Raw genomic sequence first — 139,352 nt, forward strand, 5'->3', positions numbered from 1 at the left:
TGGCCATAGCGGCTCAGAGCAAAAGACTTGCCATCTAATAATAATCACCTATGAAAAAAAATAAAAGCAGGCTGTGAAATGTGACTGGAGCCTTCCCTCTGCAAACCACAAGCTGAGGCTTGTGACAGGCACTTGGTGACAGCCGTGTTGATGGAGGAGGAGGAGCAGATACTGCTGTGCCCAGGGTAGGCTCGCCCCAGGTGGACTGGTCATACCCGTCCTACCTTGTGTGGGAAACATGAGGGCCAGTGTTGTGAGGCACCAAATTTCCAAATATAAATTCCACTCCCTCCCCCTGCCCTCCCCCCAATCCTGTCCCTTAAGAAGCTTGGAATGAGGCCAAAAATGTAGGGCTGGAATCTCTCTCCAGACAATTAATTATTGCAGAGAGACAATTTGTTAAGCAAGAGAGGCTTTTAATTTGTAAGAGCTCGTCTATTCTTATTGTATCTTTTAAACTGAAGGAAGCAGAGTTGATCAAAATAGACTTCAAATAGAAGATTTTAATTTAGAGACTATGTTCAATGCACCGACAAAAATAGGAAACAGCTCTCTCAGAAGAGCACGCTCCCCCCAAAACCCGGCTGGAGTCTGCAGGGAGTGCTCCAGAACAGCTCAAAGCATTACAAAACCACTCAGAAATCTTTTAGTGAGCTTCAGCTGGACTTTCTCAGGACAGGCAGGACTGTCCCCGTTGCTGATTGCTGCCCAGGCGCTGGTTCCCTGTCTGCAGGGCTCTCCCTGGTGCAGCATGGGGTGTCTGAGGGGAGGCAGGGGATGGGGTTTGGGGGAGCCCAAAGTAACCTTTGCAGCCTTGCAGGAGGTGATGGGATCAGAGCTGTGGTCTTCTGCCCCTTGGGAAGACTCGTCGAGTTTAGGTGATACAAGGGACGGGGCAGTTGCAAGGGGTCCTGGCCAGGTGGCCAAGCCAAGTCCTGCAGCCCAGTGAAGCTTCTGCACTCCCCTTGTCCCAAGCTACGTGTACCCTACAGCAGGACCTGAACTGCAAGGCTGGTCGTGAAAAAAAGTGGAAGAGAGCCACAGTGGGCCTGGGAAGGGCTGTAAGGCTGTCATCCCACACCCAGCATCTTTCCTGCTTGGTGCTGGGACAGGACTGGCACAGCCCCTGTGCCCAAATGAGCAACGGTGTTGCCACTGGTGGGTGAGCTGGGGCTGTGGCAGCACAGGGACCTGCCCAGAGAACACGTGCAGTTTAGCATCTTTTCATCAGAAAACACGAGTTCTTCAAAGCTGCCAGTAGGCACAGAAGAGGATACGTTTTGACCAGTCTCCTTATTACACTTGTTCTTTTGAAGTATCTATATTTAGAAATCTTTGTGAAGTCTCACATTGACACTTTTCAAAGGAGAATGGTTCGGGTTTTGCTTTGAAACAACTTATTTAGAAATTTGTGCTCATCTGCAGCATAACAAGTAGGTTGGGCTGTAGAAAAGGTTGGAAACCAAGGTGAGATGACCCTTTCTGTCATTGCTCTGGACTCTTCACTTGCAAAATACGTTGAGATCCCAACTTTTTGCTCAATTCAAGCTGGGATTTACTCTCTCTTAAGTCTGTACATGGATGCCGTTTCTTATCTAGTTGAAAAGCTGCATGAAACAGCCACTAACTGGAAATAAAATGTTGCTTTCCGTAAAAGACGAGGGACTCTTCCCCAAACGAGGCATTGCTCCCTGAAGACTGCATGTCTGTTGAGAAGGAGCTTGCTGTAAAAATTGGATCAGCTGGCTGGAGGAGAGGAGCCAGCCCGTGGGCAATTCAGTTGGAAGCAGAATCAACTCTGTTTGCTTCAGTTTAAAAAGTAATAATCTATAATGAAGTGAAAGCAAAAGGGAAAATGGGTAGAAATTGAATTAGAGCTGTGGTTGTTCCAGTACTCCCCTGTGGCCCTCTGCAAGCTAAGCCCCCCCCAGACCCAGCCTGCTTCTCAGCCATCTCCAAAGCCTGGAGAGGCATCAGTAGGTGCAATGGGGCAATTCGTGTTTAGGGGTGCCAGCTCCTTGGAAGGAGGGTGAGAAATTCAAAGGTAAATCACTTCACATAAACAAACTGACACAGCTGCTGGGCTTTGCAGCAAGAGCCTGTTAGTGATGGGAGCTGCGTGTGCTGGCTCTGCATGGCAGCATTAGATTAGCATAGCTGATTAGGCATGTTGCAGGCTCGACTTTCTGCTTAGCAGAGCTGGGGATTTTCCTAGAAATGTCTAGAAATCAGATGGGAAGTCGAGCGCTTCAGTTACAAGAAGGAGAATTGCCACTTACATGTATGCCGTAGGCAGGCAGGAGCTGAAGGGAATGAGATGTTCCTCCAGTATTTTTGGCTGGGACCAAAGCTTGTCCCAAGTCGTGAAGCTGGCATATTCACACAGCGATACGTGAAGACTCTTGCTTCTGGATCTCCATTTACCTGGGACATTTCAGGTCTGGGAACACAGACCTGTTTTTAAGCTGTGATCATACAGATTTTAAGTTGTAGCCCTGCCAGCCTGGGAGCTGGGCACTGGTGCAGATCGCCTTGAAACCCATGGGCCAGTCGCTGTCCCCCCAGGCTATCAGGCATTTAGTGGTGTGGTGCTCCAGCAAACACTTTGCTGCAGTTGAGGTAGATTAGATCTCCATTCCTCCCATGTACAGCAGCAGTATCTTATCTGCCAGCATTATCAGGCTGTCTGGCATCCTTGGGGCCATGGAAAACAGGCTGATATGCTCCAGGCTCCAGCTCCCCCTTCCCTTGGACTTTGCTCCATACCTGGCACGTGACATGGGACACCTGAATGGTCTGCAGTTGGCGGAGTGCCATTTTCCCCTCTTTTAAGTTGAGGTGCTGTGTTTTCTGTTCTCCTTTCCCTATGCTTGGTGAACGTGTTGATGGGCAGGTTTCAGTGTCAGGCGCTCAGCGCAGGGGGCTGGGAACCCGCCGTGCCCATGACGTGAGCTTGCTGCCCTGACTTTTGATCTGAAGGGGTGTGACATTTCCACGGTCGTCTCCTCATTCCTGTTATCCTCATGCCCTTTGCACACTGACAGGACGTTGGAAAGAGGATGCATTAGTTTTGGATCACACTTGGACCAACTTTAATCTGTACGCCATCCTCTCTGTACAGCATTCTTTCCTGATTCAAAAGGAATTCAATCCATTTCTTCTTTCCTTCTTTTCCTCTGATGTATATGGCTAAAACTTCTCTTGTTATTTTTCCTGCCATCTGCTGCAAGAGACAATTCAGCCTGACCTTTGCCAGTTCCTACTTTATGTCTTGGGTGTTTCAAGACATAGGGGTAGGCTGCCTTTTTCCTTTGCAGTGCAATCCTTTTTCCCCATTCCTTATCAGCTTTCTTTGTCCTTTTATGTAGTTATTTCCTTGGCCAGCACAAAAGCCCTTTCTGGGCTTGAAATACATGTTCCTGAGATCAAAGGTGCAAAACCACTAAAGAAGACTCCAAGCCATTGCCGTGTACAAGTCCCCAGACCCACCGCCCAGCAGGTTTTATATTTAGGGACGGGTACGCGGCGGAGTCCATCAGGAGAGCAGCCAGCAGTGTGGGGCTGGGCTGGGGCTGGGTGGCCCAGTAGCAGCGTGGTGGTGGAAGAAGGACCACAAGGAAGGAACTTCCTCACTCCCAAGGGTCAAGATAAGAAATGGTCCCAGCAGTTTATTTTTTATCTAGAGCTTTTCTATTTCTGGGCCACCACCATCTACTGAGCACTATTCAGAGCCACAGCTTGGTGGCTGTTCTGCTCCAGTCCCTCTGCAAGTTTTGCCCTCTTTTACATTGAAGGGGGAAATGGAAAGAAATATCACCTGCCTTTCCTTGTACTGCTTTGTTTCCAAGCAGGGAAATTTAATGTGAAAATCAGCTATGGCCATCATGCAGGGCAGAAAAAGAGCATGAGAGCTGTGCAGGATCTGGGGCTCGTGGGCCCCAGAGGATTCATTAGGGATGGAGTGATAACGGAAGGCTGAAGGCAGCTGGACAGTACTGGTTTTTTTTTTCATTTGGCCTGGTGCCCCCCCCCTCCACCCCCTCACCACCACCACCCCCCCCCCAAAAAAAAAAAAAGGAAAAAAGGAAAAAAGAATGGCCAAAGCTTTTGTCCAAACACCACCACAGTTTTGGGAAGGCCAGCCCTGGGATTTGGAGCTGTGTCCTACCCAGTTTGTTAGTGTCTCTCCTGGCCCTGGTGCCCCGGGAAGGACCAGGGTTGCAGAGCTCCTCCAGCTGCATGGTCCTGCCACCCTGCAGCAGCTGTCGTCCCACCGGCTGTGCCCGTGCTGCCTCCGCTTTGGCTGTCATGGGAGCTGTTACAGGGCAGCTGCTTGTGCCCTGCTGTGCAATGCTCCGCTCAGCTACTTGCTAGCTCCTGGCTGGCTGCTCATGATGGGCGAGACACTTGTCATTCCTGTACTGGAGGCTAAACCCATCCTTACTGCAATGGAGGGATTTGCATAGCATACACTGGATCCCAGCCAGAAGGCTTTGCAAGAAAAGCAAACAGCTGCTTCTTCCCTCCCATGTCCTATGACTCTTTCACAGCTTTGGGCATTGCCAGGGACAATTTCATTTTGGCCTATATCACCTGGAGCAAACTTCTGGTTCTGGTCTTTCTGCTTCATGTCCCTGCATTGTCTCTCACCTCATCAGGCAGCCCTCGTCCTTCAAAGCCCAGCTTAAAAATACCCCCATGCTGTTGTACGGAACCACTGCTGTGAAGTTGCACCCTGAGAAACCTGTAACTGGTGCCGCCCTGATGTGACGGAGCAGCTGGTCCTGAGCATTGTGCTCCCGGCCCTCCTATTTCTCCACCTCTGCAAAGACAAGTGACATCCCTTGGAATCTTTGGCTTTGCTGCCTGCACATAAACTCCTGTTCCCAGCCCTCCTCGTGGGAACTGGTGGCTTTGACTCTTGCCCCATTGCCAAGGTCTGTCTGACTTGGCACAAGGATCCTGGAGCAGAAATTGCTGGATTTCTGCAGGGTAGGAGACATTCTCCATCTGCCTGGGATCAGGAGAAACATCCACAGAGACCAAAGGCTGCTCCAGCAGACAAGTCTTTTACTTTGCTGCCAACACAACTGTTTTTCTAAGTCATAACTGTTACCAGAAATTTGTGGAGCCAAGACCTGCTATTTCTTTGCTTCTAAACAAAACAAACCCTAGTTTGCTTTCTGCCAGGGAGAAAAGCTCTTGTCTCAGAGAATAAACCCTGGCAGAAAAAGAACAGGCTGTCATTTCCTCTCTCATTCAGTAATGATAAATCTGGGGAGAAGGGAATTACCTTACAGGAGTAGGGAGATGGGGGCACAGCCTGGGCATGGTTTAGTTTGCATGGGGAAGCCTTATCTGTACTTGCAAGATGGTTTAAGCATCTTTCCAACTGGATCATTCTTTGGAAGTGGTAGGGTTCCTTCTTCCTGGTGCCTTAGGCACTGCGAGCAGCATGACGAGCTCGATGCCGCGTCGTCTTTGCAGCTCAGCAAAACCATCATGCATAAAATCCCCAGGTAATTTACCCTGAGTGGGTTTCTGTGATTTGCTGACATTCCTCATAAACTGAAATGAACATAAAAGAAATGAATGCAGAGTTGTTAATTTGGAAACCCATTTTGAATAACTCCTTAATGATGTGGTAACGGTTAGCAGGGAGCCCTGGTGATAAATAATAGTTACTGAAATCCTGAATTGGCTATAAATTGGCATGAAGCAGTGGAATCCCCTGCGTGAGGCTCAGCTCAGTGAGTTACTCTCACTACACTCAGCAGCAGCTGCAGGTGAAGACAGAGGTAGTTTTAGCTGTATGAGGTCGTAGTAGCAGATGTCCTGACATACGTAAACTAGAAGATCATATGCATCCTCAAATGTGAGCTCTGCTTTACATCGCTTATTGCTTCTGGGAGCTGCAGGGTTTTACACCAGCAAATTATCTGCCTCCCTTCTCTGCCAAGCACTCCTCCTTTTAGCTGCCTGGTGTAATTGCATATAAACTGGGAATATCCCAAAGGGATCATTACCTTTCTGCACAACTGCTTTCCTTATTCACATTTCACATCATCACCTGCAGGCATCCCTGAGACCAAGCACTGTTCCCTTGCAGGGCAGGGTGGTTCACACAAATCTGCAGCAGTAGTGGGCAGAGAGCTTCTGTGCCCAGGGCTGGATGGGATGATGTGGTCTGAGACCCCTTCGGTGGTACCCAGGGTGGTGGGGGTAAGATTTCCTCATGGACAACCCACTTTCCTTCCTGGCAGCTCACCTTCCCCAACATCTCTGTGATGTTTCGTCCCGGAGAAGGGAATGTGGCATCTCCTTTCCAAGATGCTCTGGATGGATCAGCAGAATGGCCGTGCATTGGGAGTGTGGCGGCAGCTTCTCCCTCCCACAAGCCTGAGGCTGACTTGGCGGGACTGCTTGGTGAGCATAAGTCACCAAGCTGGATCCACCTTCCAGCACCATGGCCTGATGTATAACAGCACCTTGGAGGCTGAAAGATGTGTAAGGAAATGCTGATGGTGAGAGCAAAGCTTGGATGCAGGCTTTCTCTGCTGAACATGACTGCTTTTTGGAAGCCATGAGGCTGAGCTGTAATGAAGATGAAATTAAAGTTTCTTTTCATGACATTTTGTCTTCCAAAACAGCTGCTGCTGCTTGTAGGTGGCTGTGATTGCAGCAACACCTTCATGGTGTACAGCGTTTGGTTGTCAAGAGGGGAAATGGTGCTGCTAACATTGCAAGTTTTATTGATTTGGGTGGCTAAGGCACGACTCAGCCAACAGCCTGTGGAGCCGGTCCCAGAGGTAGCTTCCACCGGCACCATCTTGCAAAGCAATTGCAGAAGCAAACTGCAATTCTTTGTAACCACAAATTCTGGAGGGTACATCTTTGTCTTTCACAACCTTGTGACCACAGCAGTTGGTTGTTACATGGACTGGGAACAAGTCAGAGCTCAGAGGACCGCTCAGCTTTTCAGGTACTGATCTGGCACTCACCCCCAAGAGCTAAGGCTTTCTGTTGGGTTTCCTCCATCTGTGGCACCTCAGGCAGACCCATCCACTGAGGTGGCAGAGACCTGCTTCTGCTTATTTGAAAAGAAAATTGTTGTACAGATTGTGAACTGGGCAGCTGGACCACCAAATGAAGGCAGTTTGTCTGGCACAGACATATGGAAGATCTTACCTGACTGTGTACGTGCTTGAGAAAGATATACAGCAGTTCAGTGTTTCCTTTGGTTAAGGATGTTCTGAATTTTCCAAGTGCTTTCATTTATTGTGGCATCCTGATTGTGTGAGTTTTGCCCCCATTTTACTAAGTATTACTAGCTGTGGCAAACATAGCTAAGATCCCTTAGATGTAAGTTTTCTCCACATCGAGTTATTTCCAAGAGTTATTTAAATCTCACAGTTTTTTTCCCCTCTTGCTCCTCATCAGAGGCTGTGATTTATGACATGCATTTGTGTACTTTTAGATGTCCCTTCTGCATGATAAATACCATTGAAATATGTCACCGTAAGTGACTCCAGGGAGGTTAGCTCTGCTTGAGGCATGCAGCTTTTGGCTGTATGTCCTTTGAAAGGCATGACATGTTTAAGAAGTGTCTCATGTTAGACAAACTATTTGCAGGGTGAAGACATTGAGCAGCAGCCAGTGATGAATGTTTTGTACATCAGAAGATTTAAAGCTTGTTTTCATCCTTCCTGACTCATGGCCAGCTTGTCCCGAGCCTGGCTCAGGGCTTGCTGCCTTGTCTTCTGAGTGCATCTCGCTCCAGTCACTGTGGCAGGTGGCTGGCGATCCCTGGCTCTCAGAAGACCAAGGGCAGCATGCTACTGTCAACTCAAAATGACTCGATAGCTGTTACTCAGAGCAGAAAGCTCAATGAGATATCGGGATGGACCTCCTCTGACTGGAAGATTTTATAAGGGAATGCAGGGTGGGTCCACTCATCTGGGACTTTGGTTTCCATAAGCTCAAAACAAGCTCAAAGCTAGCTAGGAAAGCTGCAGCTGTGATTTTAAGCAGCTTGACCTTTCTAAATACTTCTCTTCCTTGAGCTGGGGGTTGGAAGACAGCTTTCCAAGCCAGAAGGCTGATGTCAGGATTGCTTCATTCAGCAACGTTGGGTAAGGCTAATAAGGATCCCTAAGAGCTTGCTAATAGCTCCAATTAGCCTGCAGCTGATGCTTCATAAGTGGTTCTCTTTCCTCCTCCACCCCTTCCTTGCAGCTATTTCCTGGTGGAGTTTAGGAAGGTGAGGTGGATTAATGCTGCTTTGGGAGACAGTCAAGTCCCAGCTGTGAAATCACATTTTCCTCTTGGCTTTTTTGCAGTGGATCTGGCAGGGATTTCTCAGGGCAGCCATCTGCTTCTGCCTGGACTGAGCCAAGGTGCGGATGATGCATCTGTCTTGTTGGTGTATTGCTGGGAATAAGCCTAATTTGGGAGTTTGATAGACCAGAGGTAGAATGAAAATGCAGCTTTGAAGAGCTACTTGCACTTGCTGCTGGGACCTTTCCTGGTTGATAGAGGGTGAGCAAGCTGTTTCCTCAAATACATGGGCAAGAGAAACTGCGATAAAAGGGTTTGAAGGAGTTCATGTTAAAAAAAAGAAAGCTTTGCTGTAGTTTGCTTTATGTTTTTTTTCGGTTTTGTTTCCCCTCCCGTTTCTTTTTTTAACCTTGAGTACTTCCTGCAGCAGGAGAGCCTTGCATGTCAAGACTTTAGCTTTCTTGTGGCACATGAGATTTTTAAGCTGGTTTTTTTTTTTTTTTTTGATGGGCCAAGGAGCCTGACAGTGAAAGATCATGGGGTGCCTGGTGCTGTGCAGAGCAGGTGCTCAGGGACCTATCACTGTTCAACATCCATTCCTCAGCTATCTGTCAATGTAGGAACGCAGGGGTCCCCTGGTCCAGGTCTGGGGGTCACATCATCAAAACCATGCTGTGGTGCTCCAGGCCTTGCCTCGGAACATTGTGTGCTGCATTTCTCATCCTGATCCTCTGTTTACAGACACTGAATTTTTTCTGCCTGTGAGCTGGCCTGAGCTGCAGAATCGCGCGGGCTCCTACAGCAGCACTGTGGAAAACACTATTCACTGCGTTGTAGAGCGAGGTGGGTTGTAAAACGTTTGCAGAGTCTGAGGCAGCAATGCCACGGGGCTCTGCTGTTTCTTGGCTTGAGGATCCTAGTTCTGGCTCTTTTTTCCCTACACCTTCGATTACAGTTCCTATAACACATCCGAACAACCTGCTGTGCGACCTTCTTCCCCAGGGATTCATGGGGATATTTTGAAAGCATCTTTACTCTAAGCCCCCACAAAAACCAAACATACTTTGGAATAAAGCACCCAAGCAGATGACTTGGAAATGTCTCTTGCATAGCGCTGGCGTTGTGTGCAGGCATATGTCACCTGATTCTGTTGACTTAAAAGCAAGTAAGCACAGTGATTGTGTTAGCAGATCTTGTTTCCTTCTTACAGAGATAAAAGAAAGGAGCAGGCTGCTTTCTTGTGGGAAAGAGCTTTTTGAGAGATGTGCTCATTGAAAGCTCTTATGGAAATAAACCAAACATCCACAGCTGGGAGAGGTATTAAAAACTGTCCCTCCCACAGCCCTGAACAGTCACTGTGAAGCAGGGATTTGTTCTCTGTGTCTTGAGCTGGGGGGTGCAACCTCCCTATAGGTTATGTCTCAGGGAGGGAACCACTGCATTGCACAGAAAAATTGAGCTCTTGAGCAGGGGCCACAGCATGTGCTGCAGTGCTTTCAGACATGTGCTGAGGGTAGGGGAAGCAGAGTTTAAGATGAGCATCTAGGGGCCTCTGTGGTAGTACTGTGCAGCAAGATGTGGGTGTGAGGCTGGTGAGCTGCTCTTAGCTGGTTGAGCTGCAGCTGTGACGTTTCTGGGTATTAGAGGGCTGGGGAACCTGTTTTCACTCTCTTTACTGAAGTGATGCTACTGTTGGTCTGTGCTGGGGGCTGAATGGCCCTGGGGCTGAGCTAGCCCAGCTATTTGTGTGTATGGGGCGGGGTGGGTTGGCAGGCAGCGATGGCTTGATGCAGCACTGGTGCTCTGCTCCCTGTGAGCCATTTGTGAAAGCGTGGTGTTATTTCCACTTCAACATCTCCCTGGGGTGTGAGTGATTCCAAGAAGTGTTTCTGAAGGCCCAAGGGAAGTTTGCAAGGAGGGGGGTGGCTGTCCATCCAAGTGGACAGTGCTTTTGGGCAGGGATTTGGTCACATCAAGGACTAACACGAGACAAACATTCTTCTGCAGCAGCAAAGCTAGGAGCATTGGGATTACTTCACTTCCCAGAGGAAAGCTGAGTTTCTCTGGCAATCAAGGGAAAAACATGCCTTGAAATATGACCAAACTCCTGGCACTTTGTGTGCTGGTGATGGCACTGCTGAATGCAACAGAGATGAGCATGCGCTATTCCCGATAACCCTTCCCAAACGCTCTTGGATGGGTTTTGGTGGTGTCCAAGTCTTGTGGAGCTCATCAAACGCTGTGTTAGTGCCTGGAAGTGACGGACGATATTCAGAAACTTGGTGAGGGCTTCCTGTGCTTCCTGGAAGCCGTGTTGTCACTACCCTGTGCTGAGGGGCTGCGGTTCCTGGCTGCTCGAGGAGGTGCAGAGCTTACAGCTAATCCTCACCCTGCCAGTGCTGGGGAAGTGTGCAGATTCTGGCTATGATGTTCAGGCAGCTTCTTTTTGGCACCCTGGATTTGGCAGGCAGTGGGACTTTGTGACGTTTGGTCCTTGTCCCCAGGAGCATGGAGGGGTCTAAAACCCCCTGGCCTCATGCTGTGACTGTGGTGAAACTGAGAAAGTGGCTTGTGCTGTACTAGTCCAGAAAGATGAATGCTTGCTTCTGTATTTCGCACCAAAGAAACTGTTGGGGGCACGATTGATAGAATTGCTGTACTGACTCTAGGTGAAAAAAAAAAAAAAAGCAATAAACCACAAAGCAAAACAAGCAAGTTGAGACACAAAAAGGATGAAGCTTTTTAAAGGGAAAAAAAGAGCCCTGGGTGTGCTGAGAGCCACATGCTGGCTCCGGGGGTCTAGACTTGTGCAGTCGGGAGAGGCAAAGCTACCAAGACCATAGTTGTCTGTTCTGGGGGTTTCTAAGCCAGGTTCACATGTTCCTGGCAAACCAGTGTCTTTTATGTTGTAGGCCAGATGCTGGTGACACAAGCTGGGAGGTGAATATCTGGCTCTTGAATGTAACTAATATTAAAAAAAATCATGTTTGGGAGCCTCTGTGCTCTTTGGAAAAAGCAGAACAGCTCCTGAATGGGTGCCACAGGGCACATCCTGGCAGTGCAGGCAGGCGATCCTCCCTCCTGGCTGGCCAGCCCCATGGGCAGGGGTCAGCTCTTGCAGGGAGACACTTCTCTGCTCCTTGATAACACCGTCTGGTCCCCTTCAGTGCTGTGCATGCTCCAGGTGCAGCCTGGGGTGCATGCATCTCCTGCTTCCCCAGGCCTTTCTGCAGCACTTCAGTGTTCCCCAGGCTCCCTCGTGCTGGAGGAGGCCAGGGTGGAGGCAGGGACATTTATGTGACAGCTGCTGGCAGCCTTCTGCAAGGCACCCTGCGTGCAAGGCGCTGCAGCAACCCAGCCCATGTTTCCCTCTCAGAGCCCTCCATCCTCCTGCCTCCAGAGCCGTTTCACCCAGCTTTTTGCTTCCACTGCCAAGAAGGCTGTGCACAGAGGAAGGCGCTGGTCAGTGGTTGCTGCTTTGAGACCCTGTGAGGTTCTGTGTGGGCTTTTTGGGCCCTTCTGCCTTGATTTTCTAGGACTCTCAAATCTTCTGCCTTAAGGAAACTTAGTAGCTTTAGAAATGGTCCTTCACCCAATTCCTTGCACAGCACTGTGGCAGCAAAGAACCGTCTTGCTCTGGCCTTCCCTATTCAGCCACCCTAGGAAGGTTTGGGAGGTTTGGCAGTGCATCTTGTGGTGGACAATTTTGGTGTTTGATTGCACCATCTGTTTTCCCTCTCAGCTAATGTTTGCTTGAAGGCTCTTAAGATGCAAACAAGGCCAAACCGCACGAATCTGGAGCAAGGCACACAAAAAAGGGCTGTGAGAGCTGGTTTGAGGATTATCTCGTTGTTCCACCTTCTTCGATGCAAGTTCACGAAGCATGAAATGCCACGCACAGATGGTTAGAGTGCCTGAAGAGCTGCCTTGTGTGTGCAGAGCAAATGCTTTCAAGAGTGTCCTGGAATGTTTAGAAATAGAGCATTCGTGAGGACTGTATTGTGGCAGAGCAGTGGAGGAGATGGAGCACCTTCTGGTAGGATGTCTAGGATGTGTCCAGTGAAATGGCAGGAAGCATCCCATTATAAAGTTCCTGGGAATTCCTTGAAAAGAAAATCCTGCAAACTCTTGGCTGATTCAAAGGAACTATTTCCTTTAAAGGAATCTAGGATGTTTTGTTCTTTATTTGAGTTTCAAAACTTTTCATCTACATCTAAGATAAATCTTAATTTGTATGATTGGTGAAATATATGGCAGAATAATTTTGAAATGGAAAACTGATAGGGAAAATTCACTTTTACAAACAAATTTCTGGAGAAGAAAATCAGAAATTTCAAGAAAAGTCTTCAAAATCAAAACATTTCTATAGAGAAATTCTGTTTCACAGAACAGCTTTCCCTGCAGAAAGCTGTGCAGCTGAGGAGTTCCTAGGAAGGGGTGTGTGAAGCAGGCAGAGGGAGCCTTGGAAGGAGATGCTTTTATTGACACATGTCAACTGAACTGACACAAATCATGGCCCTACATTTTGCACCCCAAAAACCCTCCCTGCCCTTTTTGGAGATTCAGGGTGTCTTTGTACATGCATTCAGGAGACTGGAAACAGCCAGAGAGCAGCAGCAACCAGGCAATGTAGGTTGGATGAATTTTCAGCCGTTGTTTAAATGTCACTTTGTCAAAATCCCTTCGGACGCTTTTGCTTTGTAGCTCGGATGCTGCCCTTGTGCAGGAAGGCTGGGCGCCTCCGGAGCTGCTCGCAGCGGGGTCTGATATTAGAGGTGATGTCTGTTTTGCCTGGCACCAGCCAAGCCTGTCTGATTATTTGGAGGAGAATTGGATGGCAGTGCTGAGCGATAGCTATTAAACAGGGCACCTGTGGATCCTGCTCAGTATGCCTGTGTGCTGCAAGCCTGTACAGGTTTCCACAGTGTCTAGCACCAGCAGGCAATGTTGGTGTCATACCTTGGACAACATAATTAGTGTCACACCCCACCCTCCTATCTCAGTGTGATTTGCTGCCAGTGTTGTACTAGCAAAAGTGGCGGGGGAAAAAAAAAAAAAGCCATGTTTCCAGTGTACAGATAGCAACAGATATGTTTGTTATGGCAGTTGTAGCTGGTGTAATCTTGGTTGTTAGACAGCTTTAAGTGGGATTTAAAACAGTCAAAGATGCCAAAACAAATAGGAATGAGATAGATGGTCTATTAGGCACAGCTTGTTTGAATCACTCGGTGCAGGAAGACTTTTACCTGGTTTGTGATGCACTGGCAGGGCTAAATGAGAGGAAAAAGGGGTATGGCCCCAGTGGGACATGCCACCAAGGAGTGGGCCAAGGCTAGGTTTCAAGTATAGCACCAGGCAAAGCTTTTAAAGCAGCTGTACTTGCTCAGTGCTTCCTTGGCTGTTGGGCTTGGGCTTCACCCTGCTCAGTGCCTTGCACGGAGGGAAGATTCGGCACTGTGCTCCAAGCCTGGAGTCCAGACAGGTTCTCACCCGCCCATCTGATGAGCTAGAGAAACAGGTTCCCAAGGACTGGTCGTTACACTTTTATCTTTGATTGCTTAGTTGATTTTGATGTTTTTCCAGAGCAGGACCTGATTTTTTTTTTTTTCCCCCGATCGTTTTAATCCAAAGCTGGTGTAAAGTGTTGGTAAGGAACCAAGGAGGTACATTGACCCTTCAGCTCCAGCCTGGGCTACCAAGATCCCCAAGCTTCCAGGGCACATGTTCATTTCCAGCAACTGCCGTTTAACGCTTGGGCCACTGGACCTGAGATGCTATTCAACAGCTTCCAGGTGTGTGGACCTATTGTACCAGCAGCTTCTGTCAACTGTATCGCATTTCTCACTTGAAGTCCCAGTGTGAACCCCAGTGAGAGGACATGTGGGGGCTGGGAGAGGGCTCACAGCAAAGCAAAGCCAGAGGCAGGTAATGTGTGGCCAGGACACGTGTGCTGCTGGTGAAAGGACAAGTATATCTCCTGTTCCAGTAAATGTGGCACATCTTTGTGCCTTTTCTCAGAGCAGAAACCCCTTTCCCATCCCCAGCAGTGACCTTTGACGTTCAACGGAAAACTGTAATTGCATAAACTGATGATTTGCAGAGCATGAGCTTTCCCAAGGCTGGTGTTTGTCAGTGACAGGTAGATGAGGAAAACAGAAGCTTCAGGGCCAGCTGGTGTTTGTATTTTTAAGTCAGTCTGCTGCTGGTAAAGCTCTAATTGACCAAACTCTGCCCTGGGAGTCCTGGCTGTGCGAGACTGCTGCCTCCTTACAGCCGTCGCTTGCCTCAACTTTCACCAGTCAGCTGGAGGCATTTTCTCTTGTACTCTCTTTTTGCTAGTTTTATTTCTGTCCATGTAATTACTTTTTCACTTAATTCCTAAAGAGAAAAGAAACAAACCCAAGGAACTTGGATGGAAAGATAGATGAAGAGCTTCTTCTGTACTGGAGATCATCAGGAATTAATTTTTGACATCCTCGCCTTAGTGCAGTCCAGACTTCATTAATGCATTTGTAAAACTACTCCTGGCAGTCAAGCATGCAGTGGAATAATTTGCCTCTCCCTGTAGATTGCACTGGTGTCTGCCTCTGGGTTTGGCTGGTCTCATTTAGAAACTTGTTTGTGTTTAGAGGTTTGTGTTGCTTGTTGCTGCATGGAAGGGGCTCTTTGTACTATCCTTTGCATAGCAAATTGGCTTACGCTTTCAGCAGGGCATACAGCAACAAACTGGCTGAGGTGGCAGTGAGTCCCTGCTGCGATTTGTTGAATAGATGAAGAAACAGAGTGGGAAGATGATGGGACAGTGCTCGTGGCCATGAAAATTGGATCTGAGCTTGGTGCTTGAGTCTAGCATAAAGAAAAAGATCTTGGCCACAGAGGTAAATGGATGGAGCTGGGCGCGCAGCCATCCCTACCCTTAAACAGGCTGTGCATCCCCCTCTGAGGACCCGTATCTCCCTTGTGTGTGTGATGTGGTGCTGTGTTTACTTAAGGGCACCCGGAGCCTTATGTGATGATTTCAGATCTCCATCAGCCAAACAAACAAGCTGAAGTTACAGCAAACTACCTGTGATGGGCTGACCCGAGGAAAACATGTCTCTGCAAATGTCTGGTGCTGAGCGCCGTGTGGGCTGCCCCAGGAAGCAGCTGGGTGGGAGCTACACCAACATGCATTTTAATTTTGCTTTCATTAGAAAAGGTGGGAGCCTGTTAGGCTGCAGCGAGACTGGCAAGATGAGCCAATCGTAATAAACACTTCCAGGAATTTAGCTCTTTGCTGTCTCTTGAATGGATAAGTGCATGCTGCAGGTCTGCTGGAAATCAGCCTGCAGTGGCTTTGGTGGGGTGGGCAATTACCTGCTAGCATTACACTGCAGGAAAACTCAGTCTAGCTTTGCTAAACACAACAAACAACTCAGGGCATGACACACGTATCGTGGGGTGGACGTGATGGGCAACTGATCTAATATGCTGCTGGAAACTTGCATTTTGGCCTGGGTGCAAGCCTTGGTGTTAACCCTTCCATATATGTGCTGGGAAAGCATGAACTGCTTCCTCCGGTGTAAGTGCGAGTCCCGCAGTATTAGATGTGGCATTATTCTCACTTACATGCACATAATTATATGTAGCAACTTCTTTTAAATAGTTTGAGGCTATGTAATGACTGTAATTAGGCTGCCATATACAACATAAAAAGGAAAAAATCCCCCAAACACAGAACTCATTGAGCCAGGCCCTTATTAGTAAGAGAGGAAAGTTTAAAAAACCTGAACGTTTATTATGTGCTTTATGAAAACCAATGGCTCAGCACCAGCTGTCCCTTCCCATGTGTTTTGACACCCCCAGATATGCTTCGTGATGCAGAGGTACTGGGGGTGCAGCCATCCCCTCCTGCTTGCCCTCTCTTGCTCTGGAGTGATGCTGCAGTAGCCACGGGACCTTGCAGAGAAGCTGGCCTGGGTGAGCTCTGCTAAAAGCCAGACAACTCCTCCTGAGCTCAAGTTTTTCTGCAGAGCAGGTTCACTGCTTTGTCCAAAAAGAAGCAGTAAACTCCCTGTGCGTTGGTATAGGAGCCCACAAAAGTGAAGAAAGGCAAAGGCTCTTGCACCAGCAAAGCCCAGCTTGTCCCACTTCCCTCCTATGGAGCACCACGCTAGCACTAATCCACGTGTGGCAGCCAGCCCAGGCTTTAGCAAGCCATGACTGCTGTGCTGGGTTCTGCTTAGCAGGTTCCCATAGCACTGCCCTCCCTAGGCATCCTCACCTCCTCTGCTCTTGCTGCCACCTGGCCTTCCTGAGTGACCTGGGGAGACTGCTGGGTGCTAACGAGAAGCTTCATCCCTGTTTTGGCTCTCAGGCCCGCAATGGAAACATTGGCGTGAGTGAATCTCTAAGTAAACATCCAGGCACTGGAGGAAGGGAAAGGGTAAAAACTCTGAATGATGACTGAAATGTCAGATGTTCATTACTAAGTCAGTCGAGATGTTGACAGCTAAGCTCATTAAAAGCATTCTTGATCAAAAAAGCCAAAGGCAAACCTGATTCTTAAATATCCCAGTTGTTCTTTCTGGCCTAGTTTTTAAAAACTTAAGAAGGAAATGAAATTTTAGAAAATATTTACAGAGACGAGAATGGCAGGATTTCACCACGGCCGGTGACTTCGCAGATCCGTGGGTGGCAAGGACAGCAATTAAAGCGCAGGAGGGCGAACGAGTTCTCACATCTCCTTTGCGGAGATATTGGCAGTCTTAGAAGTTGACGTGTGTGTTGTATTAGGGCTGGAAGAGCAAGAAGTCACCAGGTCTTTGAGGAGCTCTGAAGGCTTTCAGGATGTTAAAGGAGTAGTTGTGAGCGAGGCCAAGGTTTGACAGACTTTGCTGGGAGCTATAAGGGTGAAATGATCGGTGCTGTGTTGTGTGGCAGTGAAGCAGAAATGCCAAAGGACTGCTCTGAATAATGCATGGTCTTTGTGGGTCAAAGTCTCCTATGAGAAAGCTGGTAGAAAAGGCTCAGTGGAGCTTACCCTAAGCATCAGACATATATTTCAGGTTTGGATTAGGGTAAGAATAGAGGACAGCAGTAGGAACAGGGAGAAGCAGAGAAAATCTGACCTAGCAGGAGAGATCGAAAGAAAGAAAACTGTTTACTGAAGATTGAGGCAAAACAGGGTAAGCGTGAAGCTCTTAAAATGTGTAAAAAAAAAGCTACTGAAAAGAGGAAGAAAATGCTTTTTTCTCTCTGTCTCTCATGGCTAGGAGAAGATGTCGTGAGCATAAGCCAAACCAGAAAGACACAGTTGCTGGGAAATGGTTTCCTGGGGAAGTTGTAGAAATTCCATTACTGGAAACCTTTGAAATGAAACTGGAAAAACACCTGATCCAGCTGGTTATGCTTTGAGCTCCTTAGGCTCCTTCAAGCTTTAATTTTTATGAGTGCATTAACTTGTGGTTATTACCGTGATATTAGAGAGATGGCACAGCTGCTGATGGCATTTTGAAAGGATTCAACTGCAGAGCTGCAGAGTCAGACGCTGCCAGAACCAGCTCCAAGGGCAAAGTCTTGAGCTGAGACCACAGGCTTTGCTGGCCGAGTTTGGATTAGAAAACTTAAACTGTGAACAGAGAAAAGTAACTCTTGATGTTTAATTAGGTTCCCTGTAAATGAGCAGGAGCACACCAGACACTTCACTGGTTTCCCCATGGAAAACCAGCGGCACAGAGGGATTTTTCTGACTCCCAGGTGCAGGAAGGGTGGCAGAGTGTGACCGAGACCTCCAGCCCACCTGATGTGATCGAGACGGGTTGCCGGGGTCAGTTAAGCTCCTGTGTATCCAGCCATGTAGATGGGGATGTGACCCACTGCCAGACAGCAGCTCCCTGCTGAGATAACTCCTGCCTGGCTCTGCTGATGGGGACATGGTCCGCCTGAGTCCTCAGGTGGGACCTGAGGCTGTGCAGGCGGTGCAAGGCCCTCAGATCTGCCAGAACTACCCCAGGAGCCTAATTTTGAGGTCGGATCAAGGGAACTGGCAGCATGCAAGTGGAGAGCAGTCCCTTGTGTGGCAGTTCACGTATCCACACCTCTCATGTTGATGGTGCCCCTGCGATCTGCAGAGCTGCACTCTTCAGATGAAGGCCATATTGTGCTGGAAGCACAGTGCTTGGCTAGATGGACCTTTGGGGCTAGAACAGCCATTCCTATGTATTCATTGAAATGTCATTGATTTTTCTAAAGAATTATTTCCCCCTTGATGGTCTAGAAATAAAACCTCTTGCTCCGATTGGTGCAACAACCTCATGATTTCTGTTTATTGACAAGGCGGTTTTCACAATCTGTCTCAACATGGGCAAGTTATTCTTCAACATGCTCAACTGGAGAAAGAGAAAATTACATTTCTTTACCTCCCGCTGCTTCCTGTTACATTTCTCCTCCCGGCTCTCCAGAGGCAGGTGGTGGTGCAAGGTCCCATCTACAGGCCTGTCCAGCAAGTTACCCAGCACCAGGTTTTCACAGGTATGTCTCCTCTTGATGTGGGCAATGCCCAGTTAGGCATATTGCCAGGCTGCAAGTTTGCAGTGATATTTTTAGTTTTCCTCTGAGGTTCCTTTTTGTCTCTAGCCTTATCTTGGCTGAAGCAAAACAGCTTGTGTGGCTACTCTTTGTGCCCCAGACTGATTTCTGGCTCGTTTGTCATGGTGCAGCCAAATGTGTGCAAAGCAAGCAAGGACACAGAATTGTGCATGCAAAAACTTTTGCGCAGAGTGTGTGTCTCAGGTTGGTGACCTGGAATCAAGGGCTTGCTCAAAGGATTCCGCAAACTCAAATGCTTTGAATAGCAGCAGCAAAGAGGAGAGTGTGGAAGCTGGTATAATGACCCCACAGGTGTATGACAGCATGTTGGTTGGGCTATCTGAGGCTCATGTGACAAAGGTGCTTCCAGCTTCCACTTTGGTTAGGACCCTTCGGGCCATTACATATATATTAGATGCTATTATATATACAGCTCAGGATTTCGGATGAGGAAGGCTCCATAGGTTTCAGAATTGTAACCACGCTGTTTCCAGCACACGCAGTCTCCAGCTGCAATACTTCAAGATGTGGCTCTGGAGCTCGTTTCCTTTGTTTGCATTTCAGTGGGTCATCCTGGCAGTGTTTTGCAGGAACAACTAAGAATTATGGGCTTAGATTAGCTGCAAGATCCTGAAAGTGATGCATTGCGTCACTTGTGGTGGCTGTACATACCTACTTCCCGCATTAACAGGAACTGGTTTGCATGGGAAAGTGCTTCTGCTGTTTGGACTGGTTGCTGGGGGTTGCTTTGCTCTCATGAGCCCTATTTCTGAGAGTGGCAGTTCAACTATGCAACTCTAAATATATGTTTCCTTGTCCAGATATCTTATTTAGGCCAAAGCCCGCACTTTGCCTGTAAGAGCCGGAAAAGCACGGACCCGCCTTTGCAGTCAATTAACTGCCTCCAGGGCACGAATTATCTTTAAAAGGAGTTGGATTGGGATAGGGAACATGTGTCAGCGCTGGAACGAGAAGATGCCTGTCTGCCCTGGTGCCTAAAGAGGTGAACTTTTTTTTAATTGCTTTTTGGAAAGTTAATTGTAACCAGGTAGCTGCTCTCCTTTGCCAAGAACTTGGGGATATTTGTGGCTCTGGAGTAAGAAGGAGCAGCAGAAACAACGGGGCACTCATCGGGACCGAACCACTTTATGCTTAATCTTTCAAACAGTTTTTCCAGAGAAACACCTTGGCCTTGAACTCTATCTTAGTTTATTTGCTGTACTCACCTCTTGCACTGTCAGGCAAACTGAAAAGCCCAGACTTGTTAGCGACTGTTTCTGAGCACCAGGATGAGAACCTCTTGTTGAACTGGGTGGCTGAGCTCAGGGCATTGGGGTGCTCAGTGGCCACGGAAGGGTTAGGGGGCAGAAATATCGGGCTCTGCCCCAGGCTGTTCTACTTGGTTTGTCTTAAGACACGATAGCCTGGCCTCCCTGGAGCTTTCCACACAGGGTGAACATGTGTGCTGTCCCCTAAAACATCCCATCCATAGTAGCAGGGCAAGAGCTACACTCCCCTCCTGCCCTGCGCTTCATCTGCTCGGGTTCTGCTGCCAGCTGGAGGAAAGGAGCTGAGCCCTGCTGCAGAGGGCTGCGTTGATGCAGGCGCAGTGTCCCAAACCAGTCAGGAGAGGAACATCTGGCCAGCCCCTTACTCTCGGTAATGTGCACTGAACAATCCCTTTGGTTAACAAATCCCTGGGTGCTTGTGACCAGGAGCAGGGTGAGGAAAGAGGAGTAATTCCTGCCCAAGCATCAGAGCAGCCAGAAATGCTTTCAGCCCAATAGCCACTGCAGCGATGCTGCTGCAGCTACCTTTAGTGTCTTGCTGGGGCTGGATCCAAAGCCCCGCTGTACCCACTGGTTTTGGCACACTTTGAATCAGGTGTTTGTGCCATTTCACTACCATATGCATTAGCTCATCCACTGCCTTTGAGCCAGCACATGGCCATTGGTGCAAGGACTGTGGGATGTCTTTCTCTGCTCCAGTCATACCTTGCCTACTGCTTCAGTCCTGCCTCAGCTCCTTCTTCCCCACTGTGTTTCACCCCCTGATGGGCCCAACTTGAGGTGTCCTGGCTTTTGCTTTCAGGACTTGGCATCCTGCTGCTGGACTTGTACACCTCCGGCGCCCGTGAGGACATTGGTGGGGGACACGGTGCCCCAGAGTGTGCTATAGGTTGTATAGGGAAGGCTGCCATTTCCCTTCCCCTGCATGGATGCTGGCTTCAGAAAAAAGGGCTGATACAGGGACTCTGATTAACGCATCAGATTATAGTCCCTGAGACTGATGCCACCTGCAAACTGGACACTTGCGCTGACCAGTCTTTGTGGCTTCAAGCCACATTAGCACCATCTGCCAGCAAAGGAGAGCTTCCCAGCACCCCACAAAGCAGGTACGGGGGTGGATCTTCACATGCTTTCCTGCCAGGGTGTGCCAGGAAAGACCTGACCTTCTCCCAGAGACCAGCAGCCCCTATTGCACTTTAAGCTGCACATGTGATTTTCTGTTTGTGGCATCCTTTTGCAACTAGGAAATCTCTTAAGTTTTTGGAAAGACCCTGCAATCCAGCCTCACTGAGCTGTGCTACAGCAACAGGTTGTTGCTCTGGCATAGGTGAAGGACAGGACCTCTGCCTGGGGGCTTTCCAGGAGTTGTGCTGCTTAGCTGGAAGGAAGCAGGACTTGTCAGCATCGCATCTACCCGCAGTACTAGTGCCGACTGCAGCACCAGGAGGTCTCTGACAGTGTGCAGAGCACAAGGAATCCAGCGTCCACATGCCAGCACCGTGCGGAGCTGGCGCTTGCAGCCCCTCCTGTCCCTTGCTTCAAGCGGAGTGTGCCTGATGCAGGATGAAGGCCAGAAAACTACTGTAGAAACATTGGCAGGGCTGCCTTGCTGGCTGCAGAGTGCTTTGGATGCTCCTGATTCTCTGGAAGCTTGCTTTTTTGGATAGAGAGAAATACAAACTATTACTGTCATTTGACTTGTCTATAATGGCTCAGAGACATTAGAAAGCAAAAGTTGAGATCTTGCTTCAAATTTGCAGCTCTTGTTGTGGCTATTTGCTTCACGTCTGTGGTTATCATGGTGCTTTCAGCCCACCAGTGAAAGAGTCCGCTTATTTAGTAATGATCCTGCTGCAGCCCCGCTAAGCGCTATGGACAGTCTGTCTGTGTCAGTGCAGAGCTGCTTCCAGCTCATTCCCATACATTTTCCAAGGACAGCTTTTCCCCTAGGTAGCCTGAGCTCTGGTTTAGATGAAAGGAAATTTGCAGTTTAAAAGCATCCTTCCATTCCAGCAAGACTTTTGCTTTGCAGAGATTTAACACTATCATTTCCTACTCAGATGGGACCAATTGGTATTTCTTTCTCCAGCCTCAAGCTTGGCAGCATAAACCTCTAATATAGCGGTGCTGCTGTGCTGTGCAGGGCAACTGTCTCGAGATCTGCGATGATAAAACTGTTTGCATTTGCTGCCACTCATGACATCTCTTGTTGAGGTTGTCACAACAGCCGCGCTGAAGTGGTTATGTCGGTCTGGTGTGCAGGTCTGACCCATGAAGGAGAGCAGGCTCTGGATCTCTGCTGTGCCCTGGGCATGGGGACACCGCTGTCTGCACCCTTGGCACAAGGCCAGATCCAGGAGGTGGCACGTGGCAGCATCATAGCGCACACGGAGAGTTTCGCTGGCAGCAGGCGGGTTCCCATGGGGTAGCTGCAAAGGGAAGCGCTCTCTGCCAACTGGACAGACTGGGTTTAATTCAGGTCTCCCCAAAAAAAAGACTCCTGGAACTGAACATGCCCCATGGAAAGTGCTGTCTGGCAGCTGCAGCAAATCTGAGGAAGGCTCTACTTATTTTCAGACTAGAAAAACAAATCTGATGTTGAAAAATATGTCTCAAATAGAAGCTGCCTTAATGGAGCAAGGCCAGGCAAGGCTGCAATGGGGCAAAGGTGGTGTCAGTGCTGCGTCTTCTGAACAGGCTTGAGAACAGGAATGCTTGAAACTGCCAGAAATCCAGAGCTTCTCAGCGGTGGTCTTCATGTCACTAAAGCCCCTTGGTCCAGTTTTAATCCTGACTTTGGAGTCTGCTATCATGACATTATAAAGTCAAATGCCACCAGCAATGGAAACAGATAATCCCTCCCAGACAGCAGCTTCAGTAAAGTGTTCCAGGAGGTGGAGGGGGAAGGGCTTCCCCGGCTGAATTTTACCAGAACTTTTACTGGCAGGAAACTCTCGATTTTGAAAGAAACATGGTTTTCTGATCAGAGAATGCTCCCCTGGGCCATCTGTCCTTAGCTGTCTGTTTTTCATCAGCCTTGTGACATTCCTGAGGCTTGGCAGTAGTGAGGGCTGCTTTGGAGGCACTGAGCAGGATGCAGTCCCGCTTTGACAAGCTTCCACCCGAACAGCATATCCTGGCACAGGAGTGCAGGAGAGATGCCCCCTGGATAGCCGGAGGAAGGAGAGGAGGGGAAGCATTGCCAGCTGCAAACTGCCTGCACGTCCCATGGATGTGCTGGTGCTCCCCAGGGCAGGCGGGCTGGGAGCTGGCATGGGGCTGGGCCGTGCGGGTATCTTGCTCTCTGCGGAGCCCCGGCTGCTGCAATCAACACAGTTATTTTTGGCATTTCCCCCCTTGTCATTCAAACACTTGTTATTCTGAGCAGTGCGGTGGTGGGGGCAGGCATCACGTTCCTCCGTGCCTGTGCTTCCCCAGGCAGTAAATGCTGAGCCCCACTGTCTGTACCATCCTTCGGGGTCCTCCTCGCTTGCCATGTGCCTGCAAACCCCCTGGCCTTTCCCACTACCCTGGCTGATCCCTCGGAGAGGAGCCAGAAGGGAAGGAGGAGGGATGCGGATGGCTGAGCCCTTTCTGTGTTTTGGCAAGTCCTGTTTTTTCCCAGTGGCGTAATTTAAAATGTGTTCAGGGCTCTCCCAAACACCCACCACCAGAAGCGCTGCCCTTAGAAGATGGCCTGAAAGGCTGCAGCTATTTCGACAAAGAAAAGAAGAATTGAAGCCATTATCCTTCCTCCTGTCACTTTCCCTTTTGCCCTATCCCTGCCAGATCTCCGGCACTGGAAGAAGCATCACATAGGCACAGGGAAGGATGCTGGTGTCTCAGAAAAGTCGTGCTGGCTGCTGGCAAGATGACTGCGGGCGATCAGACAGCGGAGGAGCAGCTGAGATGAAGTGCTCCCCTCAGCTTCAGGAAAGAATGTTTATGGGGGCAGAAGACTCACTTTTGAGGATGATTTTCCCATGAACAAAACTAAACCCAGTCTAGGGGTCAGTAAAACACCTTCGCACCTGCTAAAGCTTCCTCAGATTTGCACTTGTTCAAGCCAAAACTGGAATATGGACAGGAACCGTTCCCTCCTGGAAACTTGTTGCTGGTTCTGTTTCATGTGTGTCTGCTGCACAGTACCTACAGGGTGGCCCTTGACCTGCTGCTTCCAGTAATCTCAAGCCTGACAGGGACCTTGCTGTGGGACGGATGTAGCTGACATTTAGCAGGAATGCTAGTTCTTATCAGAACAGTGCCTGGGGAGATGAAGCCTGCGCTCAACCATCCAGCTGACGTGACCTGCTGTTTTGCAAGCTCAGTCAGCACCTCATTTCATCAATGAGATGCTCTTGGCTAATGCTAGGTCATGTTTCCCTGAAATGGCGTGGGCAGGAAAGATGTTCTGCTTGGCATAAAGTGGCCTCAGTGCAATCTCTCCAGCGTTCTTCTGGGTGGAAGAAACCAGCTTGGGTGAGTTTGGAGCTAAGCTGGGTTTTGCCACACCACAAAGTCCAAGAGCACTGGGTGAACAGTATGAGGAAGCTCAGCCTCCTCTCCTGCCAGCCCCAGTTGCAGAGACCTCGCCAGGTAAAAGCTGTGCTCAGTTTCTCGTGTTGCAGCAGAATCAGGAATATCCCAGCTGCGGGAAGCATACTTCCAGGATCCCCGGTACAAAGATGTCAAGGCAATTTTACAGTCCCAAGCCTATTTGGGGCTACTACCTGTAGTGCATTAATTTTATATATGGGCAAAATGAATAGTTTTCCATCTGTCCCTCGACCGCAGACAGATTTGCTGGCAGATCTGGGGGGGGGGGGGCTGTGCTGCCTGCGCCCTTCCCCCCCCCCCCCCCCCCCAGCTGTATCTGGTTGCTTTTGAAACTTCAAGCAAGCGCCAGTGCTTTCCCTCACCTTGATCATGCATTTTTTTTGGTGTTTCAGCCACTTCTTCAAGGAACGTAAAGAGAACTCAAGCACGTCTTTTGAATTACGGTGAAGTTCAGGATTTGCTAAAGGTTTGCCCGAAATACAAACAGCCGTTTACCCAAGGGCTGCAATTCACGGGGGGCACCGGGAGGGTTCAGCCCCCAGCCCCAGCCGCTCCGTCCCCGGCTGGTTTGAGGTTCCCCATGACAGTCCCTGGGCACCACAGCGGGGAGCCCCCGTCGCGGGGAGGGGGGCGGCAGGGCCAGGCAGGCACATCCCTCCGGCGGCTCTGGGGCCCCCCGTGTCCCTGCAGGCCCCGGCCGGAGCAGGAGGTCGCTGCAAGCCTCGCCGCGGGGGTCAGGGCCGGGGCCGGGGGGAGCGCTGAGCGCCGGGGCTGACCGTCCCCCGCGGCTCCCAGCCCCGCTGCGGGAGTGCGCTGCCCCGGGGGCTCGGGGCGCCCGGCGCCGCCTCCCCGCTGCCCGGCCGGGCCGCCGCGGGCTCCGCTCCCGCCGCGGCGGCGCAACAGCGCCCTCCAGCGCCCAAACCGCCTCCTGGATCCGGCCGGGGACTCGCAGCTGTATCCCGCTGCGCCGGGCGCCGCACCGCCCGCCCCGGGGCCGGGGCACGGCTGGGGGCTAGCAGCAAAGCTCACCTTTGCTAGAAGCGGAAAAAAAAAATTGTCTGGAGAAACGGAGCTTTCTTTTTATTTTTCCGAGGCACTGGGTAGCTGTGACCCGCTGGGTGAGGCTGGTGGCTCTGGGTGTGTGGGGACCGTGTGTGATGGGAAGTGGCATATGGACAGGCTGGAGATGGGTCAGCGTTGAGATGACTTGTTGGACTCTTCCTCCTGGCAAAGGCCCTGGAGCAAGGGCTTTAATGCCCTGTATTTAATGAACGTAATTACAAGTCATGGGAATGCTAAGTTCTGTTACTTGGAGGCTGGAAGTTTAGAGAAGGAAAACAGAATTCCTAATGCAAAAAGAGCTGCCTTGTTATGCCAGAGCCTGGCTGCCTCTTGGGCATGTCCTAGCCTTGTCCCCGGGGCTCTGTCAGTAATACGCTCGCAGCTCTTTAAGGACATCACCAGAACAAACCATATTTTTCAGAAAGGTATTTTAAATGTCAGGGAAAGGGGTCTGCTGTGTGTGTAAGAAATCCCAGTGCAAGACATGGCAATGCTTCCATTTTATTAGGATTTTCTATAGGTGACAAATGGATTTGTGCTATCTTCTCCAGAACGGTTGCACCTTTTAGTTTTGAGCGGAGTTGGAGCGTGGAGAGGGCTTTTGGCACATACCCTTGTTCTTTATGCGCACGTTAGTGTTTCTTTGCCTGGAAGAGATGTTAAAAATGCTAGAGGATGCCCTCAGGTCCCTGATACATAGAAGAGCCTGGCTCAGAGGACAAAGAAAGAAAGAAAGGAAAATACTGCTTAAATCATCATTTAACTGTTATGCACAGTAAGTAAGGCCATGTATTCTGACAGGGAGTTCAGGGTTATCATGGACATGTGTTAATTAGTTCCAATAAGCTCAAGAGCTGCTGCTTCCTGACACCTCTTGGCAGAATAATTCACCTCTGTGCTATAGGACGGCACCAAGACACCTCTAATGCCTGTCTGGCTGCTGATGATAAAGGTTATGACTTTGTTTTGTATGTTTTTTACAGACAAATGCCTGCCATCATGTCTTGCTTGGGCTTGGACGTGCCCACAGCCTCCCCTCCTGATTGTTTCTGCAGCAAAAGCGACGAAAATATTAAAAAGGCACCTGCAGAAAATTATTGTTATTATTTTTTGCCCAGTAGTGGACTTAATTACTCCAAATTGTTCCATTTTCATATAGAATCGTGATGTTCTCATCTTTGGAAAGACAAACCCATTTCTCAGGTGCATAGAGAAATGCTGGCAAAATTATTTTCAAGCTGTTTTGCATTTTGCAAAAAGCGTCTTGCACGCTGGTCACAGTGAGGTGACCAAGGGTGACAAGTGAGACACTGCTGCCGCAAGGACCTGCCACATGCTCTCACAGGAGTTATTCCCAGACTCCTTGCAGGCCTCCAGCTCTTGTCAGACTGGTTACACACACAAAACTGCAAATGACACTTCATCCTGCCTCTTGGCTACCTGACTTTTCCCCATGGACCAAAGCTTTATAGACGAGGACATGCCGTTTATCTCTCCCCTGAGCCATTTGGCACCGGGCATTTCCAGCGTCCTGATGCCTGGCCCAGATTGCCTTGACCGGGAGAACAAATGGCTGTTGTTCCTAACCCCAAAACTTCTTCGCTTGGGAATGCTACAGGGAAGCTGCAAGGCTCAGGGCTTTGACCCGCAGGAGCAGCACGTTTCCAGTTGCAGCTGCTGAGACCTTGGGTGAAGGGGCGTTTGAAGATGTCCAGGATTGCATTGCCTGTCAGTGCAGGGTGGATACCAGCACCAGCTTCTCATCCATCCCTTCCCTCCCTTGATTCCTGGCTGGCTCTGCATACACCACTGGCTCAGTCTTCTTTTTGTTACCCCAAGCTTTCCTTCTTGTGACCACTGAGGTCTTCCATCCCCTCCAAAGCCGTGCTCCACACTGGGGTGAATGTAGCATCCTGGATGCCACTTTGCTCCCTGCGCAGCTGGCTTTGAAGCCTTGCTCGCTCTCTTTACCCTGCTCTTGGTTCATGGCCAAAGCCCTAACGATGTTGTGTCTGACGAACCTCCCACCCCCATCTGTTGCACAATATAGCCGACAGCTGGTGCTGGGCTGCTGGCTTCCAGCATGGTCATTACCACCCTGCCATGCTGTGCTGGGTCATTAACCATGGCGCCTTCGTTCGGGAGATCCTACTCAGCATGTCTCTGCCTGACTGCATCATCTTCAGCCTTAAAACGTAAAACCAGCATTTGAGCAGGCCAGGAGCAGAATATAGGGCAGTGGTCTGGGTTAATGAAGGAAAGAGGCGACAACCAGACCAACAGTTCTTGTCCAGGCTGTTCTTCCTGGTGGTCTGGATTCTTGTTCCTTGTTACTGTAGATTTAGCCGGAAGGAAATGCTCCTAAAAGCAGGATTTGGCTCCACAAGCCCATTCATCCAGGGACAGAAAAGCTAGAATCTGACCTTCTGTTAGAGATGTCTCTGTGGATGGCAGATGGGTATGTGAGCCTGATCACCCAAAGCCCCTGCTGTCATCAGGTGAAACCAAGGGTGAAGCTCCTTTAGCCCCACAGATGGGGGCATCTGGCTACAGATAAGACTCAATCTTCCCAACAGAGATTTTCGAACTACCTAATAGCATTGAGTGGGAAGTAATTCCTTCACTTGTGTGACACAGAGTGCTTCCAATGTATAAATATACTCGAAATTACCTAGGGCCCAAGCCAGATGAAATGAATCAAGTCTTGCCAGAGATGTCTCTAGCATTTGGACCTGGCCTTCTGCTAAGACAGTGCAATCTGGCACCAGCATAGATTAAATATAAGGCTCGTTCTTAAAAATACCCAGAGCAAATTGTATCCTCTCATATGCTGAGAAGACAGAAAGCAGAGCTCAGCTATAAATTGCTGGAGTGAAAACCTGTAGTTTTTTCTCAGCTACCACACATCTGAGGTCACCTGGAAAAATATTTTTCTGCCTGCATGCTAGATCTGGGCAGACTTTGAGGACTTTGCCATTTGTCTGAGTTCCTGGACACCCGCCAGCATAGTCCGAGCAATGGCTGCAGCTTGGCAGCTGCAGGTGTAGGGAGATTTTGGCCGTGCAGTCCCTGCTTGTAGGCAGTTTGTGCACACAATGGACCTATTTTGCAGACAGAGTCCACATGCTCAGAGCAGCAGCTGCAGCAGCTGTGCGGGAAGCCAGATTCATGCCAGATGTCCTGGGCTCACGGCCCATGCTCCATCCAGCTGCACGCAAAACAGCTTTCTTTCTAGGAAATCCCAGATACATGTAGTAGCCCTCATCTGCGTGATATTTAGACTTGCAGGAGGTCCCCATACTCACAGGTTCTGAAAGCACAACAGGCACTCATTGCCGTATAGGAGGTTGTCTGTGCCACAGACGGGGTCAAAGATCTTTGTACAACCTTTTCCTAGGTCGTAATTGCCACAAGCTGCCTGGAGACACAAAAAGGTAATGCTGAAAATGTTAAACATGCTTTCAATTTACCAAAGGTGCTTTGCAGTCACAGGGGGGTATGTATTTTATATATCTTGATAACCCATCCCAGCTTGCTCAGGGCTCTGCTATGAACTCTCAGAAACACTGGGACCACCTGTCACCATGCAGTCCCTTGGCCAGCTGAACTCTACTTGGCACTGCTGCGCACCCTCAGGAGTTACAAAATTAAGTAATGCTCCACGGGCAGTACCTGATCATGTTCTTCCTACTTTTTATTTTTATGCCACCATATTTTTATTTTTAAGCCAGAGAGTAAGGGGAGCTTTCATCTCCTTGGCAGGTAACAGCAGTATTCAGCTCTTTGTTAAGTTTTCCTCCCCTGAGTGTGGGGGAATGCAGTGGGAAACCAGTATTGTCACTGGATTTTGCTGTGGTGCAGCAGGTGCAAGGAGGTTCCCAGGCAGTGGCACCTTTGGGCTGCCAACCCAGCAGCTTCACTGTGTCTAGCAATGCTGGCTCCCTAGCGTATGGGCTAGGGCTGTCTCACTAAAGCTGGGCATACCCCCGTGCTACACATAACCAGGAGCCTTCACCTCTGTTCCTTTGCCAGCAGCTCCATCCGCTTCAGCGCTTCCTAGAGAAAGAGTGGAGGGAGAGAGAAAAAGTCTTAGCACCCATCACTCGGGCTGGTTTCAAGGGGGACGTAGTAACGATGCTTTAGGCTGAGGACTGTATATCTTCACTCAAACACCTTTGTCTCAGCAAATGATTTCTTCCCTTGGATCTCCCCCATTTCGCAGCCAGGTCCCTCCCTGCTGCATCTGTCCCTTTTCCCCAGCAGAAACACTGTCAAGGCCAGATATACTTCTAGTGACTTTCCCTGCCAGCTGCAGGGGAGCAAAGGTGGCTGTTGTTATCTCTTATTACCCATTCATAGGTAAATGAGAAACTCCTGTCGATGCTGGACTGGTGCTGGGGTAAATCCAGGGTGATTTTTCTCATGTCAGTGGGTTTGTACCACAAGGAAGCAGAGGAAAAGATAAGTTGCTGAAGGTCTCTACTAGAATGAGAAATGGTTGGACCCTGAGGTCTCACACCAAGTGGGAGCAAGCTGCGACTTTGGTGGGCTTCTGCATGAAGAAGCTGGCCCTGAGCTGACAGCTGGGATCACATGCATGGAACATGAGGTGGATATATTTTGAAAAACAATCTGAATTTGTTTGGCAAAAGGCAGTACTGGGAAGACCTTGGGTTGCTTACAGAACCAGAAGTCATCTACGTAGAGGATTTAGACTACACCTACATTAACAACCAGTGTGGCCCCTAAGCAGTGGGTCTGTAGAGTGAAATGGTTTGGTGCTGAGGACCTGATAGCCACACCGTTTAATGTTTCAGGGATTTTACTTTGGATTAGCACCGGTCCAGACCCAGGAACTGTAGCTCACGATACATGCTCAGTTCATCTGAAATGAGTCCAGATTTTGTGCTCAGACAGCTCTGCAATGGCAGCTGCCGCACAGTAAATAGGATGATGGAGAACTTGTTTCAGAAGCACCCTCCTGTTTGGAATGAACCCACTAGTGCAGAAATCCCAGGGGAACAGGACCTGAAGAGCAGCAACAGCTCATGTTCTCATCCCTCTGCACCATATGGGATTTTGAAAACACAGCTGGCTTAAACATTGACTTTGGTGGGGCGAGCTGCATTTTCCCTTGCATAGATGCATTTCCTGCCCCTTGGGTTTGCTTTTTTAAAACTGGAATAGCACCTCTGCACTCTAAAAGAATCGTACCGTCCTAGAAATCACCAGCTCCAGCCTGAATCCTAGCCCTGAAGGGATAGTCTCAGCCCAGCAAGTCTGCTCGCTGTTGGGAGCAGGTGCCATGCACCCTTTTAAAGCCTGTGCTTTAGGCTTGCTCACAGACCACTGGTTTAATGCACGCTGGCCCCTGCAGCATTCTCTGATATTCCCTGCCCAGGGCCACAGCAAGGTCCCAGCACCAGCTGGCCTCTTCCCAGGCTTACCTTCCCCGCAACGGACCTGGGAGCTTTAGCCAGGAGAAGAAATGGCTCCTAAGCAAAATGTCGCACTCACCTTGGTAGCAGCAGTGTGCCAGGGAGAGGAGCAGGAAAACACCAGTTGCCTTCATGGTCAAGGTAATGCTTTACTGGGGACAGCAAGAAGGAAACGGGACACTTTCAGGCTTTCAGAGTTCCCATCTCCCGACAGTCTGTGCTGGGACCTTTATAGCTTTCCCCATCTCTGGCACCACGTTGCATGGCCAGCTCCACCCCATAGTCTTGTGATGACAACATTCAAAGTACAGGGACAGCACCAGGTGGCAAATGGCTCATTGGTGTGCGCAAGGATGAAAGCCTTTCTGAAGCCAATGGAGGTAATGATCCTTATCGCTGGCGAGGACTGGAGCTGCATCTCAGGTGTGAGAAACAGCCTTGGGTCTGCACTGCAAGTGGGGAAAAAGTGACTTTGTACAAGAAGCAGATTGGAGAAATAGGCAGGACAGCAAGGGAAATACATGTGTTAGCACGAGTAGTGTGGCTTTGATTAATGACCCTGCCACTGCCTCTGGCAGGGCTCTGGGTGAAGATGGCTTTAGTCTGCACACGCCTTTCCTGGCATGATCTGCAGAGATGGGGTGTCACAGCGTCCCTTCCCTCCCCAGACAGCTAGGGACAGCAGCAAGAACTGCTGCTGCAGAGCAGAGAGCTTGGATGTGCCTTGGGCTCGCCTGTGGCTGCACATTCCGTGCTGCTGTTTTGACTGCACATCTCTGATTGCAGGCAGGCAGCTGAAACGAGCTTGTTGGGTCGGATGCTGCTCCTTTCCCCTCTCCCCGGCTGTGGTTTGGAGTAAACCCTGGAGATTTTCTATGTTTACTCCACCAATGGTGCATTGTGGAGAGTGGATCAGTCCCTTGGGTATTAGAAGGATTAATTAATGTTTCTAAAGCACTTTGATATCTCAGCCATAAATCACTGGAGAAGTGCAAAGCAAATTATTACTAATGGGGGCTTATGACTCAAAGTCAGATTTTTAATTAGCTGAAAAGGAAAAAGTCAATGCCAAGAGCAATTCAAGGAGCTGTTTGTGAGACAGAACTCTCAGCTCAGTCAGCAGCTGCTCCACTGTCCAAGGGAGACCCCGGTCTGAATGCGGCTCTGGAGGATGCTTATCCCTGCCATAAACACATCCTTGTGAGTTTGCTTTGGTGGTGATGGAAAGTTTCCCCACTCTCATCTGGGCTTCCCTCTGCTCTCCCTGGGGTGACCTGCAACATGAGGCTGAAAGAACTGCTCTTAACGGCATCTGTTGTTTTATTAACTCGGAGACTAAAGCCAGCTTTCGGTATAACCCGCTCAGCAGCTGTACATAGCTGGGCTGGGTGTTGCTGGACCTCTGTGAGCAAGCAGAAATCCTTTAGCATGCCTGGCACCAAGATTCACGTGGTGTTATTGCCCTCTGAGGAGCAAGGGAGGGAGGTATGATCGTTTATAGCTGAAGGAGGTTAATCTTGATCCAGCACTGTTCCCTGTTACTCCTCTAACACACGTGCCAGGTTTGCAGCCTGAGTAAAGCCAAGAAGTGCCAATAGGTGCTTTGGTCTCACTTCCCAAAGCTGGAAGGGGACTTAGCAAGGGCAATGATGGTTATGCACCAGGGCAACTGTGGAAAAGATTTTCCTCTTCAATCTGTAACACATATAAATAGAGCAGTGCTGACAAAAGTTTCTCTGATTACCCTTGTTTGGGATGTGCCCACTCCTGGTAAAACACATTTATTTGCACATTTTTCAGTTTAGAGGTCCTTGCTGTAGCCAGGAAATGTGGTAGTTTTTGATTGTCCAGAAACAGAAACGTCTTTCCTCAGATTCCTTGGAAACATCCAGGCACATTTCCAAACTTGAGTTTGATGGGTAAATCCTCAGTGGTTACGAGAGCTGCTCTGAAGATGGGAACTGTGGTTGGCTCCTGGGACATTTCAAGTGTGTATAATGCCATGGTTTTCTCCTTTCATTCCTCCACAAGTTGGAGGCATCAAAGCAGAAACAAGCCACTGATCTCCTCCGGCCTCCTGGACACTTCTCTTTTCATCCTCTTATTGCTCAGGCTTCTGATACATTTGCATGGATTTAAGTTCGTGTTCCTAACCCCTCCCAGAGCTGTATGAGATTAAGTACTTCACTACTGAAGCAGGTTGAAGAAACTCCAGATTATGCAATACAGTGGACTGAACTTAATCATTCCACAACAAATTGAGCCAAACCAACTGATTCAAGAACAGTTGCCTCTGCCAAAAGAAGAATCCAACATAGGCTGCTAGCTACTGCAGCTGAAAAGCAGTCACAGTAGGTTTTAAATGCAGTTTTTCTGTTAGCAATTGCTTTTCCTTTCCAAGTGCCTCTACTGACATCTGTGTGTTTATGACATGCCTTCAGAAACGTGGGATTTCAGGGCTCCTCTCTCCTGATTGACATCTTTTCTATATCCTTCAGGAAAATCAAACAGAAATGCTTGGGGCTTATGTGACTGGGAAGGAATGAAAAAGAGCTGCAAACTGCTATTGCGCTGGGTGCTCCTGGTAGAAGGAGCAGGGAGATGTCTTCAGCAGTGTAGGCTTTCTCAGGATGTGTCACCTTGTCAGAGCAGTGTGTTCCTCCAAACACATCAGCTGGAGGAGTAGAGAAAAATGAGTCAGGCAGCTCTGCCAGCCGTGCAGTGTAACTCACCGAGCAAGGCACCCATCATGGAGAAATGGAGAGGACATGCAGACCCCAAAGCAGGTGCTGGTGTGGTATAGCTTCCCCTTGGTTGCCTTGCTGGGTGATGGCCACCGCACACAGTGTGGGATGGAAGACCTCGGCAATTACTGATGGTGTCTTCTGGCTTTTGGAAGGCACTTGGTGGGGAAATTGGTGCCACACAAGGAATGTGGGGCAGGGGCGTTGGGTAAGGAGGTACGCTGAACCAGCAGGTCTTTCTCTAGGTGGGTCAGCAGGAAGAGGTGATTCTCCTTCAGCAAGTTGAATGTCTGCATCATCTTTCAGCAAATCTGAGCACTTTCAAGTTACTTTTTTTTTTAATAGTTAAGTGTTGCAAAGGAATCAAAAAATTGCATTGCAGGAGAAAGAAAAATTTGCGAACCTACCTACTTCCCTGTGGTGGCCCATCCATGACAGGCTGGAAGAGCACTTGTTGTACCACGGCTGGAATTTGGTTTTTGTGAAGTCTTGATGTACAGTGAAAAGCCACCAGTGCCCCAGGGAAATTGCAACAGAGTCACCAGCAAAAGCATTCAAAGATCACAAACCAGACCCAGATGATCATGAATCACAGCTTAGAAACCGCAAACGGTTCTTAAGCCTCTTCAAAATAATGGCATTTACCAACAGGCTCGTTTGGGGTGGTTCACATTTTCCAGCCTTGCTCTGAACCCAAGGGACAGAACGGGCTAAAGCAAGAGCAGAGCTCCTCGTGCAGTGCCGGCGCCCCGGAGCTGGGGTGATAACAGGGAGCTGTTGTGACACACGGCACAAATTCATGCTTGAGGGTGGTGCTGGGGCTGTGTGGGAGCTCTAGTGCTGTGGAGTGCAGGTGAGGGGTGACCCCTTGGCCCCTTCCCAACAGTGTCCCAATTGCTGCCGCCAAGGAGTGGCTGCGCAGCCAAGACCCACACCACGGCTCTGTGCTGGTGGCATCCCTGAGCCTTGGTCCCTTGGTGGAGGTCATGGGGACATTCCTTGGGATACATGAAGGGAAGGCACCTTCTGGCGACCTACGGGAGGACCCTCAGTGTTCAGGATGGTCAAGGCAGGTAGGGAGTTTGCTGCTGCCCTGCAATGGGTGGGATGAGTGAAGTTTGGAGAAAGGCTGATGCAAATATGAAGCCCAGGGGTGTCACAAAAGACAGTTCCTAAGATGCTCAAAGCTCTCTAGGGTCCAAAGAGCTGCTTCTGTTGGATTTAAAAGCTAAACATCTCTAAAGTTCTGTTACCTGCTGGGTTTGCTAGGCCTGGGGCTTGTAGGTGTACCGAGGATCTTGCTTACGGTATCCAAGATGCTTTTGAAAACAGTCTGTACAGAAAGTGCAGAAGAGCAAGCCCCATGCAGTGGTGTGCCCATGGAGAGGAGAAGACTGTACATGCAGAAGCCCACAGGGGGAACTGCAAGTCGCCTGGAGGAAGGGGGATGGTGCAGCTGGATCCATTCTGGCATGGGAGACAGACCAAGCCATTTTGCATCAGCAAGGTGAGAGCTAGCCGATGTGCAGTGATTAGCTGCTCTTGTATCCAGGGGATACTGCTCAAACACTGATTTTTTTCCTACAGTAAAAAAAAATCAACCATAATTTGGTCCATAGTGATTTTTGTCTTGAATTCTCTCCCATTAATGCTGAGAAAGCTATTTTGTTGCTCTGGGTGCATGGAAGATATTGAACACTCTGACAGTTTAGGAAAAAGGGTTCTGTGAGTGACTGCTGTGAAAATATCACTTATTTTCTCCAGCTATAGGAGAGTCTTTGGAGCCCAGGACAGTATATCAGTTTTTCTCTTCCGTCCTGGAAATGTTGCCGCTGGGGTCCCTCATTTCTGGGTAGGGGGCTGAACGTAGCTACAGGGGAAAATTAACAAATTATAATTTCTACTTTAATAAAACTTGTGTTTGTTATCCTTCAGCAAGGGCCGTGCATCCATGATAGCAAACTTTGGAAAACTGCAAGCATCAGCAGCTTTGCCTGAGGATGAGTATTGCTGACAACAGTGTCTGAAGACAAAGGCATCACATAAATCATGGCTTGTTGGGTTGTTCAGAAGAGGCCATGCCTGAATGCCAACCAAATGCTTCCTGAGCAGGATGAACATGCTGGGGACAGGCGATGTGCTTGTAAGGATTACTGGCTGAAATTGGCTGGGGTGCAATTGCACAGCTCCCTGGAGTGGGGTGAAGTTCCCAGCCCAGCTCCTGACCCATTTGCCTGTGCTATCCCACCACTGCAGTGACACCAAACCACATGGATCCAGTCCACGGAAAACTTTCCTTCTCCTGCTGTGGCTTACTGGGTGATGGCACATGGCTGGTGGGAATACCTCTGGGCTGTGGTCAGCTCTGGTCACAGCGGTGGCCTCAGGGCTCTGTCGCTTGCAGATGGGACAGCTGCTGCCACCGTCCACCCAGGAGTGGTCCCAGGTCAGGAACAGTGCAGGGGGTGCTGGCTCCTGGCAAGACTTTCTCCCCTGATGGCCTGTGCCCCTCTTCTTGGCTCCCACGCAGGATCTCCATGGGATGCAGAGGCAGTGGCAGCACGTGGGGTCTGTCACCCAGGAGCTGAAACATGGAGCTGTGCTCTTCTTGCCTTCCCTGGCATTACCGGAGAAAAAGCATCGTTTTTCCCACTCCTACAGAAAATGCCAAAAGCAAAGAATTCCTTCATAAAATTGCTTCTTTATTAAATCCTATCTGCCTCCCGCCTCCACATCTGACTGCCCCTGCGGCTGCCAGATTGATCCAGGGCAGAGTGATTAAGTGCTATGGCTGATAATTGGGCAAGCAATTTTCAGTTTCCTCCAGCAAGGCTCTCACCTTTTCTCTGAACCAGAAGCAGCACCCCCTGCCCACTCTCTCTTTCACAAAGCCGAACAAGATGGGAAGCATATGGTATATACCTTCCTTTCAGGTCACAGGCTCCTGGAGGATGATCTGGTTTAATCTGACCCTCTGCATAGCTCAGGCCAGCTGTGTCCCTGCTCCCCAGGGCCACCCACATCTTTTGTCCAGGACTGGACCTTGCTTTGGAGCCTGCGTGGGTAACTGAACACAGAGCTCTGTTTTAGAGCTAATTTAGAGGTATTAACCCCTCTTGATAAGGATCCTTGGTCTCTACTGCCCTGTCCTGTTTGCATAAAAGATCCTGTCTGCCCACAGCTATCATTGCCTTTGGGTCCCCTTTCCCCCAGGTGAATTTGAAGTGATTATACGTGAAAACTGACTCTTTAGAAAGCTGGGTGACGTCCAGGTGAACTCTGGGCACGTTGGCCTGGATGCAGAGCTGCTGCAAGCCGGTGAAGAGCTGGCTGGGTCACCAGAGTCCTCCCAGAGCTGCCCAGAAGGTTGGGAGGTAGCAGAGAGAAGCTGCAGGAAGGGTCATCTCAACTGGGTAGTAGGAAAAAACTTTCACCATGAAGATGGCCAAACACTGTTGCTGGACCAAAAAGGCTGTGGAGTCCTTGTCCTTGCAGAGGGTCATAAGATGACTGAATGAGCTGATATTTTCCACAGAAGCTTTCAGAAATGGGCAGAGAAGCAACAGCCTGTCCCCTCCGTGGTCCTCAACTAACCCGATGTCCCCAAGACTAGGAGCTTTTTAAGATGAGGTCTGAAACACAGAATATTTTCACATTTTTTCTTAATTTCTTGAAAATGTTTTGTCAGAGGTTTTGTCAAGTTTTTATAATACTTTCCATTGCTTTGTAATGCAGTTGATAAACAAGCAAAAAAAAAAAATATTGTAAATTACTTTCATCACAACCCCAGAGAGATTTGGCATTTCTAGCTACTCCTGTGAGTTCCATTGGCACTGCTAAGGGCTATTGATATATGGTTTGCTCCTGGACTCAGAAAAACACTATTGTACTTCTGATTTCAATGAAATATGTGGCTAGAGGAGGCTGAAATGCTTATGTCCATCCCACTGTACCGTTTTGGACAATTAGAGGAGATGAGGCATTTCCAGCAGAGAGCTCTCAGCCTCCTTAGCTCCATTGGAAAAACTGGCTATTAAAAAAACCAGAAAGGTGTGGAAAGGAAGGGAAAAGTAATGCAAACTATGAAATCAGGCTTTCATTTCTAACAACATTTCTTCTTGCCGTTAGCTATGCAGGGATTTTAAAATGAGAAACGTACTTTTTTCCCAGAACGATAGAAGTGAGCTTTTGGGAGGAAAAAGGAGAAAAAAAAAAAGGTAGTGGACACGGGCTAGAGCTGGTCATGTTTCTGTGGCTGGATTCTGATCCTGAATGTACCAAAAAGGGGAGAGAAAAGCTCAGCAGTCACTGGAAACACTGAGCCCATTTCCAGAGATGGATTTTCCTTGAAGCTGCGCTGCCACGAAGCACCATGAGACCCATGTTAGTTCAGAAGTTCATTCATAAATTTGAAATTTATTCTTGGCGAGTTCTTACCCTGCCAGCATCTAGTGCTACGCCTGCTTGCTTTAGCCATAACAAATGTATGCTTATTATCATTGTGTTAATTGTTCGTATCTGCTCTCCGGTGTGGAAAAGCAATACTCCCTGACTCCGCCTGTGTGTCAACATGCCACACACCTGTCTGAATAAAATCTCCCCAAAGCTGATAAATGATGGTTAAACACTGCTGATAAACTTCAGCTAACTGCTGTTGACCCTTGGGTTGGGCTGAGATTAGATAAGGCCCAATTAACTCTTTCTGCCTTTCCTAAGGACTGCTCAAGCTCAAGGACAGACCTTGAAAGTTTAAGGCAGTTAAAATAGGGACACTGTGATGCTTTGGCCTTAGCTGATGGCTGATGTTTATTGTCCCTACAAAACCATGCTTCGTTTTGAGCGCTGAGAGCCGCTGCCAGGACAACAGACATGAAGTGCTGGGGGAAGGAAGCTGGGGTATAAGAGCATCGGCACCAGCAGCGCTGCTGTGAAAGGCGATGCTGAGGGCATTGTCAGCAGCTCCGTGTGCTTTCAGCTTTGGTCAATGGCCTTGATTAAAGAAGGATTTTGTCTTTGATTTAGGGAGCCTTTGAACATAGTGGCTAAACATCTCCTTTCAATCAAGGGTTTTCCTTTTGATTTCTGCATGTAGTCAGCTCCCTATGTCCCTTGGTGAGCTTTGCAATTGAATCGCTTCCCTAATAAATGTGACGTTATTTTTGATTCCTTGCACGTTTTCAGCCTGGTTGTGAAAGCGAGGTGCTTTGCAGCTAAAGCACTGTCCGGCCCATCAGGGATATGAGGAGCCGTCCTTTTGCTCTGGTAATGGAGATGAAATATTCCATTGCCGAACCTCCTTTCCCCAAGCAGCTTTTAGCTTGGTTTTTTTTTTTTTTCTTTTTTTTTTCCCCCCGAGGAAATAGCTGCCAAAGCCTGTGGCTGCTGTCTGCAGTATGCTTTTCCTTCTTATCCTTATTCATCCCTGCCAAGATCCTCTTTTCTTCATTCCTTCCCATTTTCTGAGCTTCTGGAAGCCCCTGGCCCATAGTTTCAAACCCCACTTAGCAAGAAACTTGGGTTTCCTGCTAAAAACCAGCTGATATTCCCATGTTATTCTGTGGTTTCGGTAGGAAATATTCAGAGATGTTGCATCCTGAATTTTTTCCCCTGTGTTTTTTGGAAGAAGAAATCCAGCCTGCTTCCAAGCTCAAGGCAGCCTTGCAATGCCTGGACTTGGGGAAGCTCTCCTCCAGCACTGAGATGGTTGCCAGGAGCAGACAGTGACAGGCATGTTGGAGGCAGCTGATGATGCTGATCACGCTGTTCTGCATCTGCCTGTTTAGCTGAGACATCCCTGAGCTTTATGCTTTGCTGTTCTTCTACTCAGGCTGAACTGCAGAGCCACAGAACTTGGGTGCAGAGCTGCGTAGTGGTGAGAGGTCAGGCTCTCCCTAAGTACCCACCAATATTATGTGGAGGGTGATCAGATGCTACTGGAAAGGGGCTGGACAGCCTGGGGTGCAGCTGCCTTGCAGAGCACAGGAGGGAGCGTGCACCAGGTGCCCACGTCCCTGAGCCCAAGTATCTGTGCTGCCACACTTGCCGTGTCAGCCTCTTACCCAGCTGGGGCCTCAGATCAAGAGACCTCTCCCTGCTCATCTCCATCGAGGTGCAGACACGGATCAGGCACAGATGCAGCTGCTACAAGTCCTTTTTACTCTGGGAACCACAGTTCCACCTGCTGGAACTGTCACCTGTTGTCTCATTTTTGCATTTTGTGCCCTGCTGACATTCATGTCCTTTCACTGGATCTGGCATTTTGGCAGTTAGGAGCAGCCTCTCTCACTGGATCCAGGCTTTGCCATTTCTAGGATCCTATAAATTCAGCTTTCATCCATACAGAGCCCTGGGATTTTTATGGATGTGGATGCATAAATGATAATTAAAGCTTCTACATAAACACTCAGCGTCGGCCAAGAGCATAAGTCATAAATAATTATCATGTTGCCGAGCTTTGTACTTATGATGCTGTATTATTTTAAACTAGAATTAATATTATGAGACTTAGAAAGTCAGCAGTGGACTGGAGAAGTAAAAATCTTGGAGGAGGTCTCTGGGCCCCTTCTGAGGACAGGGTGATGGACCAGGTGACACTGTGCTTTCAGGGATACCGCTTTTATGCTCTTCAATTATACTAATATTTAAATTGGGGATTAAAACATTGCTGACACCTAGGAGATTTACTGCGTGTACTTTATTGGGACGCAGGTCTTGCTCTGACTGAAGCCTCAGGATTGCCCATGCACTTGAGCCAAGGAACACACAGTGTTTTACTGTGTTCGTGTACTTAACGTTGCCTATGTGTGTTCTTTGCTAAAAAACAGGGGAAGCATTCTCTATCGAAATTGTTCTGACATCCCTCAGACTTCCAGGGCCAAGTGTGGGGCTGGCCTCACCCGTGCCTCCAGTCAGGTGAGCCCTTGCAGGGAGCTGGGAACCAGCTTAGAGATTCCCTGCTCTCCATAGCCAGCGCCCCAGCGGCGTGTCATGAGCCCCTTGCCCACCCTCACTGGCACCAGGGGTTCCCACACAGCCCTTCCCACAGCCCCAGCACCACCCTCAAGCATGAATTTGTGCCGTGTGTCACAACAGCTCCCTGTTATCACCCCAGCTCCGGGGCGCCGGCACTGCACGAGGAGCTCTGCTCTTGCTTTAGCCCGTTCTGTCCCTTGGGTTCAGAGCAAGGCTGGAAAATGTGAACCACCCCAAACGAGCCTGTTGGTAAATGCCATTATTTTGAAGAGGCTTAAGAACCGTTTGCGGTTTCTAAGCTGTGATTCATGATCATCTGGGTCTGGTTTGTGATCTTTGAATGCTTTTGCTGGTGACTCTGTTGCAATTTCCCTGGGGCACTGGTGGAGCACGCTGCTTCTTGCCTCTCTCTGGACTTCTAAACGTTCAAGGCCTTGACAAAAGTAAATCCTAGCCCTCTTCTGAGGACCCAGGCAGCTTTCTGCTGTGCAGATCCCTCCCTTGCTGGAGAGGGACTGCAGGCACCAACCTCAGCGTGTCCCACTGGCTGCCCTTTTATCCCGCTTTTGGTTTTGCACAGTGGCTGCTGCACACAGCATGCACCTCTCGGTGTAGTGCAGCAAGACCCACCAAGGTGAGACCCCGCAGCTCCCAGCTGCTGCTGCTCTGCTCCTTGGCCAGACGTATGCTCTACTTCTCCATGGACTGGAGCCCTGGGAATACCCATCTGGTTTTGTCCAGTATTTCACCCACAGCAGGGAAGAGGACACTGACAGCCCAGCACTGGACCTGGGAGCCTCCAGCTCCTACCAAACTGCGTGGAGCCCCTTGTCTGGCCCTGGAGGAAATACTCAGCCAGAGATCCCTGGTTCTTGCTTGGGGATGATGTATGGACTGGTAAATTCAACAATTCATGGGACTGGTGGCTAAAAGGAGCCCCTGGCAGAGCGGGGAAAGGCTTATCACTTGAAGGACATCTGCTTAGGCTGTGGGTCATCTTTCTACTGCTTACAGAAGAAGTTTAAATAAAAGATTCAGTGCCTCCCCACCCCTCAGCTGGAAGAAGAACATCTGCTAAATGCTGTTAATGTTAAAAGCCCTCAGTTAGGAAGAACACTAAGGGACAACACAGGACACCAGAAAGCTGCTCTGTAGCTAAAATAACCACCGTGAAGTGCTGCGGTTACGAAGTGAGGCGGTGATGCTCCTTCCCTGGCTGCAAGCAGGGACCCCGCCACTTGCTGGGGAGGCTGGGGCAGAGGACTGGGAACATCCCAGGGTGCTGATGGCTGGGATGGGTCTTGGCAGAGCCTCCCTGCACACCGGGGCTAGGCTGCCATGGGCAGGTCCTGCACACGAGCCCAGCTAAAGAGAACTTCAGCTTCCGATACAAGTGCTCCGCTCTTTCCCGTGTATGCTGCGGGACGGTTGGGTTTTTTTCTATACAGGCATAGAAAAAGAGCTGCTTCAAGATGGTTTATGCAGACCCTATAACTGGTGTTCAGAGGCAGCTGAGCTCTCCCTTGTGCAAAGAGCAGGGCTGCAGCAGGGGCAGGCTGGAAAGAAATTGGCTCCGTCTGGGCCAAATTCTGATCAGAGAGGGGAAGGAGGAGAAGGAGGAGGCTTGCAGAAAGACAACCCATTTTCCCCCTTGGGAATAAAGCTTCTGGCATCACCTGCTGCTTATCTTGCTGCAGTGACATGTAGTTTCTTTCCAGGCCTAAAGAGCACAACCCTGACTCCAACAGGGGCTTAATTGCTATTAATCCTGTTAATTGAATTTGGTTCTCCTGTGCCACTTAGCACTCTGACTGAAGGAGGGAAATTGAAAATAAAAAGACTGGGAAACAAGCTCAGCTGACCCAAGGCATGTGACTCCTCCTGATATGATAAATAAGTGCCCCCCCCAGATCTGGGGGGAGGCTGGTTGGTCTGGGTAAGCAGTGGTGGGATTGTGTTGGGAAGTGCCTTGGGTGCTGCACTGGGAAGAAGAGGATCCTGCTGTGATAGGGCTTTGAAGGATCTGCAGGCTGAATGGGAGTTTTTATACTGAGCCGAATTTCAGGTAATGATGAGACCTGGGGCAGCAGGGGGCTAAGTATACTCTCAGGGATTGCCCTGCTTTTTATTTGAAAGCTGCTGTGTGATTTATGATAGGTTTTTTTCTGTTTCAAAACTGTATGTTTGGGAGGAATGGGCAGCAAAGGTCGCTTTTTAATAGGCTGTTCCCCCTCCAGGGTGGACCTCTCAGAGGACCAAGCTCTCCCGTCAGAGATGTGTCTGCATCTGCCTCTGCTCAGGGGCAGGCAGGTTGTTGGTGTGTGCCGGGCTTACGAGGAGCCCTGCTGTGCTGGCACCTGCATGGCTTTCTGTACTTGCCAAAAAAACTCCCACAGCAAGAGAGCCAGAGCGGGCTTTTTAGAAACGGGTCATTCTTACTTTTTGTGTTGGTAGTATTTTTGTTAGAAAAGGATTTTGAGAAGGGGCTTTGTGGGCGACGGGCTCCATTCCCTCTTTACAAATTGACTTTGTTAAATCTCTGTATTGTTTAGAGGTTTTATTCCTTCTCTGGCATAGCCAGGGTCTGGCTGAACGTTAGATGACTGGGTAACAGTGGAAAGGTTTGGATGCTGTCTTCCTGATTTCTGGAGTGAGGCCTGCATCTTAATTAAATCCTTGGGCATCCCTTCCATGGAGTCAGGGCGCTGCAACACTGCTGTGCTACGTGCAAACCAACCATGGGTATATAAGGTGGTGGGTTTTGGTTGGGGTTTTGTTGGGGTTTTTTTGAGAGGATTTCTTGGGTTTTAGCTCTTGCCCTGTGCGTGTTCCTGTGAGCTGATGATCGTTGCCAGACTGCAGAAGAGGTAAAGTCGGGTGTGTTTGGGGGAGTGCTGCCAAATAACAGCATGGAAAGGTCTTTAGCAAAGATCACGTAAGCCTAAATAGGAGATCTGTGGTGAGTCAGAGGTTTAATTTAATTAGTTCTAAAATTAGAATAGAGTTTCTGTAAGGGGAAGGCAGGGCAGGAGGAGGGAAGATTTGGGGTTATGCTTTATAAGTAAGAATTGAGTAGTACGAGCTGGGGCTGTTTATACAGACTGATAGCAGTGTCCTGTGGCCTTTAATATATCTAATAAGCATGTTTTATACACAAATTAGTGTGCACAGTTCAGTATTGCCATTCATTGTATAAAGGCTAGCCAATTAATTTCTGGGTTTGCTTCCATGTGAGAACGATGCTCTCTTTTTTGTCTTTTATCTCTTTAAAGTTTCTACAGAAAAGAATATTGCCTTTTAACATGTGCGTATTATCTAGTACCTGGCACAATGGCACTGGGGCTTGTAGTGACTGCTGCAGGGTAAATAATTGGTAATAACAGCAGTTCATATATAAAGAGTATGCAAACACTCTTATTTCTGGAGATTTTTCCCTTTAACTTGAACTTCACTTGGTAAACTGGGTTAAGCATCCAGCCTAGTGAATTCTTTGACCTCTCTTTCAGTTCTCTTTGGTCAAGGAACGAAGACGTGACCTAAGGATCTTGGTGGTCAGTTAATGGAAGAGGAAATTTAGGCTTGGAAATGGTTTAGGAAGTAGATTACTTGAGGAGGAAGACTCCACCTTCCAAACATTTTAAACTGAAGAAGAGCAAGTTAAAGGCTTATGGATTTGGGAATGTGATAAAGAGTTCACCCATCCATTAAGAAACTTCTTACAATGAATGTCAAGGGCATTCCCAGTTCCTGAAGGCCCCAGAGTCCTGATTGACTTGGTGGCTTTGCTTTGTGTTTTGATTCTGGTTTGGGCCATGCTGCAAATCCTTCCTGGAGGGGTTCATAGAGGATTTGCAAGGGTGTTGCATCACTAGGGAGTCAAGCTAAACCCCACAGCCATTATCTGAGGCCTTTTGGGTCTCTGGGCATGCAGTCTGTTTGCAGTATTCAAATGCACATCTAATTATGGTATATGAACAGGGTGGGGTGGTCCTCCTGCTCATCCCAAGGTGTTTCTGAGCAGCTTGGGCTCCTTTCCATGCCCCCCAAAAGTGGTGAGATGTTCAGGAGGGGAATAGATGATGGCAATGCTCAAGAAAGATATGCCAGAAAGAGGTTTTCAGCTGGGGAGGAAGATCAAAGCGCACACAGAAACTGTTCCTTGCTGTATTCCAGCGCAGGTCACTATCTCTTCCTCCTTGCCTTGAAGAATAGTCTTGGCATGTGGTGTCAAACCCCATGCTGCACTGATGGCCACGGCCAGAGAGTGGGTTAGCCAGCAGCTTGGTGTCCGTCCCACACAACCACATGGAATGGGGGAATGGCCCTATGAGCAGTCAAGAATATTGTACAGAATTACTGCTGCTTTTGGGGTCTGACTAGCATGTGAGGTATAACTGGTGAGCTGGGAGGGTGCCCTGGGCCCCAGCAGGAGGGATAGGATGGGGACTGGGTGTCAGCAGGTGGCACTGTCTGCTGTCACAGTCCTGGGGCTCCACTGCACCTTGGGGTGCTCCTGTGGGAGCCCCACCACTGCCTCCCCAGGTCCCTTCCCAGCCACCTTGTAGGCACAGGTGGGACACCCTTGCAGGGGTGGTCAAATCTGGCTTCTTAAGGTTCTACTGTGACTTAAGGTCTGTGCTTAGCAATAAATTCGAGGCACATTATATGTGCCATTTTAAACAGGTGTTCAGAGTGATTCTTGATGCTAAGAAAAGCCTTTCCCTTGGGATGGCACTGTACCTGTAATAGAAGTAAGGCTTCTACCCCCACTGCCTCTAATAACTGCAGTTAGAGAATAGCATTTCATCTGCCTGAAATTCTCCTGCTGCTTCAATGAGACGCTGGACTGATTTCAGCTCTTGCCAGTATCGATCTGACGTTGCAGAGTGTTGTTTAAAGGCTGCCCCTTTCCATCCAAAAGGCTTTGGGATCTCTAAATCTTCACAGGGTTTAGTGAGCAAATTGGGACCTCAGGATGAATGGTAATGAATAACTGTCAGCAGTTAGTGCTGAGCCACAGCCATCGGAAAAGAGAAAAATGAACCAACGCTTCCTTGTAAACCCTGCAATTGTGGGTTCTCCCTGCCACTGGTGCGGTGGAGCAGGAGTCCCACTGGGTCAGTGGTGTTGCAAAAGCAAAGGGACTTTCACTTGCGTGCCCTGAGGAGCCCTGGGGACAGAAGCTGCTACTGAACTGAAAGGGAGCTGGGAGCAACCTCCCAGCCCTGCCTGGTCCATCACGGGAAGAGTGGGAGTGCTCCTGCACCTCAGATGGTCCCTTCTCCCAAGTGAGTAGTTTCATCCATGAAAAGGCTGTAACAAACGCAGCCACCGCTGATGGTGGGGTCTGGTGTGCAACCTGTCCTTGTGCGGGTGTGGACCCTGCTTTTCCTCTCCACAGCTCGCTGTGTCTTTGGGCTGTTAGGGACCAGGGTGTTTCCTTCCCTCCCTCTGAGCACACCTGGGTGCCCTTGCATGGGAGCTCTGCCCACCTGCCTGCTGGCTGAGGGAGGAGCGCAGCCTGTGTCTTCCACAAAGAAATAGTCGTTTTGGGTGGCAAAATACTTTTTTGGCTGGTGACACCTTGGAGGTACATGATGGATCTGGTGAATGTGGCTGCTGTCTGTTTGTTGGCAGTTTGAGAGAGCCCTGACTGATGTAAAGGGTGGCTGAGGGGGACACCTTGAGTGAGCTGCCACCATGCTGGCTTCCTGCAGTCTCCCTGTTGAAGACTGTCTCCTTGACCTTACTGATGCCTCCAAGGGTTGTGGCATGCCCTAAACCAAGCTCTGTGCAAGCTGGAGGGAACAAGTGTGATTTCAAGAGCAGAATGAGCTGGAATATTCTGCCTCAGTCCTTGGCAAAAGCCAAGTGCTGCCAGTAGCTCATGTCTTATTTCTTCTGTCTGTCTAGCTTCAGTCACATCAAATTTTTTCCCCCATACTCTGGCACCATCCCTGCTGGCCTCTGCTCTTTATTGCAACATGTAGGACTTTTAACGGGCCTGCTAAACACTTATTGCGTGTGCCCCTGGTTTTCCAGCTGGTCCTGGTGGCTGTGTTGGTGGCCTGCTGTCTTGCTTGTCTTGGATCATCTTCCTTCCAGGTCATTGACTGATGATGAACAGAAAGGGCTCAAGAAGCCAAGTCATATGGAGCAAGGAGAAAAACAAAGGTGCTGGGTGACAGCCCTGCTCAGGTGGCTATGACTGCTGCTGCAGCGTTGCAGAGTGGCACCTCATGCATTCCTCTGGTGGCCCCAGCCTGGGGCTGGGAGTCAAGTGCAGTCAGCTGGGAGTCAGCTAGGCATGGCCTTGGGAGAGGCACTTAACTCTCTCCTTCTCACTGATGGGGAAATGGATAAAAATAAAGATGCTCACCTCCCTCTGAGGGTGGTGAGAGGATTAATTGGTTAATGTTTGTGAAGTGCTTTGAAGTTGAAATAGGGCAGATGAGTGCTAACCTGGATTGCAAAAGCTAGATGTGTCATGTGGAGGTAAAGGCTGTGCTGAGGAGGCACTGTGAGCCTTAAATCCTCCGTCCTTCAGAAGTCAGGTGCCTCACAGGTTGACCTGTGCTCAGAGCAGCCAAACACAGGGATTAGAGAGAATGGCAATTGCAACACCAAGACCTTTCCCTTCCCATTAAGTCCTGGGCCAGCCTGTGTCCCTGCTCGCAGGGACAGGCTGCCAAGGTGCAGGTCAGCTCTCGCTGTGGTGGTGGCAGCATCTCATCCTCCCCCTCCTTGGGACAGAGCTGTGTGGGCAAGGACTGGCGTGTTCTGTGACAAGTGAAATCTGGTTCCGGGTTCAGCGTAGGGGAGACCAGAGCTAGAGGAGGGTTGAGCAATGCAGGCTCCCTCCTGGGGGTGAGCGTGAGAACTAGCACACCCTAAGCAAGAATGTGTTTGGTGACCTGGGTATAAGCCATGGCGGGTGGGGGTGGTGCTACTGGAGCTGTGTTTAGCCTGGGTGTGTGTCCACCCACTGATGGTTGCTCAACAGGGTGAAGAAGGAGGAGGCAATGTTTGCTTGGCTGCTCATGGTGTTGGGTACCTGCTGGGAGTTGAGCCCAGTGGGGAGTCCTGGCTGTGATGGGATGCCCCCTCCATAGGGAAAGGGGAGCTGCCATGGGGTGGCCAGTGCTCTGGGTTTGGGACAGAGTGCTCCTGGGGTCTGTGCGCCAGCTCTTAGGATGAGCCCTCCACTGCCATGCGTTGTGGTGCATTGTCTATGTACTGCAGCGTGTCCACAGTGGAAGAAGATGGGGTGTCAAAAACCATTTTCTCTTCCTGAAGTAGTGGACAGGGCATGACTTTGTCCTGCAGGATGAGGAGCTGTGACAGAAGCTGTCACCCCCGATGCTGTCCTAAATGAGACCAGACTTTCATTCTGGAAGGACAGAGCATGCGGAGGTGGGTCAACATTTACCTGCTACTGTTTGTGGACCCTCTTGTCTACCTCCCATGGCACAAAGTTACTGGGGGACTGCTGGATGTGGGAATGTGCAAGTCTGGCCTCTGTCATCCCATTTCTCCATTGTTCATGGTCCCTAGCAAGCAGACCACCTTCATGGTCCTTCTGATTTTGTCCCTCTCATGATGCAGGGAGAACTGGAGATGGCTCTGGGTAGGGAAAGCTGGGCTAGCAAATATGGAGGCAGCCACGGGGGCAGTGAGCTGTATGAGCCTGGCTTCAAACCAGCATCAGGAGCTGCTCAGAGCTATGCCTGGCTGCTGGGTGGGTTGGTCACTTGTGTGCATCCACACTCATGTCAGCAACAGCAGAAATGTTTGTCTTGGACTCTCTTCATTTTAGTACCTGGGATTCTCCTTCTCTGTACCTCATGGGACTGGCTTTCCAAGGTCTGGGGTCAGCATGTGGTACTGGGATGGCTGAACTTGTGGACCTCCAATGGGCGTTTGGGACCAAGCAAGGGAAGACCAGACCTAGAGCCACCTGACCCTGTGGCAGCCCAGAGCTGAGCTGCAGCCCTGCAGCATTTGGCAGTATCTGGGCAGCCAGACCCTCCTGGAGCAGGCTGGGCTTTGGCAAGGAGATCAAGGGATTTGAGTGGGAGATGATGGGGATCCTCCTAGGGAGGAGCAGCCTGTTGGGGAAGGCTGGGGTGGAAAGGTGGAGTCTGGAGGAGGGTGCAGGTATCTTTCACTTTCCTTAGCTGCTTCTGCAAATGTGGGACTGTGAGCCAGGAGGCAGCACTGCAGACAGTGCCCTGGTCCTTGTAGGGAGCCTGCTGTGGTCCCCATCCCTGCCTTGTGGGGCTGTTTGCCTGCCACCTGCTCCTTGGCACAGGTGGTGCATGCTGCTTGGTGGGTATAGCTGTGGCTGCTCTGCACCACTCCTTTCCTCTGGGAAGGATCAAACTGCTGCTGCAGCCTGTCATCCAAATGCCTCCAAGTGGGGAAGAGCCTGGGGACCTGGTTTACAAGGGTCAGACAGATGTAAATAGCTTTTGTACAAAGATTTCTGCTCCACTTGCCCCATCCCAAATGCTATAGCAGCCCCTGAGGAGGTTTCTTTTTGCTTTGGTTACTGTACCCTGCTGAGGACTCAGCCCACACAGCCAGTTTGGGCTCTCCAAGGTTTCTTCAAGAAAGCAGCCAAATGTTTGTTTTATGGACACCCTCATAACACATATGGGTTTTCCAAGGAACAGCCAAAGGCGGCGGGGGGGAGGGGGGAACTATGAGGAGCTCTTCATCTGGGTTAACTCATGCTTGTTGCTTCAGATGGGTTTATTATTCATCATGTACCCATCACTGCCTGAGGCCTGTTTGGCTCCATGCTCAAGAAAGTTTTTTTTCTTCTTTTTTTTTCTTAAACCACATCACTGCAGTGCTGCTGAGCACTTGTTTGCTGTTGCCATAAGTGCCTTCACTCCAAACTCTGGGACGTGGCAGGAGATAACTAACTCCTTCCTCCTTTTCTGTAGAAAATGGTTTTGTTCCTGGACAGCCCTACCACACCCAGCCAGAGGAATGCTTCCTCCCAGCAGGAAAACTGTAGTGCCAAGTTAAATGGCATGCAAATATGGTGGCCTCATTAGTGGGCCTTTACTGCTGCGAGCAAAGGGGAAGAGGGGGAGGGTAAAGTCCTGAGCACCAGTTGGATGAAGGGTGATTAAGAGAGCAAAATGAATCCTGTTTGAAATTGGGGATTTCCCCTGGAATGACAGCTCTGCTTTCTGTCCCTTCTGTGAATAAGGGTGCTCACGTGTGGGCACTGCACGTTCCCTCTGTAACCTGGAGAGCCATCTTCTCTGGAGGTCCATGGTGCCAGTGATGGCAATGCTGGCTAAGGATATGCTGCTCTGAAACTGGTAGTGCCATTAGGGCAGTCCCACCATGCCTACTTAGAGAAAATCCCCAGAACCACTTCTTGGGCTTTATTTTTGGTGTCAGCAAGTCCTGTAGAAGCAAAACCCAGTGGTCACGTTCTAGGCCCGGGAGAGCCGGACCTGCAGAGATGATGCTCTTGGGGAGAGTGGGCAGGGGCAGAAAGGACTTAAGGCTTCCTGGGAAGCAGTGACATCTAATCTGCTGTTGTGCAATCTGAGCTGTATTAGAATTATACTTTTTGGCCTGGGAATTTCCATCATTGAAAGCTTCTTGTAACAGGAATTACATTTGGTGAAGAGGGACGAAAATGCCTCTGCAGCAGGGTGAAATGGCTGTGCAATGTAAGCTCTCCCTCACCTCCCAAACCTTAGTGCTGTTATTGTAGACCTTGGCAGGTGAGTTCAGGGAGATGATGGGGTGCAGTGGGCTGAACCTCAGGCTCAGCTCCAGGGAAGGTGAAGAGTGTCTTGCCCTAACCTCTGGCTCGTTCAGTGCCCAGCGAGTGGCAAATTTTTCCTTTCTCCATAACCCAGCCGATAAGCAACAGACACTACTCCCAGGTCAGCCTCCTCAGGCTGTTGGAAAAATGATTCCATTGGTGTAAGCCCTTAGGAGGTGATAGGCAGCTACACAAGTGGCAGGTCTAGGTATGCTGTAATGGAAGGGCAGCAGCTGGGGCTCTGGGTGCAGTTAGGAGGAAAGTTGATCGGATAGCACATCCCCAACCGTTACTGTGGGAGGGATCGCTTCATTCCCAAGGTAAGTCCTAAAATGGAAGTCAAGGCAGTAAGGTAGTAGCAAAACCATGCTTTGGGGGATGTGAGGTCCTGGGCAAGGACAGAGCAGTCTGCTGACAAAACACAGGTGGCTTATTTTCTTGCCACTAAAATCCCTATATCTCCTGCTTGCTGAGTGTGCCCTGTTGTCTACAACATAAATGACCCAGTTTGAATGGACTAGTTCAATCTGAGCTGTGCTGATGAAACAACATAAAAAAAAATCTCAGACTGTGCAAAGCATCTTTTCACTTACTTGGGAAGTTATCACTTAATATGGGAAGTGCTGAGGCTAGAAGTGAAAAATGAAGCTCATGATAGAGAAGTCAAGTTCATGGATGTCCTGAAGGTACTCGAGCATTTTAAGACTTGTTTTTTATTTAGGGCAGGGGCATGGACTTTCCCACATTTCTCTGGTTTTCCTCTTATTTTTTTTATACTTTTGAGAGCTGTCTCTAGCCTTGCTTATTAATTCTTTTGCTGCAGTGGTGCCACAGGGAGCCACTGCTGCTGGCATGACGAGCTTTCAGTCTAATTTGAAACAAGATGTAACAAGGGAACACAATCCAGAGTGGGAGGCAGAGGGTGTAATGAGATCCCAGGTTTGATAGCCTGCATGTTGCACAACGTTGTGTGTTTGAGCACCTTGTTTGCAAACCTCGGGTCCCTTTTTGTAAGTTTTAGGGAGCAATATCAACCTGAAGGTCAAGATTAAGATGTGAAGAATAACAGTGTTGGTTCCAGTTGGCCCTGAGCTATTAATTTTCTTGTATTTTTGGAGATGGAGAAACTTGGTAGAGGTGGTTTTTTTAGACCTGGTACACAAAGGGTTCAGTGGTGATGCCTGTGGGAGAAGTTACCAAAAGAACTTCAAAGGTTCCTGTTGCGGCTGAAGCAGTAACGCAATATGATGCAAAACTGAACAAGAGCAGCCAAAGCAGGGGGCCGCAGCTCTGGGGAAATTTAAAGGTGAGGAGGGCAATGCATTGGTTTTAATGGGAACATGGGGAGTTATTAAAGGAAGGATGAGGGATCAGCAAGGATGGAGCTCATCAGCTGCCTTTAAAATGTAGGACGTGGGAAAACTGGGGGAAATGTGTTGGCGTGCATCCCAGGCTGCACCGATTTATTTTTAAACAGGGAATCTATCATTATGAGATGCAAAGACTTACAGCAGCTGTTCTCTGTGCAGGGATGTGAAAGTCCTTGGGCATCCTGGGAGCGAAGTGAAAGTGGATCTCCCCTCTCACTTGTTATTCCGCCACGGTAAAAGCTGATCAGCCCCTCCCTGACAAAAGTGAAGTGCCGAGTATTTCCCCTTGATTTATCCCTTTAATGATTAGCTTCCCTCTGCCTTTGCAGCATCTTCTGGTTCAAAATATCTGCAGTCACCCTGGTACTGGGGATTTGGCTGTGCTGTTGTGACTCCTGTAGCTTGACGGCATCAGTTCAAGGCAGCCAGCCAGCCAAAAGGACCTAGTTAGCTTGGTCCGTGTTTATCTGGAAGTACGGGTGGCTTTGGGAGCCACGTTGCCCTTGCACACAGGTTTCTTTGGGCTCCGTGCTTCAGTTCATAAATGTCTAAAGGTAGGAGTGACATTGCAGGAGGTAAAGGGTCCTTTGAGGGGAGGAAGCCGCTCAAGTCTGTCTGTGGAGACCTGGCATGGGGAGATCTGATGGGCTTTGGGGTCACACCTGCATATCTCTTACCAACTTTGGTGCAAGACGGGCTGGAGCTCAGACAAGCAAAGCATGTGGTGGTTCATTGCCTGCAGACAGAAGGAGCTCTGCGGGGAGAAGAGACCCTGTCACTGGTGCTGCCTTGGCTCCCAAGTGCCGGTCCATCAGCAGCTCATGTGGATGTCAGGGTTCAGCTCTCCCAGGCACCAGGCAAAGGGATTATTTCTACCACACATAAAAAGATTGCAGGCTTTGGTATCTGCTTTGAGGTTCTCGCTGCCAGGCTTAGTAAAGAGGCTTAGGAGTGCTCAAACCAGAGGAATAAATCTGCTGCACCTCTTATCAAAAATAATGCACGGTAGGCTTCAAAGGAAGAAGGAAATCTTTGTTTTGTAGCCGGCTTATGTGTCTGGTCTGAGCGATTCTCAACCTTGTCTCTTTACACTAGCGTAACAGTCAGTGGGAAAATAAATAGAAACAGATATGTCTAGGAATAGATCTGGCAAGTGGGTGGGACACCTCCAATGCTGGGGAGATTCTTCAAAGAGAGGAAATGTTGTCTCCACCTGGGCTGCTGCTGCGGGCTGCCGAGGGGCAGGGCTGTGGCTCACTGGGATTGCACGCGGCTGCCTGAGGGTGATTTTTATGGAGCAATCATGGTAATTAGCAAGCACAAGTTTTTCCACGTACCAAACATTGTCGAGGGCAGTAATTCAGCCCCATGCTTGTTATTGTAGTGAGTGTTGGGCAGGAGTGTCCTGGGAATTTGTCGCATCCCAAGGGGGGGAGCCCATCAAAGTGTCCTCAACTTGCTGATGTTGGCTTGCCACCCTGAAACAAAGGGCTGATGAAATAGCATTAGCCAAGCTGGTCACTAATGAGGGCAAAGGAACATCTGGAGCCAGGATTTGTTTATAGCTCTTTGTTTTGTCATTGTTAGGGAGACAGAAGAGGAAGTATCACTCAGAATATAAATCATGACATCCAAACAAAGGACTGACATCTGGGTGTGATTTTGGATTTCATGTCCTAGGAATCTCCTCAGGGTTAAAGCCCAAAATTTTAGCCCAATATGTTTGCAATCCATCCTGTTTTCAAGAAGGTTTGGTGTCACTTCAGGACAGGCACAAAGAGGCAGTCCAGATCTCCAGACCAGAACTGGCATGTGCTGAGACCTGAGAATGTCCATGTCAGCTCTGAGAGCCTGCACCAGCTTGGGATAAGTCCTGTACCTGGGTCCTGGATCTGACCATGGTTGGCTGTGGATGTTGAGTGGGAATAAACAGGGCAAGCACAAAATAATTCTCCTGTGATAAAGCTTCATGTGGCTTATGGACTTGTCAGCCAGAGGCTGCATCTCCATAATCATGTTTAATAACCACTGATGGACCAGTCTGTGAATTTGTTTAATTGACTTTTGACTCCTTGATGTGTTTGGCATCCACAACATCCTGGGGCGATGAGTTCCACAATGCAATTAGATTGTATGGGGAGGGGAAAACAAACTTCCTTTTGTTTGTTTAAATCTACTATATGATAGTTTATTTAGTATCCCTTAATTCTAGCACTATGAGTAATCCTGAACTACATCTACTGTTAATTTTCTCTGGGTCACTCCTGATTTTGTGGACTGTCATAACCATACATCCCTCTGTAGCTTGTTTTCCACTGTAGGAGTTGCTGTGAGTTTAGATAAAAACCTTTCCTATTTCTGCTCCTCTCCATGGCCAGGAGAGGGGTGCTTTGTGCCCTCTCTAGCTCCTACATCCCTGTCCTGATGATGCTGAGGAAGGCCACAGCTTGCAGAGTGATGCAGCTGCGCAGCAGCATGATAGAAATAACTTTTTTTTTATCCTCTCTCCATTTCTTAACAGTTCCTATCAGGCGTTAAACCTTTCTGATTTGCTGCTTAACAATGAGATGACATTTATTTGTGACCTTACCCACAATGTCTCTGTAATACACCCCCTGACAGTGGTTGCTAATGTAAAGCTGTAATATGCAGGTATAGTATAGCTAGCCTTTTCCCCTGTCTACGTTTTTCAATACTTACACTTGCCTGCCACTTTCTTGTCCAGCCACTGCGTTATGAGTGACTTGTACTTTTCTCTCAGTTCACTCGAAGCTTTGAACTCTTCTGAATCATTCCATTTGTCCCTTTGCTAATTGCCTTTTCAGAGTAATTTATAAAATGCTGAGCTGCGAAGATTCCTGTTGGGTCTCGCTTCCACTGGGAGAGCTGACCTTTTATTACAGTTTCCACTTGTAACCACTTCTAACTCAAAGAAGCGGCTCTTCGTGCTACCTTACGTTCTTCAGAAGCCTTTAGAGGAGGGATCATGAAATGAGTTCATTAGAAACAAAAGTTCATTGTGTCAAGCAGTGCTGCTGCTTGCCCATGCTTGGGGGAACTCTGATGGACCGATGAGACAGGACTTGCCACCCCCGAAACCTGTGATGAGTCTTCCCCCGTCTGTCACCTGCCTCTGTTTACTTCATTACCCAAAAGCACAGTACCGAGCTTCAGCTGGGTGATTGCATGTTTGAGCCCCTTCGGTGCTGCTGGGGGGACTTAATCCCTGACTGTGGCTCTGTTACCAGGATTTATCAGTTTATTATTGTGAATAAGAGTTAATTTAGCTTTTCTACTATAGTGTAATGTTCCTTGGAGGTTCCCTTAGCCCTGTGATCATGGGCTCTTCAATGTGTTTTGTTAGTGCCTGTGACTTGGAAAATCCTGCTCGGAGTCCTTGGTGTATTTTGGCACAGTTGCAGATTTTACATTTTAGACTTTGTTTTTACATTTTCATTATTTGGACAGTGCTGCTACTTACAAAGCCTCATTTTACTGTTAATTGTCCCATGCTGACTTTTTTCTAATTTTGTTCCCTTAAAAGATACACGTTTACTCTAATGATTTCTTCAAATGGTCTTCCCACCTCCTGGGTGTGTTTCTCCTTACTGGCTTTCACTTTTTAATTTTCTTTGAACAAGCGTCTGTGGTGTTAGGCAGCTGCCTCTTTAAGTTAGACTTACGGTAGCAGGTCTGCAAGGCTGCTTTCAAGTTTGTCAGTTTTAAGGTGTGAAGAGCCACTGGCACTATACTTGAAATCAAATCCAATAGTTCCTGGGTGCTGCTCAGTGTGTGCTTAAGAAAACTCTGCTCCAGAGGTCGGAGAGTACTTCTGGAGGGAGTGGTGGCTTCCCATCTTCAATGTAGACATCTTCCATCCTATCAGTTATCCCATCTATACAGGGAGATGAACATCTTCCATCACTTGTGCTTGTGTCCTCTTATCCATCACAGCCTCACTCATCTCCCTTAAGGTTTTGCAGTCCTTGCCCTGTTCTGGATGGGTGGATGATGAAGTAACTCTAATACTATGTCTGGGCATGGGACTGCAATCCTAGGGACTGTGGGACTTGTTGATACAGTTAAGTTGGTTGTGCTTTTTGATAAGCTCTCATTAATGTATGCCTTAATGCCCAGCTCCTTGATGCTCAGCTCCTCCACCTGCACAGCCTACTTTCATTCCTGTATAATTTGTACCTGCTCATTACCATGTCCTGCTGCTTATCTTCCCTCCACCAGGTTTCTGAGGTGCTGCTTCTGTTAATAGCCCCATCTGAAACCAGGGCACTGCTGTTCATTCACCTTGCTTTTTAGACCCTTGGTGCTTGGATAGAAATGCATACATAGTGTCTTGTTCTGTTCTCTCCCTCTCTCCACAGGCCTGAGGGATGTCTGCTGGGGCTGCAGTCTGCTGTTTCCTCCCTGACTGTTTTTGGCTTCTCTCCTATCCTTTTATTCAAGGATAAAAAAAATCTTCATGACTTCTCCACTGGAGACTACATTTTTCCAAACCACATGTCTTGTCAAACTGTTGGCTTTCCTACAACATTTAGTTTAAAAGAACTTCTTTATGTGCCAGTAGCCTTGAACTATTTTTATTTGGGTTTAGTACTTGGATGGTTACTGTATAGGCTCTACCTATTCAAGCCTGTCTTTAAGGCACTATACTCTGAACCTTGCAATGACTCCGGATTTCATTATAGTGCACTGGGAGAAACGTTTGTGAGTGTGTTACTGAGTTGGTCCTGGCCTTCAGCCTGGCAGCTACTAGCTAAATCTTGCCTTCAAGATTGTTCTCTCCATCCTGTGTTGGTGGTGACCATGTGGACCACACCATGAGTTCTTCCCCAGCTCAGAGTAGGGGGCAGTCCAGATGTGAGACCACCCTGTTAGCATCCAGCAGGCAATTGATGTTCTGGTCCTCACTCATCTGTTTCCATTGCACTAACCTCTTTCATTCTATTGACAGAATTCACTGTTTTTAGGGGGATACTCTTAGTATGAGAGAATACATTTCCCTCCTCAGATGATTGGTGGTATGTGGTGTTTTTTGGTTTTTTTTTTTTTGGAGATCCTGGTCTGCATGAGTGCTCTGTACTGTTTTTGCATGCATCACTGCTATCTCTCTGGACCCAGCAGACCTTTGGTTTGGTTGTTTTTGGTACAAGGCTTGGTGCTTTCTTTGAGGTCCATGGGTATTCTTCATAATGTGCAGACTTAGGGCTGGTCACAGGCAGATCGCTTAACACATGTGCACAAAGCTGTCCAGCTGTGCACGTGCAACAAGTCTGATGCAGCTCAAATCCTCCGTGCTGATCCCTTGCTCAGGCCTTGTGATCCCATTAAGATAAACTGAATGGGGTGATCATCTGAAAAGGGTCTTCAGACATCCACTGCACAAGGACAGAGTAAATTACCTTGAACAGTACCATAATCAGGTGTAAATACTTACATTTTTTAATTAGGATTTCTACAACTTTTCAAGGCTTTTGCTTTTTGAGAGGTCTTCTAGATATCTAGCAAGAAGCTACAGGGGTGTCTTCCATTCCTGAGCAAAACTTTTATGTTTGTCCTGTTGCTCGGTGCAAGGCGAATTCATGTTCTGTCACTCAGTGATTCAAACTCCCCTCCATTAGATTCTTGCCACCAATTCAGGATCCCTTGTGTAGAATGTGCTGTGAATTCTGGGCAATTCCACTAAATCATGTAGTCTAGACATCCCATACAAGCCTGAAACATAACCCCATGCAAAGCAAGTGTTCATTTTTAATGTGTTTGGGGTATTGCAGTGATTTGCATCATTTTGAAATGAGATGTTTTGATTTTTTTGTGTGTGAAATGTGGAGTATAGAAAAGCTCAAGAATGAAGCAAAATATCTTACTTATCTTGAAATTTTTAAACTCCCCTCAATTTTTGTGCTTTGGTTTTGTTTTTTTTTCCTGGAATTGCGAGCAGAAAGTTGGTGCTAACACCACTATAATAATGGTGTGGTGTATCCATGTTCAGTTAAAAGATAATATAACAAAAGTCATCCAGGTTTCTTGGTAAATGAGACTCTTTATTATTTGTTTGTTATTAATTAAATCTCCAGCCTGAAGATATGCCAATTATCTTAGATGTCAGTCTAATCTCTAGGAGACCATCTTCAAAAGCATGTGGGGAAAAAGCCTAGGGCATATGGATATGGTATTTTTCAATTTTTATTTCATGCCATACCTTAAAAACAAATAATAAATTCAATTTAACTGCTTCCTTTTGTAAACCTGCTGATGGGTGTAGCTCCTAGGGTGGGATTTAACCCAGTTAGCTGCAGCCAGAGGATTGTTTTGACTTAATTTTTGTTTCACTCAGAGAGAGCAGTGATTTATTGTTTTCTTTAACCTTTTTCTTTCTGCTTTTGGATTCCTCTGGATGTCTCCCAGGGAAGGTGTAATTCCTTTAAAAAAAAATCCAAGCAAGTATATTTTTTACATAGCTGATAGAAACTGCTTTTCTTTGTTACCTGTCACAAACCATGTAGCAGCAGTCCAGAGATTCCCAGAGACTCATGGATTTGGGGCAGAAATACACTGGATGAAATTGTTTTGACAAAACATTCAGACTAGACTGAAAATTTGCCAGTGATGTGGAATGCCCTTGACTGCTCTCCTCCTGCACAGACCCAGGCACTGTTAAACGATCACCCCTTGTTTCCAGCCTGATGTTAGTTAGTTGTGGCTTCTAGCCTTTGGATCCTGTTATTCCTCTGCCAGACTGAGGAGCCCATTAACTGTGATAGGCCAATCAAACATGTCCTAATTGATCTACTGATGTGGTTACTAGTGACGACAGGCAGATGAACTTGATGACCCAGGAGGTCCTTTCCACTTCTGTGTTCCTTGAAGATAGTGGAGTGTTAATGCCAGAGTGAATCACAGGTATTAGCTGTCCTACACCTTTGGAAGCAAGCTCCATGGCATCTCCAATGACTGTGACTAACAAAGCAAAGTGTATCCCCTAAAGTCAGCCCATGGGACCAAACATGCACGACGGTGAATACAAGAAGAAAATAGCATTTGGACGCTGATAGAATTGTATGCTGCATCTGGTCCTGAGCCAGTGATGGATGGACAGACCCTCTGGACAGGCAGTAACTCACACAAGGATGAACCTCTGGAGTGAAGGCAGCTGAGATCAAGTGCACATGTAATGGATTCAGAAGGGAGAGAAAGGAAAAGGACTCTGCAAATGCAGGAGACCTACCTTGCTACAAGCGAGGGCTAATTGACATGAAGGGGGGCTACCTGAGGCACCAGCTTGGTCCCTGCTCCCCAGCCCCAGGGCTCTGTCTGTCGCTGAGCAACCTGTTTCAGTGCCGCAAAGGGCAGGTCTCCTTTATGGCTCACACTGTATGTAAAGTGTGTTGTACAGACATACTTGTGTGCAACAGCTGGTGTACAGCATCCTCAGCTCCATGATCAGCTCCCACAAAAGGTTCAAATGCAAGTGTGTATGCAAACTTACTAAATCCTATCCAGAAGGCTCCATTCCTGTAGCCCAGGTGTTGGATTGTTGCCATATTTTCAGCTGGAAAACAAAGAGTGAGTACAGTCCCAGCCCCGGTAGGGATCACAGGCTGGGAGATCCTAGCAGTCCACCAGCAAAGGCAGTATTTGGTCTTGCACCACCATGGACAAACACTTGGAGTATGTACAGCCCAGATGTCAGATCCTTTAGGACAAGGTGAACACCAACAGGAGCGGGGCTCCTTTGCTGCACGCTGCCTATTTGAAGTTTTATTGGTTTTACCCTTCTGCCAGGCACTGACTGGTGATGAAAAGGGCTAGATTGTGATCTGTGTGTTCCTTGGAAAAAAAATGAAATAGCACTGATTTGGGTCTTTCCCTGGCCTCGTTTCAGTTCTGGGATGCTGCTGGTGTCTGCCACGTGCCACTCCCACTAGCCAATTTGCTAATCAATCACTGCTGGTGAACATCTGCTTGCTACTGCTGTCATTAGGTATTAGTTAGCTGATCTGCTCCACCATTAGACTGGTGACCTGGCTGCAACAGGATGCTTATTAAGTTGGATGTGGGTGCACAGGCTAGTGTGTTGTGGGAAACTGTTATTAAATGCAAGTGAAAAGCCACAGGTAGTTAAATGTAACCAGGTAAACCTCAGGGCTTCCCATGGTGAGCACATTCCTGCTGCAGGGATAACAGAGCACTGTGTGTGCATGGGTGCCTATAGAAAAGGCATGTTTTATAACAGTCCTTGAGGAAACAGGTTGGCTTAAATGTGTGCTGAATTCCTATGAAGCGCATTGAAGTGCTTGAGAAGCAGACAAAAGAACTCTGAGGACAGTTTGCAGTGGATGAGGGAATGCTCCAGACAGCACCAAACAGGGTGAAAGAGACCAAAAGACCCACAGACTCCTTGGGAAAGGTTCTTTCCCCCTCTTTGATAGAGGCTGAGTGGGAGTCCAGTGAAATACAAAACAAAAAGGGGAGCCAACAGCATAGGTGCAGTCGCTGGTGATATAGAGAAGCAAGATGGCTTGCTCCTTCCTTCTCTCTTCTCTAGAAAAAAAGCTGGAAAAAAAGACTGGGATTGCCATGGCAATCAGCCGTGCCTGCTGGAGATGCTGGAAGGTGCCTTTAGCTGAGCAGATCACAGACCAGTGAGGCTGGTTTAGCACTTTGGGAGGCATGATCCACGTCTGTAGGGAAGAAGTCCAGAGGCGGGCCACACTCATGGGGTGGGAAGGACCTGGAGCATGTTCTCCTGGGCATCTGGGCATGGTGTGTGCCAGCTCACTGGCCATGTGGACAGATGCTTGATGGGGGGTTTCTTCAGCCTTTGTGCAGTTCAGAGCACAGCCAGAGTGGTGTCTTCTCAATTCAGCATGAGCAGAGTTGCTGTGTCTGTCTGGAAGGTGATGTGTAGACAAGTCCTGGCATCAGACACTAAAGAGGGTTTTGCTGTGGGACACTAATGTCAGAAGTCTTCTCTTTGTGTGTAAGGGAAGCCATGCTAGCTGGAATTTGTCATGGTGTCCTAGTACTGTTGCCAGAAAGGGCCTGGCAAACTCTCCTGCCAGAGCATAGGGATTGTTAGTTCAGTAGCAAGTATATTATCTGAAAATCAGGTACAAACTTGCAAGGCATTTGATGACTGCAGACTTGCATTCTGGAGTATTTGGCCACAGTGCAGAGCAGCAGACTCCAGGGTTACGCATTGAATGCCTGCCTGAAACTTGGGGTTTCGTACCTGAGTGGAGACAGCTGAGCAGTGAGGTCTGAATCGAGGTGGTTTCTTTAAGCGTGTTAGACCTAAAGCAATTCCTTCTGATCCTGATGTATTTCTGGTGACTCTTGTCCCCTCTGAAACATCAAGGGCTGTGCCATTATCTTTGACAAGGCTGAACTGTTCCTTTAGCTACCAGAGTGATGCTGTTGAAGGTAACGATGCTGTTTGACAGCATGCCTCCCTTTCCTTAGAAAGATGTTTAAAATGTCTTACCTCTCATATAAAGGGACAAGTCTCCTCTTCCCCGGTAATTTCCACATCATCAGCACATTGTGGAAAGGTTGTACAGTGGCTGGAAAGTAATAGCTACAGGTGCCTTGAAGATGTTCCATAGCTTTCAATTAAAAAATTGGGCGGGTTGGCCAAATGCAAATATTTGTCGGTTGTATGCTGACCCCTAAATTTGGGGCATGTGGAAGGAGAAACAGAAGGTTATGGAAAATCCATAGCTCTTACGCAAACATATTCTGCTTTCATTTGTAGTTACTTATTTATTTTTTTTTTTTTTTTTTTTAGTGAAAAGCTGATAGTTTTCTTTGGCAACTAGTCCCAGTCACTTGCAGTTCTAGTCCTAATCCATGGCAGCAGATGCCTCTAGTGACAACCCTGTGGTCTTCTTTCAGATACATGCACAGAAATGCCTTATTCTGTGCCCTGTAGAAGGTAAACGGAGAAATCTGGGCTCCAGTCGTCCCATAGGTTCCTCCAGAGGAATGGCTGGTGCCTTGAGGGATCGCATGCATGGCTAATGGTACCTGCCATCAGGCTGGCTGTGGGGATAGGGTAGAGATCAGAGTTTCACAGTGCAATTAGCAGAGAGGGGCGGGGTGATACTACAAGAGCAACCAACACCCACATGGGGCATGTTTTTGGCCTCCTGCTGTCACTGGCACTTAGGCCACCACACCCTGCGGCCAGTTCTGACACTATAGAGCCTTTGCGACCGATAAAACATAAATAGTAATTTTGCAGAGGGGAAAAACACTATGTTCCTGTCCCTTGTTGTTCAGGTGGGGATGGCGGGTGTTGAGGGTGGCTGGGTGACACGAAGGGCTCAGCCCTCACTGTGGGGCAGGTTGTGGTACCCCTCGTTGGAGCGGCGCTTGCAGGGTCCAGCTGGCAGTGTGGGATGGGGCAGTGTTACCCAAGCGGGTCATCTTGTGCTGTGTAATCCTTAGTGCACTGTGGCCATGGGCTCTCCAGGCACTCCTTCTGGCTGTCCACAGGAAAATCATCACAGGACAGATTTTTCTTCCCCTGTTGAAATTCTGCTGTTTCAGTAGCCCAGTGACAGTCATTGTCTCTCGTTTCCATACACAAGTTGAAGCCAGAGTCAGAAAAAATTTCTGCTTTGTTCCCAGACAATGGGGCTATGTTTCTTTCACATGATGACTCCGGCTTTTCAGTCCGTGTGCCACGCTTTGCCTCTCGCTGTGGCCCATGGCTGGTGCTCAGCAGAGGCTGGAAAATACCCACAGTGAATCCAGGTGGTTGTGCAACGCTGCACATGAAGTGGAATTCCTTTCTAACCCCTGCGGGCGATCAGTTTACGCCCTAAATGATGAGCTATTGATTACCCTTATCTAAGCTACAAATACTGTTAATGGCAGTGAAATTGGCTAGCTCTGGTAAGGTCCATCAAAGTGCAAATCATGGTGGCCTCCTGAGGCTGCAAGTCCTTTGCAGCTCCATGGGACGTGGTGGTGCTTTGCCATGGGAAATCCTTTCACTGTGCAGATGTTACTTGCTGAGGCCTTGTAGATCAAAACCCAGCTCCCTCCATCTCCAGCCTAACAGTTTTCAACGAGCTAATACTGCCCTGGAAAGCGTTGACAGTAGGAATGGCAGGCTGCTTCCTCAGAGCCGGCAGGGAGAGCTCATTTCTTCGATGCTGGATCTCCCTCTGAATGCAGAGGCTGGTTCCAGCATTTCCAACCCCACATGGCATTGGTTATGGCTTGGGGAGCAGCTTTGCTCTCCCAGCGAGTGCAGTTTCCCAGGGCAGCTTCATTCTTCTGTGAACAAATGTCGTTAAGCTGCGGGGAGGCTCCTGGCTGGAAGGTGGGACCTTTCCATGGCCAGACTGAGACTGGTGAGTGGAATGAGACTGGGTGGTGTGTTAGACACTTGGATCTCTCCCCTGGATTCCTCTGTCTTACATTTCACATCTAGAAAAAGATAAGTATATATTAAAGAAATCTAATCCAGCAGTAAGCTGCTTGTATTGTACCCTTCAGCCTGATGGAAGGGAAGAAGAATTGATGAGCTGATCAGTTTTCAAGGCCAGGAGAGATCAATAGGACCAGCCAGTCTGGTGTGCTTTGCAAATCAGACCATAGAGGATACTATTGATTCCTGTACCAGGCCTGCCTGAGGGATAGCAGTGTTGTTTTGACTTGTGGGAGGATGTCTCGCACCACAGGGATGAGTTCCAGTATTGAGACCAGGGATGAATAGACTGAAATAGGTGTGACCCAGAGGGTAACGTGGCCTTCAGCATCTTAATGTATCCATTTGTGAAATGCAAATAATGACAGGGGAACCCTGTAGAGTTTCATTAATCCTTTGAAGATGGCATGTGTTGCATGCTGTTATTGTGATCTCCCAAAGCTGGTCTCATCCCTGCCTTTTGGACATACACCTCTTGCTGTTGCTCACTTCCTGATTAATTTCCCCCTCCTCCCTGGCACTGTCAAGCTAAGTCAGCAGTGGCAAAGGGCCTGTCCAGGACAGTCAGCCACATGTCATGGTGGCTCATGGCCTAGGAAGGGTTGCAAAGGTGAGTCCCATGCTCTGGTTCAAGCACAGGGTGCTGGAAACTGCTGTCATTGCATTACAGATGTGACAAGGAGACCCAGGACCTTTCTGCACTGGAGGATGTACAGATGTCATGTGAGACAGTTCATAACCCAAGATACTTTTTGTGATGTTTAGATCAGAGCTAAAGAATGGATTTGGGCAGGAAAAGAAACTTGGTGGCAGGGCAGTGCATCACCCATGTGACACTGGGTCCAGAGAAGGATGCAGTAGATGCTGGATCTGGGGGAAGTTGTTAGATGCTCTCAGGGTGTGGAGATTTGCAAGGTGACTGATCCAAGTTAAGTTTATCCATGTTCTTTCCTTTGGTGCACTAAGTGCACTCGGCGCAGGTTTTTATTTTTTCCAAGTGTTTTATTTTTCAGTGAAGTCTTGTTGCCATGTACCAGACATGTTGCTGAAATGCTTTTTGCTGAGGCTCCGTGTGCTCTAGGACGCACAGGACTTGCTGTGCACCTGATTCTCAGAGGTGGATGAAATCAGGAAATTCCTGTCATTCTTCTCCCGGCCTGTAGCAGCTCACCTCCTTGGTGAGCTGCCAGGGAGAGGGAATAACGCACCAGGATGCTGAGAGTTAACACACTGCTGCTGCATTTGCAGTGATGCAGCCAGGTGGCGTGAAGAGTCAGCTGCTGGGCTGTGTTGCATACCTAACTCCACAGGTGGGAAGAGAGCAGCCTCTTGGGCAGGATTTTTCATTGGGTCAGACTGGTGGAGCTCTGCTTTGGGCTCAGGAAGCTTGCTCTGACTGGAGGGGAAGGACTGTGGTGAGACCTTGGGTACCTGCAGTGATGATGGGATTTCAGGATGACCAAGTCTTGTTTCCCTGGAGATCTGGGCAGCACTCACCTGAGAGCTGCAGCAGCAGTAGGTATGAACAGGGGAGCTCTCAGATGCGTGGCTATTGCAGTCCAGAAACTCAAACTCATTTCCATTAGCTTGGGGCTAACTGGTTTGTTGGCTGACCAGCAACTGGGTTTTGGTCACAGAAGAGGGTGCAAACAGAAGAGCTTTGTTCAGTGTCCTAAACCTTGTTCTTGCAGGGGATGTGTGCAGGTGAGGTTCCTCCCAAGCTGTGCTTAGGAGGTGGGTGAGACTTGTAGCTGGCCTTGCAGCAGAGTCTAGCCCAGGGTGGGTACGTGGTTGGGTGTCTCTGCAGGGTGGGAAGACATCTGGATGTGGTGGTTGCCAGCAGAGATGAGTCCTTTTCCAAGGCACTAGGCAAGATGTGCAGAACAGACCTTCTCTGTAGGCAACACTTAATGCAGATGCAGCCCTTGCAATGTTAATGTGGCAACACGATAATCTTCCCTTGATATTTCTTATTTGACAGCTGTGCATGAGCCCAAAGTGAGCTGCAAGGGGCTGCTTGCTCTGAACCTGAAGTGTTAATAATACTGAGACTGATTAAAAATGGGTAAGTGTCTTTGAAGTCCCTGCATTTTGAAATGTCTCACTTTGGAGGTGTAACTCATGAAACACTGCTGAAGTTGAGAGCTCTGCGCTCTGCTTTGGGTATGAAGCAAAATACCATCTGCCCTGAGTTTCCTTTGTTAGATATGCCAAACAACTGTGCTGCTTTTTAGCCCTGAGAATCTCTCGGTTATGGGAGGGGTGTAGCGATCAGCTGGAAAAGAGGAGTTTGAATATTTCAGAGAATTAAAGTGTTAAGCAGGGTGCTGACGGGGTTCCTCTGAGGGGGAGGAGAGATGGTGGGGGGGTAAAAAGTGTCAGTCAGGACAGAAAAGGACAGCTACTGTGGGAATACAGGTGTGTCTAGTTTTATTAGAAATACGTGTCATCTAATTTTCCTGCTAATGTTGTTATCCACTGGCTATGAAGGTGTTTACTCCTCTGAAAGAGGAGAGCAGGGGATGGGACCTAGTCTCGAAGGCTGCTGTGCTGGTGTGAACAGGGCACCTGGAGAGATGGCAGAGCACAAACGGCCAGGAGAGCATATGCTGGGTCCTGTGAGGCTGTGAAGGTTGGGGTGGTATGAGCCTGGCTGGCTCTCAGGAAGAAGAGCGAGCAGTGCTGGCAGCACAAATACAAGAATGTGTTGGTTCTCCAGTCTGGCCTAAGGAATCAGGAGCGACGTTGGGTAAAGCAGCCTGTTCCTTGTTGAGAACCATGTTGACGATACCAAAGCCATAGCACTGATTGTAGAGATGTGAGTTTTCCAGTGGGAAAAATAAAAAAAGGGAAACGGTGTCGTGAAGGGGACTACCCCTGGCAGCAGTGCCAAAATAGGAGAAACGGGGGCTGCAAATCCTTATCGGGGCTCACTTGGTCCCGCTGTGGTGGCTGTGGAAACGGACCCAAAACACTGCCTTGCTCTGGGGTAAGAATGGAGCTCCGTGTCTCCACATGGAGCTTGCCACAGCTCATGCTCTCAGGCATTGAGGGCAACCACAGAGCTGCTTGGGCTGGAGACTGGCATTTAAACAACAAAGAGCTACCAAAGCAGGGATGGCTTTAAAAAAAACAAACACCCAGCCAACCAAAACCCCCTCAGTCAATCACCGCCCTCCCCCCCCCCCCCCCCCCAAAAAAAAACCCAACCACTTACACTGCCTATTCTTGTCAAAGGAGACTTTTCCTTGACAAAACCATCGCTAGGTGATGATAAACACATTAAAAGGAGGTGATCCCACCTGTGGAACACTGCCATGTCACTAAAGGAAGGAAAAATGATTTTCTGAGTGGACAAGAAATCTCATTTTTATGTATCTATAGATAGATTCCTATGCAGGCATAGCCTCTGAAGGAGTGAAATGTAGGAACACCAGAAAGTTGGAGAATTATCATGGGAAAGGGAGTGTAAGTATGTTCATCGCTAATTGGGGTGTGAGTCATTCAGCTGTTTATTGGACTCCCTTCCCCATTCTCCTTGGGACCTTGAAGAGGGAAGAGGCAAATGTCCTCTGTGGCTCTGCACTGCCTACTATGGGGCTGGCCCAGCTTGGTGGTTGTAGGACTTTGTACCTAGGACTCCTCACAGCCTCTTGTGTTTCCACCTGACTGGAGTTTGCCTAGATTTCATGCTATGCTCCCATTTCCCCCCTGCATTTTCCCAGTTGCTCCTCCATGATTGCTTTTATCCCGTTTCCTGTTTTTTCTAGCAGAATGTTGTGGAAAATGGACCCAGTGAGAGCTGTCCTACCAGGTATAACATCATTATATGCTGTTTACTTTTTCAAAACTTTAACTGAGCCTTTAACTGTGATATCTCTTCTTGCTTTCCGCTGCTTTTCTCAGTGGCATATTGCTTTTCAGCTGTTTGGCATCATTTTAAAATTAAGATTAGCAAGGTACTGTACCAAACCTGTTGCTAAAGCATCAGGATCATCTCTCCTACATATCTGATCCTGCAATACAAACTCCTATGGAAATTAATGGGCTGTCTGGATTCCAGTGCAGGATTGAGACTTTATTGTGTAAATCCATCAATATCGTGTACATCCATCAATAAAGGCAATCAAGTGAGTCAGGCAAGGTTTATGTTTAATACACTTTTGCTGTCATCTGTCATTATTCTGCTCAGGTTTGTGTAACTCAAGTGCACAGGAGCAAATCCTTCAAACCACATGGCTTTGCAGGGTTTTCCCCTTCCCCTGACATCATGTTTCATACCATTGGTGTGGTTTGGTTTTTTTTTTTAGGAGGTTGTAGTTAAGCAGTAAGAATTGGGAGGGAAATCCTAAATTATTTTTCTTTGTTTTGGGTTTTTTTCTTGTTACTGAATACGGCTTTGGTATCAAGGTGTGTTTGGGCCATTCTGACCTTTTCCCACAGGTTGGTGTGGGTATAACTGGTAAAGAGAGCGCTGCAGTGGTGGGATGATGGGAGGGAGATGTGGTGGTGACAGAGCCTGTCTGTGGTTGGGACACGGGTCAGTCTCTCCTCTTTGGTTGTCTCCACTTCCAGGCTGGGATCTGCTCTCACCTGGCCAGTCTGGCCAGGGCTGATACCCACTGTAGTTCCTTCAGGAATGGGGAGGTTAGCCAGTTGTCTAGGATCAGGGAATTGTTTCACTTTTCTATAGGAATAGAGCTTTTTTGGGAAAAGAAAACTTTAAAACCAAAACCTGTTTAAAAGTGCATCTCCCCCCCTCAAACCCTACTACCTCGTGGCTGACTCATGGGAAGACCCCTCAGTAGCAAAGAACATACTTTGGTTTTGTCCTTCAAATGGATTCACAGTTCTATCCACTTTTAAACTACCATAAGCTTTTTTTTGCTTTTCCCATTCCAGATCTTTTCCAGCCTCTCCCTAGGATTGACTGAGATGTGCTATATCAGGTTAGTTCTCTCCCTGTTGGCCTCCCCGCTAATTCCATACCCAAATACACATACAGAAATTATCTCAGGATTCATGGCAACCCACAGCTCTTCAGGTCTGCCGCTAACCATCTGTACGACCTCAGGCACTTTACTTCTCGGTTCCAAACTCTGCTGTGAACCTGCACACAATTTTATTTTGAGATGAAAAGGAGCGTTAGGGATGACCACGCGCTAAACCAGGACTTGGCTTTGGCTCCTGTCGTAAACACTAACAACTGTTCTGGTCTGAGAAGTGTGTGGTGGCAGTTTATCACAAGGATTTATACCGAGCTGTGTTGGCCTGTCTGGCCAAATACATAAGTCACACAAAAGTATGTTTTCTTCCTCAGATGGTGCTGACCTGCCCCTCTGGACAGCTGCAGCCTGCTTGTGTGTGCTCCAGCCCCTCTGCTCTGATCTGCTCTACTCATTTATCCACTTGTTTCAAACCTTGCAAATGACTTTCCTCTCCAAATTCTCCTCTCTTCACTGGAGAACAACGCACACAGCTTCTTCCCACGTAAATTACATTCCAACACTTTGATGTCATCTTTATTTTCCTCTCTTGAGTCTCCTGAGAAACTCTGCACAGATGACAACCTTTTTTTTTTTTTAAATCTTTTTCTTTGGGGGACACCTGAGCAGGGCTACTTTGCTAGACCCTTTAGCATCATTAACAACACGTGTCGTGAGCGGTGACCTGCTCAAAGAGCAGTGTCTATATGGTCTGCCAGGTCCTGTGTGGGCTGAGAAAAGGTTTTTTCCAATAACGTTGTAATGTCTTCTGAAGACAACGGAGAGACAGGGGAGGGATGAGGATTTGGCAGTATAATTTTATAATTAGCACAGCTGCTATTTGAACTGTAGCATTGAACTCAAAGAATTTTAACAAGGTCTCCAGCTTGATGTTTTTCAACCTTGCCTGAATGCTTACCACTTGGGTTCATACTGAGGTGCTTTAATAAAAGCAGATGGACTTCCAGGGGTCTTGAGTGACCTGGACCTCCTGTTGTCTCGGCTGGAGCCAAGTTATTTTAATAACACTTTCAGCTATTTTTTTGAGATATGAAAGGGTATTAGTGGTGTGCCAGCTGGCGTACCTCTGTTTTACAAACAGCCCTGAAGATGGCAAGAACTCTTCTGGCTGTGTGGGGAGGCTGAAATGATATCTCTAATTCTCTTACCTTGACAAAACGCAGGGAGTGACTCAAGTGTGTCCCATCCTTATGGAAATTAATTGTGTTAATGGGATCATTAGAACTTAGAGCTACTGTCATCAAACTGGTTTTTGCAGCTAATGATGGTTCTTGGGATGATTATGTCATAATGAAGGCGGAGAATCTGGTCATCTATATATATGTGATCTGACCTGAGCCCTTTCTTTGGGTTTCATTGAGCAATGCACCAATAGAGTCAACGTAGGCAAACAGCTGCCACCCTCACCATGAAAATAGAAGGTGCTTCGGTGGTCCTTGCTCTGGCATTTTTCTGCTTCTTCTCAGGTTAGTAACTTCTGATGTTCTCCATGTCGAAATCTGGGACTGACAGAGGATACAGCCTGGGATCTCCCGTAAAGATGGTGAAACAGACTATTAGAGAGCCCTTGTTCTTTAAAAAGCCTAGTGGCATAACCAGACAATAATTTTTTTTTTTACTGTACTACTCGTATTTGTTTGATACAGCACGTTCTTGGTAATGGCCTTTTTTCTTGCATGTGAAAATGGTGAAGTTCTACAGATAGGTGAAAGTTCTATTTTTAGTAGAGCTAACTGTTTAAGAACAAATGGAATAACCACAATCCCTGTCGTTTAAGTGGAGGAATACAAATTTCTAATCAGACTAAATTTTTGTATAAAAAGCTTGACTTTGAACAAAAGTGTAATATAGTTTTTGGTGAATTCAGAAAAATAAGAATTTCTTGTCACCACTTGCTGAGGAATGCATTTCCTATGGCTGCAGCAGAGAGACTTCAGCAGGAGTGTAGGCCTGATGCAATGGGCTTTCACTTTACTGCCTATTTCTATTGAAAAAGAGCTAATGGAGGATTTCTTGATGGTTCCCTGTGATGCTAGTATTGATGCAAGAGAAAAGGATGAAACTTACTATACCAGCTCTAAGTGGCTTAGTAGAAACAAACTCCTATCAGCTACCCGCCTGCTGACTCATTATTAATTTGGTAATTTATGTGCAGTACCACAAATGGAATGGAATGGGCCTTGAAAAGGAATTTGTAGTTTTGGACAAACAGTGATATGGCCTAGCTCTGGTATCCCAGTTGTAAGTGAAGATGAAGGAAAGCCAAAAATATTTGCGTAAGGTTTGATGCAACTACTAAGACAGTTGGGTAAAATAATGGAGAAACAGTTAATGAACCATCCGTGGAGCTTGGGTTTTAAGCCTGTGAAAAGTAACACAGTAAAGGAGGGCACAAAGATGTAAAAAATAGATGTGCTTTTGCATTTGAATAACAAAAAGTGCAGTGTTCCAGAAAATCTCTAATGCCCGGTCCTTTCTATCAGTGTACAATAGCGCATTGGAGTAGCTTTTATCTAGAGGTATTTGGGTGGATTAGGAAATGGCATCAAGTATTTTGATTAAATGCTTTTGATTTAAAATTTCCCTTCAAAGATTTTGTATGGTTTCATTGTTGATTTTTCTGTCACAGACGTTGCCAGCCAAGCATCGATTAAGGCGAGTCCAACCTTTTCTATTCTGTTTCTCCTTTTGTTGTGCCAACTGCACTGCTTAATGCATGCTCTGAGCAAAGTCGTTTAGATGGACTATACTTGGCTATCATAATGCCTTTTCAGCGGTGGAATAAGCAGTTAATTTCTCCATGTTTAAAGACAATACTTTTGTAATACAGCGACGGCTCTAGCTGACAGTGCATGTTTGGTGCACCGTGCTGAGCACATATCTGAACAGCTCTGGGCTGGAAATCTCATGAGCTGAAGTCAGAAATGGCATGAATTATATTTCTAATGATATTTCAGGATTGTGCTTCTGATCCAGCAGAAACCCCTGCTTCTGATAATTCCCGAGTTCGATAATGAAAAGAATTAAAGCGAGTCCTTTGTGTCTCAGAAAATTATTTGATTCAATGACTGAGAAACCAGCTCACGTTTTAATCAAACACGCTTGTCTCTCCTTAGTAAAAACCCATTTGGAAAACATAGTAGCCAAAATTAAATGGTTCATTGATTCTCCCAAGTCTGCGTTTCAGCCACCCAGCTGAAGGGGCAGCTGGTTGCAGCAGCATTACACAGTATTACTGCGCTGCTTCCTCAGAGGGTTGTTCTTTTTTGGACTTCTGTCTTGCACCTGAATCGCTCTTCAGTCACTCTTGTCGATTCATTATGCTTGCATCCCACTGGCACTTCTGTGGCTGTATTTTCTGCTCTTGACTAACTTTATGACATGGAGTCCTCCCCTGCAGCGGGTAGCAATTTGCAGCTGTATGCAAATTAAATATGTATTCCTTTTCCTGTGAATAATGGCCCTCGCAACGGGTTTTGAACTTTCTCGTTATCTTTTCTGCCTCGGGAGCTGTGAGCGGGACTCTGGGTGCAGCCTGCACCACGCGTGGTGTGTGGCAAGGGATGGGGATGAGGGGGGTGGTAGCTCCAGGCCTGGTGTGAACAAATTTGTTATTGAGAGCTCGTAGCCCACCCAAAAATGCTTAAATGTGAATTAACTATTCTCAGGATCTCAATGACCTCTGAGGGAGCTTCCCATGACTGTTCTCCTCTGCTTTTCAGAATGAGTGCATGAAAATTTGGTCACTTCTGCGCAGCGGGAAGTTCTCCTGTCCCACCAACAAGGAGCCGGTCAGCAGCCCAGATGGCAAAGCAGACCTCAACAAGTGCCTGATGTGCCAAAGGCTGCTGTGAGTACTGGCCACGTGCTGGCCCCAGTGGCCATCCTGCCAGCCTGCAGCATGTTGCATCTTCCTGTAGTGATGAGGGGGGCTCTGGTGTACAAGCATAGTCCTGGGACACACAGACCAGCTGGCAGCTCTTCAGGAAACCTATGAACTCAGTAGCTCTCTCCAGCTCACCACTTGTGGGAGAGAAACCACAGGGTGTGAGGAGCAAATCCAGGGTGAAAACATGCATGGATTTAGTTTCTTGTTTTTGTAGATGGTGTTTAATAAGATGGAAACACCTGGATGTTAGGCAGAGAGAAAGGATAGCAAAATGCCCCAATGCGGAGGTCTGGTCCCTCTGATGTCCCACTGAGCTGGAGCCCCAGTGCTGGTCCGTCCCGCTGCCTTGCGCAACGGGGAGGTGGGGTTGGCAGGACTGGCCTTTAATCACTAGCTATTTTGGTTTTACATCCGACGATTGCACGCTGCTCCGTCACTCATGCCTCCCTTTCTTGCAGGGAGAGAGACTCAAAAAACAAAGGGAGTGGTGGAGAGGTGATCAGGAACGTGAACTCCTTGGGAGAGGTGAGGTGAAACGTTGCTACTGAAGCCAGCTTTATTGGTGCACCAGGAGCAGCATGATGCGGTGGCACTGCATCTTCTGCCTCTGACACCCATTTGCCGAGTGTGTCTCCTTGTTGGTGGCGTGGGAATCTGGCTTGGTTGATGGGGAACGGTCCTGCCGTGGGAGCAGGACACGTGTGCTCTGCCTCGGGAGGAGGATCGAAAGGAGTGTGAGGCTTTGTGCCATCCACGAGCACAAAAGAAACCAGCACTCCTCCTCCTCACAGCTCCTCCCAGGCAATCTAGTCCCTGTCCGGCAATTACCGATACGGCGTATATGGTCTGTGCCTGACCCAGAGTATAGGTTGCGGAGGATACCTGACTGTTTATAAGGCACCCTTGGCATCTGACAAATAATTAATAGCAATGATGGTGCATGTGAGCGCTGACTAGGGCAGGGTGTGGGAGCAGGCTGGCTCTAATTGTCCCTTGTTTATCTCGTTGATGCACCTGGCTAGTTCTTTTTACCCATAGCTGTTTTTCTAGATAGCAAGTCTTTATGGGGAGGGAGTTGTTTTTTTGAGCTTTGGGTTTTTATCCTAGATAGGAGTGAATTGGCTTCCATCAGATAGTGTCGGTTGCATTGATTTTTTTTTTTCCCCTCTTTTTCTAGTTAAGCAGGGTAGCTTTCTAGGTCTTGTGTGTCTGGGTAATTTAAAGGTTTTGTAAAGTATATCTGTGCTAAAGGAGATCTTCTTTAAACACCTGACTTGCCAATGTGTGGTCCTGAAGGCAGAAGGACAGTTTCACAGTGTCAGGAAGAGACCTACATTGAATTTCTTTATTCAGCCATATATTTTCTGTCTGGCTTTTGGCAAGTAATTTTCTAGCTTGACTTCCCTATCGGGGGGGGGGGGGGGAGAATGTATTACAAATCACATGACAGATAACCTTAGAAGTGCTGCATAAAAGAACCTAAAGACTTCATATGTAGCACGTGTTTATTATGCTGCAAACCTGCTTGTGTGCCCTGAAAGTTATAGTGAAAGTTATAGGAAAGCTGTTCAGAGGAGTGTAAAGACCAGGCTGAAGGCTTAAGCAGGTCTTGCTACAAAAGACTTTTGTGAAATAGAGTGCTTTGGTTCAATTAATGTGTTAACATTGTGTTAAGTGGAAGGTAAAAATGCCCACCTCTTATGCTAGCATACCTGGAAATGTGAGGTGTGCAAGGATTTCTATTTTTTTTATGCCTCCAGCTTCATCTTTTTACTGTGTATGGATTTTCAAATTCTTGGTAGTGTGCTCTCTCACAAGAGATGGGAAAATGAATTATTTCCTCATTCAAAATTCACTAAGAAATTATAGCTTTTATACTTAGAGCAGAGACTAGATCCTTCGGGCAGGCTGTTGCATGTCTTATCAAATAGAAATAAGGCTACCCTGGATGCAAAAGAGAAATCTGCTCATCTAAACATATCGATTTATTTGGTTTATGTTGCATGCTATAGTTTAAGAGAATGTATCAGGCAGACTGTGGTTTTCCACTGAGTTACGCCTCAAGGAAACAAAATAGGGTTTGAAATGTAATTAATTGGGTGAATAGTTCTTTGTGGATTTGTGGGACGTGTGTCTCTCAGCATATCTATGTCAACCATGCTTTTGGCATTTCCATAGGATGAGTGCCGTGAGTTTCGGGATTTGTTCAAGAAAGGGAAACTTTCCTGCACAAGAGAAAATGACCCTGTCCGGGATTCCTCTGGGAAGCAGCACAGCAATAAGTGCATCATGTGTGCAGAGAAGTTGTGAGTACATCAAAAAACACCTTTTCTGTTGAGAAAGTGGCTGCTGGAGTGACCTGGCTGCCGATGCCAGCGGACGGGATTGCTCACCCCTCTTGCAGCCGATGGCGGGGGGAAAACCTCTCGCTCCCTGGAGCACCGTGGTATTCACTTTCTCATCTTGCTTCTCTTCCAGCAAAAGGGAGAATGAGCGGAAGTTATCTAAGAACAGACAAGGAAAAGATAAGGTGAGATTAAAGTATTAGGCCGGTCAATATAAAACTTTATTGGATTTTCACCTGAGATAGAGAAAGGGCAACATTATTCTACTCAGTTGCTCTGTCTCCATTGATTTAATTTTGAGATCCACTTCCCTTTCCCTCATTATTTCTTCATGCTCTTGAATCCCCCAAGTGAACAACTGTGTGCCTGAACGTTATGGTCTGTCCCACTGACCTGTGGACCTAGGGACAGGCAAATCTCATCCTAATAAGAAACTGGGTGTGCTCTGCTGTCCTGAAACCTGGTGGAGAGATCAGGGCTGCTGTGGGTGCTAATTAGATGAAAAAGAAAAATCCGGGTTAAAAGCTTTAAATCTGAACTCTGCAAAGCTCAAGAGATTATTGTGTTCTGTGAGGAGAGCTCAGCTCTGTGCTATCTCCATGGGCCAGCGGCTCAGTTTTAGTTTTTGTTGGGAACCTTGTTCTCACAGAGCTGCCATTCGCCACCTTCGCCCTGCCACCCTGCAGCCACCATGTCCCTGTGCACTGATGCTTTGCTGGCAGAAGCAGCTCTGTAAGTGGAGAGAAAAAGCACTTTCCAACATTTACCTTTTAATTTCTGCTATGGTAGGGGCTGCTGCGGTCCCCTTAAGCCTCAGTCTTGGGGATAATCCTGTTTCACTGTTTTTCCAAACAACTTTGGCAGAAAAAAATGGAAGCATAAGTGAAACTTGCTGATGGCAAAGCTGGGAGGCACTATCAGCAGAGGAGGATCAGCACATCACTCAGGACTAATTGGATAGCGCTGAGGCCTGGAGTAATAGAAACAAGATAAAATGTAATAACAGTGCAAGATCACACAGTCAGTGATTAACAAGGATTCCTGCTTGTCAGTTAGAAGTGACAAAGGACAAGAAAGCCCTGCATTTACTAGCGGGTCAGGGATACGACAGGCCATGAAAAGACAAATGCAAGTTTTAGATGTACTCAGTGAGGTTTTTGCAGCAGAGGTCGGGAAGTTAACAGAGCTCCAGAAATGCTAGTTCAAAGGGAGACTGTTTGAGAGAGGCTATTAGGGAAAAGCAGATCTGTCTTGGAGGTGGATGACCAGGGTGCTGAGCTGGGCTGGTCCCAGGGAACAAGGCACAGAGGGGCTGGGAGAGCTTGCTGGGGGACAAAAACATTGCCTGAACTGCACAGAGGTGTGAGCATGCACTGGTGATGGGGTGAAGCAGTGAGGCTTTCGGGGAGTCCCTCTGAAGCGGGGTGTGACACTTATTTCTGATGGGAGCAACGCAATGTGGTTGTTTGTCACAGCAGGTGCAGGCTCATCCTGTGCCAGACCATATATCTCCTACCGGTGGCTAGTTTGGCTCTAGGGAAACGGGGCTTCATTCTCTGAGTGTTTTGCTAGTATTAGTCCAGTAGGAAAGCTGAGGTGCCCTGGATGGGATGCAGGACATGATGCTAGGGAAATTCTCCCCTAGCAGAGAGGATGGGGTGATGGAAACTTCTGAACAAACCAAAGGATGAGATCAATGACCTGCTAAGGACCTTAATGCAAGCTAGCAAAAACTTCCCTATTGTGAAATGGGCAGAAAATTGCAAATGTTACCCTGTATTTTTTACAAATAGGTTTTAAGTGGGATACAGTTACTTATCCTCTCTACTTGCTGTTTGGAATCGGCTATTGCAGTGTCTGAATTAGTTGAAATTAGGGGGATTGAATGTTTACATCCATGTTACATAACAGAGGCAAATTAACGTGGTTTCTGTACAGCAATTTTGAACAGGGAACAAATTAATCATTCACTCTGCAAACAACCTTCCGCTGCTCGTGGACCATTAAGTATGTTTGTATTGTGCTTTTATGTTTTAACTGCTGCTTCTTGATTGACGTGTGCCAAACTGTGGTTGGTTTGGGGGATGCTGCTTGTTTTGTAAATTAAATTATTATCTGAGCTACAATCTGGGAAAAGGCTGTAGCTCTGTATTAAGGAAGTGGGAGGGACTTCATTACTGTATCAGTCACATCATTGGCATGCTTTGGATAGCCCAACAAGGAGAATAATAATTAGCTGGACTATGCTAGAAAACTCCCAGCATGTGCTATGCAGGCAGAAGGACCCATAATTTTTGTGACTCACTCCTCTGTTTATATACGAAGTGGCTGGAACTGCACGCCCTCTTCTCTCGCCCACACCCAGGCTCTCCTGTGATGCATTTGTGATGGTTTAATATGATCCTGTCAGGAAACTCCAAGTTTCTAAGAATCAGATCAACAAGGTGAGGAGGACAGGGTGCCCTAACTGTTGCTTTCCTTCCACAGGACGACTGCAGTGAGTATCGCTCCCAGTTTGAAGCTGGTGGCCGACTGTCCTGCACGAGGGAGAATGACCCTGTCCGGGATTCCTCTGGCAAGCAGCACACCAACAAATGTCTCATGTGCGCTGAGAAGTTGTAAGTACAGCTTCCTTTGAGCAACAACAGCAAAGAGGGAAATCTCCAGCTGCAAAACTGCAGCTTCTGCCTATGAAGCTGCTCTGGGCGTTGCCTGGGAGAGTCCTGAATCCCAGTGGCCCTCCAAGAGATGCTCTGGCAGTAGGGCTCCAGCCATTGCCCCTCTTCCCACTTCCCTTTCAACGCAAAGGGCCCAGGGGCAGGTGAGAAGCAGCGTGGAGTAGAGGAGGAGAAGCAAGGCTGATAGAGAGCAACCCCCTTCCTGGGGGACTGTCGGGCGCTGGCAGCTCCTGAGGAGTTTCCCACACGTGTACTTTGCCTTCCAGATGCTCTCTCTCTACTCCCATAGAGCATATGCAGAAGCAGCCCTGATATGAAAGCAGCCACCTGGATCCAGGATGTAGCGTACAGTGGGAATGGTGAGGAGAAGGGAGAAGGCTTAGGGGTGGGAATTAGGAACAGGACCACCAGGAACAGGGACTGTGGATGGGGAGGTGGTGCCTAACGACACGACGCTGGCTTACAGGGCAGCCCTGGGTACTGGCAGCACTCGCATTGCCATAGCACTTCGTTTTCCTCCTCTCCCTTTCTTCCAGCAAAAAAGAAGCCCAAAGAGGAGGTCAGTCTGGTGGAACTGCCCAGCGCAACAAACCGCTTGCTTCAAAGGGTACAAATCAGGTGAGATGGAGCTCAGAGTGTGCCCTGAGCTCAGAGAAAGGGGGCTGGTGACAGTCTGTGGGATCCTGATGGCCAGGTACTGTTTGTGGTCAGCCTGGGGTGACCATGGTGCTTGGGATGCTGAAGCCAGTTAATAATGGGGGGGGGAAGCAGATTGTATTGCAAAACCTCTCTCATTTGTGGGATGGACCTGTGTGTGAGCGTACAAAGTGGGCACGTTTGAACCTGACAGAACATCTCCTTTCATTTTCCTGGTGGTGTGATGCTATATGAGAGATAAGGGGCAGGTTCAGACTCCCCACAGTCCTGTAAGCCCTCAGATGATAACATTTGGTGGGTATTAAAACCAATGAGCGGGTATGGAGCAAGCATCAAACCTGCTTCCCTAAGAACAGCCCTGTAATTCTCTGGGTCTGGGAGAAGAGGGGAGGACAGGAGCTGATTTAGATTGCTGCTGCTTTGGTTGTATAAAAGTTGTTTCTATGTTTGGTTGTTGAATGTGATCCTGCCCCTTTTGCAGAAGAACTGCGGTGGTTCAGGGTCACAGCAGGGTGTGAATGAGAGACGTCCCTTCTCTTCGAGCAGAGGGTGAGTTCAGCAGCACCTGGGGTGGCACTGTCCCCCGACCGCCCCACCAGCCCTGGCACTGGTTTATGACCCTTCCACCAATGTTTTTTCCTAGAGGTGGTTAGGAGGTTAGTCAGAGCAGGAATGGTTCAGTTGCACACAAGTGACACTGGGATGGAGAATTGAATGTTGTGGTGTTTGGTGCTCAGTGCAGCACTTCTCCCCACTGGCTAAGCTGGTGATGGGGAAGAGACACATGGAGCGGGGCACGTTGCTCATGCAACGCTTGCTCCTTTTTGGTCTCGACTTTGCTGTGTACAAAGCAGCAGCAATTGCTGTGCTCAAAATCCCTCTCAGGATACCTTTGCCCAGCAAATCCTGCCTCCTGGCAAGGCACAAGTGTCTGCCTGGCCCTGGCTTATCCTCACCTGCTGGCTTGGAGGCAGTATCTGGTGCACCATGTGTTTTTTGGGTGCAGGTTAGACACTCCTGTTTGTTTTATAGCTGCTGGACCTGAGCAGGACTCAGCTGCTGCTTTTTCAGAGCCTTTGCTGGGAAGCTGTGAGACTTCTTGCTTTTGGCTGGTTCAGTCCTTTTATCTCCCTATCTACTATGTGATGCCAACAGGCACAGGTGCAGAGCCCTGGGGTGGTGATGCATTTGAGCTGAGCACAGGGCAAGGTTTGTCCCACTGTCACCTGTCCCCCCATTAACAGGTGACTGGGGGGCTTCCTGCCTGTTCCTGTCCTGGTGGGTGGGTGGATGCTGTAGTGCAAGCAGCTCCCTGAGAGCTGTGGGGGTCTGCAAGGAGGGTGGGCTCACACTAAGCTCCCCCTGTTTTGGAGGGGTGGTGTGATGAGCTGCCTCTCTGCTTTCTCTCCCTGCCAGCCCACAAGGAAATGTGGCTCAGAGTGGTCGGAACTGCAACCCAGCACCTGGCCGTAAGACACAGAGCAAAGACACAGACTCCTACCAGCTGGTAAGCCCACCTCCTGCATCTCAGATGGCAGCTGCATGGGCAGGAATGGGGACTTCTCCTGCGGGATGCTCTTCTGCTGGTGTTGAGCCCCCACCAGCTCCGTGTGTTTCTGTGGGGATGGAGGGACCATACTACAAACTGCCTCAGCTTTTTCTGAAGCCTTTAGCACTGGCTACTTTTGGAAAAGGGATGTTTGAGTTAAAAGTCCTGGTAGGTTGTTCAGGTACAGCAATTTTGATGCATTCCAGAGGAAGCATTAGGCACAATAGCGCCAGTCTGCTTCAGGGCTTAGTGGTATTTCCTGGTAGCACCGGAGGAGGAGTGGATGCTGGTGAGCTTGACTGATGAGAGGTGGTTCAGAGAAAATCTGCTCCTCTCCTCTTTCCAGGACCACCTGTGAGTTTTGTCACAGGCAATTCCTCAGAGCCAAAGGAGCGGTGGCACTGACTGTTGGGACCTGTGATGTGGGACTTCCAGTGGGGTGGCTGCCTGCCCTGGGCAGCAGTGCAGGCACATGGGTCGTGCTGCAGGCAGCAATGTCTGGTGCGTAGGAAGGCATCTAGCAGAGAATTGCAAAAGTCAGCATTGTCTGCTTTCATGTCATCGGTAATTACCTAGATGAGGGAGGAAGCAGCATATTAATAAAATTAGCAAGTGATGTTTAACCAGCAGGTGCTACCACAGCACCCCAATGTCACTGTACCCCCTGTGCCACCTGGCATGAGACCTTCCTTCCCTGTGGTGCTTCCTGCCCTGTAGTGCTGTTGATAAACCATCGTTCTGTGTAAAATGCTGCATCTCCAGGTGGGACAGGAGGCAGAATGTCATCTCCAGCCCAGCTGCAGCTCTCCTCAGGTTACACCGTTTGCAGTTGTTACAACATGTTTTGTAGCACCTGGAGAAGGGGATGGGAGCCCCTTAGTCACTCCTTTGTCTCCATCATTTTTTAAACACCGGGAGCTGAGGTGGGTGGCCAGGCTGAGGAAGGGGCTGTGTGTGCCAGGGAACAAACTGTGGTATCTCTGACCTCTGCTGTTTGAAATTTGCTATGGCTCTGCAAACAGCCGCCCTGGTGTGCTTGTAGGGTGGGGACCTAAGTGCAAAAGGTTTTTCGGGGTGCCCAGAGGTCACTCCGTGTGCTGTGAGCTTGTCCTGGCTGTATCATATGTGGTTTGTTAGGAAAGCTGTGTCTACACGTTCCCGTTCTCATGTTTGAGAGGAAACAAGGCACCCTTAATGAGTTATATATGTTTGTGTCTCTTAACTTAGCGGGTGTCAGAAGCTGTGCTGTGTGTTGCACAGCCCTCAGGCAGTGGGGGTCTGCGGGGAAACTGCTTTTTCCTTAACTTTGGTCAACGGGCTTCATCTTCATTCTCCAAGATAAAATGGAATCGAAGCCCTGATAAGGAGGACTAGGGATCGATAGCAGAAGTTTTCATCCTCTTGTGGATCATCCTTGGTGAGAGAAATACACCTGCCCTGGACCAAGGTGGATCAGATGAGTGGGTCTGCGCCTGGCAGTGGGGCAGGGAAGGATCTGTCCCCAAAGCTTGGCTGGCCAGTCCAACAAGAGACACTACCTCTTTACAAGCCCAGCCTTGCTGGAGGTGTGGTGGACGTGCTGCAGGGCAGAGGGGCCCCCATGACAAGGCTTCGTTTGTAAGCCCATGTAAGTCATGTCAAGGAGGGTCTTGCAAGTGAAATAGCACCAAATGTAACTTCTTTCTCTCTTCAGCTGGACTGTGATCGAATTCTGCACGGGGTAAAGGGTGGAAGGATTTTCTGCAGTGAATCCTCACAACCAGTCTGTGGCACTGATGGGAAAACGTACAAAAATGAATGTGACTTGTGTTCAGCTGCCATGTGAGTAGGCGGAGAGATTTCAGTAATACAGGGTCACCCACCATTCCTGAGTGTCTTTTGCAGCACAGTGTTTGTTTTGATATATCATGACTCACTATCAAGTATGTCCTTGGTGCCTTGCTGTTAAGCAAACATAGATCAAAATTCCTGAGATTAATCTGATGACAGCTAATTAAGATACACAAGTTTCTAGAGTCCCCTATTCCCTTTCTGCCCAATCATAAGATTGTTTGGGGAGTAATAAATGCCATCATATTGGAAGTAGTATCAAAGTATTAAGGAATTCACAGAGGACTGTCATGCTGATGGCAGAGTGCTTTAGCACTGCAAGCGAATAATAAGCAGTGTCTTGTCCTCCTTTTTGCAGGAGAGCTTCAAACTACATCACGGTAAACTACCGAGGTGAATGCCGAAAGCCTGCCCCTGAAGTGGTAAGCAGCACGGCACGGCTGGGCTGGGGAAACATCAGTCTTTTTCCCTTCCCTTTGTGAAACTCCCCTGTCAGCACCATCTCGGTTCGGGGGTCCTGATCCAGGCAGCTGCAACGGAGAGTGAAAAATGAATAGATGGCCATCAGTCACGAGCTGCCCTGCTGTGCTCGTCGGCAGCAGCTGGGGGTCAGCACCTGGACCCTGCAGGCAGGTTAACTAACAGGTTAATTGAACGAACAGGTGAATGGAACTAATGAGTTAAAGCCAGGCTCTGCAGGTGCTTTTCAGCCGGGAGGCACGGTGTGCTCTGGTCCTGTTAGGGTCCTCTTGGGGGGTCCTTCAGGCTAGGAGGGCTCGGTTGTACTGCAGGCTAGGAGGGAAGAGGGCTATTGGAGCCCCCGTCTCCTCTGTTTTGTTTGCTGGTTTTTTTCCTTTTTCCCCTGAAATGGGGTGTCGCTGAGAGGTGGAGAAAACATCCACCTGAAGTGCCTCTTGGCTGCGTGTAGCATCTCATTTCTCACTCCAAGTGCATGCTGGAGAGCCAGCCTGGCCCCAGCAGCTGCAGCAGGATCATTAGAGCCCCAGGAGTGGGATGCTTGTGGTCCAGGTGTTTAAATAAATGTTCGGGCTTGGATTTAATATATAACTTGGGCATGGTCTCCATGTTTTACCTAGGCTGTATGGTAGGAGTGTGACACATCTGGGAAAACCTCTGGCTTTCCTCCTGAGACTTTGGTGAGGCCAGGAAGACCAGAACTGCATAAACGGCTCATTTCCTAAAGAATATCCAGGGAGATGGCTCGGAAATGAAAAATATTCACCAGCTGGCATACTTTTGGCAAAGGTCTTGAGCCTTGACATCTTGTGTGATCCCACGTAGCAGATGGGTTAAACATTTCTCAGTTGTGGTTTGTCTTTCCAGCAGTGGAAGCTCAGCAGTCTCCAGCACTTTGGTTTGCTGCCAGGGTCTCCCAGTTTGGGTCTCTTGAGTGCATGGGATGCCCTGTAGCACTCAGGGAGGGCTGTCTTCTATATTGGTGTGAAGTCTTGAGGAACTGAATATTCATCCCCAGGGAAACAGTGAGATTTGCTCCTGCTCCAAACCTGGAGAGAATCAAAATATTGAACCAGCTAAAGAGAAGGTCTGTAAAGTTTCAGGTGGGAGCTTTGGCTTCTGAATGTGGATTTGCTATCAGTGTATTTGTAGGCAATTAAGAGCTTTTCTGTGGGACAGCTGTCATGTCATGCCTTCCTGTGTTCAGTGCCAGGTTGCCAGCAGATGTCCAAAACACTAAAAAATAAACATCCCAGCTCCTTTTCCTGTCTTCTGTAAAGCAGCAGAGTGCTCTCAACTTTGCTTGAAGTTAAAGAAACCGTAGTGCAGAAAGAACTAATTTTGCCTGTGATTATACTGGAGGCTTTCACATCACAACAGTGATGGAGCCACTGTTGGCTTGTATATTCTGGGAGCACAGGGAAACCAGGCACTACAAAATCCTGTGGTGACTCTGCTCATGCTGCCCAAGGCAGATGAGATTGGGTATACCATGGAAAGTGAGACACAGAGAGGATTCCCACAAAACTGTTCCCAGTCTGGAATTCCTTACTTTTTTTTGTGTTTTACCAAGCTGCTACAGCTCTCCAGCCTTTGCAATTAGAGGAGTATGCCATTTACTGAAAGTCAGACAGCTTGTAGCTATGTTAAGTATTCCAAGGAGAGTTGCATGCAATTAAAAGGGAAAGCGATAAGCTTTTTCCTTAGGGCAAAAAAAAGCTAAACATAAACCCCCACGCACAATGATTTATTCTTTATTTATGTATATTATGTCACCAGAAGAATCAGACTGGAAATTTATGGAAGCTTATGAACAATGTACAGAGCAATGTTATTTTCAGTACTGAAGTTCATGGTCATTTGTGGTCTAATGAATTCTTCTTTTTGCTGAAGATTCAGACACTCAGTATATGCTACTGAAATGCAGAGGAGACCAGCTCTAGCAGTGCTTTTGGCATCAGAAATGGTTTTGGACATTTGCACTGTGCGGAATGAAAATGCAAAGGCCTCTCTTTAAGCTTTGGAGGAAGATAAAAAATTGTTGCCCCAAAATGTAATATTTTCTTGAGTTGTATTTTGAGATTATCCAGGGAGAGTGCTGGGTTGCCTGACAAAATGTGTGTCCAAGCTGCCTCATGCTTTTGCAGCCCAATGTCTGCAGCCAATCCTCCCTGCCAAGCTCCTACTGCATTTCTAGGTGTTTCTGGCAACTCTCCCTGCCTGGTGACCAGATTGCCATCAGGGAAGGGTGTTTGTAGGAAGGGATAGGAGCTGTATGGTTTGAGAGAGATAGGACACTAAAGGGTGTATCTGTGGACTACTCTGGTGGGAAAACCTTGCTGCAGAGAGAGTCTGTCCACAGCATTTTGGCTCACCACCTTACCTAGGAGATCTGTGCTGTGAGCAACTTGCTTTGATCCTGTTGTGCTTTACTGAAGATAAATACAGGTCTGGCTCCTGGTTATCTTTTTCAGTAAGCTAGCTGGCCGGTAGGTCCTGCAATGCTGTCATATGGATGAATTGATTGTGGGTCTCTCCAGCACATTTCACTTTTAATGCTGCATATCTTGCAGTTCCTTTACTTGTTCAAAGGTTTGTCCACAGATCATCTGTGTGGTAGTCACCGGTCTGCTCACGTTAATGCATAGGTCAGGGGAGAACGGGAATATCCAGTTTCTTTCTTTTTCTTGCTTTTTTTTTTAAATCTGTTTCTTAACAAACAGACAACTCCCAGGTTTGCAATAGGCAAGTCCTGTTTTTTTTTTTTTTACAATGCTCTTTATTTTGTCATGCTTCTTCTTAAGGTGGTGGATGGACGAAAAAGAACAAAAAGCAGGACCTTTCCCAGTTAGGTAGTAGGTGTGGAAATCACCTAGCTTCAGGCTAAAATTAGTCTTTCTTAGGCTGGCAGTGACCTAACCTGCCTGCCCTGGTGCCAGGCTTCTCTGCAGTTCTTTCTTGTGGCCGTGGAGCTGGCCCGAGGGGCTGTCAGCCAGTGTCACACAGCAGTGGTCATGCTTGGAGATGGACTAATTTTTTGCTCTTTCCTTCTAGAAGTAATGGAGTTCAGACTGCCAGCAAACACCAGGGATCAGCTGTGACCAAAGGTACAGAGAGAGGGGCAGTGATTTACCCCCTTGGCCAGCCTGTCCCCTGGACGTTGCCTTGCACAAGGGTTGGAGTGTCCAGCCTTGCCTGGACATGCTGCAGGGCTGGGGCAATGGGCTCTGCATCGTGCTTTTCCCTCTCACTGCAGCCAGGGGATGGTGGGGCTGAGCCTGCGGGAATGGGCAAACATTCTAGTGCCTGTGGTGGCGGGCTCTGCCCTTTCCTTTTCCCCTAGCTCTGTTTTTTCAGCCAAGCTGTCCCCGTGGAGTGGGGAGGATGCTAGCAGACCAGTGTGCTGCCTGTCCCCCACGGCAGGGGTGGCCCCGAGCCCCTACAGAGCATGTGAACATCCCAGCTTTGAGGTTTCCTCACAGCCCTTTCATGTCCCTTTGCTTTCTGGGAATATAGTAATGAACTGTCTTCCCTCCCCCCCCCCCCCCCCCCCAGTTTCCCTAGGGCAAGTAAAGGAAGAGTTGATGTTGAGCATCAGGGGAGCTGCTGAGTCCCCAGCACTGCCAGAGCTGCCTTCATCCCCTTCTGCAGCGAACGGGCCCGTCCTTGCTCAGGTGGAGGGCGAAGGGCTGTGGGCACCCGGTTGGGTGTCTTCCCAGGTCTGGCCCATGCCTACCATTGCGGTTTCTGCCGCCTCGCTGTGTCTTAATGTGCTTTACAATAAAGATAACTCAGCAGCTTCATGTCACTTTTCTTCACTGAGCCTCGCAGGAAGGACCCATGAGTCCCCACTCTGGCTTTGCAGTGCCTGCCCTTCAGGCAGTAAGCAAGCACAGATGCCCCTGGGGTGCACCAGCTGCTGTAAATACCGGGCAAAGTTGTTGAACCCAGGGTGGAAAAGCATATCTGGGGTTTTGTGAGGAGGGACCGGGGTCAGGTTCTTCCTGACTCTTTGTGAGGTCTTGGGTCCATCGCTTCACCACTCATTCAGCCCTTTTCTCTTGCCTGTAAAATGGACATTAAAAGATGCTTACCTACCTCAGAGGGTTGTTCTGAGATTTGATTGGTATACATTTGGAAACCCACAGAGGAAAACTGGTTTTAAAGCACCCCACATACTGGGCTGGTAGTTTGGCTGTTGCAGTAAGTGCCCTCTTCCAGGCTCTGCAGCTGAGGCACTGGGAAATCCAGACCACTTCATTTTGAGCAGCTGTGGGAGGCAGATACCACCTAACATCACCGATCAAGGTGTGTGTGGAGCCCTGCCAAGCCAGAAAGATCTCTGGGATCTGGAGATGTGGATTTGGCCAGCAGTATTTCTGTCTCTGAGAGGGCAGAAGTGCTGATGGCATCCTTGGGGCAGAACTGGCCAAGCAGGAAGCTCAGCCATCTTTGGTGGCCCATGGACCTTTGCCATGTGCTTCTGGGTCACCCTTCTGCCTTGGCCTGAACTTCCTTCCCTGCACAAGGGTTCAGCCAGTGCCCATCTTGGGAGCCACCTTCTGAAGGGAGGGTTACTTTTTTTGGGGGTCCTGGTGCTGGGGGAGATGGAGAAGCGAGCACTGGCACAGGTTGCCCAGCAAGGTTGTGGAGTCTCCATCCTTGGAGATACTCAAAAGCCACCTGGCCACCATCCTGGGCAGCCAGCACTAGGTGGCCCTGCTTTGAGCAGGGGGTTGGACCAGATGACCACCAGCGGTCCCTGCCAACCTCAGCCCTTCTGTGACTGTGTGTGTTGAATGGCTTGAGCTATTTAAGGAAAAGTGATGATGTTTTGTGATTGCACTGATTTACAGACAGTTCTGATCCATCCATAGAATGAAACCATTTTCAGATGAAGCCAGGTCTTTAAGCCAAGGGCTCCCCTGGCTCGTTGCAGGCAATGTGTCTGAGAACAGGGTGGGATTTGCAAAGCAGGAGCCTGTGATGGTGTGTTAACAGAAACCTGCTGGCAGGTTGCACGCACTTTCTGTACTTTCTTTTATAGCTGTTACTTAAAGCAAATATGTTCTTTATTTGTATAAACATTATTGCAGGACATTTCCAGAAGACCTTGAGTGAACATACACAATGTTTGAGTCCATTTTAGCTGTGACCTGATCTGTAAACACTTTCTGTTGCAGATAAGGCTGAAGTGACTTTCAGATTTTGGCAGGATTTTACCTAATACCAATTAATTTCACTTGCATCAAAGAAATAGATTTTTTTTTTTCCAATTAAGTTATCAAATCCTTTTCTTCTGCTGTAGTTAATGAGAATTGATTTTAAACTCTCAAAATGCTTACGCATTTTATTTCTGCTGATAATAACAAAATCCAATTTTATTATCAGCTAACTGACATGAGTAGTTAAAATTTTGTATGCTGATTTTTAACGTGAACAAATAGTATGATTTAGAAATAAATTATGACTGCCTATTTCTAGGTGGAAAATCCCCCCACCAAGTACAGTCATGCAGGGTGAAAGTTGCCAGTTTGGTCCTGGTTAGCTGTTTTGGGGGATGCAAAGTCTGTCTGCCTTTGAGCTGTGATGAAACAAGTAAATTCTTGAATGTTATTTATGCAGCCTGAGAGTGATGAATATCACACAGTAAAAATGTTCTCTGATGATGTCTTCTCACTGATTCTAGCCAAAATCATGTGCAAGGGCATCTACATGAGTTCAGAAAAGTAGTGCACAATTTGTGACTTTAAATAAATTCTTGCAAATGAAAATCAGTGTACTTGAAAGCTATTATGTTTTGTAGTGATTTCAAGTATTTAAGTTTTGAAATAATCACCCATAAAACCTGCATTAACAGTGCTCCAAGAGCAATGAACTGATGAAGACAGTGCCCCAGTAGCCTCTTCTGTCAGTATTTGAACACCACCTGAATTTCTCCTGCTGCCAGCAGAAACTATCACCCACAAAAATCACAGCTGGCAATAAGGGATCGTTAATCAGATTCCAAACCTGTCTGCCAAGAAGGTGCAGGACAGTGACTTGCTAAAACCTCCTGGGCTGTGGTGAACAGCCCTGCCAGAGGCAGCGATGCTGACTCCCTTCTGTGCTCAGCACCGTGCCCGGTCAGTCCTTTCTTGCTTTCAACCCCCTTTTGCAGATCGCTCCAAGGGGTCGCCAATGGTGTCTGTCCTGAGCAGCGCTGCGTGCGCTGGAACTCTGCCTGAGTGATGCCAGGTGTTATTTCTGCAAGGCTGCTGGGGAGAAGGAAACAAAGGCTCAAGAGGTTTGGGGGATTTATTGCCCTTTCTGTTACGTTTGCTCTTGGTTACCCTTTGTGGTGCCCTCTAACACAGTAATGAGGCCAAAACAGTCCTCTACAAAACTGGAAAGGTACCAGCACTCTAGGGATTCTTCAGTTTGCTGTAAATTACGCTTTATAAAGGGTGTCTCTTGCCAATATCCACAGACCCCATGTGGTTCACAGCAGTTTCTGAGGTTTTACAGAGCTGGTGTGATGAATTGACAGCTTCGGTCTCCAGGTCTTGCAACACAGTTGGGTTTTGAGTTACACTGCTCTCTGCAGGAAACTTGAGTCTCTTGCCTTTTTTTTTAATTATTATTATTTTTCATAAAAGGTTTCAGGTACTTATGCAATTCTTCAGGGCATGCAGATGCTGCTGTTGGTGTATAGTGAGGACTATTGACTCTGGCAGATGCCTCAGCAGACCTTGAACTCTCCGTGGTGTTTCTCACTCCCCTACAGTCTGTCCTTGTGGAGCCTGGTAGCTCTGCCCACCACCTCTCTGCTGCTCTCGCAGCCACCACGGAGGGAGACCCCATGCATGGCAGCATGGTGTGCTGCAGCCAGGGGACCTCTTGCAGTCTGCCACAGTAGACGGTGCTAGAAATCCTGCAGTTTAGGGGCATCTGCTTCTCCAAGGACTGAGTCAGTCATGACATGGAGAGCCTGATGCCATTTGTGCAGTGAAGCCCCTCTGGATCTGCTTCAACGCTCTCTTTTCTGGCTTCCCCTACATCCCTGTGATTCTTAGTCCCACCAAGCAACAGCTGCATGTGGGTACCTAGGGATTTCAGCATGATTTGCTTTGATTATCACAACTTCTACTCCACGGCCCATCTGCTTTTATCCTGGGGACGGGTGAATGGGCCTCTCTCTTTCCTCTTTTTAGGGCTCCTGTTTGGCATCTGTTCGCACATCTGTCTTTTCCTGCAAGGGTCTTGCTACCACAGGGACCTCTTGTCCAGGCCATTTCCTTGGGATCTCCCTGCTCCAGTCTGCTGCAGGAGTCCTCCTGCTGCCCAGCCTGCCCACCAGGACTGCAACATGAGAATTTTCAATGTTTTCCCCTGCATAAAGGTATGAGCAACTCCACTCGAATTGTTTACTGAAAATAGTAAGATGTTAATGCAACTACTTGCAAATTAAAAATCCAGTTCCTTGATGCTGAAGCTCCCAAGAGAAACAGTTTAGCGTTAGGTGTAGTAACAACTGCACACTTGGTTTGAGGATAGGAAGCGTGGACAATTTCTGCATATATTTCTGAAAAAATGGGTGAGTTGGCTTTACTGCCTGCTGGCCTCCAAGTGTTTGCTTCCTTTCTTGGCCCATGTCAGTGACATTCTGCAGAAATGGTGACAGACAATTCACATCTGGGACTAGAGGTAACCTGGAGAGGCAGCAGAAGAAAAGAGCAGAGTGCTCGTGTCCAGGGCTGCTCGGCCAGGTGGGCTTTGCAAACCCTCCCTCTCCTGGCATGCCTCACAAAGGGAAAATAAACAGGTAGATGTCAACACAATGTGGCTGCAAGTGGTGGTTGCACAAACACAAGGGTGTAAACACACAAGAACAACCAAAGGTCTCCTCCTGCAGCTCCATGTCTACCCTGGGTGGGATGTGCTGCACCTTCGGCTGTGGTCCTGAAAGGCTCTGTCCTGATGGACAAACAGCTGGTGGAAAAAACTTTACTGAATCACTTTCTGTGAAGCAGGTGGCTCGCTGGTAGGGTCACAGCATGGATCTTCCTTGTGCACAGGACAGGAGCCCAAAGCTGAGCACTGTGTGCCTTGGCTGACGTGGGGGACAGCAGACATGTGCTATAGCTGTGGTGTTGTCTTCCAGATCCCAGTTCCTTCTCTAGATCCTTGACAGGTGTTTGCTGTTCTTTCCCTTTAATCTGTCTCCTATTGCAAGCTAGTCCCCAAATGCAGAATTGAGAATTGGTTTGATCCTGACAGAACATGCTGAGTCAACCTATTTTAACTGTAAATTTGGTTTGCAAATAATATCTCCTTTCTGATGAGATTCAGGTGTCATCTCTGTGGACATTGGCAGGAATTTCCTTGACCATGACAGCTTTTACAGAGGCTGGCAATTAAGTTGTCAAGATAAATTTTCCTCTGCCAGGAAGCATTAACTGATGCTAGTCTTGGCTGGAATGAGCCCTGAGAGGTGGATATTGTAATCAAGATGAACGAGGTCCTTGTCGCTGAGGCCTGCACTGACCTAAAGGTTTGGAGTCCTTGACATTTGGTAGAACTGGGATAAAAGACAGGGCAGGAGACATTGGGGCTGAATATCAGGGAGCAAGGATGAAAACAAGATATATGACTAGAGATCTGTCTAATGTCATTAGAGATTAATGCAGCTGGAAATGCTTGGGGAGACTTCAGCTTTGCAGATGCAAACTGCAAACTACTAATATTAGCAGAGCTCCTGGGTATGAGAGCAAAGAGAATTTTCCATTAGGTAATCCCCCAAATCATGTTGTTTTGGATTTGCTTTTCAAGTGAGAAAGATGTTGGAGATGTCCTTCTCTTAGAAAATAAAACTCAGATGATTCAACACGAGCTTGCTCTGTTTAAATTATGTCAAAAATAGATCTGCAAGTAAGGATTTTGATTACCAAGTACAGAATTTGAAAGATGAAATGTTAGTGAGAAATTTGGAGAACTTAGGATCCCAATTGGGAAGACTGGCATTGAGAGCAATCCAAAGAATTGCCAGAAGTTTCCTTAAACGATGGGCAAAATAAGTGCTCAGGACCAATCTAAGCTCTGTTGCCTTAATAATGGGCAAACCTTCAGGAGAAATTTGAAGAAAACTAAAGATATCAAGTATAAAGGGGTAACACACAGAGTGAATTTTCAGGAAGAAAACCATGTGTGGGCAAATATCAATCTTCGCCAAGTTGGCTGACTTCCTAGTTAAAGGAAGTACAGTACATCTAGTCTATGCAGGCATCACAAGGGTTGGCCTGATGCCATATGGGATGGTGTCACTTGGGCTTGGCGAGGTGGGTCAGGAACTGGCCATGAAGGGTGTTGTAGCAGATGAACACTGGGTACCATGGGAGTTAACAGTGAACAGCCAAAAAGATGGATTTTAGGACTAAACAATATTTTTGCTCTTTCCTGTAGTACAGAAAAAGTTGACAAGTGGATCAGTGCACTGCTGAGATTTTTTAAAATGGGAGAAGAGCAGAATTTCTCCCGCAGAGCACAGGGTGACCTTCTGGGCTGAAATTACCTGGGCTCAAACTGGGATGAAATACAGCAGTGAAGAGTACAAAATCATGCTCTGAGGTTAAATAACGAGGGGTTTGGCTATCGGCTGGCAGCTCAGATGAAAAGTGTAGAGGAGGAGAAAGACCTAATTACAGCGACCCAGTCGCAGGGTAGATGTGAGCCTGTGACGCGCCACAGCCGTGAGAGGGGCAGCCCAGGGTTGGGGCAGATCCACCCAGGAGGAGAGGGGTCCTGGCATGCTCCGCACTTCCCTCCAGCCACACAAAAAGGCCCCTTCCTGGCATACACACCCGTGTCAATCATTACCTAGAAATCTAGAGCTGGGTAAATTTATTTTTGGCTTTGACTGTTGATGACAGGCTTGGAACGTTACCTAATAAGGTGGGACCACTGGATTTTGTGGTGAGCTATATATTCCTGCCCCTACCTGCAATCTTCCTCTCCCTCACAGAGAGCTTGCAGGCTGCGCTGGAGTGGTACCTCTGTCTGCCATGAAGATAACAGAGGTTTTTGTGAAGGCGGCTCTCGCCCTTTGCTGCTGCTTAGGTGAGTGTTTCCTGGGTATTGCAGAGATGGATCTAGCTGAATGAGAACAGAATTTTAATTTCAGTAAAAGTATTTGGGTCTCGTAGTGTGGAGAAAAGTCTTATTCCATGAAGAAATATTCTTCCTGAGAGAGTGTAGCAAAAAATTAGACTTCAAGACTGAGGTTTCAGCAAACCACAATACAGATGACCGTTTTCATCATCTTCATTTGTAGGAGCAAATCTCTGAAGGAGCAGTCCTAGCGCAGGGCAGGAGCTTACACATGGGACTACTGTGTATAAGGGCAAAGTAAAACTGTTAGAAATGGCATCATTTTCCATGTGAGCAATACAAATGCAAACTTCAACCTCTAGGATTGCTCTGTGAGTTTACTGTGCTGTTCCTGGTAACTGAGAAGGATGTGTTTGGTGATGGAGGGTGTCAGTGGTCAACAGTCATCTTAAACACGCATGTCCAAACTTCTGAAAGTCAAACATAAAGTCTCTTAGAAGAGGTTAAAATCCAAGAGTACTGAATTGAAAGTACCTGTGTTGCTTCCCTGTAACATCTCAGGGATGGATTAATATATGTGCTCTCTTCTGTTTTATGTCCCCTCAAAAGTGCAATGAAACTTTATACTTTTAATACATCCAATGACCATTTAATGGCATCATGTAAAACTCCATGTTTTCCTAAACCAAATAAATTAGTCAACAACAGTCATGGAATTTAACAGTTTCATGAAAAGATTTACATATACCTATTCCGCATATCAATAATCTGATTTATTTTTTTTTCTTTTCTGTCTCCATTTTTTTCTTTCAGGTACTGCCTTTGGAGTTGAGGTGAGCTACAGATCTATTTATTCTGTTCAGTTCCAGGTTTCTGGTAGAGTGGAAACAGTATGTAATTACCTGATGAGGAAGTGGATTAAATCTAATGAAAGCTTGGCTGTTCAAATAATATTTGTCAGTGCATGACTGAAGGATATTGCAAATTTCACGAGAAAGTAGAAGTTCCCTCATTTTTTACAATACTTTCAATTCATTAAATAAAATGAAGAAAGCGAAAAGTAATTATACAGTCCTATTATATTAACTCTTAGACACAATTTAGTTACTCCAAGCAAAAGGCTGTCGGTTACCTCCTCCTGAGGAATACTGTTTTAAGATGATATGCTCGAAAGCATCAAAGACTGTGATTTTGATAATTTTGTCTACACAGTAAGACACACAGGACTATATTCCTTGCACAGGTTTTCCCATACCTATGTCACAGAGAGGAAAACAGCAGGGTCTGTGTGACGGATTTGTCTGCAGGTTCTTCCCACGCAGTTACGAGGCTCCTGTAACTCACCGGAGACTGCAGCATGATTTGAAATGAGCACACGTTGAGCTGAGGGGCTCTGGTATACAGCCGGGCTCCCAATTACCGGTTGCCTTCATTAGGCAGCGTCTCACCCACAGCAGTCCTTCCTCTGTGCCATGCCTCCCCCGGACCCTGGCAGGAAAATGTAATCAGAAACTTCTGTAGGGAAGATTCACTCCTGTCTGCCTGAGCAGATTCAGAATAACACTTCTCATTTACCTCCCGGCAGAAGCTGCAGGCGCTGTGGCTGCGGTGCTGGGAGGCTGCTGGGGTGGGTCTTTCCAGGAGGAGCCGATGCTGGGGCTGATTCTGTGCTGATTTTGCAGGTTGATTGCAGCCAATATCCCAGCATCAGCAAGGATGGGACGGTCTTGATAGCTTGCCCAAGGAACTTAAAGCCAGTCTGTGGCACTGACGGCGTCACGTACAGCAACGACTGTGGGATCTGCTTCCATAACAAGTGAGTACGGCTGGAAACCTGGCAGAAGCCTCAGGGCAAGGGGTTCAAGGTAAGGGTGGCAGCTTCATCCCCAAGGATGGATGGGGCGGAGGAGCATACGAGTTAGCTGGGCGCTGACACCACTGGCCTCGAGGCGATGCTGTTGTCTGCGATCCCTGACGTGGGTCTGCTCTCTTCTAGGCAACACAGGGCCAGTGTGGAGAAGGCACATGATGGCGAATGCAAGCTGAAACCTATTGCGGTAAGGCAAAGTCCGTGGAAGACTTCAGCTGGCTGTAAAAGGGGACGGTTCAAGCACCACACGAGCAGAAAACAGAACGTGCACAGGTGGTCTGCGTAGCCCAAATGGAATTGAAATCTGATGATAACCAAAGTTGAGAGAATTTTTATGGGCTGATACCATGTCTTTGTGCCTTTCTACTTCAGACTTCTAGCCTCTTTAATTGGGAATAAAATGAGAATGTTGTGTTGGCTGAAGGCTGGATCTCATCACCTAGGTAGCTCCAGCAGGATCTTATGAAGGACCTCACAAAACTCAAATCACAGTCTTTCTTGCTGTGCTATTTTTTTTCAGCAGAAGACAGTTCCCACAGAACCGACTTTGGCTTCCGCTTTTGATAGCGGAGTTAGTTTGATGCTGAATTTGTTCCCAAAGGCTGAGGGAGAGTAAGCAGACTGCATAGGAGCGTTAGGTCTTTATATTGAAAATATCGGGGATTTTCTCTCTATTCCTCTATTTTCACAGGTTGATTGCACTACATACCGATCAACTGTAGTAGGTGATCACGTCCTGGTAGCATGCCCAAGGATACTGAAACCAGTCTGTGGCTCAGATAGCTTAACTTACGACAATGAATGTGGGATCTGTGCCTATAATGCGTAAGTCTTGTGCATAGAACACTCTTCTGGATCATTAACAATAGTTCAGGCTCTCAGAAACATTTCTATAATAACACTAGTCCTTCTTAAGGCAGGTATCTTGTAATTCTTAAGGCTGCTTGTAATTGTCCAGCCGATCTGAGTTTTCTTCCCTGCTTTCTGTCTGTGCTCACCAGGGGAATCACAAAAGAACCAGAGGACAACCCAGAGCAGAGTCACAAACAAATCAAAGTGTTACTTGTAACACCTAATTACTCCCCACACTTGATTACCACGTGATACAGAAATACCCTGCGTTTGCTGCTACCATCTGCAGGGTGCATTCAGACAAGTCAAGCACCCGTAGTGTCCCACCAGGGTGGGACCTTGCTTTCTCCCCGCAGTGCCAGAGTGTAACAGGAAAAGTTATTCTCAAGGCTTCCTAACCAAAGCGTTTCTTTCTTGCAGAGAACATCACACCAACGTTAGCAAAATGCATGATGGAGAATGCAAGGAGACTGTAAGTGCAATAGAAGTCAAAATTCCACTTCTTAAGGCTGTTCATAGAACCCTGAGAACCCCACAGATTTCCCTAGGGAACTGCGAGAGGACCATATGGCAAAGCTGATGAGGGTCCCCGTCCACGCTTTGCTTTCCTGCACAGTGAGGGTGGGTTTTGCACCCTCCCCGCTCCAAAGAGCGGGTCACCCCATGGATACCACAGCAAGCCGATGAAGGAGGCAAGAGATGGGTATGAAATGAGAAGCTGCAGTGAGTCAGTGCTGCAGAGCCCACTTCCCTACGTCCTAAGCTGGTTTTTGTACCCGGGGAAGGGGACGCCCAAGATTTTACTTGCCAACATGCTGTGCAAGTTGGCAGTTTTCTCTTTGGAGGTCACAAGTGTTTCCACCCTTTGCAACAGGGATTCCAAATTCCCATGCTGGTGCTTTCACAGACAGTGAGACTCATGAGAGCACTAAGCATACATATTCATAGAGAACAGTTTATTGTATATTTGTATGAGGCCAGCAGTCTGGTGCTTCAGGAAAAGAAGCTTCTATATTTCAGCACCAAAATTCTGGGACGTAGAAAGTCCGTTCTCCAGCTGATAGATAATAATTTTTTCCTCTATGCTTTCAAACTCAGTGCTTAACTGCAGGGTATCTAAGTAATAAGTAATCACAGAGCTGGAGAAGTGGGGAGAAAACCAGCACAAACAAGCACATTATTAGCCAGATTTCCAGCTGATGAAAAATGTTTCCCACTAAATTGAAGACTTTTTTTTTTTATTGAGAATGGGCCCAGAATTTTTGTATATGTTCTTCTGCCTCAAGGACCCCTTCTTCAAGACAGTCCTTTTTTTTGACTCCTAGAGAAGTAGGATAATATTCAGAAAGTTCATTTCTGATTGAAGATTTAACTTCAGTATATCAGGGCTTTGTCCTCTTGCAGAAACAGTGGAGGCTGGGATACAGAATGGTACAGAAAGGTTTTGCATCAACTTTTCTTGCATAGCAAGGGCTCCACTAAAGCTAATTCTTCTTATTTGACAGTTTGACTGCAATAAGTACCAAACAACAACCACTAAAGATGGCAAAGTATTAGTATCCTGTCCAAGGGACCTGAATCCTGTTTGTGGCACAGATGGCGTTACATATGATAATGAATGTGGGATCTGTGCCCACAACGGGTAAGTCCCATACGTAGAGCACTCCTCCTAAGTAACCAGCAATGCTTTGCAGTCCTCAGAACCATCCTTCTGCATTTCTGCTTATGCCTATTTCTTCAAGTCCCTTAGAAACTGGGTTGGTTTTGGATTTACCTCGAGTTTCCTTCTGATACCTTCTTTGTGCTCATGAGAGGAAACATTGAAGAGTCAGATGACAGCTCCTTGGAGTAGTCTGTGGGCTAGGCAGTGACTGAGCAGAGGAAGGAATAATTAAGAATATTACTTTAAACTGCATGTTATCATGAGATGTGATGAACTTGTTAATGAGTGAAGTAATGTAGCTATTCTGATAGACTCTTCCAGAGTCTGAAGCCATGGCTTGCTTCATTTTGCACGTGACTGTGACCAAAAGTCAAGCATTTAGTTCCTCACCTTTATTGTTTCCCTCTTCCAGAGAACACAGGACCCATGTTAGCAAAAAACACAATGGAAAATGCAAACAGGAGACTTCCAAGGTAAGTATTCAATATAAAGCATATTTCTCCTCTTAGCTGCATCAACTGAAAGGTTCCCTGAGGCTACATCTACTTTGAAAGTGAGCTGGCCTGAAGCCTGGCTTTCTCCACGTCTATTAAGTCTGGTCAGTCCCTTGTGTTGAGGATGCCTACAAATCCCATCTGTCCTGAGGCGGGTGTCCTCTGGGCCCTCCTTGCCTGCACAGTCCTGACAGATGGGCTGCATGGAGCTAGGCACAGAGTTTTCATTACAAATTCCCACCTACACCAACCCTTGGGGCGGGGATATATTCTGGTGTATGGAGCACTCCAGAAATTTTGATCTGAGTCTATCAGCCAAGAAGTCCCAGAGCTGGTGTCTAGGGCATGCCAACACATGCAGTGGAAGTCAGTCAGTCTGGGCTTAGATCTTCCTTTGAGGATGCTCTTCAAATGCATTGTCAGCGAAGTCTAAATTCCTTCCCTATTTTGGTGTTTTGTTTATAGCTATACTGCAGAATGAAGAAGGGACTATGTTTTTCTCTTTTATTTTGCTTTTCTGACATATCTTGCATTTGGCATTGACCAAGCTACTTACCCTAGTGATTTGGCATTTCACAAACGATGCGGTGCTGTGCAGTTCCCTCTGTGCACAAGAGGAATCATGCAGAACTGACTCACCCTGGTTTTGAGAGAACTGAGTCGTAGCACCAGTGTTGTCTCAGCATCCCAGTGTAAAAGACATGGCAGAAGGTTACTCTGGGGTTTTTCTTACAGAACAAGGACTTCCCCAGGTTTGACACTCCTGCTTTTTGTAGATTGATTGCAGTCAATACCCATCACAAATTATGAAGGGTGGCAAATCCTACATGCCCTGTCCAAGGATCCTGCTCCCAGTCTGCGGTACAGATGGATTTACTTACGACAACGAATGTAGCATCTGTGCCCATAACCTGTAAGTACTGTACGTAGGACTCTCTTTTGGAGTGACTAGCCATAGTTAGTGCTCCAGATGGCTTTTCTTTTGATGCCAAGATGTATGTATGTCTTTTTCTCTTTCAACCTCCTCGAGCCCCTATCACCTCGATTTTGTTCCCTGATGCTCTGTCTGTGCTCCTCGGGGGAACTGTGGGAGAGCCAGCTCTCAGTCAGAGCACACCACGAGGGCTGTGGTATTTGGGCAGAGGAAAGAGCAGATGGGGCTGTTGCATAGCACACAGTGAGGAGACCTGATAGGTTCATTACTGCTTAGGATTACACTTGCTAATGACCGGGAGAAGCTGGTTCTTTAGGCAATCAGATGTCTCCCTTACCATGTATATTTGCTATGAGTTTGATTTGCTTTCGGTGGCACCTGGGTGTCACAGGGCTTAGCCAGTGAGCACCCTAATGCCAGCCTCTCTCTTTCAGAAAACATGGGACACATGTTGAGAAAAGCCATGAGGGAAGATGCAAGGAAGAAAGTACTCCTGTAAGTATAACCAGCTATAAAATAAGTGCTATCTCCTACTCTCTCCATTCTCCAGGAAGACCCTGGCTGAGTTCAGTGCACCTGCTGGACTCCTGGATGCATGGAGAGGGGTGACATACAGGGTTCGTGCTGGTGCTGTCATTCTCCCTAGCTGCTCACAGCGGCTGCAGCCGATGTGCTGTACATGAGGGCAAGAAAAAATGGGAACAGGCTGGGACTTCAGAGGCAAAGTGTCCCAGTACTGCAGATCTCTGAACAGAAATCATCAGAGGCAGCCCAAGAGCCATGCAGCCCATTTTAGCACAGCAGGAGAGGAAGACAGAAGACTGTGTTAGATGTCTGTATATCCATTCAGTGCTAAGATTTCCATTGCGCTAGACAGGCAGGTAAAAAAATCCCTGTGCTCTGGTCAGCCAGGAAAAATCTGCTGTCAGGTATGCATACAGGAATAGCTTTATTATCCTCCACAGTAACAATATGTGCTGATAATACCTCAACACATTTATTCTGCTTATGCAAAGCAGCTCTAAAGCACCAAAAATAATTTCATGCATCCCGAGGGACTGCAATCTATTTTCTATAGTAAAGACACATTGTTAAAATGCTGTCTTTGCTTTAATTTGCTCTTGGACCATGTGGGAAATATGGATAATAAGAGACACTGCACTGGGGAAGCTAAGCAAAATGACAGTGAAGTGTCAGTGATGTTAGTGTAGGCTGACTTCTAATAGGTGCATGTCTATTTATCCTCAAATACTGAAACTGTTAGATTTTATATATTGTAAATATTTTTGCAAAAGGAGCTGGTGAAACAGTTCTTGCTGCTGTTAAGAAAAAGCTGAAACAAAATCTCAGATTTAGTTAACTATGACAAGCTGGACTTAATGTCGAACACTTTAAATCAGACTCCTTGGGTTAAAGGCTTGTTTTAAAACTTGCATATGTACTACCCTAGGAGAATAATCCTTTTGGCCAGTTGTTCCTTTCTTTCCTCTGTTAGCAGACAATACCAAATCCAACTACAATTACTCAACTAATTTCTAACAGGAGATTAAACCTAAAAACCCCTCTGATTTTCTGCTTGGCAGAAGCCTTTAAAATCTGGAGGATCAGGGTGGGCAGACTGCAGATGAGGCACTCTGCCACCTCCCAGCAACTGACCCAGCACTGTTATTTTATCCCCCTAGGTTGACTGCAGTGCCTACCTGAGCAATACCCAAACCAGTGAAGCTATCACAGCCTGCCCCTTCATCCTGCGTGAGATCTGTGGGACAGATGGGGTCACCTACAGCAACGACTGTGCGCTCTGTGCCCATAACATGTAAGCCCTGGAGGTCACCCCTTGAAAGCTCACCAGTTACTTGTTGAGCATTTTTAAACTCTGCTTTCTCTTCCAGCGAACGCGGAACCAGCGTTGCCAAGAAGCATGATGGGAAGTGCATAGAAGAAGTTTCCCAAGTAAGTGAAACCTAAAGAAAAATAAAGGCTTGAGCTGACCACATAATTGAACAAGCGCTTTTGGTGGTGTAACCTCCACCAAGGGTCATGCCTTGTGTAGTCTTTCCTTCTGAGGCTGAGTATCATCCTCCCAGCAGCGGGAATATTGGGCACTTTCTGGATGCAGTCAGGAAAAGAAAGAGGAGAGGACAGGAGAGGAATGAGTTATGAGACAGGTGACATAAATGATTTAAGGCTTTACAAGCAGAAATCCCTTTCCCACAGCAGTCTGTCATAGCTGCCGCAGAAACTTAGCAGTCTGTTTTGGCAACATGGGAAGGGGATGCAGAAGACCCAGGGTACCCGCTGCCTTCTGGACACTTGCATTTTACAAAAAGGATGTTTCAAGTCTTAGAAAATTGCCTGTGTTTTGAATGCTGATACTTAATGAATCCCTCCCCTAATGAGGGGGTTCAAACCCCTCTCTGGTTTTTTTGTAAATGCAATGTAATCTAATGTATGCCAACAATGAATCTTGTAAAAATACCAGATTAACTGTATTTGGCCAGCTCTAAACTATTTACACTCACCGGGGAACAGAAGAACAAAGCCATCTCATTAGCATGTGTTTGAAAGAGTCAACATCCCGAGTCAGATATTTTGTTTCTATACAAACAAACTACGAAATGTCATTCCTTTGTTTCCTGAGTACGCTCTGTGCTCAGACCTGGTGAGATACATAAATCAGGGAGGAAGAGCTCACCACGGTGGAGAAACTGGGAGTGCTCAAACGCAAGACCAGTTCTTCAACTGGTGTAAATCAGCTTCAACTGCTGTCAGTCCTACTGGCAGATTTCAACACTCCGAACCGTCCCTTTGCAACAAAAGACCTGTCAGCACATCTCCCCTCCATTCTTGTGGGCCATGAAAAACACCTTGGTCACAGTTGGCCCTCTTGCAAGAAGTGCATAAATCACGCCATTTTGATTTGCAGATTATTTTTAAGCTGTGTTTTGTAATATCCCGGTAGGTTCTGCAAGGTATAGGGGCATCATGATGAATACAAGGCTGAATGAGTAATGTCTGCCTTCAAGCCTTGATTCAGACTTCTCTAACATAAGGCTATGAAAGGAAATTGCTAGTTTCCCCTGAAGAATGAGTTAATATATAACCATAATTTGTCCTATGGCAGATCCTAACAGGTAGAGGCGTAAGTGTATGTGTGTGTGCCCGGGTGCCCTTGCACAGAGCAGAGCCTGTGCCAGAGCTTTTGTCATCTTTGTTCCCTAGCTCAACTGCAGCCAGTACCCAGTCTCCACGCTGGAGGACGGCAAACAGCTGATGGCCTGCACAATGATCTACAATCCCGTCTGTGGTACCGACGGTGTCACTTACGCCAGCGAGTGTACCCTGTGTGCCCACAACCTGTAAGTACTTGTCCTTCTCCCTGGGGGATTTGCAGTGGTGGTGGTTGGATCCATGAGTGCCAAGTAATGTGCAAGGGCGGTCTCTGAAAGCCTGTACTGTATAGGTCCTGTCTGTCTTTCCAAGCTTTCTTGCTTGCCCTGGTTGCTGTTTGACATGGGCATTCAACACCAGAACCCCACAAAATGGGAAGGCATCAACTGGCGAGAGTGTTATTCCAAAAGACATGTGCCTGGTCCATAAGGGCATGTTCTTGTTAGTGCTGCGCGGGCAATGCTGAGCTCGTTTGTCTGAAAATCTGTGCACTACGTGGGAGCAAGGTTTGCTCTTGCACTGTGGTTGTAATGGGGAGGGTTGCGGCTAACTACGGTCTCTCCTTCCTCCAGGGAGTATCGGACCAAGCTTGGCAAAAGAAAGAATGGACGCTGTGAAGACCAGGTTTCAAAAGTGAGTGGGAAAGGATGGGAACAAAAAGTGAGGTCCAGTGTCTGTTACACTCATGGGGGACTGTCCTCTGCTCTGGGTTACAACTGGGGAACCCGGTGGTGTGCAGACCTGAGGAGAACCCTTGGCAATTTCACACTCATCCATAAAACAGCCAACATCCATCTCATTGCTCTGGAACAGGGCAGGAAAAGACATGGCAGTGAGCAGAAACAGTACAAGATCACATCTTCTGTCAGGAGGAAACCTTGATTTCCTTATCATGATGTTACAAAGAGTTTCATTTCTCAGTGGGGTGTCATTCCTTGTGCTCGGGGGACACGGTTTGCTCTCAGGCAGAGAAACTCATGTCTATCTTCTTGTGTGCAGGAGATTTGCAAGGACTTCCAAGAAGTCTCTTCTATATGCTCCTTGGAATATATGCCCCACTGTGGCTCTGATGGCAAAACATACAGCAACAGATGTACTTTCTGCAATGCCTACCTGTATGTACAAGAGTAACTCCCCTCCTTTCATGACCAATTCCTGTACCAATATGAATGCCGAGCTGTTTTCATAATGTCTTGTTGACTAACTGCTTATGGGCATATACTAGACATTCCTGGCGCACGACGACTTGTACAAGTAGATGGTTTTTTTGCATTTTAAGGGAAAATGCAAAGGGCCCATTTCTGTGATCTGTCCATGGCCTCTTGTTTGTTAATGTCAGAGATATTTTACTCATTTTCACCAGTGTGCAATCTGTCCCAAAAGCTCGTGAGGGCATGTGGAAAGTACTGCACTAAACCAACTGCGTTATATCAAATGTGCAAAACCTTTCATCTTTCCTTTCATTACAGTAATGAAAGGGAGTATTTGGGCTTTTGAGACTGTTCTTTATCTTGAGTCAACACTGAGTCAACACTTGGGCCAGTGAAATGAGGAATAGGGCTTCAGCTCTGAATGTGCTCTGTGTCTAATACTTCTCTTTCCTTTTCTCACCAGGAAAAGCAGTAGGACTCTCGACCTCCTGAGTCTGACTGAATGCTAAGTCTGTGCTGGAGTCCAGCCTGGGAAGACAAGCTCCCTTGCATGTGATTTCTCAGGGGCTGATCTTCCCCAGCAACTTTCCTTCAGTTTGTCTCATTTCCTTAGCTCCTGAAACACTTGTTCAATAAACTCACTCGGCAACATTTCTCTGTCTTAATGCCATGTCTCATCCCTTTTGCCCCTTCTCCTCTCTGACACAGTACTTCTAGTGGTGCATATGTATTTTTCTATTGATATTCTGCTCTACCAGACAATGTGGGTAAATCTTTTCCTGCCACGTGTCACTGCCATTGCTGCTCTGAGGGCTTGACCTCCCCTTGAAATTCCCAGGCACGTCCTTACTCCTCAGAGTCTCCTTGTCAGTATTAGTCCCACCTCACCTTTAGTATCTCTGTATGACCGGATCATGGACTCTATCCTTATAGCCAGTGCAAGAACATGGTCTACCTACTCCACAGGCAGCATCTAGGTTGTGGGTGGTGGTTTGTTCTCAAGGGCACTTCCTTGCCATGGGCTAGAAAGGGAAACTGATGCCTAGCCAAGAGCTGCCCCCTGTCCTGGTTCCCACTGCCTGTGCAGCCTGTCCCATGAAAAAGGCAGCAGCTGCTGTCAGGAAAGGTGATCCCAGCCTGTCTCTGCTGAATTTGTCCTGTTTTCAAGTTTATAGGATACAATCCACAGGAGGAGAATGTGGAGCTCCCTTCAGGGTCACAGACAACAGATGTGTCTGTCCACTCATGCAATATCTTGATTTATTAAGGCAACAGAATATCTCTGGGTCTGGTGGGCAGAAATGACCCCTGGGGTGTGGGGCAGCCCTGGTACATCACTGCAAGCTGCCTGCCTTCTAAAGCTGTTTGGGAAGGAAAAGTATGCAGAGGTTCACTTGTGATCAGTTTTGACTGAACATATAACAAGTCGTATGACAGTGGTTCTGCCTGGTAGCCTTGTTTTGCCTGCTTTTTTGAGGCCAAAAACCTCAGGACCTAGTGATACAGTTGCTGTCACTTTGGTGTCCATATGGATGGCAGGGAGGTAGGGGGACCTAGGAGCTGCCCTTCATTGGTTGACATCATAGGTACAGCCACTACCCCTAGCTCCCGGTCACCAAAGCTATTGCTAGTCCAATATTTCAGGGTTAAAAGATTTCTTCTGGACTACAGCTAGTGCCTCCCTAGCTCAGTGTCCCATTGTAGTTTACCAGAGAAAAACACAATTGTTTGGATTGGTTTGGAAAGTCACTCTTTGAATTGTCGGGCTAGAAGAATAGGCTGAAGGCAAATGTTCCTGACTTGGAGACACTGTGGGTATTGTATCAGGGAATGAGGCCGTAGTACCTCCGTGCCATTAGTGTCCATGGCTGGCATGTACTTTTCAAGACGATTTGTAACTAACAATGGCATATTGTAATTTTCTTGGGTCTGTGTCCTAATGTAAACGTTCCTTTGGTTTATATAACCTTTTTGCCATTTTCTGTTCAGGTGTTTTAACAGAACATGCTGCTTTACTGTTAAGTGTGACTTGGTTATCCTCAGGGATAAGACCTGAATAATTTTATTTTTTTTGTGGACTTTGGCAGACTTTCACTTGGACTTAGTTCTGACCTCGGCTTTTGCAAGCCTTTGCAGTAAAGCTGTCAAGATCCAACTGAACGGCATTAGCTGGGCACAACTGTGCCAAAGCTGCTGCTGTGGAGCTCGTTCTCTGATGACACCAAAGGCAAACATGAACTCAAGGAGGCACAAAGTTGAGATTAACTCAGAGGAATCCAGGGAAGAAGCCAAAGTGGTCGTTAGACAGAGGTTTCCATGCAGTATTTGCCAGTAGGTTTCATGTAAAAGTATATAATGGAATAAATCACTAAAACTGGGCCAGAAAATGGGAAAAGCCTGACATTGGAGTTTAAGTATCCCCCAGGCTCGGGGAGTGTTCTGTGATAGCAATATAACGCTATAAAAGTAGGACAGCCTTCTTCCCAGGGACAGAGCTGTTTTCTGTGCCTCAGAGTTGTTTTTCAGCTGTTCCAGGGTTACTACTGAGTGTGTGTTAGATGATTTCTCTCTGCTTTGTGTTGGAAACGGCCTCAAGTTGTGCCAGGGGAGGTTTAGATTGGATATTAGGAAAAAATTATTCACCAAAAAGGTTGTCAAACACTGGAACAGGCTGCTTGGGGAAGTGGCTGAGTCACCATCTCTGGAGGTATTTAAAGGACGTGTAGACGTGGCACTTAGGGACATGGTTTAGCGCTGGACTTAGCAGTGCTGGGTTAACGGCTGGACTTGGTCGTAATGGTCTTTTCCAACTTACACGATTCTATTCTGAGGAAGCAATGGTCAGGCAAAGGTGAGCACATTCAAGAGGAAGCATTGAAGTTTTGTGTCTTAGGGAAGAGGTAGAATGATACCAGGTTTAAAGTACCACTAAGAGACTTGAAAGGTGGTTTTAAGGTATGGTTGACTGAGCTGCGTGCCTGCTTGCCCTTAGATAGGGGAATGGCTGGATAGATAGAGATTACTGGAGAACACCAAGAGATCGTCTTGTGAGCTCAGTGCTTGCCAGGCTGCAAATTCAGTAAGTCTCCAGCGTGAGGGTGACAGATGCTTTGGTGCTGCTCAGCCTGCTGCTCCCTGGCTTCTCAGGTGCATAACGCTGCACAGTCCTGAGGCTGGCTTTCTTACCCACCTTGGGCAAAAGCCTGAGCAGCTTCAAAGTGGTCACTTTAGCCTCAAAAACCATTCAACTGTCATGCTAGGAAAGCCTGTTTTTTAACTTGGGAAGCGGCACTAAAAGGATCAGATGCAAGCATGGATTTAGTCCTGTTTCGGTGCACCCTTATTTTTGCACTCTTGCCATGAACAGAAGTAGTTGCATGTGCAGCCTCATACCCTCGGTCAAGGATCCGGTGAAGAAAAAACTGACTTTCCAGTGCCTGCTATGACTGCAGCATCAGGCATCTAAAATTTACTGCTGAAAACACAGCTGGTCCAGCTCCGCACGCTGCTTTGCAGGCACCCTGCAACCCTCCGGCTTGGGAGAGCAGGGACTGAGCTGCTGAGCCGCGCCAAGGGCTGACGGACTTTGATGTATTTCACACTGATGACAGTTCAGCCTCAGGATTCATGACCTGTAAATGCACCAGTACATATTTCAAGCGCAGTATCTTAAAAATATAAATGTCCTCTCTCCTTCCTTGTTTGTCTAACTTATCTTTATAGACTTATCAATGTTTTCTGAGTCTACAGTCATTTTTCTTATAACACAAAGAGGAGGAAGAATGAGGTGGAATCATTTAAAACCTGATTGTAAAGTGGGATTTACAAAACAATACACAGTCTTTTCATAGTGAGCCGAAAGATTCTTTTTCAACATTTATCAGCATTCACCCATCTGTGAACTGAAAAAAGCCAAACCGCACAATGGTGTCTGTCACTAAACTTCATTCAAGCACTTTACCAAAAAATCTATACCTTTCAAAATTATGTCTGCTGATAATTTGCCTTGTTTTAGCTTTTTTATTTTTTCATATGCTGCATTTACTAGAGAAGCTTGTGGATGGGCCTAGACACTCTGTCACTCTCTTGAGGGGTGCTTGAGAGTGACAAGGCTCACCCTGCTGATTTTCAAAACTGTTCTTTTTTCAGGAGAATATTTAAATTATTTTTAACCACTTTTATAACTATACGTTTCTCAAAAAAGAAAAGAAATATAGAAATAATTACACAAACTCATTGTATCAGTCAGGTCTATTTAACCAGCCGTTAGCAAAGAAAATACTGGGAACTAAAAAAAAAATCCCCAGGCCTCTAGATTTAAAGGAATATCATTCTGGTACCTACTCGTTCCATCCATCAATATGTTCACACTCAGACAGGTTCATTCTCTTGTTGTAATTTAATGTTTGATACAATTTTATTTGGTTCCTTGCCACGCTCTGGGCTCTGGTTGCCTGCTTTCTGCTGATCAACCAGTAGATATGACAAAAGCAGGGAGCAGCAGCGGAACAGAGCCTGCCTCCAGCTGTAGGCATCCACTCAGACAAGGAGGGGTTTGGATTTTCATGGATTTTCACCGGCTAAGGTGCGGCCCCGTAAGTTTAAACATACGGTAAATCTGCAGACAAAAAACGTCCACATAGTGTATCACTTCCCGCCTCTCTTTTATTTATAGAAGTAAAACCTTAATTTCATTCAAGCCCCCCTGAAGAACAAGGAATGTTTGGAAATCTATTGCTTTAGACTCTTTTTCTCTCTTCCCTTTAAAGCTGTAGCACATGCCCCAGGGGCATCGCTGAGGATGGCCAGTCCAAGCGCGGGAGCGGATCTGTGGCACAGATGGTTTCACTTACACCAGTGAATGTGGGATCCGTGCCTATAATGTGTCAGCCCAATGGAGAGAACATGCTTTCTGAGTGACAGTCCCCTAGCCCCTGGCCTCTCCCTGTGCTTTTCCAATTTATCCTGCTTTTCTCCCTCTTCACTTGCTGTTTATGCTATGGGGAAATCATGAAGATTTAGCAGAGAAAAGAAAATAGCTGAAGAAAATAGCTAGAGTGCAAATCCAAATGATGCAGCACATTTAGATGGCATAGGTTTGTTGACTGATAGGATTATAACAGCCAGAGACAGTAAAGCCTCTTCACTGTTGGTGGTTAACTCAGATGAACTGTCCCCCACTTGCATAATTTGGGAGTTTTGTTTACATTCCCAGCATCTGTACCCCTTTGGGAAAATGGTCACGCTGAGTCTCGAATGGCAGACTTTCCCTTCAGAGAACATGGGATACCCAGGGACTCAGGAACAGCAGTCATCCCAGTGACTACGAAGGAAGGCGAACTCCAAAGCAGCCTGAACTCCCATTGCTCCCTGTGGCAGCATCCCAAATAATGTCAGCCGGATGCTGAGCAGGCAGCGTACGATTGGACGTAAGTGATGCATAATACCTTCTGTTGACATTTTATTTGGCAGTGATTTAACGCTAGCTTTCTAATATTGCTATTCTCCACAGGCTGCATTCAAATGTACGAAGAGAAAGATGGCAAAAAGATGTAAAATACGAGACAAGTAGCAGAAATATTTCTTTGCTGTGCCAGCATGCACAAACAACCTTCACTGACAGCGTCAGGAAAGCACAGCATAACCTATTTCAAGACCAGAAAAGGAGACACACAAAACCTCTGCAGATATCGGTGCATTCAGCTCCTCTGAGACAGGAATTTTTTGTCAGGTTGCAAATGGGGCACAGTGCCCAAGCCAGGGGATGTAGGGGCCATATGATCATGTACAGCATAGCAGCTGTTATGCAAGTACTAACATATTAAGTAAATAACTGCATTACTTTGCTAGTGCAATCGTTTAGAGATGGTAAGTCCTGCTATCTACCTCAGTGTCTGTGAAATAGTAAATTAGAAATAGAAATAGAAAAAAAAGCAGCATGCTCCTTTCTGTCAGCACCAACGATGCTTCACCCATGTCCAGCTGCAAAGAATCAGCCAGTGGTCTCATTAAAGCTGAACTTTGCAGAATAAATATCTCTTTTTTTTTTATTTTACTTTGAGGTTAATAGTGGAGGAAGAAGTGTTCAGTTGTTATGATGCCAACAGTCCCTCAGCTATAGAAACTCTTTCCATCCAGTTCCTCCTATTCTAGACAAGTGTTCGAGTTATAGCACCCTGATGTGCACTGTCTCTATTCTCCCTTTCTCTCTCACTAGGGAGAGCAGTGGATTTTCATTCTTAGCCCATTTCACCCTATCCTTCAGAAAGAAAAATCCCTTTTTGCTGCTTTATTTACAAGCTCTTTCTTAAAAAGCAAACCGTCATTCATCCCAAATCCCAGAGGCTCCTGGTTTTCTTCCCATAAATGAGAGCAACCACCTTCATTTGTCTTTTCCAAACATTTCTCACATGAATTTTTGCGAGTTTGTAGGCTGGTAAGTGGAGATCTGGGAGTGTGTTTTTGTTTGATGCTCTGCTTGCTCCTGTTCTGCATTGCCTTGTCCCATGGTTTCACACGGAAAGAAAACTTTACCTGGGGATGTGAGACATTGCTGTTTCTTGGGGCAGTTAATAGGGGAGCGATGCCTCCAGCTTACCGTGGCAGCAATGGACTGGCACCTCCAAGAAAAGCTGCTTTGCACTCCTGGTTGCTTCCTCCCATACAGGGTTTGTGCAGGGTGACACACTCTCGAAATGTTTACCTAACTTAAAAAACACTTTAGAATAATTCCTCTCTCATACGTGTCATTATCTGTGTATAAACTTCTGCACCTCTAGCTCCTTCAAGTTTTGTAGAACCTGAGCTCACCGTGCCCTGAGCTTGCATGAAGCAGATCCCAGATCCTGGCCCAAACGGCTGTGGAGCTAAAGGCTGATGGGGATCTCATTCACAGCCCTGGGGCTGGTCTGAAAACCCTGAGTCCAAGGCTCTGGCCATTTACTCAAGGAAATTCTTCCTTGGTTACCTACTACTCCAGACAGAGCTCAGAAAAATCATTCCAGTTATTCCAGTCCTCCTGAGTTCTGATCAAGAGCATAAAAGGCAAATATAACTCATTTACAGCCAGTCCTCCCCCAAACGCACAAACTTGGTGTGTTACTTACCAAGAGGAGGGAGATGTAACCACTGAAGGTTAATTACCCTTTTGTCAGGAACACTTTGTGATCTGTAGACATGTCTGTCAATCTTATGCAACAGAACTGAGGGGAGCGAGCACCGAAGGCATGTTCCTATGATAAATTAATGAGGCTTGGCAGCTGACTGTGAAGAGATGATCCCTGTATTTCAAGGGAGATTGTAACCTGTCTCTGCAGCCAGCTTCACCATAACCTTTGTACTGTAGTTGTATCTGGGATGCTTAACCCTCTGTAAACAAGCTCTTGAATGCAGCTGTCCAGGGATCAGGCGAGCTTCCTTGAAGCCTTTGTGTTCCTTCTTGCTGATCAGTAGCATGCAGCAATTGCTCATCCCAACCATACTGAATTACTTTTTCCAGCCCTGCTAGTTAGTCAATTAAAATATCTTACTTCTGCCTATAAGCCTCGCTTGCCAACGATGCCCTTTGGTGGTTTGCACAGCTGTCTGAAATCCAAGGGACAGAGCCACGATCCCCCTGCTGTGTGTTACTCTGATGATGTGCATGCTGCTAGATGACTGGTAGCTTGAAAATGCCTTATCTGCTGTCTTTTGGTGATATGTTCAACTATTCCCCTGGTTTATATAACCTCAAAGTAATTTGCTTTCATGGCAGAACACACTTATTCATTCTATTTTAACTGTGCATTGAGTTATACATAAAGTCTCCTTGCAGATAAGAACCTATTGAATTTTATTTTTTTTTTCCTACCTTTGGAAATTTTCTCCTGACCCCAGCTCCTGAAGGAGACTTTCCCAGCCTTAGCAGTGAGGTTGCCAGATTGACTTTCTCCTGCCAGGCATCCATGAACAGTGTCAGTCCCAGGTCAGCTGCTACTTCCCCACAGCCACCTCCTTATTGCGCCTGCTTGGGCTGTGGCAAAGATGAAATGAGCGTTCAGTGATGCACAGCTGAGATCACTGAAGTGTCAGGAAAACTGATTAAACCAATGATTTCTCTGACCAGCTGCAGGATGTCATCTCCTGCATTACCTCCAAACCACCTTCCCTGCAGTATGCTCACTTCAAAGAGCAATAACCTGGGCCATCGTCCAGCCACATGTTCTACCGTTTAGTGCCTCCTTTTTCTGCTGCTCCTTCTAGCATTTTCCTGCTTTCACATGAGTAACTCTTGCCCTGTGCAGTGGAGCCCCGATCTGACATCCTCATCATCCAGAAAGTGCCTAGAGCTGGAGCACAGCACGAGCTGGTGAGGGGAGAAGTGAAGGTATGTCCTCAGAGCTGATGCTGCTGAGACCCGTGCCTGGTCCAGACTGCAGCACGGCAGTGATGTGGCTGCTCTTTTGGCAGCTGATTTTCTGTGGTACAGATAACTTTGCTGTAGGTTTGAATGCTGAAGCTCTTCTGGGGAAGTGTTATGATGGTGGGGGGCCTGGGCTGTTGCAGAAGTGAAGAGACAGAGAAATCACTGAGAGAAACATTCTCCAATTTGAATAGTTCAGTGTGGTTTGGTTTTGCCTCTTTTTATTTTTTATTTGTAATGATTACAATCTACTCTTTTTGTTCTACAAGTTACTGGTCATCCCCTGTAAAAATGTGCTGGGAGCTCTTTGTGCCACTTACATGTGGCCCTTTAGCAAAGGTCGTAAGAAAACTGAGGTTTCTTTCCTGGGTCATGGAGTAGTATTACATTTCTTCATATAAAAAAATATCTCTGTAGCAGAGAGCATGATGTATGTACCATATACATAAAATAATTCAGGTTGGAAGAGCGCTCTAGAGTTTTCTAGCCCAATCCCTGCCCAAAGCGAGGCCAAAGTCAGCTCAAGGTGCTCAAGGCTTTCCTTGCTCTGCAGAGTTTTCAATATCGCTGAGGAAGAGCATGCACGGCCTCTCTGGTTCCCCTGCCACTGCTGACCACTCTCACGGAGAAGAATAATTCCTCATATTTGGTCGGAATTTAATCCTTTTTCTGTGCAGCTCTGAGAAGACTCTGGCTCTGCCTTCTCTATCACCCTACCAGGGAGCTGCAGATAGCGACGTGACCCCCCCAGCCATCTCTTCTCCAGGCTGAAGAAGCAAAGCCCAGCACCTTTGGCTTACCCCGAATTGCCCTGTGCTCCAGCCCCTGACCTGCCTGGTGGCTGCTGCTGGATTCATTCCCGTGTGTCAACATCTGTCCTTGCAGCAGGGCCAAGTATCTGTAATTCATTGCATAAGTAATGTGAAACCACGTTAGCCTTCACCTCCAGGGTACAAAGTTCTGCATCTGATCTTATTAGCTCAGGGAAACATTCACCAGCATTACCTGAATCAAGCTCTATTTAATAAGTTCATAAACACATGGATGTTTTTATATTGATATGTTTTAATCATATTAGTGATTTTGTTTGCTTTATTGCTTACTTCAAATGGGGCCTTCAGGCACTAGGGTGAGAGGCAAGTCTTCCGTTTGCTCTGTATCCGTTTCTGCAGGCACATGGCTCAGTACAAGGAGTTACCGGCCACACCGCGGCCAAGAGAAAGACAAAGATGGAAACTGCAGTCTGAATTGTATTTAGCAGGCATTTTGGAGTGATTAGCGGCAATTTCATGAAACAGCTACAACTAATTATTGTTATTTCCCACTTTTACAACAGCTATTTGTTGTTTAAATAATGTGAGGAAACCCAGGAAAGTTTGGAAAAGTGTATTAAATAATATGTCATTAATTTATCAGTGTATCACTTGCACTGAGAAGTAACATGTTCACTAAGAGAATCAGTTTTGATTCTTCCAGAGAATATGAAATTAATACTGGCAAAAACTGTAATGGGAAACATAAAACAAGAATTTCCTTGGGTAAGTAAGAGAGGATGGTGTATAGTGGCCAAATCCTGCCCTGGTGCCAGCCCGCAGGCCCTCTAGTACTCAGGACCATAACATGGGGTACCTCCAAACGCGGCACTGCCTTTGCTACTTTGCAGATCTCTGCCCTCATGCTGGCTTTGCGCACGGGAGGGTTTTCCTTGAGCCAAACCGTCATTAGCCATATGCTGCATCCGACTTTGAGAATTAGAAGACCGTAATGAATTGGATTACAGCATGAGATCAGTGGCAGGATTGCAGGCCAAATAAATCCTCTTTCTAACTGTTCTTCCAGGAGTAGCGAAGAGCTCAGCAACCCGTCCTACAGCATGAGCTTAGCCAGCTGTGGGATTTTTCCATGTGGTTATCAGAGGCGCAATAACCTGGAGCTGTAAGCCTGGGTGGGGAGGCTGTGGATGCTGGCTGGCCAGAGACTGTGCAGGAGCCTGAAACCTGATGATTTCTGGGTATCGTTTTTGTGACTTGCCCAGAGGGGTGCCTGAGCAGCTCGGGGGACACTGCTGTTCCCCAGTCAGCACTTAACTGTCACAGACTTCAGTATCCCTAGGGTGTCTGTAGGTGAAAGGAATGGATCTGCTGAACCCCAGATGGGCGTTGTGATGGTTGGAGGAAATCTGGGTAGCTGGGGGCCAGTAAGGGCCAGACCCAGTGCTGAGCCCAGCAGCTGCAGTGGAAAATTTTACTCTGGTGTATACAGGCAACCCACACCAGCCTTCGGCATGAAGGTGCTCTCCACCTGTCAGAGGAGAGGTTGGTCCTGCCTAGAGGACGGCACTGTCCAGGGCAAGGAGCAGCCTGGAGCAGCGTGCAGGCACCGGGCAGGAGGCAGCCTGTCAAGAGCTGCCAGGTCGGGGCTGGGAGGGCTGGCAAGAACAATGTACAGGTCTCACTGCCTGGCTGGAGAAGGTGGTGGCAAAGTTATATTTGACCCAGAAAGTGGTACCTCCCTCCGACTGTGCAGAGACTGTACAGATGAACCAATGAAGGCACCAAATGTGGCCTGTGGCAGCAGCCTCAGTGTGCTCCTGTGCGCGCTCAGGGAAAAGTATTTGGCTTCCAGAGATGCCATCCAAAGGCATGTTAGGGCAATAGATCTTGAAGATGTGTCTACAATTTTCATGCATGCTCCCTGCAATTTATAGAAAAAAACCCAGCAGCATAATTATTTTAATGCTTTTCCCTGTGAAGAAACCCATCTCTTTTAGGTAAAAATGTGATGTGTATATCCGCACAGCCCTGCTGCAGTTTTCATAACACGCCGTTGCCCAGGATAGCTGATTCCATGCACTATGCAATTTATCCTTTTAAGGATCAAAGTATACCCCTTAGACCAACAAACATCAGCACAATTGCTCGGACTAACTGTCAATGATTTCAGCTGAACTTCATTTGGTTAATGGGTGGTGCCTTGTGTGTTCCAAGGAGCACCTGTAAAGCATCTTCTGCTCTGCAGCTCCCACAGTGCTGAAGTCTCCCCTAAGCGCAATGCTTATCTCCCAAGACCAAAAAAACCCAGGTATGCTTGTCATTTCCGACCTGTGAAAGGGATCACGGTGAGAAACTTAGTTTAAAGGCAGAACCCACTCCTGCAAAATCACACCTACTAACATAGCAGAGGTCCAGACCTCCTCCTACGAAGGAGCAATTTGGAGGTGGCTCAAAAGCTGGAGGTGCAAGACAGGAAAATTGGGACAGACTTGATATTTTAAGCAGCATTTTCTGAAATATCTGTAGGGGGAAAGGACTTACTGTACTGTCAAGCACAGTGGTGCTATGTACAAAGGTTCCCAAACCTTTGGTGTCTTTTGTTCTTAAGATGGCTTGACAGGACACTGAATTGGTCAGTGTGTTTAACTGTGACAAGGTCTGTAAGTGCATGCTTCCTGACGATAAGGCTCAAGTGATGTTTCTTAGTGGCATTTGACAGAATTTAACCTGCTTTCAAGCCTTCTACAGAGCTCTTCTATACCCAGGCAGTGAAACTGCCCAGAAGCCCTTTCTTTTATCGAACCAGTGCTGAATACCATTAGCTTCACAGGTTAGACACAGTCCTGCCAGACTCACCTGACAAAGCTTAACCAGCTCTGTTGACGGCAAAGCCGCACCTAACCTGTGTTCATACCTAATAGTGAATATCTGGGAATATGGAAAAAAAATCACCCAGAACCCCAAAGGAAAGCAGAAACCCTTAGCCTGACCTGCAAAAAGGGTGATACTGCATGCTTTGCCTAAGCTGCTCCCTGGGGATGTGGAAAAAACCCACCCAAAAGCCCAAAGGAAAGCAGACCCTTAGCCTGATCTGCAAATAGGGTAGTACTGCATGCTCTGCCTAAGCTGCTCCCTGATGGGAGATGTCGCTCTGCAGAGACAAATGAAGGACCCGCTGTTTACTCCCCTCAATATTTTGTGCTCCTTACATTTCTACCAGAATCCTAAAGAGGTTTCTTTTGTCTAAAAGGCTGTTTGTTTGGTTTTGACCACTGAGAACATGTGAAACTTGTCTCAAGCTATTAACCAGGTGTCCAGCCAAAATCAATTGCCTAGCAGATGCAGACCATTACCTGAAAGTCAAGACCTCAATAAATATTACCAGCCTTATTGTGCTGGTGACAGATTCTGCTGGTTGTTTTATGTTACAGTTGAGCAGTTTAGACATTGCATTTGTATATATTTGCAGTCAGCCTTGGAGAGACCGTCTCACGAGCAGAGCGGGAGCGGGCAGCCAGGAGGCTCTAGAAACATTTCCACCCACCATGGCCACAGTGGGTCCCTTTGTGCTTCTCTCTTTTGCGCTTTGCTGCTTCCCAGGTGAGTAACTCTCAAGGTGGCACAGAAGCTTAATGCCCGAGTCCTGGCTGCCTTTTAAAAGGATAAGATAAGAGAAAATCTCCTGCAAAGAGCTAGGCTGCCTCGGTAGGTTGGTGTCATGTAGGATGCAGGAGCAGGTTTCAGGATGGTGTCGTGGCTGTAGCTGGTTTTCTGTCATAAATACAAATAACTGCAAGTTGGGTCCTGTGCTGGTAGCTAGTGCCGTTATGCTGTTTACACTGTTGTTTTAATGCTGTTACGCTGCTTACACTTGTTGTGCAATTACAGCAAATGGATAAATACTTGAAACGAGGCCAACACGAGGTGGTCAGACCTCTAGTAACTAGTCACAAAAATATTGTAATGGCACAGGGAAGTTTTTTGCAGGAGCCTGGCAACTTTCCTGCCAGACTTTTGCTGCTAATGGAGAAACAAGGGATGAAAACAAGCCAGAGTCTGATGTTCTTACTGCATATTTACATCTGATGAAACTACAACATCAAAGACAATTCTTTTTTCACACTCGGCTTCTTTAAAATGCATATTCCTTACAACAGATGCTATATGTATTTGCTTATCCTGTAGGTGACTATTTGCATAGGCATTTATCTGTATTGACTCAGGTTTCTTTTCAGATACATAACTACATCTCTTTAGGGTCAAAATGGATGTGTAAAAAAGATAAGGAAGGAAAAGCTATTCTATTTTCAATTAATAAGTCTACCTATCTCAAAATAGACAAGAACAAAGCTATTCAAAACCATGTTTCATCACAGCCAGCGACAAGCAACGCTATTATAGTTATTAACATAGAAAAAAAAATCATACATAGTTTATTTAGTTCAGGAAAGCAATCACTGGAAATCATTCAGTTTGGTCCTGAGTATAGGAATTTTACATCCAGATTTCCAGCTTTAACTGAGGTCTTATCATATTGGCTTTCTTTCACACTCTCTGCCTGCCTTTTCCAGGTGCTGCCTTTGGAGTTGAGGTGAGTGGAAGATTTTTTTTCTGTCACTTTTCTCAGGTATGTGGCCTGGTAAAGACATAACCAAAGGAATGGGAAAACCCTCGAGCCTGTAGGTGCTTACCTGTTTTTCACCTAGTGTGAAATTAGCGTCCTTGTAATCAGAGTCTACCGTGTAAAACACTGAATTATACTGATCTTGGCTTTACATCTGTGCAGTGTGTTAATAACGTAGTCATAATAATAATGATACAAAATTTTTGGATTAATTAATTTTTCACCAACTTTTAAACGGCCTAAGCTTTAAGCTGGTCATATATGACTGTCTCTAAACTGATAGCGATAGACTGTGGTATCAGAACCTACTGAAAGAATAAAATACTATGAGACACTCCAGCTTCCAACACCAGCTCATTAGTCTTGCTCCTCTGAAAAAGAAATGTGATCAGTGTGTTGAGAATGAAAGAATAATAACAGAAGGGCACTGGAGGGGCCACAGAATATAAGAACGAGGGACCAATGGATAAGCCTTTGTAAAGTGATGCTGAGTGAGTGTGGGAGACCCTTCAGGCCATGTGGAAGGCTGCATGGCTATAGCCCTCTCCTCCTCCTCTTCCTCTCTTGCTATGTGGGAACGTCTCTGCAGGAAGGATTTACCTGTCAGCAGACTGACCCACCAGGACAAGTTTCTGCTGTGGTAGTGCAAAACCCACTGCAGGTTGGTTCTGGTCACTGTGTCGTGCAAAATGAGAGTTGTGAATGTAAAATGTCTTCTTCACCTTGTTGCTGCATGTTCCTTTGGCAGGTGGACTGCAGTACGTATCCCAACACTACAAATGAGGAAGGCAAAGAGGTGCTGGTCTGTGCCAAGATCCTCAGCCCCATCTGTGGTACCGATGGAGTCACCTACAGCAATGAGTGCCTGCTCTGTGCCAGCAACATGTACGTACTGCATAGGAGATCTTGGGCAGCAATGCTTAGGACTCCTGGCAGCACCGCATTTCAACAGTGATCTGTCATATGTCACTTGTGCCAATTCCTTCAAAATGAGCTTAGGTATCACTGCATAACACTCAGTTGCCTAGATATTACTTTAGTCACCGTATCTCTCTTTGCCGGTGTAATTTATTCAGGTTTTTCTTCTCCAGCTCAAGGATCAGCCAGATGACAGCCCCTAGGGCACATCTCATCACACACAGCAAAGCAGAGCAAAAGGGTGGAGAGATGCTCTGCTCTGAACTGTCCAAAATGATCCTAAAGCTCTCTGGGTCTTTACATCCCTGCCAGCCACTCAGTGCTAGCTGGTCAGGGAGGATGGCACTACCTTCTCAAAAAATATATGTAAGCCTGACTGATAGAGTCAGCTTTCCCTTGTATTACATATTTTCAGCGCCTAGGATGTAGCAAGACATCTTTGCTGAACTTCCTAACATTTGTTATTCCCTCTCCAGAGAACATGGAGCCAATGTAAGCAAAGACCACGATGGAGAATGCAAGGACATTGTCCCTGTAAGTGAAACAAAGAGCAAAACCTAGGGCATGTCCCAATTCTGAGTGGCCAAAGCTGCTTATTGACGCACCCACACACCCACACCACGCCCCACCCCCCACCCCCCCCACCCCCCAAGGAAGAATTCAAACACTAAATAAGAGGACATGAGATGTCAGAATCTTGCATTGGCCATCTTCAAGTGAACTGTCATCATAGTGACACAGGATAAAGCATTTTTCCTTCTGTGGTGGTATCCTAGGTGGCCAAACAGACACACTCACCAGATCTACTTGCTTCCCGTAAGTAAGCCTTCACCAGTGCTTTCTTGTGCGTTTCCTCAACAGGTGGACTGCAGTAAATACCCCAACACAACAAATGAGGAAGGCAAAGTGGCGTTGCTCTGCAGCAAAGACCTCAGCCCTGTCTGCGGTAGTGACGGGGTCACCTACGACAATGAGTGCCTGCTGTGTGCCCGTAACCTGTGAGTACTGCATGTGCAGAGCCCTCCTGTGAGAGACAATGGGTGTTTAGCACTCCTGGCAGCTGCCCTGCTAAATACCAGGACTCCTACCAAGGCCTTTTTTGTAAGGTGCTTGGACTTTGACCCTCCTCTTTCCCTGGTAACTAGACCCTATTTTCCTTTGTGATTAGAAGGAAAACTGTCCCTTTGACCTGGAGAGAGAAGTAGAGGGCTGAGAGGGGGGGTTCTAATGCAGAACTGAATGCTTTGCTTAACTAAGTTAAAAGGGTCTAGATGGCAGATGCTGCCTTGCAGAGGACAGCAGCTAACCTAAGGTGTATCTACATTGCCACGCAACCTAGCTCCTCCTTTGCCCTTACACTCTGGACCCTCCCTTGTCCTTTGCATGATGCTATAGAACAGCACTTGGGCGGGCTGTCACACCAGGCAGCGAGCTGGTATCTGGAGCCATATGTGGACACAACCTCAGCTGGACATCTGTATCCCGTACATCGCGCCCGAGGCCGATCAGCATTGCTAGGGTGTGGGGTTCAGCAGAGCAGGTTCTTGCAGAGCTCCCTAATGTGGGTATTCTCTCTTCCAGAGAGCCTGGAACCAGTGTTGGCAAGAAGTACGATGGTGAATGTAAGAAGGAAACTGCTACAGTAAGTGAACTGCACAGTGAGGGACTGGGTTTCAGTCCCCTGTCTGCAGCAGCCCCCAGACCAGCAGCATCTGCAGGAGTGTAACCACTGCTGTGCTTCAGGACAGGGAAGGGTTTGCTTTCTCCACACATAATACAGGTTATCTGTGTTAATGTCAGAAAGGGAAGAGGGTGACTGCACAGGAAGGGACCAGTATAAGAGTAGTACCAGAAACAATCCATCAGAGCAGAACTGAGAAGAACAGAGAACGGCATCTGGGTCGGACCAATGGTCCAACAAGCCCAGGCTTGATGCAGAGCCTGCTCTTAGCCGGGGTCACAAGGATTGTGCAGGAGAGAGTAAAAGCAGAATGAGATGCATGGGAATTCTACTCTTCCAATCTCCAGCTATTTTCAAGTGATGGACCTTGGCTAGGTGTGATTTCTGTGTGGTCAGGAAGCCTCAATAGATTTTTCCCCCAGGAAATTCCTCAGCATCTTCCTGGAGCCACATACATTTTTTGCACTACAATACTTCTCAGCTAGCAAAACACCCATGGCACAAAGAAACAAAATCCCACTCGCACAGCATCTAGCTAAGAGCTGATGTTCCTGTTATAAGACTATGGGAGTGATACTGGACCCTTATACAGGCATCAGCACCTACACTTCTCCAGACTCCGGTGTCCGTTTAATTTCCTGGCCAGACTGGGAGCACAGCGCAATAAGATCATGAGCATGGCTCATTGGAGTGAGCTGCTGCTGCTTAGAGACTGCTGTGGTCAGGTTACAATATACATCTCTTCCAAGAGGAAATTATGATCTATTTTTACATTATTAAATTCTTCTGGCATAGGAGAAACTGACACCTCGGTTTATATCAGATTGTGCAAGGAAGTTAATTACTTTTAGTTAGATCGTCATCATTAGCACTGCAGCAATAGCTGGGGGTTCAAGCCCTTCTGCTATTGACTCCTTCATATCCTTCACATTAGCCTCTTTTTTCCTTTTCTTTTCTTTTTTCTTTTTCTTTTTTTTTTTTTTTTTTTCAGGTTGACTGCAGTGACTACCCTAAACCTGTCTGCTCACTTGAGTACATACCTGTCTGTGGCTCTGACAGCAAAACATACAGCAATGAGTGTAACTTCTGCAATGCAGTCGTGTACGTACAAACATGGTTCACATTCATGTTATCAGCTGCCTCCGATAGGCACAAGTTTGCACAGCTGCCAGTTTCTTACTTTCTGGCCAGGGTGATTAGGGATTTGGGGCAGGAGAGGGCACCTGCCATCATGCCAACCAATTTTTTTTTTTTTTTTCATTAGAGTATGCAAAGAGCTATGTCTGGTTTCTTAGTGTGAATGGTTTGAAGACTGTTAACCTTAATGGAATTTTTCTTGCATGTTGCAAAGAAAATTGTTTGATGTTTCATTATCATTTCTCCCAAAATATTTTCAGTCTTAAGAATGAGTTAAATAATTTCACTCGTCTCTTAATAATCATATAGCTAATGCGACTCTGAATCTGCAAGTTCTTTGGTTCTGGGGCAGGATCCAATCTGACACCTTCTCTAGGAGCCAAGCAAAAGGATGGATTATAGCAGGCAGGCCTCTGTTTAATCCATTTTTTCTTCTCCTTGCTTTCAGGGACAGCAATGGGACTCTCGTTTTAAGCCACTTTGGAAAATGCTGAGTATCATTGCTAAGAAAATTCATCACAGGATCCCTGCTGGCAAATCCCAGCTAAAGATCTCACCTCAGTTCATCTTGCTCTCTGGGGAACTCGGCTCACTCCTGGTTTTCTTTCTCAATAAACCAAATCAGCAACATTTCTTTGTCTTGCTTCATGTGTTGTCTCATGAAACACTTTCTTCTGATTTGTTGAATGATGGTGCCAGGCTGAAGAGCTTACATGCTCATAGCTCTGGGATATAACAAGAACAACATTTTGCTCCCCTCCCTCTCATAAAAGGCAAAAAATTGCATACAGATACATAAACCTCCGAGCTGTGTGACTTTGCACATAAACGATAGTCAGCCTACATTAGTGTTCAGACCCTTTTAGACACTTGACACTGTAAAGGGCTGAAATCCTGCTCTGAAGCGATGATGCTAGCTGATCTTTCCAAAGGTATTTCTGGCCTGCTTCCCCTGTGCAGGCGTCATCAGCAAAACCTGTTCTGACAGTGGTGCTGCCTGCGGCCGGAGCCCACCCCTGGCCCCCCGGCACAGCCCCCCCTGAAGCACAGCACCCTGCAGGGTGGTGTGTTGGCAAAGCCTGTAGTTTTCAGACCACATGGGCGGGCCCTGCCTATTTGTCTAGGTCCTCCAAATGACTTATTTCTAGGTTTTTCTCATCTTGAAATCATCCTCTAACAACCTCCGAGTCTCTTAAGATAAATGTCCTTCTAGGGGTGGTTCCTACTCCTGCCTACTTGTCTTCTCTCTTAGTCTTTAATAACATAATACCCTTTGCCAGCCCAAGGAGTATTTCAGCAGTGTTTCACAATCCAAGGACAAAATAGCCTTCTGTTTTTTGAGAGTGTGACCTGTCATTGGCATATTGTCCGTAAAATTTATTTTGCTTTTGTCCTCTGTTGGAGTATTGAATTGTTTTTTTGATCCACACAAGAGAAACATAAATAAATTTGGCATATCCCTACTAAAAAGTAATCTCTCCCATATGCATTTCTTCTGGCAGCCAAAGGGAGGGGGGTGCTTGTTTTCCTTGATGGAATGAGGTTGTCCAAAAAAGTGATGCTTTGGTGGTAAAACAAAGGATTTATGTTGGGACAGGCAGATGGATGAAGCAGCAATTTCCAGATCGGGTTCAGCTTTTCTAGGATCCAAACTAGGGTCTCACATCATTCTGTCATCATCGGACTATCAGTCCATTTCTGCAAATCTAATGCACAATGTTAATGGCTTTTATGGGAAATAACAATTGTAAATCCTTTGCATAAGCCCATAAAAGTTGCTCCATCTCTTTTCCAGTCCAAGGACTCCCTTCAGTGTCTGGGACACTCTGCTGCTCACCTTCCCAGTTCACCGCTTTCCTGGTTTCACTAAATCTTAGTGATGCTTTACTGGGATGAAACATGAAAGTAAATGTGGATACTTTCCTCTCTGGAAGCAGTTCATTCAATTTTTTGCTCATGAAAAAGCTCTGCACATAAATAGGAGCTGATAGGTGCACACGGAGAAAATCTGACAGCAGCTGCTGTTTAGGTTTGCACAGTTGCTCTTTTGCCTGCAGGAATTTTCTACGGTCCTTCAGAAGGCACCCGTCATATTTTACTTGAAATGATGACACAGAGGGTGTATCTCACATATCTAAACTTCTTGTGACTCCCGTTGATGAAGAAGCATTCTTCCCGGCTTACAGCACAGCTTACCTCTGTCGAGGCTGCCACCCCGACAAAAGACGGGAATGTTACTTTAGAAGAAGGGTGGATGAGCCAAAGATGAGTGTGCACAGACACACACACAAACATGCGTGCGTACGTAAAAGCATGGATACCACCTGAGGGCAGAATTAAGGCTATGTTTAATGAGCAGAACACCGGCTCTGCTGCACGCAGGTGCCTCAGCCACCACGAAGATGGCGAAGGTGTTGCTGCTGTTTGCTCTAGCCCTTTGCTGCAGCCCAGGTGAGCAGCTTTGCTGCCTCCTGCTCTGCCTTTGAGTAAGAGCTGGCTGTATAAAACTACAAAAACATCCTCAGAACTGGAAAGTGCTTCATTCTACAAGGACTTATTTACTCCTAGAAAGATAGTGTTGAAAAGACTTGACATCAAAGACTATCACTTATGGGGTAATATTTTAGCAACAGAACTGAGTGGGTAAGAACAACTGTGGGAACAGCTCTACTCTCAGCGCTAGTTTATGCATAATGAAAGAAGTGACATCTATGTGGTACAACCCGGAGACTCAGACATCCAGTATTTAACCTCTGAAATGTTGCAAAAACACGAATTATTTTGAAAGTGAATGCTTCTTGTAGTCATCCTGAACTGAGATGCAATTTGAGAGCCTGAACAGTTGTAGAAGCTTTATGAAAGTTACATCTCACTCAATACTCCTTGTACTTAAGAACAACTGTGGCAATGCATAAACTGTGCTGCCTCTGTGTCCTTCCCAGCTTTATGACCTTGTTTGCCTCAATAACTTGCTTAGCTTTGAGTACATGTCCTACTCCATACTTTGAACCATGGAAAATGCCTTTCTCTTCTTTCATTTTGCACACCCCTTTCCATTTTGGTTGCAACTCTCCTTAGAAAAATTTATACTACACAGTCAACACTGTAAACATACAATGTAGCACCAAATTTTGCCTGAAATTTCTTTTGTCTAAGGAGTAATTTGTTAACAAACAGTGAATTGGAAGTTGTGTATTCAGGACATGAATTCACAGTTTTTAACTGTAAGAGAATCCATAAATTGCATTTGTATCATATTTCCATCTTTTTTTCCCCCCTTCTATATTGATGCGCTGTGGGTAAGGGACAGATCTTTCTATATTCCTTCATTTCTTTCCTTAGAGCAGTTTCTGTGTAAATCCTTACTAATCGCATTGTGATCGAGCATTGGAAAATCCTGAGTCATCCAGCTGTCTGAACAATATCTGCCACAGATATTATTGGGTGAAATTGCCATTTTCAGCTGATGACACTTTCAACAAGTAGTGCAGTATTCAGTTTGTTTCCAAGTTATTGTTCAAGTTACTGCGGCAGCATTTACAATGGTTGCACAGGCTCTGCACTGCTGGGGGCAACGTACCACTGTACTGCCCTGTCCCTGGGCTTTTTCTCAGCATCTGCTTCTGGCCAGTACTGGGGGGAGCTCAGGGGGTGTGTGGAGTCTCCTAACATCACCTTTCTTACGTATCTTTTGTTCAGAGCTTTTTTTGTGAAAATAGGTTGCATCTACCTACGGGACTACTGCAGTAACTACATGCAACCCAGAGATGTCTGTACTATGGAGTACGCCCCGCACTGTGGGTCCAATGGTGGAGCATATAGCCATAAATGCTTGTTCTGCAATGCATTCGTGTATGTATGAAAATAAATCTCTTCACTAACTAAATGACGAACTAACTTTGTTTAAATTGACAAATCAGTCCTGGAGAGTGGTTGGAGAAGCAAAGTTCTTTTATTTTGTGTTTACCTGTTCTCTTACTAGCAAGGGTCAGTGTTTTATTGGGAGAATTTGCCAGGTATTCCTTTCTTTCAGGTATAAAGAGGTAATATGTAGTAGAGTTCTTCATTTCCTTCTGAAGTAATTTTCTGAAGAGCTTTCTTCTAGCAAACAGTCTATTTCCTCCAGACTATTTGTTCTTCCTTTAAATTAAGCCTTTCTCTTGTCTTTGAATGTTAGTAATAAAAGGAAATAGCTAGAGTAGTGTTCAGAAGTTTTCTGGTTTAAGTTCCTCTATGATATATCCTTCACGAGAGGGAGAGACAAACAGATGTTCTGTCTCTGAGGTACTGATTTCTCTCTCCACAGGAGAAGCTGTGAGCTGTTGGACTTTTCACTTGAGATATCTTCAAGAGTCTTAACTTCTTGACAGGCTTCAGCTCAGAAAGAGGAATGCTCCCTGGCGATGTTGCCCATGGCAGATGCTCCCCTAAAGCCTTGTCCTGAACCTTGAAAGCTCCTGAGGAATCTTGAGGCTTCTGCTTAATAATAAAATAGCCCATCAGTATTTACGTCTTGCTTTAATAATATGTCTCATTCTGGTTTTGCCTAAGATGTTGTGTGATTTCACCACTGCAACAACCCTGGGGTGCGAGTATTAACAGGCAAATTACAGCGAGAGTACAACAGAATACGCTGTTCTGATCCACAAAGAATTCAAACCCAACTGCAAAGGCAATGGGTAGATCTCAAGGGCATCTGCCTTCATCCAGCTTTCCAAAAGAAAACCAGGGCTGGAAATGCATCTTGGAGCAACGTTCCAAGAAATTTATTCCACTAAAAGCATCTTAGACTGACACTGCCTGGGTGAGGGGAGCTGTCTGCCTCCCTCCCTGCTGCTGTCAAGCACCTGCTGCCTCACCCCTGCATGACTGTGCAGTAGGCTGGGGCAGCATGAAGGGGTCCCAAGCAAACCTGAAGATACACGTAATTAGAGACAGTCCCACAATCGTTGCAGTTGGGGGTGTTTTGTGGCTGCTCTGCAAAAAAAATGTGGAGGCACGGAGGGTCTTGCTGGCACCAGGAGCTGCTCACCCCTGTTGCAGTTCCCAGGGTTAGCCCCAATTTTCTCTGCCCACAAAAGAAGTGGTGGAGAAGGACGGTTTCCCAGCTGCATCTCCTCCCCTTGCAAGCAGGATTGGAAACCCACCTTTAGGTGAGAGAAGTGCTTTTGCAATCCGCTCTGCTTCCCAAAGCAACGGGACAGGATGTTTTCTCTGGGCAGGCAGATACCTGGCTGCCCACGTTTGTGTTTGCAACACTCAGCGCTGTGAGGTATTGCAGAAAACCAGTGGGCAGTTGGTCCTAACAGACCTGACGTTCAGAGGACTGCCAGCAATTGTTGCTGCAGCCCGTTTCTGCACCTCACCCACCACTTAGCTGCTGCTTGTAGGTAATTATGTCGACTGTGGCTTGTAGAGGATCCTTTGAGAATCTTCGGCCTCTGGAAATCTCAGCTGATGAAAGGAAGGGCTCAGAGTCATAGTGTTAATTTATTATTCATTAACAGCAAAGCGCTGGCAGTGTGGCGTGCTGTACAGCCAGCAGTCTCACAGTCAAATAGTTAATGATCTTAAGTGACAATGTGTCACTTTCCAGAGACTGGAGAGAGCAGCTCTCTGAAGGCAAACATTTTATTTCCAAAAGATGTGAATCTTTGCAACCATTTAGTGCCAAGTCCCTTCCCCGGGCTGGAATGTCCCTCCTGTGAGAGGGAGGTCTGTGCAGGAGGGCATTTCCATGTCAGATGTAATTTCTTAGGGCCGAGACAAATGGAGGCTCTGGGAGGTAGTGCCAGGGGTGTGTGGCTCAGGGACTTCATGTTCCTTCTTGTCCCCCCTTCCTCTGAGCGAGGGAGCTGGGGGTAGGAGAACACCAGCTCCAGCACTTTCTTTCTTGGGGAGCAGCAGAGAGGAAGAGGATGGCCCCCAGGAGCCATGATGCCTTGGAGACAAGCGGAGCCCCCGGCTGTGCTCGAGATCCCAGCGGTCCTCAGAGGGCACCTCCCAGGGGCCAGTCTGTGAAACAGGAAAATCCAATTGAGGGGAACCTGTGAGCAGAAACGAATGGGGACAGATCCTCCACCCTGATGCAGAGTTATCAGCATTGCTCAGGAGCGACTGGGGGGCAGAGCAGGACCCCAGCAGCACCCCCAGTCCCCTGGCCCAGGGGGGCAGCTCCTTCGGATAGAAGGAAGACAGTCCTCTTTTATGGGCACCTCGTTGGAAATAATTTTGTTGTTGCTGCTCAATAAAACCCTACCACAACAACACAAAATCCTCTCACCATTACTAATCTAACTCTCCCTCCAGGAAATTCAAGGCAGGAAACATTGTCTGCCTGCCGAGGTATTTCATGGTACGACTCTTTAAGCAGTACCTGAGCACTTTTATGTCATTATCTGATGTTTGTGAATTTAGGAAATGCCATTCAATTACCCAACCACCTGATTAACACATTGCACGTAGTTATTTTGTTCTGCTCTATTTTATATCAACGCTTCTGTTTTAGTGTATTGTTCTACTTGTTGCTGGCCAAAATATACCTCAGGCCAGTCTAGACCTTTCCGCTAATGCAGTTTCTCTCTGAAGCTTCATTCAGGATAAATGGTTTGTTATTACGTTCTTTCTTGATGCGGAGAAAAATAAAATGATGTTTTAAAAGAAAATTGCTTGGAGACGTCATTTTTGGGAGCTGGCTGTGTCAGAGCCGTTGCAGCGAGGCAGAGCTGAGATTCACTGAGGGATTGGGATGTGCAGGGCCAGATCCTCAGCCTTTTGCTGTTAGTATGCGGCTCCCAGACAGTCAGATTATTGCAGACACCCTTGCCTGTGATATCATCTATGCTTAAAAGACTGGAGATATGCAGGCAGCAGTCAGATAGCTGAACTACAAGGAGAAATATTAGATGAGTGCGGCTTAGAGCAGGGGCTTTGCTTGCTGTAAATTGAATTCATGCTCTCATAGAAGATCCAGTTCTGCCCCCGTGTGCAGAGGTCTGGGAACAGCAACCTGTTTTGGGAGCTCTTGCAGTGTGCCACATGGCTAGTCCATGGCAAAGAAACGCATTTTGCATTTGTCTGTACAGCAGCATAAACTGGAGCACAGCACCACTCTGTTCTGGTTACGGTGCGGGGTGTGACAGCAGGGTATGGGAGCAAAGACAGTGATACCACTGCTGGAATAACAACGCGTGGTCTTGCATGCATACATCCACCTTTTCTATTTTTCATAAACATCAAAAAGTATCATTTCTCTTTATAGCCAGATGATGCCTGTGACAAGTTTTAAACTAAAGCAGGGAACATAAATGAAGGGTATTTTGGGGTGTGGTAGATTATGAACATGCTTGAGACAGGGAATCTTAAAACCAGAGAAGAAGATTCACAGCAAAATATCACTGCCATGGGAAGAAATAATGCTGGATTAGAAAGTGGGTAGAATTTCTAGAGTTATTGGAAATTTACCTTAATACAAGAGGATCCATCATATGACTACCAATGTTTATCCCATTCATGTGGCCATAACAGTCTTGAACATTTGCCCTCTAAGAACTTGAAATAGTAGGAAGAGTTTTATTTAAACTTTTCTACGGATCTTCTATCTGTAGAACTGTTAAAATAACCCTGTGACCAAAGTCACTTTACTGAGCCCATCATCATGATACTCTTGAATATGACCGAGGGCTTCTGGCAGGTGAGTTCACTTTGCCCTTCCCATTTGCAACATGTGTGTTCCATTTCTCCAGCCTCACTCTTCCAAAGGCATGGAGCCAGTTGTTTTTGACTGCTCCTAACGCCTGTTTTGAACCCATCTGCTGCCCTGCAATTACTTCTGTCCCATTCCCTCTGGTTCTTACTAATGGAGCTCCTTGTGCAATCCCCTGTCACACCTAACCCAGCAGCCCTCCCTGCCCTGCCCTACCTGCCACCAATTATCTCCCACCCTTTCTTATAGACCCTGTGGCAAGACCCTTTCCTTGCTTCTCTTTTGCTCCCTGCTGCCCTGTGAAGTGGTAGGGATGACTGGAGCTGGTTTTGGAGCACTCCTGGCTGGTCACCCAGCCCCTCGGGAGCAGCATGCAGATCAGAGGGGGATCTCCCCAGCAGATCTAATTAATCAAAGGGCAGGTGTTGGCCAAACATGAGAAGGACGCCACTCCCTAGCAAATACCCTGCCATTCAGAACTGCTCCTGGGTGACCAGCGCAGCTTCAGCCTGGCAGGTGAGGCAACCAGAGAAGCAGCACAGTTCCTGGTAACGGGGGTCTCAGAGCTGGGGGTGGCTGTGGGGAAGCCTGGTTCCCTACAGAGACTGTGTTCTGTGGCCTCGCTAGCCATTGCCGGGCCAGCGGTTGCCATCTCCATGGATGGCTGGTGCAAGTTCGGAGGAAGACTTGTTTTCAGGCTTTGGCATTCTTGCCCATGGAGAATAATAGATATAAGTGCTTCTGTGATGGCTGCTTCCCTCCCAAATATGCTCAAATTCAGTTCAAGGAATCTGAAAGTCAAGTCACTCAGGATGCTAAGAAAACAACAGAAACAGTTTTCAAAGGAATCCTTCAATTTCTGATATTTGTGAATGAGATCCAAATAATTTTCCGGAAAAATAAATGAATAATGCTATTTCATTGATATGAACAGGCCAAATCTTGTGAGCTCTGTCCTATGACTACAATTCCTTTACACTTTTTGCCACATTTTTATGATTTATCTGCCTGTGCCAAGGCTTGAACATCTCCCAGGATAATAAGAAAAACAGTTCTGTTTTTCTATCTAAAACTCAGGCTCCTTTTAAGCCACATGTATGAACCAAGCCTCTTCTAAAGCACAAACATATTCTGTCCCTCAGTTCCTTCCATGACTACCTTAAATAAAAAATACAGAATATTTGATGCAATATTCTGTGTTTGCTTTTCTATACACTTGTGGTGGAGTTGAGTCACTTAACAGAGCCTAGCACAATATTCTTCACTTATCTTCCCTAAAACACGACTTTCAGCTGACACTCTAAATTTAATGCCATATAATAGAGGGGGAAGGGGGAAGCCTGAGGATTCACCTTCTGTTTGCAGCTACTGCAAATTTTTTCTTGAATGTCTTTGGTACTAAGAAGCCCATTTCACCTGCACAGAATACCACTCACTTGCCAATAAGAAGAAACATTATCCCAGTCCAGATTTAAGATTACTTATTCTCATAATTTCTTAATCACTCATACCCTTTGCCAACAGATGAATAACTCTTGCTCCTACACAGAAATCTCTTACAAACTTCTGAAGTTTTAGGTAATGTTTTCACGTTGTGATGATGACTGTTTCCTTCCTGTTAGTGAGAAATCCAGTGTACCAGAAAACTACAGGAGAGAGTGTGGAGAGATTCGTTGAGCCCTCTGCATCTTTAAAGCATACTGATGCCTGCCAAACCCCAGATTTTATATCTGTAAAATCTTAGCGTGTCCTACACTGCTGCTGCCCCCCCTCCCCTCCCCTCCCCTGCTGTACCATAAAAATCTGAAGCCCAAATACTGTCTAGCGTATGTAACGTGGTGTGCACATGTTCAAATGCTTTCAACAAATGGGCTTTTTTTTTTTGTTTTACCAACTTCCATACATAATTTCACAACATCTACTTTTGAGGCAGTGCTCTTGTTTGGAAAGTACAAATCACTCATTGTACAGCAGGGCGCCTTTGTTAACAAGCTGGGTGTAGCTCACATTTTTGTTTAATTCTTCTAGGCATCTCTCTAACAAACAAGTATTCTTTACAGCTCAACTCAATAATCAATACAGTTTTCCTAGTTTACAGAGCAAATAATTACTTTCTGAGATTACTTCACAAGGTCAGGGAGATGTATATATATAGTGCAGAGAGAAAATGCTGAGAACCATCTTCTGAACTCCAGAGTGACAGATCTGCAAGTAACAGACGACACAACCATCTCTGCTATGAAGAAAACAAGAAGCATTGCCCTTCTGGGGCTTGTGCTCCTCAGCTGCCTTTCTGGTAAGTTGTTTTTGTTACAGTCTGCGCTAGTACCTCTAGTCCTCCCGAACCTTTTCGAGACTTGATGATTTAGTAATATGTGGGCTCTCTTTTAATGAACTTTATCCTTGTGCAGATGCATGCTATAGATCAGTAGGATGCGTTTGTCTGATTTAAGCTTATGAGCCTTAGTGGGGATAATTGTGCTGCAAAAGGAGAAAAGTTTATGTCCTACTTCTTCCTCAATGAGTCAAAATTTCTGGTTTCACAAATAATTGATTTTTTTAAATCTTAGTATATAACTTCTTGTTTACTTGGAGTAGATAAAACATATGGGGAAAAATAATTTCTCAGTAAAGAGAAAGTGTATTTGGTTACTCTATTGGGAAATTGATGATTCCAAATTTATTTTGGAATTCAAATTTTATTCAAGGACATTGTACAACTTTTATATTTTATTATCTCTGGGTTTTTTTGTAGATATTGTTATTGCTCGACAACGGGTGAGTAGTACATCTTCTTTGTCATTTAGTCTTGATTTCTAAGTCTAGATGAATAATTCATACTCACATTGTATCCGAGGGAAGGCTTGAGGGAGGAGAAAAAAGGAGCGTGAGCGAGAAAGGAAGAAGGAAAAGGTACCCTAAATGTTACACCACTTCTTTGCCCTAAAATAAGAAAATAACTTTGTCAGAGAAAGATAACTTACCATGCTGATGATTAAAAAGACAGTGATTAATAATGTAGCGTGAGAGTCAGCACAGAGCACCAGCAGAAAATCTATACAACTATTGAATAACTGCTTAAATATCTTCCCTGTCTTGATTCCCCAAGGAACGATCATTTTTGCCTGCAATTCTTGCCAAAAATTCTGCAAATCTTGATAGCAAAAAGGTGCTTTTGTATGCTGTAAGAAACACAGTATATTTTTTGCTCCCTCCCTTCACCACGGAGGAGCAAGAGAGGGATAAGATGACCAGCAGTAGTCTCCCAGGGCTGTGAAAGCACGGGTAACGCAAGCACACCCTTCTCTCCACCTGGAGACGTTACAAGCCCTCTATAATAACAGGCCTCCTGCGGCATGTACCGGCTGGCTGTGAACGGGCAGCTTGCCTGTCCCCGCAACTACGACCCCGTCTGCGGGACCGACGGTGTGACCTACCCCAACCAGTGCTCCCTCTGCAGAGAAATCTTGTGAGTACGAAGCCTCCCCGCTACCGATGCCAGCTCGAGCAGGAGACCAAAGCCTTCGGGGTTGTGACTAATCATGGGGTGGACTAGATTTTTCATAAGTTTCTGGCTTCCCTAATGCCCGCAATCTTCTGTGTCAAAGCTCCTGAATCTGATTAATTACTGGGGCTTAATGAGCGAGATGACTATACGGTGTGAACAGATTAATCCTTCCTCTCCTTCCCTCTCTCCCCCTCCAGGGTTAGACAAGGCCTCGACAAGAAGCACGATGGAAAATGCGTTAAGGTAGGGTCTGAAACCAGTTCTTTCCCTGGCCGTGCTGTGCGGTGGTGGGTGATGTGATGGCAGAGGGCTAGGCAGAAACCTGAATTTTAATTAATTAATTCTGTACTAAAACCACACAATTGCAAACTGTCAGAAATGGAATGAAAATAAAGAATTTCAGAGTTGCAATACTGTCTTCTAAATTTTGTTTGTATGGTTAAAATCAGTGAGTTTTAAAATGTTACCTTCCGTATAGCACCAGACTTAAGAATGGAAACTTTTGATTCCAATAATGCTTCAGCATTATCAAAACACTTTTCTTTAGACTTAGAGGCTTGTTGAAGTGAAGAAATTCCCAGAGGAAGTTTGGATATTGACTAAATCATAATTTTGTAACAGAAAAAACAATTCTATCGGAACATTTATCATAAAGTTTGTTTACTGATATATGGAGCTACCATGAAGCGGAAAAGTATCTCTATTTTTAGTTTAGAGAGAGAAAGTAAAGAAACACTCTGGCTGTGTAATTTAACATAATAATGACGACTTCCATTTCAGTACACTCAGAGTAACTGCAGAAATACCGAGGTGAGCATAAACTCCATTTTCAAGTGACACTGCCATTTTGCAGCAAAAGCTGCTGCCGCATAAGGCACTTTAGGCAAAGATCCTTCATGGTGGCACTCACTGTGAAAATCCTTAAGACAGTAGGGGTGAAACCCACTTCAGGACAGGAAAAAAAGAGACATTCAGGATCACGTGCAGGATTTCAGCTGTTTGTACTCCTTCAACTCCAGCACACTGGGGCTGGAAGCATCCCCCGCCTCGCAGCTCTGGGGAGAGGGGGAGATGCCTCTCGCACCGTGCTCCGTTACACAGGACTGATGCAAAGGGGAGCAGAGACTGAAATGTGGTTCTGTGACTGTTTCAGCTCGACTGTACTGGCTACCTGAAATCAAGGAGTGGTTATCCAGTCCCCTGCACCCTGGAGTACAGACCCATCTGCGCCACCAACGGTGTCACCTACACAAACAAGTGTGCCTTCTGCCACGCTGTGGCGTAAGTGAAGGGGCTGGGTCTTGGGAGGGACATCTGGATCAGTAGATGCTCGTGTCGGTGTTTGGAATGTAATGAGGTAGTTTGACTCGTGAAGTGGCTGCACAGTGCTCATTTGGTCTCCACTCACTTTCTTCCCAAAGGAATGGACTGGACATTGACATGCAGAGTGATGGAGAATGCGTCCAGGTAAAGCCCAGAGATGTGCACCCCTAACTGCTGCTACAATACATTGTACAACACAAATTCACGGAATCATAACTAAATAGTAGAAATGCCTGCACTGTCCTGGTGCATTTTGGCCTGGCAATAGGATTTGAGGGAAATAGTTACAGTCTGCCAGGGTCAAAAGGTATTGAACCAAATCCATGACTCAGATGTGCAGTCCCCTCTCTGACCTGGGAACACAGCCGTCAGCGGGTGCCGAGACCTTCATTTACTGGCAAACTGGCTGAGCAAGAGACGCTGCCTCATCCCTTCCGAGGGAGAGCAGGAGGGTCATATACTACCAGCACAAATAGTAGCAGTGATTCCTTGGGTGGATGAACTTTCTGCAGCGTGGCCTGTGACCATCCACTTTTTGTATGCTTGCCTCTGCCGGTCTGCTGACCCGGAGCAGCCAGTGGGAGGGCCAGCCTGGAAATATCTGCACGGCCATCTCACTATTTATAATAGTATTTATTAGACTTTTTGCCCCCACCTTCTCCCCATTTCAGGCTGCTCCAGGCAAGCACATTCTCTGCCTCTGGGTTTGCAGAGTTGCTAGAACAAGAGCCTTGCACCTGAAAAGCTGTTTTATGCTTATATATCCATGGCTTATGATATGCCACATCATAACCATTAAATAAACATAAAACACTCATGTAGAAAAATATGGGAAACAAAAGTTTTAAAATCTGTTGTTGCTCCATAATTAGCAGATTGAGTGCAGCGAACAGAAGGGCGTCAACCCCATTTGCACTGAAGAGTATGACCCCTTCTGTGGCTCCGATGGCAACACTTATGGAAACAAGTGCTACTTCTGCAACGCAGTTTTGTAAGTATGGAGCTCACCACACAGCTGAAAGCAGAGGAGCTGAGGCACACACACAGCTGGTGTGGAAGCCCTGGGGCTCCCGTTAGCCCCTCGGTAAATCCATCCCTGCTCCACGTGTCTCTCCCAACTCTCATTCCGCTGTCACCCCCCAGGCGCTGCAGATCTTAAGCCCGAGTGAGTCCTCTCCATCCCTTGCAATTAAATCCAGATCCCCATTTGCAGGCTCATAGCATTGCTGACTCCCTCCCTGTCAGTGATTTAAATTGTGACGGTAGGAGGTGTCCAAAATTATGGGGTTTGTCCCAAATCTCTTTAACATGAGAAAATGTGTAACCTGGGGAATCAGGAAAGAGGTGAAACATTAAATGAAGTACTTTATAACTTGGAAAGCATGAGAGCATTGGCTTATTTGGGTGAAGTTAGACTATAAAATTGAGATCCATGTCTTTAATTTTGGTCTCCCTCTTTTCTTTTCAGGCAGCGACGGGGACATCTGTTCCTCAGACACCGTGGTGAATGCTGAGCGCTGGGGTTGTGCCCTTCTCCCTGATTTTTCCCTTCCTGCAATCAAACACGCTCTTCCCTGCTCCCTCAACTGTCGCACATCGGTGTCTGCTTTGATCGATCAATAAATTAAATGTGGCCAATCTATTTGCCACGGACTGGTGTGTGTTTGTTTGTTTGTTTGCTTCTTTTTCAGGGCAGAGGTAATGGTCCTCAGGCTTTTAGGTACTTATCTGGCAGGCAGGAGAAGTTGTGAAACAAACCACAATAAAGAGCAAGGTGTAACGCCCATCACACACCAGCCCAAGCCCTCACGAGAGTACGTCACTCCATACCAAACCATCAGAAGAGAAACCAAGCTGCTATAAAAATACCACCACTTTCCTAATTTCAATGTCTTACAGTGCGTAAATGGATTTGTCTTTGTAACAGCACTGAGCCTTGGTGGAACTGGTCCTTTTAGGAGCCCTGGCATGGGGGGTGGGTGGGGGGTGGCGCTGGGGGAATGTGAAGGGGAAAGGTGGCTGTCATCAGCTCTACCTGGTCACACCTGGGCAAGGGGCAGGTCTGGCAGTGCGTTGTAGAAAGGAGGCTTATGGCACAGGGAGGAGGCTATCTCATAGGGAAGAAAATTAGGAACTGCTGCTTCCTTGAAGGGTGTGTCCATTGAGACTGTGCTGATCAGCAGAAAATTGCAGCCAGCTGGGCAAGGCTGTAATGAGCCTAATGAAGAACCCAAGGAGAAATTAGATTGGGCTCAGGCTTTCAGCTTATTGGAGATCTGAAAAGTTGCACTTGGGGTATTTGAGGCAGAGGTAGGACAGGGTAGCCCTTCAGGAAAATGTCTTGGATTTTCTAACCCTAGGAAAGACGGGCCAGAAGTTGTGCTGGGATTTCCAAGAGGCTTTCTTCTTGGGAAAAATGATATGTAGATAACATCTTTGTGGGAGCTTAAAGAGTGCACTGGAGGAGCAATGATATATCTGAATCTTCATGATGATGTGCCATCTTTCTGGGTGAGTCAAGGAGTTAATATGCAAACAGCACAGGCAAAAAGTCCCAAGTGCCATGCTCACACACTCCCTTCCTCTTCCTTTCTCCACCTACCGTTCTCTTGTTATGTAGCAAGAATATCTGCTGCTAAGGATGATATTTAGGACAAAATCTGTGACTTCCAAGCCTTTTCTTTGAGTCTTTTTTCCTGTAATAGACAATTTCTTGACCAGGGATTTTGTAGGTGATTCCTACCAGAAGATGAGAGGCTTGTCCTTCCCCTGGTGCTAGCACGGACCAATGCTCTGTCCTAGGAAGAGGGATGGAACTTCTTACTTTCAGGGTTTTTTCTATTAGCACAGGCAACATAAATCACATAGAGCCTTTGTGTCTGCTCTTAAGAAAAGAAAAACTAGAGAGTCATGAGTGTCCTCACTGCTTACCTGCTTGTGTGTGTGTGAAAAATATTTAAGGAACAACCTACATAGCTAGTTGATGTGAACAGAGACCTGTCAGCACAGGACTGAGCTCTGATATAATTTCTTGTTGGCCCAGAGGTTTATGGAGTGGCTGCAGAGCAGTGGAGTTTGGCCATAGCAGGAGATGGTCTCCAAGAGCCAGATCCTACGGTGAGCCTACTTGCGGTAGTAGTTTCTGCCTGAGGAAGCCAGGTATTTGCTCAGCAGCTCACAAGGCTTTGGAAAAGCCCAAGGAAAGGCTGCTCACCTACAGGGAAAGGGAGGGCAAATGGCAAGTACTGGGTATAAGGCTGTATCCCAGGTGCCCTGCGAGCCTCTAGCAAGAACTCTTTAGAAGATGGAAAGGTTTGTGTCACATAAGACTGGCCCAGCACCGGTGAGTCTTTGGCTTGCCACCAGCAAGACTTTGCCCAACGACACCCTTAGACCGCACAGCAAGGTCCAGGTGCACTGCTTCTATCCCTGATTTTCAACAAAGTCACAGGGAGAGAAGAATTCCCTCACCTATGCCAGCAAGTGGCCTGTTTCAGATGTTATAAAGAAGTGGAAAGGGGTAATAATGATAATAACCTGGTTGGTAATTTAGTGTCTTCCTCTGCTCAGCCCGGAAGGGATTGGTCCCTGCGGTACATTTGCTAAGGCTTTAGCGAGTCAGTTATGCTGCAGCAGCCGAAACGTTCGGGTAGATAAAGGACTGAGGCATCCAGGCTGTGGTCCTGAGCAGTGACGTATGAAACTAGAAAAGGCAAAGAAGTAGTGCTGTGAGTGGCAGAACTAAGCGTGGTTCTGAACGGCACTGCGGCTGACTGACTTGATAACTAAATTATATGAGAGGCTGTGTCATGAGCTCACCTTTAATAGACATCCGAGAATTCACCTGTCAGTCACGATTTCTCTGCCGTGTGGATTTTAAGATGTCTAGCAGGCTGCAAACTCTAATGCTTCCCCAGATGTAGGGCATTCATAACATTTCTCTCCTGCAGAAACTCTCTCCCTTGCTGGCTGAAGACGTTAGTAGCATCTTTCCTCTCTGCTAGAAAAATGTGTAAACAGGTATTTATTTTTTATAATTTTTTTTGCTCCTATGTCATATTTGGTTGGAACCAGTTGCAGATTCAAAATTTACTGAGGGAACTAATAACCAGATATATCTATACACATTGCACTCCTAAGCCTTGTCTCCTTAGGAAAGCAAGCTGAAATTTTAAGCTCATTCTTATCTGAACAGATATTTTGAAAATGGTGCAGCTGAACACAAATCCTTGCACAGACTCAGCTGGAAATAGAGCTCAGGTCTCCCAGTTCCCCATCAAATTCCCTTCATTGCCACTTGCTGTGGGAGCAGAGCCCTAACATATGTTTCTGAATGTGACAAACTGGAAAACATTGACAGCTAGAGTTTAAATAGTTCAGGGAGGAGAGTCAGCAGTCCTATCTGGGACTGTGCACACAGCGATGAGAGAATGTCACATCGGAGCACTTCTCCACCCCAACCCAACAAATTTAGAACCATCCTCAAAAATAGCCAGGGAACAACGTATAATTGGTTTCACAGACAACACATTCTCATGCTGTGATTTATTTCGTAACGTCTAGTGAGTGTCATCACGCCGCACTCAAAGCCTCGGAGCTGGCATTCAGCGAGGGCCCAGAGAATGAAAATTACCAGCTTCCCCGATGAATCACCGCTTTGAAAATTCACCCTTGTGAGAATCCTGTGACTATTTAGACAAAAAAAAAAAAAAAAAAAAAGATATTACAAGCCCGTCTATCACTCATATAATTAGCCCTTTCTAGGTTTGATGTGGACAGGGCAGCATTCCTAAAGCACCATAAACACGGCCAGGACCAATAATGGCTTTAGAAACCAAGTGGAGAAGTTCTCACAATTAAGGTGGGGAATGAGGACAGCTACGGATGGGCACATAAATACACAGAGAGGCAGGTCTGTGTGCGCACTGTGGGCTCTGGTGCTGAGACAACACCTCCCGCCTAGATCGCTTGGCTTGGACTAAAGAGCTACCTGCAGCATGAAGGCAACAGGTGCCTTAGTGCTGCTCAGCTTCCTGCTGCTCTCTTTCTTCTCAGGTAAGTGATCTCTTCCCTAGCCTAGAAAAAAAAAAAAAACAAACAAAACCCAAACAAAAAAACCCCAACAACCAAAAAAAACCAACCCAAACCTTTCCTGACAACAACAAACTTTGGAGAACCTTGACAGGCTTGAAGATAAAGCTGAGCAAGTAGAAAATATTCTACTGCGGGACTTGCTCACTCATACGACATATTTCCAGTCCTCGTGTGCCTCCGCAGTGAATAATGCAGCGGAGGTGTCACTGGGAGACAGAGCGAGCAAATTCTAAGCAGCTTTTTCAGCAAATATACCAAAGCAGTGTAATTATGAATTTTTGGTACAAATGTACGCTGGAGAGTTTTCCTGAAGCAGCTAGAGAAGAAACTCTCTCACCTCAGGGTCATCAGCTCTTGTTTTGATCCTAAGCATTCTGGTATTTGGTGCTTTCCTTGGAGACGTGGAAACGTAATTAGATGAAAGTTTCAGCTTTCATTTATGTCGCAGAGAAAAGCTTGAAAATTAAATTCAAATGTCCTCAAGGAGTCAGAACAAAGAGGGCAAATTAAAAGGATCCAGCATTTATTTATCTGGAGATTTACACAGCTCTCTGATGATATGGGGAAGCCGAGTGATGATTTTTGAACATATAGGTCACATCAGTGTTAGCAGTTGCTTGCGTCCAGATGACACAGCTCTGCAAGGTTTGTGGCAACAGTTATTGAAGAATGTGCAGAACAAGATTCATTTATACTTGCTTTACTGTGAATAATTTGAATAAAGAATTCACTTGAGAAAATTGCAAGCTGTGCATGGAGAAAAGAGGTGAATTACTTTGTACACATTATTCATTATGAAATATTCATCTGTCTTTAATTGAGTCTTAATTGGGACTGGGCTCCTTCAGAGTGCTGAAGCTTCCTTCCAAGGCCAGGCAGAATAGCAGCAAACTCTGTGATCTCCTATAAAATAAACAGATGTCAAGAGACATCATCACAGTGTCTTTTGTAGCTGCATGTAATATTTATAAAAGCTATTTAATGAGCTATTTTGTAAATAATATGCAGATAGCCATAGCAGTGACTTTCCAATTAAGGCAGCCTAGCCTAACCTGAGGACATGATAAATACAGCAGTGCTAGGGCTAAAAGAACAATGGGCAAAACAACTGGCAGAAGTAGGGTGGGTTGATGGATAATGGTCTAGTTGGCTGAGGGTTGGTTGGGATTTCCAGTGTGTGGGGGCCCAAGTGCAGGACAAGGTCCTCCCATCTCCTGCCCCAGGTTCCCTCCTGCCCCGAGCCACCTGAGCAGGTCCAGCCTCGCTTCCCAACCTCTGCTACCCTGCTGCCAGGCGAGACTGGGTATGTGTCTCACGGTGCTGTGACCCAGATTCTGCAAATCTGTGTTCAATCCACCCTGGAGTGTCAGGCTCCCCCTTAGACATATCGCGGGGTCGCCGTGTCCTGCAGCTATGACTCAACCTACGTGCTTGACTGCAGTCTTTGCAGTGAAGAAATATAAAGAGGATGGACTGATTAGCTTCAAGCCCGGAGCCTGTGGTTACAGCGGGTATTTTTGCACTCTTACTGACCGGCACTGCCTGTTCTGCTCTGTGTCACCCTGTGACGTCTCTTTGCATCTCGCCCAGGATGAACTTGTTCTGGGAGAGTGTCTGGGCTGTGCTGTGCTGAGGGTGGCTGTCCAGCTGACCACAGGGTCTCCCTCTCCTTTTCCAAGTACGCTCTTGTTAGCAGTACCAGCTGGTTTTGTTGTTCAGAGGTGTAAGAGCCTAACAGCCTTAAAAGTCAATATAGCTTTAAAATCTCTGTTGAGCGCAGCTCCAGATCCGATATGGCAGCTCGTTTCCCCGGGAGTGGCTGCCTTCCAGGAGACTGGGTGATGTGTCTGAGGTGCAGTTAGCAGCTGAATGACTGATTACGTGGTATTTTAGTAACATTTTTCAAAAAAGCAAAATACTGAAAAGCAATTCAGATAATGTATTTCCTGTCCCCTCCTCCGCCGCTCAGGATGACAGCGTAGGGAAAACCTGGGGTGCGCTTCA

At 47.1% G+C, this 139,352-nt stretch overlaps 6 protein-coding genes and 1 long non-coding RNA gene across 9 annotated transcripts in view; 6 read left to right on the plus strand and 1 right to left on the minus strand.

The window, feature by feature from the left end:
- Window positions 1-19,578: 19,578 nt before the first annotated feature.
- On the plus strand, window positions 19,579-25,342 carry LOC130154175 (uncharacterized). Its single transcript, XR_008823622.1, has 3 exons — window positions 19,579-19,849; window positions 23,925-24,614; window positions 25,085-25,342. It is a non-coding gene; the product is annotated as an uncharacterized LOC130154175 (long non-coding RNA).
- Window positions 25,343-26,241: 899 nt separating this feature from the next.
- On the minus strand, window positions 26,242-31,369 carry SPINK1 (serine peptidase inhibitor Kazal type 1). The gene is made up of 4 exons (XM_056350535.1): window positions 31,272-31,369; window positions 29,770-29,810; window positions 29,060-29,172; window positions 26,242-26,401 (listed from the first exon to the last, which is right to left on the minus strand). The coding sequence occupies exons 1-4, from the start codon at window positions 31,324-31,326 to the stop codon at window positions 26,320-26,322; spliced, it is 291 nt and encodes a 96-aa protein (XP_056206510.1). The 5' UTR covers window positions 31,327-31,369; the 3' UTR covers window positions 26,242-26,319.
- A 40,829-nt stretch (window positions 31,370-72,198) lies between these two features.
- Window positions 72,199-91,837, plus strand: LOC130154094 (serine protease inhibitor Kazal-type 5-like). The gene is made up of 12 exons (XM_056349838.1): window positions 72,199-72,388; window positions 72,886-72,952; window positions 74,606-74,733; window positions 74,906-74,957; window positions 77,260-77,390; window positions 77,987-78,068; window positions 78,589-78,656; window positions 79,524-79,614; window positions 81,350-81,477; window positions 81,845-81,908; window positions 85,018-85,070; window positions 89,157-91,837. Exons 1-11 carry the CDS (start codon window positions 72,270-72,272, stop codon window positions 85,021-85,023), a joined length of 936 nt encoding a protein of 311 aa, XP_056205813.1. The 5' UTR covers window positions 72,199-72,269; the 3' UTR covers window positions 85,024-85,070; window positions 89,157-91,837.
- Window positions 91,838-91,935: 98 nt separating this feature from the next.
- On the plus strand, window positions 91,936-102,835 carry LOC130154092 (ovoinhibitor-like). Of its 2 annotated transcripts, none has more exons than XM_056349836.1 (16): window positions 91,936-92,058; window positions 92,863-92,882; window positions 93,732-93,865; window positions 94,046-94,106; window positions 94,611-94,744; window positions 95,192-95,243; window positions 96,277-96,413; window positions 96,847-96,907; window positions 97,705-97,841; window positions 98,297-98,357; window positions 99,545-99,678; window positions 99,755-99,815; window positions 101,085-101,221; window positions 101,606-101,693; window positions 102,033-102,148; window positions 102,648-102,835. In XM_056349836.1, the coding sequence occupies exons 1-16, from the start codon at window positions 92,004-92,006 to the stop codon at window positions 102,691-102,693; spliced, it is 1,434 nt and encodes a 477-aa protein (XP_056205811.1). In that variant the 5' UTR covers window positions 91,936-92,003; the 3' UTR covers window positions 102,694-102,835. The 2 variants fall into 2 exon arrangements, with proteins under 2 accessions (XP_056205811.1, XP_056205812.1); XM_056349837.1 differs by having other exon boundaries at window positions 91,937-92,058; window positions 101,606-101,666.
- A 7,515-nt stretch (window positions 102,836-110,350) lies between these two features.
- On the plus strand, window positions 110,351-120,348 carry LOC130153887 (ovomucoid-like). The gene is made up of 9 exons (XM_056349315.1): window positions 110,351-110,549; window positions 114,828-114,958; window positions 115,930-115,949; window positions 116,731-116,867; window positions 117,377-117,434; window positions 117,762-117,898; window positions 118,482-118,542; window positions 119,573-119,682; window positions 120,167-120,348. The coding sequence occupies exons 2-9, from the start codon at window positions 114,904-114,906 to the stop codon at window positions 120,210-120,212; spliced, it is 624 nt and encodes a 207-aa protein (XP_056205290.1). The 5' UTR covers window positions 110,351-110,549; window positions 114,828-114,903; the 3' UTR covers window positions 120,213-120,348.
- Window positions 120,349-129,337: 8,989 nt separating this feature from the next.
- LOC130154487 (double-headed protease inhibitor, submandibular gland-like) lies at window positions 129,338-133,917 on the plus strand. 2 transcript variants are annotated; one of them, XM_056350608.1, is made up of 8 exons: window positions 129,338-129,719; window positions 130,179-130,201; window positions 130,768-130,892; window positions 131,129-131,174; window positions 132,085-132,212; window positions 132,353-132,398; window positions 133,130-133,245; window positions 133,723-133,917. In XM_056350608.1, the coding sequence occupies exons 1-8, from the start codon at window positions 129,662-129,664 to the stop codon at window positions 133,766-133,768; spliced, it is 588 nt and encodes a 195-aa protein (XP_056206583.1). In that variant the 5' UTR covers window positions 129,338-129,661; the 3' UTR covers window positions 133,769-133,917. The 2 variants fall into 2 exon arrangements, with proteins under 2 accessions (XP_056206583.1, XP_056206582.1); XM_056350607.1 differs by having other exon boundaries at window positions 129,341-129,719; window positions 133,127-133,245.
- A 3,334-nt stretch (window positions 133,918-137,251) lies between these two features.
- The window catches only part of LOC130154433 (serine protease inhibitor Kazal-type 6-like), a 4,014-nt gene continuing 1,913 nt past the window's right edge, over window positions 137,252-139,352 (plus strand). The window contains exon 1 of the mRNA XM_056350518.1: window positions 137,252-137,309. Within this exon, the coding sequence (XP_056206493.1) occupies window positions 137,252-137,309 (58 nt within the window). The remainder of the gene's footprint in view (window positions 137,310-139,352) is intronic.

The sequence above is a fragment of the Falco biarmicus genome, chromosome 8 (genome assembly GCF_023638135.1).
Source record: "Falco biarmicus isolate bFalBia1 chromosome 8, bFalBia1.pri, whole genome shotgun sequence".
Taxonomy (NCBI): domain Eukaryota; kingdom Metazoa; phylum Chordata; class Aves; order Falconiformes; family Falconidae; genus Falco; species Falco biarmicus.

Coding starts and splice junctions, on each gene's coding strand:
- SPINK1 (XM_056350535.1), bottom strand. CDS start 31,326: ATGAAGGCAACTGGTGTTTTCCTGCTCCTCTCCCTGGCACACTGCTGC. Junction 29,811..31,271: donor GGCACACTGCTGCTACCAAG/GTGAGTGCGACA, acceptor CTCTTTCTCTAG/GAAGCGCTGAAGCGGATGGA. Junction 29,173..29,769: donor CTGCTGGCAAAGGAACAGAG/GTGAAGGCTCCT, acceptor TTGTGTCTCCAG/GCAGCTTGTGGCAATTACGA.
- LOC130154094 (XM_056349838.1), top strand. CDS start 72,270: ATGAAAATTTGGTCACTTCTGCGCAGCGGGAAGTTCTCCTGTCCCACC. Junction 74,734..74,905: donor ATCATGTGTGCAGAGAAGTT/GTGAGTACATCA, acceptor CTTCTCTTCCAG/CAAAAGGGAGAATGAGCGGA. Junction 78,657..79,523: donor CCCTTCTCTTCGAGCAGAGG/GTGAGTTCAGCA, acceptor TCTCCCTGCCAG/CCCACAAGGAAATGTGGCTC.
- LOC130154092 (XM_056349836.1), top strand. CDS start 92,004: ATGAAGATAACAGAGGTTTTTGTGAAGGCGGCTCTCGCCCTTTGCTGC. Junction 99,679..99,754: donor GCGCTCTGTGCCCATAACAT/GTAAGCCCTGGA, acceptor TTTCTCTTCCAG/CGAACGCGGAACCAGCGTTG. Junction 101,222..101,605: donor ACCCTGTGTGCCCACAACCT/GTAAGTACTTGT, acceptor TCCTTCCTCCAG/GGAGTATCGGACCAAGCTTG.
- LOC130153887 (XM_056349315.1), top strand. CDS start 114,904: ATGGCCACAGTGGGTCCCTTTGTGCTTCTCTCTTTTGCGCTTTGCTGC. Junction 117,899..118,481: donor CTGCTGTGTGCCCGTAACCT/GTGAGTACTGCA, acceptor TCTCTCTTCCAG/AGAGCCTGGAACCAGTGTTG. Junction 118,543..119,572: donor GTAAGAAGGAAACTGCTACA/GTAAGTGAACTG, acceptor TTTTTTTTTCAG/GTTGACTGCAGTGACTACCC.
- LOC130154487 (XM_056350607.1), top strand. CDS start 129,662: ATGAAGAAAACAAGAAGCATTGCCCTTCTGGGGCTTGTGCTCCTCAGC. Junction 132,213..132,352: donor GCCTTCTGCCACGCTGTGGC/GTAAGTGAAGGG, acceptor TTCTTCCCAAAG/GAATGGACTGGACATTGACA. Junction 133,246..133,722: donor TACTTCTGCAACGCAGTTTT/GTAAGTATGGAG, acceptor TTTTCTTTTCAG/GCAGCGACGGGGACATCTGT.